At 37.6% G+C, this 144,179-nt stretch overlaps 2 protein-coding genes and 1 long non-coding RNA gene across 4 annotated transcripts; 1 reads left to right on the top strand and 2 right to left on the bottom strand.

Moving 5' to 3' along the window:
- The first annotated feature begins 5,065 nt into the window (after positions 1-5,065).
- On the top strand, positions 5,066-20,827 carry IRAK1BP1 (interleukin 1 receptor associated kinase 1 binding protein 1). 2 transcript variants are annotated; one of them, XR_010720089.1, is made up of 5 exons: positions 5,066-5,339; positions 11,830-11,895; positions 15,768-15,898; positions 16,913-18,234; positions 20,020-20,827. XR_010720089.1 is itself a non-coding variant. In XM_066179653.1 (4 exons), the coding sequence occupies exons 1-4, from the start codon at positions 5,085-5,087 to the stop codon at positions 17,181-17,183; spliced, it is 723 nt and encodes a 240-aa protein (XP_066035750.1). In that variant the 5' UTR covers positions 5,066-5,084; the 3' UTR covers positions 17,184-19,646. The 2 variants fall into 2 exon arrangements, 1 of the variants encoding a protein (XP_066035750.1); XM_066179653.1 differs by lacking the exon at positions 20,020-20,827 and having other exon boundaries at positions 16,913-19,646.
- LOC136287180 (uncharacterized) lies at positions 19,645-22,593 on the bottom strand. The gene is made up of 3 exons (XR_010720090.1): positions 22,500-22,593; positions 21,588-21,751; positions 19,645-19,743 (listed from the first exon to the last, which is right to left on the bottom strand). It is a non-coding gene; the product is annotated as an uncharacterized lncRNA (long non-coding RNA).
- A 9,983-nt stretch (positions 22,594-32,576) lies between these two features.
- PHIP (pleckstrin homology domain interacting protein) lies at positions 32,577-138,403 on the bottom strand. The gene is made up of 40 exons (XM_066179652.1): positions 138,145-138,403; positions 137,977-138,035; positions 137,759-137,788; positions 137,542-137,601; positions 127,526-127,676; positions 127,314-127,412; positions 116,982-117,142; positions 111,866-112,087; positions 111,229-111,329; positions 105,087-105,157; positions 104,227-104,327; positions 104,071-104,111; positions 102,882-102,980; positions 100,809-100,962; positions 99,797-99,931; positions 85,117-85,245; positions 79,914-80,139; positions 76,820-76,957; positions 75,590-75,773; positions 74,898-75,021; positions 67,007-67,147; positions 66,134-66,210; positions 65,331-65,562; positions 62,110-62,229; positions 58,392-58,499; positions 57,875-57,999; positions 57,582-57,664; positions 54,494-54,605; positions 54,215-54,276; positions 52,520-52,675; positions 50,441-50,561; positions 48,574-48,699; positions 46,538-46,610; positions 46,095-46,145; positions 45,654-45,803; positions 44,039-44,191; positions 41,847-42,010; positions 41,094-41,371; positions 40,579-40,740; positions 32,577-38,801 (listed from the first exon to the last, which is right to left on the bottom strand). Exons 1-40 carry the CDS (start codon positions 138,188-138,190, stop codon positions 38,146-38,148), a joined length of 5,481 nt encoding a protein of 1,826 aa, XP_066035749.1. The 5' UTR covers positions 138,191-138,403; the 3' UTR covers positions 32,577-38,145.
- Positions 138,404-144,179: the final 5,776 nt, after the last annotated feature.

The following is a 144,179-nucleotide window of genomic DNA, read 5'->3' as shown; positions in this document are numbered from 1 at the left end:
ATTCACAGTTATCATGAGCTTCTAAGAAAATATAAAATTATAGACTGGAGAAAATATATGTTCTTCCCTTCAGAACTTACAAAAGCTCAGATAACATTTTAAATAAATTGTATTAAAATTATTAGTTATATAAGTTTTAATGAAGAGTTTACTATAAGCCAGTATCTTTAAATTAGATTGCGATTATTACGTTCTGTAGGACTATCTTCAAGTTACGGGTTTATTTATAATTTATTTTTAAAATATTACACATACATTTTTGGCAAAGATTTATTTCTTACAGAAAATAATTCCTTGTAAATTCAATGTCAAAGACCACTTCAAGGAGTCACTTAGCTTTTCTGTAGTGTTCATACCTTTGAACAGAGACTGTGATGCTTTACAATTTTAGCTGCTGGTGAGCACAGAACATAAAACATTTCAGTGATGTCTACCAGAGAGAATAGATGTAAATCTTAGTTCTACTAGCCTTAAACCTAACTTTCTCTCTGACAGCCTTATTAATGTTCCATGTATGTTCCATGATTTAGGGCTTCATTCAGTCATGACTGAAGACAACCAGTCTCTTAACTGATTTCAGTAGCAACTGTGTTATGTTCTTTACAGTTTTACAGAAATGGACAAGAATGATGTAATTAATTCTATTTTGTACAGTGGGCTTTCAATTAGTAGATTAAATCAACACCAATAGCTAACTACAATCATAGAAGAAGATAATTGCTCACATTATATGTTAAAGTTCACTTTGAAAAGCAGAGTAAAGAAATCTCCACTTGTAATAATAGGACCAATTTAAAACTAGAAAAAGTCAGATTACATCTGCACTCAGCCTGAGACAGTAGCTTTGTGTGGAGTTACGTCCAAAACAAATTATCTTGTCAAATCACTACTTAGGGGGAAGCCTGTTTTAAATAAAATAAAAATGTGATGAATCTGTTCATATTTTCCAGCAATACTGGAAATTTTTCCTGCTACTTCCACTACTCTGGCCGCAAATTCTGGACTGTGTCTTCCAGCAAGTGACATCCAGAGCAGAGACTCACTGACTGACATCCTGAGCTACAGAAATCGTTAACAGGCCTTGGAAATTCTGGAGGCACAGCCAAAGTGAGAGGACTGGAGGCATTTCCCTTTCTCTGTAGACCTCTGTATGTTGTAAAAGGAAAATTTTCTCACCAGCCTCAACTCCTGTGAGCCCTAATATGTTCCTCTCAAGCCTTGGCAAGTCTGTTTTTCTCATTAGTCCATGAGGGGAAAAAAGCCCTCTGAGGACACACATTTCCTTACTACAGGAGATTTTACAGAAATCATCTGAATTCTACATTGGCTCCATCTTATCCAGTAAATGTTGATCTTGAAAATAAAACACCAACAGGGACAGAGTTTCTAGTGTCAGTCTCTTTTTCTTCCACGTTTCTTCTTAAAAGATAAAAGATACTCAAGCAAAAGTTTAGAGCTCCCTGGTGTTTGCTATTAAGAATTCAGTAATTTAGAATTCTGACAAAATAATTTTAAATTTTGAAGGATTATTTTCCATTTGTCTGGATCTAACCTTCTCAATTTTGAGTTTCATATGGTTCTGAAAAGGTAACAAACCAGGCTTATAGCGGATATTTATTTGCCCTACAGAGCGATTGTCAGTGCTGTGTAAGAAGTGAGTGACAGACTGATTTTGCATAAAAACACTGCAAGGAATAACCAAGTACACATAAGTATGGCACAGGGCCTCTGCTCATTAAGTGTTTTGCAGCACACTAAGTCGGGAGCTGAGACACATGACAGTGGAACAATATCAGTCAACATTGCTACCGCAAATTGTCCTTTCACAAAAACAGCATTTGGCAGCAGCTGTAGCAGAGATTTCCTCATCACACACATTCCAAACCTTAAAAATCTTACCTCACTAAACAAATCCAGATCCATTGCTAAAAGTCATAAGCAATGTAGCACTTCACTGCTACCATACAGAAATAGATCCAAACATAAAACCATCTGTTTCCTAAGGAAAAAGCCAAATCCCATACACAGTTTAGCACTGTCTCTATTTCTTCACAGTCTGTAGTTAAGTTTTCAATTTCTTAATTCAACGATAAGTTAGCAGAATGATATCCACAATTAAATTAGCTTTTCCAACTCTAAAACAACAGGTTAATCCATCATATTCAAACATGCCTCCTACTCAAAATGTAAGTCAGGAAAAGCTTATTATCTGTAGATTTGGCTCTATATTCAAATTCTGAGTGATAGACTCTCAATACACTTAAACTTGAGCTTTGCAATGTATCTTTAAAGAGTAGAAAGCAAAAATGTGGCTATAGTAATTAAATGATCCCTGGTGTATGATGTTCTTACAGTGCATGCTAACCACTCAGTCACATTTGACCTTGTTTCACAGAAAGGTCTTTTTCCATAGATTAATTTGCATTTCAGGTAATTTAAATCTGGCCTTAGAAAGATCTTCTGGGATTCAGCCAATTAAGCTCTTAAATAAGATACCATTTTGTAGTATTTCCACAAAACACACTGTGTTCCCCAAAATTTAAAGATCCCACAGCACTGAATTTTGAAGTATGTAAAACCTGAGATCTCATTGCATATCTACATATTGAGTACAAATACTGCAACGGATTTTGTTTCATACAGGCTGTCTCATAAAAAGGCAAATCACTTTTAATCAATGGTTAAATCAGAATTATCTTGAACATGAAAAAAAATGAAGAGTGCACAATTTGGCTTCATTACATTATCCAAGAGTTTTCTAAAAGCTTTATTAATGATTTCTTGATAAGCACCATTTAATACTTAGAGTATGTCGATTGATACTATTACATATTTAAGTAATTCTTCTACAAACATCTTGGCAAAAAAAAAAAAAAGGAAAAAGGTACGTACAGGTGTGACAGACTACTTACAAAAGCATTTAACTCTCTGTTTAATGAAAGAATTTATTTCTGAGGAATATACATTTATCATTTCCTCTGCACTCCTTTTCCTTTTCATATTTTGTTTCTAAAAGCCAGCAGTGCCCAGAATTTATTCATGCATGCTCTCAAACTGATTTATTTTAAGTCACTAGGCACTGATATTTTTGCATTTTGTTACAAGGTGCTTCTTTGACTTGTCATGAAACTTTGATCAAAGTCAGTTGCACTCAAAGTTTTAGGAGTCTCTGTTCCTGGTTGCTCCTGCTGGGAAACATGGAGTGCCATCTCCAGAGGTAATGAATACCTAAGAGGTTCACTCTGTTTCATTTGAACACTTTAAGTCTTCAGCAAATAGAGAGAGAAAACCAGATTCAAAGGCAGAAGATTCCAAAAGTCATGAAGCAGGCAGAAGTCACTGATACCTCTTAAAGCAGATGTGATATTAATGATGAGCAAGGAAAGTTGTACAGAAGCCATCTAATGTCAGGACATGAAGCACACACCACACTAAGCAGAGTAATGAAGGGGAAAAAAGACAGGGCTTGAACTCCCTCAATATTTCTGCTTCCTGACACCTCCAAGAAATCTTCATCTGAGTGTTAAAATCAGATCTTGATGTCTTTGCACGTCACGTTTTTATCTAGGAGGAGAGCACAGCAATATTTATCTGTCCCAAGTAACACAGACTTTCCAGTATTTGTAATATGAATTCTGAAGGCTGCAAGACCTTGTATAAACATACAGTACCATTCCAGGCTCTGTGCTAGATTACAGATTTCAGGTAATCCAAACACAATGTACCGCAAATGTGATCAGTGATGACATATCCAGAGTCCTTCCCAAAAATCCTCATACAAACGAGACCAGACATACAGAACTCGTCACTGAGCTACTCATTTCATAGTCACTCTGACCAGCTGAAGAACTGGGCTGAGAAACATCTCATGAAGTTCAGCAAGGGGAAACACCAAAACCTGCATCTGGGGAGGAACAACACTGTGTACCAGTGCACACTGGGGCTTCACTGGCTGGAAAGCAGAAAAGGATAACAGGTGGATCATGGACCCCCATATGGCAAAACAGGCCAGTGGCATCCTGGGCTGGATTAGGGGAAGCATTTCCAGCAAGTCAGGGGAGGTGATCATTCCCCCATTGCTCAGCACTGGTGAGGCACACCTGGAGTGTTTTCTGGATTCCCCAACACAAGGAAGATATGGACCTACTGAAGAAAGCTCAACAAAAAGTCGTGAACATGATGAAGGGATTGGAGCATCTCTCTTAGGAGGAAGGGCTGACAGAGCGGGAACTACAGCCTAGAGAAGGATCAGGGAGATCTTATCAGTCTCCATATAGATGCCTGATGGATGGAAGACAAGGAAGGCAGACTGCCTACAGTGTTGCCCTGTGACAGGACACAGCGGACACAGATTAAAACACATGACACTCCAGGTGAACATAAAACCCCTATATTTTAACTGTGAGTATGGCCAAACACTGACTTGGGTTGCTCAGAGAGGTCCTGGACCTCCATCCTTCGAAATAGTAAAAATTCAACTGGACATGAACTTAGGCAACCTTCTCCGGATGACCCCGCTTGGGCCACGGGCGCCTTTCCTCCGGGCCGCTCCGGCACCGCACCCCGCCTCGGCCTCTTGTCCTCGGCCTCTTGTCCTCTGCTTTGTCACTTTCATGGCTGGATGCCACCCTCGGACACTGCCACGGCAGTGTCCCCTCAGCCAGCGGCTGAGGGACTTCCCAGGGAAGCAGCGGCAGGATAGGAGGACACAGTCTTTAAACTGCGCCAGGGAGGTTTAGGCTGGACATTAGGAAGAATTTCTTCACGGAAAGGGTGATTCTAAATCAGAAGGGAGCGTCCACGACCATGGGGAAATCACCGTCCCCAGAGGTGTTTTAGTACAGACTGGATGCGGAACTGTGCGCCACGGCGGTGCCCGGGGATAGGCTGCACTCGATGATCCCAGAGGTCTTTTCCAACCTTACCGACTCCGTGAGGACCCCGAGGGCGCCGGGAGCGGCGGGCCCCGGGCCCGCGCGGCGGCGGTCGGGGCGGGCGGGCGCTGTGACGTGGCGCCCCGGGGTTGCCATGGTGCCGCGGGGGGGCGCCATAGCCGGGGCCATGGCGCCGCCATAGCCAAAGCCATGGCGCCGCCCGCGCCGCCCCTCTCACGCGTCTTCGCCGAGCTCGACCCGGTCCCGGAGGGACGCGTCGGGCCCCCGGCGCTGTCCGAGCGGGAGGTGCATGTGAGCGGCAGCGCGGAGCTGAGCGCCCGCCCGGACCGGGCGCGGGTGTCGCTGCGGCTCAGCAGCCGCAAGGAGGCGGCCGCGGCGGCGCGGAGCAGCGTGTCCCGCCGGCTGCAGTACATCGCCCACATCGCCCGCCAGCGCGGCGTCCCGGTGAGCTCCGCCGCCCGGGGCCCGCTGAGGCGCCGGGGCGGCCCCCGGGGGAAGGCCAGGGGGGCAGCGGGCTGGGCAGTTCCCGGTTCCCGGGGCGGTTCCCGGTCCCGCTCGGCAGCCGGCGGGGTGCGGTGCCGGAGCGGCCCGGAGGAAAGGCGCCCGTGGAGGGTCTTGGTGCCGCCGGGAAGCAGGGGAGTGACGGGTTTGGAGCTCTCGGTTCTCTGCCTCGGGAACCGCGGGGACACTGCTGGGAAAGTCTTTGGAAGGCTGCAGCCGTGCCAGCTCCAGCGGAATGTCGCTACCCGGGCTTCCCAACACAACAGGTTGCTTGAAGAGCATGTGAAAGCCATCCTGCTTCGACTCCCGCGGTGATGGAATCGCCGTCCCCGGAGGCGTTAAGGAAAGGCTGGAGGTGGCTCGCAGTGCCATGGTCTAGTTGACATGGTGGTGTTTGGTGAAAGGTTGCACTCCATGATATCAGGTCTTTTCCGGCCTAATTCCATGATTTGTTCGTGTAATACAGCATTTGCCCGTGCGAATGAAACTGATAAAGTTGCACACTGCAGCATAGCCTGTACCTGTGTGTGTCAGAGTAACCGTGTGATTACCGGAGCTTAGCGGCAAATACATACAGAGCTCTTTCCTCTCTCTCTCTTTGTTTTACTTAAGCAGAGGTTTTGAAAAACATGGGATATGATCAAGATAGCCGAAGTGACAGAAGCCCCTTATGGACCCAAAAAGTTCCTTTACTACACTGAGTTTTTTAGCCTCCGGAAGTAATTTTGCAACAATGAACAAAAGAATAGTCTTGCCTTTAAAGCTTTGTCCAAAGAGTAAATGCTTCATAAGGGTGATATTTAGCCTAACAATTGTGCTGATGATGTTTTTGGATTTCACAAAACAGTTTTGGACAGTGTTCCACACATAGGGCTCTTAAAAACAGAAAAAAAAAAAAAACTGATCTTTTATGGAATAAGCAGTTGTTTTTGAAAGTTACTTATTGGGGTTCCCTAGGAAGGTCATGCCTTTTGTCTGTGTTCACAGATAAGCTGGGGAAAAGGGAGATGATAGAGTTTGCTATGAACACCAGATTATTCCGTGGAGTAAAAGAGTTGCAGAAGGGTTTCCTGGTACTGCATGATGTTACAGTGCAAGTCAGAGTTAGTAAATGCAAAGTGAGCGAGTAAGTTACTCAGCCTAAACAGTGATGTGCCCCCAGTGAAATTGCAGGCCCACATTTCAGATGCTGCATGCTTTTGAAGAGAAGTACTGGCTCCAGCTTTTCATTTCCCAAACAAAATAAGATTACCTGGGTATTTTTTGAACTGTTATGCAGTCGCTGTAGCATCTATACAAATTGTTCGGGAGTAAAGAAGGTTAGTAAAGAAGACCACTTAGCCCCTGAAAAGCTCGTACTGAAGCTCTGGGACTAGATGGCAAGGGGGCATGGAAGCTGCTCTGGGCCAGGTATTGAGCATGGCTGGGGGCATGTCTGTCACAGGCAGCATTTGCCATGGGTTCCATTGCCCTCAGGATGACCCGTTCAGCCTAAACTGGTGCATTTTTGTAAGGGATTACAGGTTAAATGCCTTCAGTTTCTGTTAAGTGAGTTAGCAGGAGTTAAAAGTGATGGATTTTAAGAGGAATGGGAGAAGACAAAGGGATTCAGCATGCATTCGTTTTTATTTGTAGAGAAAATGTTAAGCTTGTACCCACCACCATGGTGAGCTATCAGATTATGGGGCATTTTCATCTTGCCTGTAATTAAATAGCTCTTCAGAATGTGGCTAGATTAGAAAAGATGGTTGCAGATATTTGCCCTACAGTGAATCTGAACAACTGACTTCCAGTTTTGACCTGAGACTGATTGAATTGGGATATAGCATGGAGCATCCAACACGTGCTGGCTGGCACACAACAGGAGTAGGCAGGGTGTTAAATAGGTAAGTGTACTTTAGAGGGGCTGTGTGCACCACTCCAGGCTAGAAAAAAGGATTGCAAACTGAAGTAGGACTTGGACAAACAAATGGTTTTATTTGGGCTTATAACAGTCAGGTTCAGAAATGTAATGTGAGCAGGCAAGCAGGGTGGAGAGTGGGCTGTTTTTACAATGTGAGAGCATTCAGTGTCTTATTATAGTTACAATAATTTCACAGTAATCTTTTTCTGTTTCAGAGATGCTGTGTGTTGGAGAATGGAAATGTTCTTTCCACTTAGCTGAGAGACTGTGAAATGCTGCTTGAGTTGTGGGTTTCTCAGTATTAGCAAAGTGTTAGCTCTAGGGAACTCTGAGAAAAACAACATGATTTTTTTTTTTTTTCAGAGTAGTTCCCCACGGTATAATTTTTAGTGCTTTGTTCCATCCAGTTTTAAATCACTCTACTGCTGGAGCTTTTATTTGCGTTGCAGCTTTTCCACTAACAACTTTCACTGCTGGCAATTTGTTCTTAACTGCATTTGCTAACTTCACTTGCAGCTAATACCATTCTAGACAACTGTAAAATTAATCACTCTTCACAATCTCCATATGCTTTCTAGTTGTTGCAAGCTTATCTAAGGCCTCTTTAGAAATCATCTAACTATGCTATGTATTTATTTTTAATTAATCCACAGGACAATTTCCTTAACCCTTATCGTTGCAATAGTAGGAAGTTGATGAGATCAGAAGTGCATAACCTTTGCAGCAGCAGCAGGAGCTTGCATTAGCAGTTTGTCAGGATGCCTGGGGGCAGCACCTGATTTCCATATACATTTACACAGGATTTTAATCAGAAATAGATGCACATAGTGGCATTTATTTATAGAGTGCTGTAAGTATATGCAGCACTTCAGAGCACAGAATGTGGTTTCCCCATTGATTTTACTTTCCCTGCAGCCTTCAAAGCAATCTCCCTTAATCAGCTCAGCTGCTCAAGAGTAACATTTTCTTCCCTTTCTCTAGGAGCAAACAGATTTTATATTTGCCACCTATGATTTATTTGGGGAGTGGTGTGGAGATGACTCTTGTTTTCTTTAATGGCTATATCTAACAGTTGGCATTGGCACTTTAAAATAACAGTGATAGTATTTGTTGTACCTGTCAGTGTTATTGAACAAAACAAACCATCTAGCAAGCTGTATCTGGTGGGCTCTGGGTTAGAGACTGTCTGAGCTGGGATACCTCCCTTGGACTTATGTGCAATATTCTCCATATTTCAAAACTTATTCAGGGGTCACAGTTATCTATGCAAATCCATACAATCAGTTTTAAAAGGTTTTAAAGTTTGCTCACTCAGTTGAAAAATCTTCCAATGTCAATATATCCCTGAATGAAGGTAGAAACCTGTGTAAGGCATCACCTTTTTTATATTACCACATATTTAAAGAAATATCTCCAGAGTACCCTGCATTTGCTGAGTACAAATCTGCTTTTTCTCTTTCTTGTAATAATGTTATATATACTTGTTATTTCTTCATTAAGCAGCAGAAACTTCTTCACCGTAGGCTTTTGGGTTTTCATTCTTTCATCTCATGCCAAACAGACAAGACAGAGTGAGGGGATGAGAGGCTGGAGCGCAGTTACCCAGTCCCAGAAGGTGCTCACCAGCCTTAACTATCTGCAGACCGTGTGGATGAGTGTCAGGAGACAGGAGCACACATCAAGGCTCTTATTAACCATTTCCATAGTGCCAAGAACAAAAATGCCATCATCAGATGGCAGAAGCTAAATCTTTTGATTGTTGAGATATCTTTATTTTTCATAATGTAAAGTTATACTGGATATATCAGTCCAAATGTACAAATAGATGTTAAGAGACATTTTCAGGTGTCTCCAGATATTTTTTATTTACAGTTAGGCACATCAGCATACATTACCCCATGGGCATTACTGTACATTCCAAACTATAAATGCTTTCCCTTGCTCAGGCTTGGCTTGTGTGTCATAAAAAGGTCTCATAGTTTCGTTAAGTCGTTGGCCAGGAGCAGAACACATAATTTTATATGCAGATGGGCTGTTCTCTTAGTGTGTTGTTATGTACTTACCTCCTTGAAGTGTGCTTTTGCTGACTTACCCATTTATTTTTTTCCCTGTTCTGTTCTGGGGAAAAGAGCAGTCATTCCTGTAAACAGCCTGTGTCATGAGGGGGGGCATAATGGTCCTGTGATGAAGACATTGTTCAGAATAGTTGTGTTGAGTTGAAAAGAGTAAAATATAAAGTAAAACATATTTCTAGACTTGATATGCTCAATGGGATATTGACTGTCTTTTTCATCTTTGTTTATTTTAGAGTGCCTGCAGCAGTGATGTGATGCCACATAAAAAATAGGCTTTATAAGCAGAATTCAAGTGTGATTCTGTTAACAGTTGTTCAGTGGCTTCTGGGGTGCTTGAGATACCAATATTGTTATATTTGTTTATTTTTTTTCTGTGATTCTTGGCCCACAGATTTAGAAAATGGAGAAAGTTATTCCAGATGTCCTGAACACTTAGTTAGAAAGTGCAACTTTCCTCAAGACACAGTGAAAAGAATTTTTTCTGTGGCCGTTGCAATCAAATGGGTATTTCCTCAGCCAAAATATTAATAGTAGACATAAACAGTAGGGAAGAAAAATTTTTGCTTTTGAAGTAGTCTCAGTCTTGATTCCAATTTAAAATTCTGTTGTCTCCTACCTGTCTTTTCCATATCTTTGTCTGAACATAGTGACAAACGGAAGGGAAGTATCTAACAGAAAATGTATCACCAGAAGGCCACCTTGTTATGACTTCAGCAATTATTTTGTCCATTTATCTTCAATAGCACATACGGCTACTGTCAAATTTGGTGGGATTAAAATTAGCTGTGGAGGAAATTTTTTAATACATGAAGCAAAATGATCTTTCACTCTATAAAATCGATCTTGCCATAGCACTTGGTGCCACAGGATGGCAGTGTCCTTAAATACACAGGAACCTTGGGAGGGCACAGCCAAATTCCAAGGCTTGGATCTGCTCAGCAGGAAAGGGAACCGGTTTTTAAAAAGGATTGCGGAGAGGGGATGGGGGAAAACAAATGCATTTTTTCTCTGTTTACAGTTGTGTTACAGCACAGCTATTTCTGTAAGATACAACTTGTAGAAGTTTTTGTTTGCTGTGTGGTAATGTCTATAAGATATGTGAAAGCTCTGGGGAAAAAATCTTTCATGACAATTGTAATTGGATTCTATCATAAAGAGTAAGATTTGCCCCATTTTGTAAATTAAATGAGCTGTGGGTGCTAGACTGTCTTGATGACTCTAGCAAACCCCAGCCAGCTACGTAAAAGAAAAAAAATGCAGCTTTTATGGACTACTGGCCCTTACTAATCCTGCCTCTTACTAGAAGAGGTTTTCTGAAAATATCTAAAAAATAGGACTGTTGTGCTTGAATTTGAGCACTACCAGTCAATTGTGATACAGATTTTGAAATTTCAATTTTTTGTAGATTGCTATGCAATGGTAATAAAACCATATAATACTTTTAAAGGAAAATGCTTCTCACAGTTAATGCTTCTCATAGTTAATGTTATTTGCATATGCATGCATGCATGATAAACTTGAAGACTTGAGTGTCTGTAGGAAATATTCTGACACAAAGCATCTTTTTCAATGTGTCAACATTGAAGGCAAATATTTCCTATGCAAATTAATTTAGTAAATAAAACTTCTTTAATAACTGGAAGGGCTGGGTATCTGCTTTACTGCAGTTCATGGGTGTTGCATGCAAAGCTGCAATGAAACTGTAGGCTGTGCTATATTTGCTATGTTACAGTAATTTCACAATAAATTGTTCCTTCAAACTGTTTACTGCAGATGGAAGTGGGTGAAAGATACCTGACTGTTAGACCAATGGCAAGCTGGTCAAATATTCACATGTAACTGCAGTTATTCTGTATCTTCCTCAGTTCAGTGTCTTATTTATATGTCCTACAGGATTTGCTAGTGCTCGGTGCAGCCTTATGTTGAACAGTGTAGCTGCTGTTGATGCCAAGGTGTCACTGGTGCAGCAGCCTTTTTCAGGGGTTACCATTATGCCAGAATCATAGCTGTTCAGTCTTTGTTCATGTGACCTTGCTACAAGCTGCTGCTGCTGCAAAAATATCTTAAAACAGGGGCCTAAAAAGCACTTCTTACATACTGACTTTCTAAAAGCAATTGAAGCTTCTAGATTTCTTGTACCAGATGAATTTACAGTTGCACACTAATGCACACAGCTTCTACCTAGCAGCCACTTTCATGACCTAATTGTTCTCTTCAAGGGAAGAGCAGCAAAATCATATTATAGAGCTAGTGTATAATTGACTTAGAATAATGCAAGAGGTCTTTAACATCCAGCTAGTTTTTAACTGAAGATACTTGCATGGAAAATTCAAAATTTCTGTTGCAAAGTCGTAAGTAATATGCCAAAACAATTGAGCTTTTATAGGACACCGTGTACATCCAGCCGATGCTTAATTTATGTCTTTTAAGGTTATATTCCTCTATTTTGTTTTAGGAAGAAAATATGACTATAACAGAAGATTTTAGTAGAGTAGAAAATACTTACCAAATGGAAGCAGAGGTATGTATTCAACTTAACCAAAAAAATGAAAATAAAATAAACAAATAAGAAGTGTGTCAAGGACCTATAAAATTTGCAGACTATCTTTTCTCAGACCAAGGAGCATAGCAGCAGCATAGTCCAAAAAAACTATTTAAGAACTGCAGTTTATAGTAGAATTCAGCTGCAGTCTTCTGTTGTGTGCAGAGCTTGTTTTCTTCTCAGATGAATGTGTGCTTTTTAAATGTTACCTGATGCTACAGTCTGGCATATTTGGTTCTGGGGCAGTGTGGGCAAACCAACAATTCTGAACTCTCCTTCACCCATAGCCCTTCCTGCCCTCTGCTTCTTGCAAGGAGTTGGTGAGTTCAGAAAGCTGCCCCAGTTAATAACCTTTTTTTTTTTTTCTTTCCCCCAGCTCAGCTTTCTTTTTTTCATTATTTTAGCTCCTTGAACTGGGAGCAAATGCAAGATCTGCTTAGACCACAGTTGCACAGCACCTGGATTTGGTTCTGTTCTATACAGCTCTGCCATCAGCTTGCTCTAAGTAAAGCTAATTGTTTCCTGGGTAATTGGCTCAGAATTTTGTAGGTAAAAACTGCTCTGTGAAATGCAGATATTATGGGAATAATCCCATTTACTTTAGTATCTGCTAAAGGAATTGTATATATATATATATGCACATTCATGCCATAGTAGGAAATAAATGCTGTGCTTGAAATATTCACTGAGGAAAATGATGTGTGTTCAGCTAATGTATTTTTTTAGACCATAAAACTTTAATCACTACCCAGCAAGTTTAGAGATTCTTACAAAGTAAACCTGGAAGCCTGCAATAAAATGATAGCTATTTTATAGAGCTGTGGTTTACAGCCCTCTTAAGCAGGTTCAGCCTCCTTAGTTTGCTTGCTTTAAGGCATATTCTCATCTAAATAACACTAATAAATACAGAAATGAATGAGAATTTGGAGAACAAAATTTGGATTTTAAAACAAGTCGTAAGATACTTAAATGGTGTGCATCAGTGTCATGTTCTGAATGACTTCAGCTTCCTCATGGAGACACCTACTACCTTGAGAGCTTAAATCACCATGGTTTTTAGATGACCTGTACTTAAAAATTAAACTCTAATAAAACTCTGTTATTAATTCTTATATGAATTATTGTTTAGGCTACAGACGAGCTTAGGCTTACAACTGCAGTCTTAAGTGGTAACTTAACCAATTATCCATCTTCTGCTGTGAGGTTTTATCCAGTAAGGATTATATGTGGAAAGCTAATTGCTTGGATTTATTGTTGATTTGTAAGCAGCTTGGACCAGCTGTAATTGCTGTTGCAAAGTTGTGTGGTTGCCTGGGACCTGGGGGCTGGAACTGGAAGAATCTGGCCACAGTGCTGCTGTTTGTGGCTGCCCTGCATGCTGAGGTAGCAATGTGGCCACTCTTAATGCACAGATTAGTCCCTCCTTGCTTCTCCCTTTATGTACATCCTTGTTTCATTAGTGCAGCTTCATAAACCAATGATGTTCCATTGACCAGCATGTTTGCCTACTTGAGCAATCTAAATGAATTTAAAACTCACTTCCACTCACTTCTCTGTTAAAAAGTTTGCCATTACGTCTGTGTTATATGTAAAGTCGTGGAAGTCCTGTGTTACTTCATTCTATAAACTCTTTACCATTTGTCTCCTGTAAAGAATTTTTAGAAGACTGAAAAATTCCCAGGCAAATAGCTATTTAAAAGTATAATGAAGAATTCAAGATATTCTTTCGGCTGTAAGGAGATAATTTTAATTCATGCTGTAACAAAGAAAAATACGCAGAAGAATGAAGTTGTGTATAAGATCTCAAAGCTCTATAATATCTTTATCATAATAGTTCATTTTTTGCATGGCATTCTCATGGGAGGAAGACTATGTTAGCTTTGTGCATTTCTTAACACACTTGCCTCCTTACAAACCATAACTTCTTGTCATTTACAGCCTTATCCAAACCTTGGAACCTCTCTAATAGTTTTGCATAGCCTCACGTTATTTTTTCACCCTTTTAACCTTAATAACTGGTGAAGTTAAAACATTTCTTTGCACTTTAATGCTCAAGTATTCTCTGTAATTGTAAGTGGAATTTATTAGATGTAGCTCTAAATTAAAATTGTGATTTTTTTAGGAGGGGGAAAGCAAAAGCAGCTATTGCTCAGTTGTTTTCTGCCCCTGAGTGTACCTGATCAAGTGCTTCTTTTTTAGCAGTGAAGTTCCTGAGTGCCCAGAAGTGCCTCAGTCTGAGCAATTTATCTCCTGCTTAAGACCCATAGCTCTTTTGTTTCATCCCCTAGAAGCAATAAGTCTTATAAATGCTGATGGCAATCTGGAAAACACTATGACAGTCCTCAGGGTGAGACTTTCCACAAAATACAGCTATGGCAGTTTTCTGGCTAAATATCACAGGGGGATGTATGCTTTTTATATGTATGGCAAGAACTCCCACTGATGAAAAAACTGTAGGTGTAGCCTCATCTTCAGTCTCTGTTCAATTGACACTGCACCTTTCAGAGCCACCGAACCAGTACAAGGATACAAACCAGGATAAGGTTCAGGTACTACACCGAAAGGCTCTCAAGGGTAACAAGATGGGAGCATTAATTTCTTTGCGATAGTTGTCAATAACTACTTTTTACCTTACTCTGTATATGAAGTAGCCCCCTTCTTGCTCACTGAGAGACACAGCTTCCTTGCATTATCTCCTTCTCCACAAGGTAAATCTCTGGTATGCACACAGGAAGCTGCTGCAGTGCAGCTGACATGCTGTAACTTGGATTTCTGTGTCATATCCCTTCACTGGGGTAGAGTGATGCATAGACTCTAGCAGCCACGGGGGCAACTGTGTCACCGGTGTTGGCAGTAGAATTCTCTTTACTGCAGGTTTTTCTTCCACTCCTGTGGAAGCTGTATTAGTATGCAAAAAGAAGGGAGTCGGGGATAAGAGAGAAGGTGAACCTGACTCATGGTGAGAGCACTGTACTGGAAGTGAAGATGAGGTTTTAGTTTTTTCTAAAGAAAGAGTTAGGGATCCAGGATTTCTGATTCCTGAGTGCTGTATCAGTTCAGTATCATTTCTTCAGTCCTGGCAGCTGTGCTTTACCACAGAGAAAAGCTGCCTCCTGCCTGGAAAGTTGCTGGCTGGCTAGACTTAGCACCAGGAAAACTGTTGGGCTCTGGATCCAGTGCTGATATCGATTCCTGCTTTATAGCATTTGGGAAGGACCTGCATTTCTAATGCACCTTCATTTAATGCTTCTTAAAGCCAGAGACAGGTGTTTAAATTGTTTTTAACTCAAGTCTGAAGTGCCCAGTTCCCTCTTGGCACTGCAGTAAGTCTGTTCAGACAACAAAGGATTTGGAGCCCACTGCAAGCTGAATTGGGCTTGGCTTCGCTTAATCTCATAGCTGAGGTTTCTTTAACCTAATGCTTGGAATTAAAATGTAACTTTCCTTCATGCACAGTGTTTTCCACATCATTTTGCATGAGCTTCTGCATAATTAACATTTAGCAATCTAAGAAGGGACAAACCAGGATGCATCTAGTCATAAGCACCAAGGAGCACATTCGTTCTTCACATTGTCTGCATGCCAAGAGTGCCACATTTCCTCAGAAAGGGATTTCTTAATCCTCAGTTTTAAATAAACCATTTAATGAACTTCTTTCTGTTGCAAACCTAATGCTAGTCTCCAGGGCTATATAGAAGTCTTATAAATTCATAAATGTTGGAGGTATATACAGGACTAGTATCTTTAGTTACCTTATAGATGTCTGTCCATCTACTGATTTAAATAGAAGTGTTGAGTCATAGTGGAAAATGAAAATATTACTCATGCGATGTCTGTTCGCTCACTCCCAGGTCTGTATCATATTCAGTGATTTTGGAAAAATGCAGGATGTTTGCAATCTACTCATTGAAAAGTTAGGAACCTCTGTTACCATCAGTCCACCTCATTTCTACCACACACCAGAAGCCATCGACACCCTTCGGTAAGTTCTCTCACACGCCAAAAATCTTACAGCCTCAGTTAATATGAATACATAATTTATGCTGTTTGCAATGGGAGCAAGTAGTTTCCTTCACACCTATTAATATTTATGTTAGAGATTTCAGTATTTAACTGTAACTTATAAATTAATGCTGTTCAGCCTAGAAGATAGAATTTGTTCTTGTCCCTGTGCAAAAGCAGAATGTAATAAAAATTATTTTCCCACTGATTTCCACTGGAGTATAACCTGCCCTGAATCTTAGGTCAACAGAACTCGGCTTTGATTACATCATCATGTGTAAATTTCATTTGTATTTATTCATGAGGGTGCATGTGTGTTATCAGTTGTTGATAATTTTAAGTACCCTTGCCAATTCCCATTACTGTTAGCTGCTGACATGATCTGGAAAGAACCATGTGTGGCACTTCCTCAGCATCAAAACATGCTGCCCTGAAGCTCACAATCTTGATCTGTTATAAGCATTGACTGTTCACAGTCCAGGCTTCTCCCACTAAGTGGGAGGGACAGAAGGAAGTTTAGTCTTGGTTGGGGTTTTGCCTCTTTTAAGAAAAGAACTGCCTGGTCCAGGAAGCAAGCTTAATTAGCTGTTGCTAAAGGTTCCAGAGATGCCAAAAGTGAATGTCAGAGGTACTTACAGGAGATCAGGAAATATGGCCAGTGAGGTTAAGCAGGTGCTAGAATGCCTTGCAGCTGAGCCACTGAAATGCCTGGAGCAAGAGTTGAAATCTTGCTCTGCACCACTCATCGTGGATGCCTGCAGCACGCAGGTGTTAGAAATGCATGATCTCATCAGAACTAGTGAGGGTGCTGACATCTCCTCCACACACTCTCCCCTCAACACCCAAGCTGTGGCCTAGAAGCTGGGGAAAGGTGATGGGCCTTAGCATCTCTGCAGTTATGAAATCCACAATGTTAAAAAAAAAAAAGATTGGCAGGAACACTGGTAGGTCAGTTGGACCTGCTGGTTATTGTGCTGCTGCTTCTGCCTCTCAGGCATCAAGTGTGCGTCACCGCCGTTGGGAACACGCGCCGGAAAGCCCAGGAGGTCTGTCGACTCTTTGGCCATGCATTGGGAAAGCCTCTATTGATAAAAGAAGAAGAAACAAAAGAATGGGGAGGCCACATAGACAGTCACCTGTCACACTCTGTGGATTCACAGACTCTGCAAGAGAGAATCCAGAATGCTACTGCTCATGCTTCTTGTAGAGTGTTTGCTGTGTTTGAGATAAAGGGGAAAGAAAACAGAAGAAACAAGCTGCTCTAGAAATCTTAAAATCCTACACATTTCTTAATAAAAACTGTATGCTTTCTTGTGCTTTTCAATGTTTTTTTACTTCATTCTTATGGTAAGTCTATCCCCTGAAATTAAGGTTACACTTAATTCTGAAAATACATTTCACAGCTGCTTATTTTTGTTCCCTGGGCCCTGCAAAACAGCAAGATATTTATGTGCCAAACCTTTGGCACTCCTGGCTGAAACTGTGCTACATTTACACCTTTCCTCCCAAAACTGGAAGGAAATTAATCCCCACTGCTGTGTCATGGCAAACTGAACATGCAGCTTGTTTGCTTCTGACAAAATTGAGTGTTCAACATAAAACCTGCTTAGGAATGTTTTATTTCATCATAGAAAAAAATACACATTTTATCCTGGAGTCTCTTTGCTCAAGTTTAAAAAGGACATCTGTTGTCTGGATGTACATTACATGTACAGACACTGAAGTCCTCAGTCATGAGGGTAGAGTTTTTTCAACCATGGCTGCATAATGTATTTTGATCCATCATATCCACTGAAGTAGGTTTCCATATCAGGGTGATGCACCTGAGAAAAAAATATTTCAAGTTGATGAAGCATCAGAATTAGCAATAAATATAAACTGATACTTAAATGAATTATTGAAGTTACTGCACTGTTTGAAAACTCCTGATGAGTTTTTAATGTACATAGAGGCACTTTCAATGAAATTTTCTGTGTACCATAACCAAATTTCTGTCATCAGAATAGCCGCTCTCTCCAAGTACTTTACAAATGTTGAACAGATCTCATGAGATGTTACAAGATGTATTTACACCAGCACCAGTGTTTAAAATCAGCACTGTTTCTTACTGAAGCATTTCTCACTCATGTTGCTGTTACAGGTATTTGGTATTTCTTTTAGCTGGATCAGTTTTCTAATCCAATGAGGCAGCAGGAGCAGTAAAGAAGCGGTGGGGGAAATGGTGAAGACAGACTCAGGTGGTGGCCTTAAGTCCAATATGAAGATGCAAACCCACCAAGGACAATCCAAGCCTTGTCTTGATGCAGGAAGCCCACAGTGAGTGGCTCAGAACTGTCAGCTGGGAAAGGATCGTGACTAATCTAAGCATTTTCTAATCTCTCAACTCTTCAAGAAATTACTGTGCCTAAATAGGCTGTACAAACGGCTGAGTGAGGGCAGTCCACAGACCTTTTTGAACTTGAGACACGACTCACCATCTGAGTTATTAATCTCATCAAGATAACTTTGAAATACCTGGTTTTGTGAGCTTGTTACCAGCAGTTTCTCTAATAATCTGTGTGGAGAATTAACCTGCTATGCAGGTGAATAAAACAATTTGATACCTTAAAAGCTCATTCCACAAGGTAAATATTTAAGATGAAGTATCTATTTCTCCCCATGGAATATAAAGGAAACTGAAGGTAGCCAGCTAACCAGCATACTGAAATGCGCATTTTTGAGACAGTGTGGGGAGAATCCAGTTTTAAATATTTATGGTACTCACCTTGAACAGCATAGTTTCTGCTCCAAAATTCAGGCATGTTGGCATATTCTATATTACAATTGGTGGCTAAAACAGAATGGACTGAACTAAGGCTTCTCCCAAATAAATGAAGTGATTGTGTCACACTGTGATTGAGAGGGGTCCTTTAAGTGCAGTGGCACAGCTTTGAAGGAGAGCATGGAGAGTCTTCAGGTCAGTCTGACTTACACAATTCCTTTGGGAGGTTTTTCCAAAAGGCACAGGATACCAATTTCAATCTGCTCTGTTTGACTAGACCAGGCGTCTCCTGTTAGATGAATGGTTTCACCTACTTGCTGTTATTTTAAATACAGACCCTGCCGCTATCCACAAAGAAGGCATCCACAACACCATAGGGGTCCCTTGCAAAAAGCCATCTGCATGTGGCATGCATGCCTGAAGGCTGTTTTCTGGATCAGAGTCTCAGACTAGTTTAAAAATCCAATGTACCTTGCATAAGCTGGGAATCAAAAGCTACTTCAACCCTGATACGCAAAGCAGAATTTTTGGCTCCCAAGGAGTTTTGCAGTTAAGAAAGGAGACATTCTTCAGTCTGGGCAGCAGCTGAGCAGGAGCTGTTTGAAATGCAGGATTTTCAGAGTAGAATTGAGAAACATACTTTGCTAGATCCCCAGAAATGACAAAACAAAAGTGTGCATCTGCAACAGCCTATACATAATGAAAATCAAGTTGGTCAAACACTTTCAAACCTCAACAGCTGGGTACTTATAAGTGGGTAGTACCTGAGTTTGGTAATTTTTCAGCTTCCAAAAACCCATGCTTGAAAGTGCAGCAGTAATTTGTTTATCTGCTTTCTCTATTAGTTTTCACTAACTTTGCATCCTAGCTAGTATCTATTAAGCCAAAGGTCAGCCAGCTTTTAAACATACAAGATAACAATCAAGTTGCAACTGAATAAAAATAAATACTACCTCTAATCCCATAATAACTGTTATCTCTTCCTCAGGAACATAAGCTGTAGATTTGCCAAATCCATTTGCTTTGTTAATTAGAATTCGATAGTGAGGAGTACCTTTTAGATTCTGTAAAAATAGAAGGAAAATAAACAGCCTCAAAGAGAGAAGATGACTAAAGATTACATATTATAATCAGTGAACTTTCAGTGGGCTTACAGAACCTAAATCCACTTGAAATACGTGTGTGTGTGTGTGTATATATACAGCCAGTTCATTTTTATATTTTTACCAATGTCAGAATTAAATATAAAGCAATCAGAACTGCAACACACGAAGTTCTTGGTACATCTGAAACATTTTTTAAGAGTCAAGTGTTTAATTAACCTTTTTTTTCCCCCACAGACCTTGCAAGAAATGAGACTTGCCATATCCTTGCTTTTTGTACATAGTCCCCATGGCCATCTGCTACCACCCTTCTTCCTTCACAAGTGACAGCTAAACTCCAGAGAGGAAGAGAAGTTCAGAACATAATGCCATCTCCAACAGCCATGGTGCCAATCCTGGAGAGAGCTAAGGCAACTTCTCTGTGTATATATATATGAATCTTCCAACAGAGAAGTGCCTATGAAAACATCTGGGCCAGGGAATACAGGCCATGATATTTGCTGCTATCCATAAACATTCCTGCCCAAAGTAGCCCACAATCTAAACACAAAAAAGTGATGTATGAATACAGATGGAATTTATGAAGCAATCAGTATTGATCAATGAACAGGCAGTGGCCTCTGCCCAGTGATTTCATAAAGATCTGGAAGTCAGAGGAAGGTAAGGAAAAGTTGGGCTGAAAACCTCGCTGATGTTTTGAGGGATTTACAAGGACCAAGCTTAGTAAGCTGCTGCCTAAAGGTCAGAAGGCATTTTGCAAGGTGCTTATGACATGATAGGCAAAGGCGATTACAACCCCCAAACCAACAAAAGACACTTAAACCTCTTGTCATCGCTCTTAATAAAGATGAACACAGGGCCACTGAGACAGCAGAACAATGGTACATAAAAATAATCAGTATCTGCTGGGAAATTCTTGGGGGTTCAGTTGGTGATAACACTACTGAGAGGAGAAAAGAAAGCAAAGATGCAAGTGTTTTAGAAGCCAAAGATGAGCAACAATTGGATAAAATTACATCAGGGAAAGAACCAAATGCACAAAATGGGTCTGAATGTCAGTTCCCAGCTGAACATGAATTTTCTGCTATAGGTGAAGATTTTCATGTTTTCCTCATTTTCAGTCCTCTGACTTAATGATTAGTGTCTTCCTGCCACTTGAGCAGCATGTCACTGGCATGCAGAGTATGCAGCACTGCATTACCAGATTAGCACTGTCAACAAAGATTTAGCATCTGATTTTCAAACACAAGGACTCAAGCAAGAGAAATTCAAAGGCTTTAAGAATTCTAACAAAAATGTGTTTTAAGTAGATTTACACTCCAAGTAACCAGATCCTCAAAAACATTGCTTTCTCACTGAAACTGATTAAACACAGAGGATTACTTGCATTTCTTAGGTGCACTGAAGATGCCACCAATTATGGATAACCTGGATAAGATTAAATGACTTAACAGCGTCTCAACTTCAGTAACACAGCAGGAGAAATCCATTTAGACATCATAGGTTGACATTGGTACTTTAAATTCAGCACTGTGTATACAAAGTGATTAGTTTTAATTTGAGGTATGTCCACTACAGCCCTGACCAGCAAAGCTTAGCCTCTCGGTGGTGTAAAAGCCAAGCTGTACTGGGACCACAGTGCAGAAGCAGCACAGGTACCATTCAGCTGCACAGGTGATACAGAACCCTGAAGTATTCACCACTAGGATAGCAGGAAGTTGGTCTGTTACACTGTTTCTGAGGGTATTTTAACTTGAGTTATTCTGTGTATATATTAATAAAGCAGGAGTTTAGTACATTCAGACCTGTTCCACTGGAGAATATCTGGGCTGTAGTTGTTCTTCTGGAGTGTTAGCTTCTACATCCCATCCTACAATGACTCCTGAGTAGCCAAATCTTCTGTGAACTATTACCTGGCCCACACGGAACTTAATATATTCAGGCTTTGGACTGTGAACATGAGTTGATTCTAATTTAACAAAGAAAGAGACATAGCAAGGATAAAAGTTTGATCAGTTATATTAAACATTTTAACAAATTATTCTGACTTCTACCTGAAGAGACCTGACAATTAGATTAATAGAATAAGAAGAAGAGGTGCTTTGTTTTTGTCCCCCAGAATATTAATTACTATATTTTACAAAGGAACATCCACTAAGAAAGAAAGACACTTTTCTATTTGTATGCATTGATATTACATAGGGATGTTAACAGAGTTTTAGAAAGCATTAACATGTGTATGCATTGACAATTACTTAAGCCTTACATACAGTATTTTACAGTGCTTACATGTAATTATTGAGACACTAATTTTTTGCCATTTTAGGTCACAGAATTCTATTCAGTCTGATTAGGGCTTTTTTCCAGGAAAAAAAGTGGTCAACTATTTATTTTTCCTTTTATGAAATTGATTTAAATCAGTTCATTTGAATCAAGTGAAAGCTGTACCACTGTTCAGTACCTCAATACAAAATACATACACTGATGTATTCAGTAAAATACATACACATAGTTACAACATATTGGTACTATTACACGGGGAAGAGGCCTTGGATTTTGTATCTTCTGTTTTGGTTACTGAATATTATCAATCATGTCTGGAGACATAAAAAAGGAAAACAGTTGGCCATTTACTAATTAAGTATAGAAGTCCACTATAGAAGCTTTATTGACAACATCATGAATAAAATATGAAAGGATTACAAAAACTTCAATACCTGCAAAATAAGAATGGGGTTTTGCTTCATTGTCACCACTTTTAGTTTTGTTCTCTCCATAGTACCAATTCCTAAAATGTAAATTTAATAACATATAAACAAGTTCTTTAGGAGCTGAGTTTTAGTAATAATCAGAAGCCGGATGCTGCAAAGCCTTTAATAGAAACATCTCTAATTTGAAGCCTGCATGAGTTTTTCATTAAAAACACTTCTAAGGAATACACAAGAAAAAGGAAAAAAAAAGACTATTCTAATTTCTTTGAATATGTTACTCTACAGTTGCATTAGAATTTTTATATCAGAGGAAACACACTAATTTTTATAGAGGTGAGCAAACACTATTCTGCACTCTAACAGTGTGATTCTTCATTATCTTTTATAAAGTCTTTAAAAATCGGTTTATACTGGGATGGACAAGATGTCTGACAATGAGTCCCTGCCTAAGGCTGCAGTAGGTGCAGCTTTTCCTTCTGCACTAGACTGAAATTCATCTGAATTTAAAGGGTGGGCAGTAGGGCACAGACATATTTAGAAAGGGGAAATGGCTAACATTTTTCATTGCTGTAGTGAAAAAGAGAAAGTGTAAAGAAACAATGAGAAAATGGAACAATTCCTTCTGCTGGCAATGTAACAGCAGCAGGCTGTGAACGGAAGTGTTTGGGTGACATTCTCCATCCATCCTAGCCAGCAAACCGTTGGTGCCAAAGAAATACAGGTTGTCCTAGTCTCTTCCCTCTTTGATGGTGTCTTTCAGTCTCTCCCTTCACCCTGCCTGGAAAAAAAGTGAGAGCAGGTCCCTGTGCAAGCAATGCTTTTTACAAAAGTTTTGGTTTAGCTCAAATGTGTAAAAAGACTTAAGGCTGACAAATACCTCTTTACAGAAAGAGGAATGGGCAAAATCTTAACATGTCCAACTGCTTTATTAAAAACAGCAGCTAATATGGAAGGTCTTGAATGACATTATTTTTAGGATAACCAATTCTTTCTAAAATATTCAGAAGATACAAACAGCTACAACTATATACAAATAATCAATGGATCATTTAGTCTTTGCAGGCTTAATGTTTAGATATGCGTGGAGCTTTCCACGAAGTTGAAAGGCAATTCATGGTGAACGTTAGAGCACAGTTTCTGGTTCCATTCATAGATCATTCCCCTAGGTTTTGCTGGAAGTGAAACTAAGTCAGGATCCCCTGCAGTTCAGAGGACTTGACACCCTTGATTATTGTACATGAATCGAGAATAAAGAACCTCTGAAGGTCCATACAAAATAAAACCTTTGGAGTATTTCTACTGTACAAGAATTAATCTCACAAATAAGCCCTTCAATGAACCAAAAGAAGTCCATGAACAATCTTAAATTAAAATGGTCTGTATGTTTAAATGGATATAGTTTTACTTTTTCTAGACCAATCACTATTATATGGCAAATAATCAAAATTTCACTACTTCTTAGCCCACAGATTTTCTGTCTGTGATTCCTCATTCAGATTTTCTTGAACTACAACATAGAGAATAAGATAGCCATCCAGTGCTTTAGTATCTGATCCTACAAACATGTAGTTGCTTACAGTCACTAATTTGGCTAATTGTTCTGCCTTCAGAGTCAGATAAATTTCAAGGATAACATACAGGATTACTGTCATGAATTATGTTTAGTTTTGCACGGAGTTCGGCTTTGGTGTTTGTGTAGAATATAAGCACAAGCTTTTCTTAAAACTCGTAGAAAGTTCCAGATCAAGAAACAAATAATAGTTACTTCCTCTTTGTCATTTATTTCCCCCACAACACACCTTCCTGCTCAGAACAGACCATGTCTGAAATCTCTTGGGTGCAGATGGTTACACCCTACCTTGTCTTTGAGACCCACAGCTTCAAACGTTTGCCCACACGTCTGGACTCAAGATCTTGTTGAGATGCTCCAAGAGGCAATTATCCTTTAGAAGTAAAAATTATCATATTGCTTTTAAAACCTTCTCTAGTATTCTTATACAGATTTTTAATATTTAAACTTTGAAGTTTCACTTCTGTAGCAAAGAGGAAGGGCCAGTGACCATGAACAATTTCTCCTCAAGATTAATATCAACACTGCAAATGAATAGTCTTTCAATCATCACTTGTACCAGTAAACTTAATGTAAATTTTGGAAAATACCATTTTTCATTACAAGATTGCTTTCTTCCTGTACTCAGACCGTAGGAATTGTTAAATTGTATTCATATTCTGCAGCTTCAAATGTTATTTGAGAATAGTGAGCATGAGATATCTTAAAAATGGTGTACATAATCAAAAGACTATTAGAAAAAGCCTACAGGTTTTTGCATAAATCTAAATAATAAGTGGTTGGCTCATGCCATGAGGCCTGAAAATAATTTCACTCTGGGTCTTTATGCATAGGCTAAGCTTAGTTCTCTTTTCATCAGGCCAATCTTTTGCTCTTCCTGCTTCGTGTGTTGGAGTTCCTCAGACGAACCACAGAGCCAGCACATTGCACAGGTCACATTTACAACTGAGTCTCTCTTTGCACGGTTCGTTTTCAAGATACTAATGGATACCACTGTCAGAAATTTGGATCTGCTGTAATAGTCTCCACTTTTTATTTGGAGATATATGTGTGGGATTCTGTCAATACACGGCTTCTTAATTCAGACAAAATGGCACTCATTACTTAACTCTTATTGTCACTGCCTTAAGTAATTTACTGTGAGTGAATTTTGTTAGTTAAGAGTCTGTACTGAGTCATGCTGTGCAAGAAAGTACTTTATAACAATAAGTGTCAGAAGGTGATGGAAAATTAGAGCTAATATTACTTAATCAAATGCTTGATTTTCATCTTTTGAAAGGGACATAACCCTTACTAATGTATATTGGAATGTCCCCAAAAAGAATGAGATTAAGGCACTCATGCAGATTAATAAGATATTTTTGTGATGAAAACAACAATTGCTATTTCAATTTTGAAACTAAATACAGTCATATTAAGCCACAGAAATGCCCGAGGTATGAGTTAAATGGTTTTGTATAGAAATATCCAATCCTCCCACACTCCAGCTTTCCGGGACAAAGTGTCATTGGGGATGAGAAAGAAAACTCTCTCACAAATAAATGCAGTAGAGAAGGTGAGTCTTACAACCTTTCTGTTACTTGGATGCGCTCGGCAGGGTCTGTTCTGTACCACTGAGATATGAAATACTGTGCAGGAAGAGCAAAGAGCAGCACAGAAATCTGCAGAGCTGCAGCTGCATTGATGTGAGGCATTCCAACAGGAAGTTTCGTCATAGACACTTCACTGCTCCCTACTCTGAAGAGGAAGAGAAAATTTTTATAAAGAGACAAAATATGTAGCTGTGAGCTTTGCTCGGTATGTAGTACTTAAAAACTTTCCTTCAGTTTGCTTTGCTGGTTCACAACATAATGTACAATCTGTACTCAGGCATTTTGGTTACAGCTGGAGCACACTTAATTTAGCCCACTTTAACTGCATTAAATTTGATGGTACTGATAAAAGCTAATAGAAGACTGAATAAACTGCCTCACAAGACAAAGCAAAAACCTGCTTTTAAGATTTATACAGGCATATTTTTTGTCTCTAAACAGAAAAGAAAAAAAAAAAAAAAAGGAACTGGGAATTTGTAGGGTTGTCCAATTTGCAGTAAAAAGCTGCTGTCCATGAACCAAATTTGTTGTGCTGCTTTGTCATCTGATTCAGTGCATTAAACATGTCTGGCATACCAGATTGATGGTCTCAAAAATAATCTGTTTGGATTCAGTGATAAGTGCACATCTGACGGAACTAGGGAGTTTTTCTTTCAGGTTGAAGGCACTTAGAGCATTGAACCAGGTTGATAACGTGCCAGTCTAGTCCCACTAGATCAGAAAAGGATTGGACATCACCTCTCATTCCCATAGGCACCTGAAACACCATACCAGTGCATACTCATGATTCTTTCCTCCTTCCCCAAACGATCAAGACACTCACCTTCACCTGAGGAGTACATTTAGTGTCTTTACATCTGTGAGGCTTTTTCAAATCAGAACTGAGACGTGCTGAAATTTGAGACTTGTGTCTTTTACACAGGTGTTCTCACAGTGCCCAGGTTTACTGCAGCATTCACACACTCTGTTATCCAGGAGCAGCTGTTGCAGCTCCTACTCCCTCCTGGAGTGGAATACTCAGTCCGCAAGCAGAAGCAATTCACTACATTCGTGTCCAAGTTGCTTCTAGATCCTGCTGTCCTAATTTATGTAATATGCAAAATAATTTGGGTTACTGTAATATACACAGCACATGTGCACATGGGAAGGTAGATTTATGAAAAACTGTCCAGAAGAAGTAGTCAAGATCACACAACAATGCCACAGGAGGCTCAAAGAACATTCCAAGGAATTTGGAAACATCTTACTGTGTGATGAAGCCTTAGCACAAACTGTATTTTTCACTTCTGCAGCATCTGCTTTAGAGCCGCCAGCAAAGAAAAACCGTCTCCTAATCTCCTTTTAGACATTATCAGTAGTTGTGGAGTACTTGTTTAGCCGTGTGTGTTGTGGGGGGAGGAAGAGGCACAGTTCAACCAAATAGCCACGAGCACCCTGCGAGGCCGGAGGGCTGGACAGGACCCATGGATCGCTGTCACACTGCCCACAGCACTTACACAGCACGGCAGTGCAACTTCCGCCGCTGCACATCTTCCTCCTATTCCTAAAATGGGCTTTTTGACCCACCGGATTCCCCATACAGAAAGGATAGCGAGTTAGCCCGAATCAAAACATTTCTGTTCATGTTTGGAAGCACCCGAACACCGCAAAGAGCGCGCTGTCCCTCCCCCCCTCGAGCGGAGGCCGAGCCGCAGCAGCCCCGAGCCGGCAGCGCCCGCAGGGAGCCGCAGCCCCGCTGCTCCTGCTCCGAGCGCCGCTCCCGGGCCCCGCAGGCCGCCCCGAGCCGGGGCCGAGAGGAGGGTTGTGCCCTCTCCTGTACGACAACGCACAAAAGGACTCCGGAGAGGCGAGCGCCGAGCCCAAGCCCGGGCCAGGCTCTCAGGCGGGTGGTCAGGCTTGGCTGTCCCCTGCTCTCGTCTTTCCCTCGCACAAAAAGCTCCCAGGGCCGACGAGATCGCGATGTCTTAATCTCAAAACGCAACAAACACCCGCGTGGAGTTTACACCCCAACAGTTTTAAAGAGATTAAAATAAAGAAATAAAAAGTGCTAATTTATTTCTGCAGACTAACCTAAAGAAAATAACATTTTCAACTTCCTTACCTAGGTTTTTTGGGTTTTTTTCTGTCAGTGTGGACAAGCATCTTGAACCGCCGATGAATAGAAGTCCGGCAGTAGTTCTTGTGTGAACTTTATGCAAAATGTGTCCTAACACAACCCTGTAACCCAGCCTCATGTTGTGCCTCTCTCCACGCTGTTAGTACTTCATAGAGCACCTGGTTCGGCGCCTGGGCCCGGCTTTGTCACAGCTGAAGCAGGAGCGTCCTGAGTGGTCTCCGGGGCTGCTCCCGCTCGGCTGCTGCACGGGGGTCAAACCCGGCCATGAGCCGCATTACGGATTTCTTTGGTGTAAATTTAACAGCAACCAAATTCGCTGATGGCACCCAAATCAGAGTGGGAGCAAACAGGGAAGGCAGTGTCAAACTGCAAATCATCCTGAGAGCAATGGGAACATTAAAGACAAGAAGAGAAATTCATCAATAGGAAAACATCGAGCCTTACCAAGGAAAAGGAAATGTCCCAGCCATCACTTCTCACTGACCACAGCTCCCCAAAGGGCAAGACTGTGAAAAAAACCCAAAATGTTATCAAGCCATACCTGGTGAATATGTGGGAACTAAGGGGCCAGGCCTAGGATGGATTTTTGTTCTGGATTTAAACCTGTGCAACATGGCAGGAATGCCCAATTGAAAACTCACATGAATACTAGCCTAGACTAGAAATACAAATTCAACCTAAGAAAAATACTTTTTAATCATAATGGTTTGAGTTGGAAGGGGCCTTTTCAAGGGCACCTAATCCAACCTCCCCTGCAATAAGCAGAGACATCTTCAGCTAGATCAGGTTGTTCAGAGCAGCCTATTTGCCTCACACAGCCCACCCCAAGGAGAAGAGGCTTGTTGGGGCCATCGTAGCTGTATTTTGTGTCACACCGACCCAGGCTGCAGTAAACACTGGGATCTACTGGCTCCCTTGAGCAAAACCTCCGGAGCCCTGTGAACACCTGATCCTGTCTCAGGGAGGCTGAAGGTTTTAAAGTGTGGCTCAAGCAACTTATTACTACCCAAACATTAAGACATCATTTAATAGAAAGTAAATCAAAGTGCAAGATGAGGATGCTGCTTTTACAAAATAGGTTACTCCCCTTGTGCTTGAACAGAGATTTTCAGTGCAAGAGCCAGGAAGAAACCAGCCCTATGTGCTCTGTCATGACTCAGAGGTGGGCAAAGAAGAGGCCAAAGCCAGAGGAAAATGACAACTTGATAAATTAGCATGCAAGAAAAAATAAAAAATCCTGACCATAACACAGTTTCAGATGATCTGCCCTTTCTTAAGACAATGCTTATGTGAATTTTCTAGTAATTTTTCCTAAATAACTTAATTACTGATTTCCCTTGTAAACTTTATCGATCAGAAGAGTTTAATATTAACGCACATTTTACAGCCTCACTTTACAAGCATTAAACCAGCACAAAAGTTTCGAGTTCTAGATATTTAATCTTTCCCCAGGTACTTGTGCATGCAGACTAATTGGTGTCAGTGAAGGACAACCACAGTACAGACTGCACATACACCCAGCTCCTCATGTGGAGATTCTAGCTGGGTAAAAATAGGTAATGTATTGAGAGGCAGTCAACAATTAACGACTTCTAAGTAGTTCTTTTTTTAAAAAGTTTTTGACAGAAATTTTTGACAGCTGTATTTCATTTCTTAACAGTTCATAGAAGCTTACTCCATCTTCCTTAATTATTAAGAGAATTCAAGTTTTGAATAAGGTGCTCAAATTTAAAAAAAAAATAACCCCACTAGATTTCTCTGCTACAGAATACAAGCACAGTAGTTCTTTCTAATATTTTAATCATATTATAACCAGGTTTGCATTTTAAGTTACTGTCTTTATTGTTTTGAATATCCTTGTTCAAAGTCAGATTCAGAGATCTGAGACAAAATACGAATTAACAGCTGAAGTTGCCTGGCTCTTGAATGCTAACATTGTTTGAAATCAGTACCTCCAGAAACAGGCCTCTGCAGAAATTTGTATGAGTTGGTTACCTGCCTCTGCTCTTGATTCCTCCTTCTTGGGGTTTTGGCTTTTTGTGGTTTTTTGGCATTTATGTATCTAGCTAGAGTAAAATGAAAGGTCTCAGACCAAGTTCAGGTAAAATCTTCCCATTTCAGAGACAAGAAAAGGAAGCATGAACGAAATTTGTATGGCTGCTACCAGACTAGAACATCATTCCCAAATCCTCTACCCTGTCCTCCCTTCAGTGCTCACACAGATTTCAGAGTATAAGAGAAGATTCATAAATTCTCACTGCAGTCGTGTCAAACAGTAAATTAAGCCTCTTGCAAAGACTTCTTAGCACAGTATTTCTCTGAGCTAGAAAAACAACCAGATGTTTTGGGCTTTGAGTTTCCTGTTAACAGTAGTAAAAGCCACAAAAATTATATTTTGCATTATAATTTGTTGCACAGTAACTCAATTTTATGCTATTTAAATTCCAGTCACATTGTCTGTTGCTTGCTGGCGCTTGCTTTATTTTCACATTTGCTTCAACTAGCAACATTGATTAATTTTTGAAGCCATTACACTTTGCTCATTTATCTTTGGGAAAAGTGACAAACATTTTTTTGCAAAGCTCATATTGACTGCTAGAGCAAGAAAGAACACAGGCTTTGGCACAAAAACTTTTCACTTTGAAAGCAAAATGGTCAACTTCAACGATCACAACATTTCCTTCATTTAATGAGCATTATGATCTGTACTGGTTAGAGAGGGGGCGGAGTTTTGTGGCACGGGTGTGGCCAAGTTGTTATTTTGTACCACACACAGCATCCCCTGGGGGTGCACTCGGCAGGAAAAGCCAGGCGCCCTCACTGGAAGTGAGGCCACTTTTGCCTCTCCTGCTCCAGCAGGAGGGTGACAGCAAAACACCTGCGGACTCCATCCTGGGATACTTTTGTAGAACACGGTGCTGAGGCGAGGCTGTGGCGTGGCTCCTGTGCGTGGTGCTGCAGGGACAGTGATCAGGGGCAGCACCAAGCCGGCATCCCAGTGGGACCATTCTCCCTGCCCTGGTGTACAGGAGCGTGGCCAAGTGGCAGCAAAGGCATCTGCACAGAACTGAGCTCTGCAGAGCGGCAGCACGACCCCTGCTCAGATGACCCAGCTCCCAGGGGCGTTTGTCTACTACTGTTATCTGTTCTTTTGGGCTGGGAAATGATAGCCATGGGAGCGCCCCCACCATACTGCCTTTGTTTCCTGACTACCATGTGGGCAGTGTGAGGGAATGATCACCCCTTTGTCTGGGGAAACCACACGGACGCGACCCACGGGGAGTGTACGCAACCTTTGTTCTTGTTCCTGGTGGTCCATACCTTTCTGTGGGTAAAACATCTCCTCTATTTGTATTGTACTGTGCGTATCTTATTCCATCATTTCCTGTTTCAGTGAGTTGTTATCTCTACCCAGTCTCTCATTTTTGACCCTCCTTCACTGGAAGGGGCAGGGGCTGGGCTGTGGCTTGTTTGGAGTTTAATTTCCTGTAGGTGCTAAAACCAAACATGCTCCAACAGCACAGTCAGATCCCAACATTTCACAGCATCTGTTAATCCTGAACAAAGTCTTGATTTCTATGCAAACTAAAAGAACCACAGTAGGTTTCAAAAAGATACCTGCCACAGAAATAGGAACTGGGATACAGTTGTATTTTAAGGATCCTGTACAGTTACACAGAAAAAGATTTTTTAGATCTTTTCAAAACAAAGAAAAAGTTATTAACTGCTTATGATTATTCTCAGTAGCAAAACTAAAACCCTGGACCTGGAGTAGCTTATGCTTGGATGAGCACACCACTATTACAATTGTGCTGTAATACTGGAAATGCACATTGACCAGAACTACCACCCCCAGGACCTAACAGCAGCACTGAAGGCAGTGTGTCATATTTTCAGTATTCTTGAATTATTTTCTCCAAGCAGAATGCATCAGTGAGCAAAACTCACACAACTGGGACAGAGATTTTTCCTCAATAGCTAAAACAAGTCTTGTTTTTGCCAGACTTCACATTTGAGTCTGGAAAGCCACAGGGAACTCAATTAATTCCACTGTGGCCATTCCACATTCCCGTCACCCAGAAGCACACATACCTGCATCTGTGAGGCAAGTGAGGGACTCTTCCATCACTTCCTTGTGTTTTCAAGTAAGGAATGTAAGGAGGAAAAGATCATCTGGTAAAACAAATAATATGAAATTAAACAGAATCCACATTTCTTTTTTTCTTGTATTAATTGAACAGCAGAACATCGATATGAACAAACCAACCCTGTGGTTTTGTAGGAACACATCCTGTGTTGACCTCCCCTCACATCACCCACTCAGGGCAGCTGGGCTGCAGAGCAGTACTCTACAGGCAGGGAGGCAGGGGATTCTCTCTGCTTAAGTGTTTTTAGCTTCTTCGAGAGCCGTTGGGAAGCAGAGATTTCCATAGATTGGACGTAGCTCTGGTACAAACAGTTGTCACCTGAACAGGGAAGGCTTCCTGGAGGATTAGAGGCGGGTGCCCTGGCGCACATGCGAAAGTGAGCCAAGAGGACTCAACGTGGTTTCTTCCGTGGCAGACACTGCTGCCTCCTGAACTGTGGGGTTTAGTGAAAACCCCTACCAAACATCAAATTCTGATCTCTATCAGAGAGTGCTCCAGTTCCAATTTTGTCTGTTCCCACTTACCCACTAAACCAGATACCGCTATTCGATATTCCACAAGGAATCAAAAGGAGCTGAATTTAGGGAGTTCTGAAAAACACACAATCACCCCATAGCACAGTAAATTACCTGATAGAAACAAACACTGTTGGACAGCTTAGAAAAACATGTTTTCTATTTATTTAAAAATAAGTTTGTAGTTACTACATTGCAGTGACAGTAATTCTTACACATACATTCTAGTTTGTATAAAAGGATTCAAAGTATTATGCATCAAAACTAACATAGAAAGTGTCCACATAACAGTAAAGAAATTTCCAATCCATATGTACAAAAAGAAAGGGCACTGTTATCCTGGTGAGATACTTCAGGTTATAACATGATAATCTAGATTTCTGGAAGGAAAAAAGCCTTGATAAAGCTAAAGAATTATAGTTTTCAAAACTGTTACTCATTACATACAACAGATTTGTGGTTTACATAATTCTGTACAAAAAAAGTGTAATTTTTAATCTGAAAATCTGTCAGTTTTAAAATTAACCTTTCTAGGTAATTTACTTGAAGTTGAGCTCCATTCTATACATATTGAAACATTATGACAGAATTTAATTCACACATGATCATTATCCAGTTGTCCACCACACTTCTGCAGTTTTAGTATGGTCCAAAAATGTAACTTCTGTATGGTCTCAATGCATTAGCAAACCAACCCGCGCAGTTAAAATCACAAAATAGTACATGTACATCACACAGTACATGATAGGTACTTCTATTTCTTTCTACTCCTAATTTGTGTGACCTCATTCTTTGTTCTGTCAGTGTAAGAATTCATAGTATAGTACTACTTTCCCTCCTTAAAATGTATTGTTTGCATTATTTGAAGTGAATTTCCTGATGTATTTATCTGCATTAAAAAGAATCCAAATGACTACTTGTCTCACTACGTACCTCCTAAAAGCTAAATTTAATCACCCTTATTTTATTGCAGCATGTAAGGTTTCTCTCTAGAGTGCCTTGAGGCTGTTAGAACCTTGGGAAAAGGGAGGGGGGTGGAGGGAGGGGTGGCAGGAGGAGGTGAGGGGGGAAGCAGCTAATCACCTTTTCTGCAATTTAAGATGCCTTTTAATCTGGTTCCTGGCATGTTTCCTCCTCTAACACACTGTAAAAATGACATGGCAAATTCCTGCATTAAAATCAGCAGAAACACAAGAGCACCTGGAGGTTAGCTCTGGTTTAAAAGCTACTTGCTGTTTTCCCCCAGACATCATAGAAAGTGAGCAAATTGTATTCATTATTCAAAAACAAGAAGCTACGTAAGTTGTCAATGCCAGATTTGTTATTTGAAACACATTGTCAAGCCTTGGCCAGTTTTATGAAATGTAATGCACTTTCCTCTGCATACAAACAAACATGCATATACAGTAATTTACAGCAGAAAACTAACAGCCCTTTTATCAGTTGAATATCTAGGTCCCCTTGGAAACCAATCTGTTACAAGAACTTCAGGGATAAAAGAAAAGATATATTCATTTTACATAGTTCATTTGTCTTCATTTAGGTCATAAACAGAAAATGAGCTTTTACTATTTCTAGGTGAGGATTCAAAACCCTCTACCTTCTCTATCACAGCACTGTAGCAGAGTTATAATTAAATGTTTTAAAACACTGTTAAAAAAAAGCAAAAAGCAGAACACCTTTGACAATCTTTGAAACCTACTATTTTAGAGTAAGGTAAGGACTCGGGATGCAATATAAATTTTGTGGTATGGCTATGTTTTGAGTGACCAGCATTGTTAAAATTACCTCAGCAAGATTCACATACTACAAATAAGATGTGAATGTTGATGAAAGTGAGCTTAAACACCTCTAACCTCCAATACAAATACAGGGTGAAAGGGTCTCATCCAGTTAAGCCTATTGCTTTTATAGAACCAGTCAATTACTTAACATGTGCCTAAATTCAAATTACACGCTAATGCATTTACTTGTAGTCCTCGATTGAACAAATGTAAGCAAAATATTTAAAAATGTGGTGTAAAAATTGTAACAAGCTTCAAGTTACTGAATGGACAGACAACTTTTTCTGTTGCATGTAGTCCTTTTCTTGGTAAGACAAAAGCCTCTGGCACAGAATTGGTACTTAAAATTATTTGTACAGCAATACAGTGAATAAGCTGTCTCTACACTACAATTTATTTTTTAATAGATATTAATATCTATACGTGCTGCATCAGGGTCCTTTATCAATTAATAGTTTTACAAATATTAAGCCATAGTAATATTTAACCAACTCAACCTTACAAGTCTATCAACAAACTGATCACAAGTACAAACCGGACACTGTACAAATAAACATCTGTCAATCTTAATCACAGCAGTCGAATCACTGGAGGAAGACATTTCTCTGTAAAGTTGTATCACTAGTCATTGCCCAGTGACAAAGAGCTCTAGTTCAGTATTGGCAATAATAATGAACACTACAGTGGTGAAATTTCAGTTCAGTTCCCAGAGAACACACTAACAGAAACAAAGTGGCTAAAGAGTTGTTAAGTATGTAGGCACAGGTACAATGATTCCTGTTAAACATTCAGAGCACACTTATGACAGAAGCAGAAGTATTTCCTCATTGGTAGTTAAAGAACACACTGTTATCGAGATACCACTCAGTAGCAAATACCAATTTTAACGTTTCCCAGTATAGCATAGAAATACCAGAACAGTATCCTCATATCCATGACAAATATAAAGGATTTTAATGAATAAAACTGAGTTAATTGCTGCCAGATCATTTGCATGTGTGTGACTATGAAGCTATGTTATTTACAATGCAAATGTAAAACAAGCACATGAGGTTTCGATACTCCATTTTCTGAACCAGTTGTTAGGTACTTCAGATGGCATTATAAAACATGCACATAACTATAGTTCCTAAATTATTTCAGAACACTGACCAATAGTTTATTGCTCACATTTAAAAAAAACCTAAGACTCTGTAATCAAAAGCTCTTTTTCTGTATTGGTACAGTATCTCTCAACCACCTCAAATAATAAATTTTTCCCCAACCAAAACACAGTCTGATGGTAACTAAAGTCTCATAAATAAAGTTTGAAACCTAGTGAAATTAAATTATAAAAAATATAACTTTTAAATAAATCTAGTATTATTTTCCAATAAATTTCTAGCATTGCTTCTGTAAAAAAATGGACCCAAATTATCCGCAGTTTATTTTTAAAGGAAAAATATTAATGTGTCTAATAAGAATCAAAAACTTACTGGCTAAAGTCACCAATATTACTGGGTGGGAAGCAGTACCCATGTTCTGCGGGTAAGGCCATGTATCCTCATAAAATTAAAATGTACAATCTTCTACCTACTGTTAAGGGAACTCAGATTATTTCAGTCTCCAAAACTTACACACAAGGTATTTTCAATATATAAATATATACATAAACATGCCATATAAAACATTATTACAAACGGAGTAAATACAGAAGATGAATTTTAGATATAATCTATTTTATATATTACAATGCAGATAACATCAGGAAATTACACATTTTCAAATGATTGCCTTCATCAGTGAGATTTGACAAAATTAACAAGTAGAATCAACCAGTTTTGAATTGTGAAGCTGTATTGCAATTGTACAAATGTACCTTGTTATCTTACCACATGTTTAGTGACTCCATTTTAATCAGATGATAAAGAAATACTTGTTAGAAAAAATAAATATGCCAACAAATCAAATACAAACTAATCCCTGGCCCCCAAATTCAAATCCACAACAATTCAAAGAGGATCTGGAAAACATCTCAGCCATTTTTTGTAGGAAAATGAACTACCTAAAACTAGGTATGGTGGATACTAATCTGCTATCCACAGTAGCATGTTTCTATTACTCTTGGTGGCAAATACCAATATTCTTTGTTCAAACTCTTAGGCTTTTTTTTTCTTTTTTTGTAAGAAAATAAAGAGTGAAGAATCAGGCCTCAAATACATATACAGAATCTGTGCAAATTTAAGATCTTAATTCTGCATGTCCTCCCTTCCAGACATTGCAGATGATGTGTAAAAACAAAAAAATGTATAACCAGAAAATTTTGGTTACATTTTTGTACCATACCAGATCTCAGTAAATACCACTACTTACGTATTTTTTTTCCTTGAAACTGGACAATACTTTTCTTTAAGTGATAGAAAATGGTATTAAGGTCTGTTTGTAAAGGTATAAAATAACTAAATGTACCATAAACAAATAAATAACTGCTTTTTTTTTCAGAGCAGTACATATAACAATACATTCCCCTAAGTCATATAGTTATCATTTACAATAGACAACTTAATTTTAGTAAGGATGCAAGAAATAATAGAATACAAGGCACAATCATTAAATGGAATTTTTCTTTAGGGTGTATATTGACATATGTCAGCGTGATATACCATAAAAAGTGCAGAAAAAACAATGTGCAATGAGACCACTGTATAAAACATGATTGCATAAAAAGTGATTTGGCCTTTTAACCCTAATAATTGAAAATAACCAATCTTCCCCTTAAAATTAAACTATAAAGTATGACATTTTAAAATTTTCAATTCTAGTGCTATCTAAAAAATCCTGAAAAAAATTTATACCTGGGTAATATTTTAGACATATGTGTTTATGTATATATTAATATATACACATACACTATTCTTTGTAGGTCATTTCAGCCTCTTAAGCATGTCTAAAGTTGTAGAAACAACAATCAATCTGGATCAGAAAGTAAACATCATCATTCCACACATGTCCTGTAATTTCCTTGAATCCTTTAACCAATTATACATTTAGACTAAAACATCTCTGTCAAAGGACCCCACCAGTGCATTATTTTCTACCAGAAGTACCAAAAAAGGATACATTTCAGAACAATGTTAATAACTTACTATTTAAAACAAGACACAGCTTTTATCACTGCAAATGGTATGCTGTACTGACACTCAAAAAGAAAAAAAGGTTTTCCACTGCACTGATTCTCAGTCTTTGGCACAATAAACAGAGATTTAGTGATTGATACAAGAATCAAGGTCTGAAAAATTAGACATTAGTCAAACTTTTTCCAATGTGGATATATATATTGCAATTACGTTTTTGCTATGTTTGGCAGAACTTGGATAAACAATGGCCTGTGCTAGGCTTCTTTTGCAGCTGAACGTTCCATCACAACTGAAATTAAACATTTTCAGATTAGCAAAGTTTGGTATTGTATTATTTAATAGAAATGCAAGTGAATTTACTGCCACTTTTTGCCAATGTCTGCCTTCCTAGGCGACTTGACTTTATGATCAAAGCGTACCTTGCTTGGTCAAAAATAGATTTCTGTTTTCAATTTGTGGCAATTAAAAGTTCTATTACCTTTTTTCAATTGTGTAGAGATATTACAGACTACTTGAGCAGAGTAGCTCTGAACTCTGTACGTCAGTCAGAAACCGCATCTATTATTCTCAACTGTGAACAAAATGACTGTTGAAATGTATAACCTATTTGGAGGGCAATAAATAGCAAAAGTTTAAAATATATATTTCTTTTAAAGAATGTTCTTTCAGTTTATCATTTTGCTAAATTTTTCTCCCCAAATCAGAACATACTCTTCTAAACCATAATAGCAGCAGGGAAGCAGAAGTCTGTTCTGCTCTTCCTTAACTGTACCTGCTTCATAGCATTCTGAAGTAAAACCCTTGGTAAAAATTACCAACCAATTAAATTAGCTTTTGCTTTCTCAGTCAACTTTCGGACTCTGCCTCTGCTTGAAGTTCCAAAAGTTAAGGAGGTGTCTTCGAACAATAGCTGCCTTTGCTCCTCCTCAGAGTCATCTTCATTGTAAAAGGCTGTCCTCCTACCCTGGTTTCTAGTTCTCATGTGAGGTTCAGAATCTTTAAGCTCTTCAGAACTCTCCTCCATAGGCTCATGTGTCTTTTTCCTCCTGCTTCTTGTTTGCATTTTAACATTTGCAGGAACTAAGAGGTCTGAGCCTGGCTGGCGGCTCTTTATCTTCCTTTTTGGCTTTCTACCCCCTCGGCCTTTTTTTTGTAGCAAGTCTTCCTTCACATTATTTTCAGAAAGAGAATTGCATGCCGTAGAAACAGAGGCTTCCTCTGGTATATCCCTTGTGGTCTGGATTGTATTCTGCTCTGCAACCTTTTGCTGTTCAACAATTTGTAGCTTTTTTGGTTTCCTGCCTCTTTTCTTGTGCACCACCACTTCACAGCTGCTGTTATTACTGTTATTAGTCTCCACCTTGGGTTTCCGTCCAGGACCTCTTTTAACTGGAGGTTTCAAAGGCTGTCCTCCATGTCCATTTACCTGAATGCTTCCTGATGCCAAAGCATTATTCTTGCAATCTGCTGTAAAGAAATGGCACAGAAATGTACTCATCACATAACAGATTTGCATTCACATTCATTTTCACACTGCCTTAATAAAACCCCTACTGAAATATCTGAACGGATTCACAGTGATTGCCAATCTGTCAAAATCTAAGAAACCCAAAACTGAGCTCAGAGAGTTTCATTCTAGTATGGAATGAGGACTAACTCCTAGTTAGATTTAGCACATGGTAGCTGCAAGGAAAAAAAAAAATCCCCAAGAAACAAAAAAAAAGCCAGGAAAAATGCGCGGGGGGGGGGGGGGGGAAGAAGGGAAAAAAGGCAACAGCTGAAGGGTTTTTCTCAGATGATACAACACCAGTGGACAAAACTCCTATTTTTTATCTGCAACAGCAAAAGGTTGCTCAAGAAGCATTACTGCAAAGATTGGGAATGCTTCATAGTAAGTCATCTCTGGAGAAATAAATATTTTCTTTCAACACAAGGTAGCCTCATCAAATTTGTAGATTTCTCACACTAACAGACAACAGAATGTACTTGGAGATTTTTACAGGGTATGAGTTTTCATTACGTGAGGGGGACTCAACTTCCTCAGAGGGGCATGTGACAGGACCTTTTAGGAAGATGTTCTGACACCACAGCCCTTGCCTAAAATATGGCCAAGAACAGGCTCATAGCCAGCATGATACTTCCTGCAGCCCTTTGATGAAACACCCATGCACAGCTTCTGCCGTGTTGGAATGCGCCCCATCATGCACTAACAGGCCTCCCCTGTCCTGTCAGTGGATGCAAGGAGACAGGACCATGTCAACAACATTCAGAAACCCCTGACCTGATCAAACATCCCAACCTAAAACAGATGCACATTTAGCCATGCAATATGGGAACAGCCAGGGTCTTTGTGGGAAAGCTTACAAGCAATGCACAGATGATTTAACTCATCAGACCACAAGCTACTTTTGCAGAAATATTGGATGAGTAAGAAAGAACTCCTTGGTGAGAGGACTACAAGGAGTAGGCAGATTAATTAGACAGGACCCAATTTGCAGACTACTGTGTCCCCGTTTTCAGAGAAAAGATATTTAATGGATCTACCTGCTTCAAGCATCTTCCTAACGGTTCAAAGCTCCTTCATAAACAGGAAAGCCTTTTGACTAGGAGATCTTATTTCAGCCTCCACAAAAGCTTTGAATTTTAAGGTATTCTGTCATCAAATGACCAAGCAAGCTCATTCAGGAGATTCCATGAACTAGGTCCGAACAGGCCATTCAAATATACTAAATAGAAGCAGTAAACACTGCATAGGTTTTTTTGCTGTGCCAAAAAATCAAAGAATGAATTTGCAGCTGGGGTCCTCTGATCCTTATGCTTGTTGCTGCACAGAATGTCATCACACTCAGTGTTACTGACCCAAATATAACCCACAGAAGTTTTATGTGATTAAACACACAGGATTTAAAGTGTGACCATGCAGAAGTCTGCTTTGGAATTTAGGAACTTTTAACAATACATTTGTAATAATTAAAATTAAGGTACAGATATGTTAACATCTCAAAATCATCTAGAAAACAGCTATCACACCATGGAAATGGTGTTACTAGTAGTTAAAACCACACTAATTCATCAAGAAGGAAACTAATGGTGACTGAGTTGTTCCATTAGATTTCTCTACTCTGCTAAATTGTAATGCATTCTACTTTCCCTACCCCCAAATTACCACAACTCAAGTATAACACTACAGTTACTATATCAATAACTCTGAGGGTGGGGAGGAAGTTCCAGAGAAATTTGGTACCTTGTGGACTAACAGTGGAAGATTTTACTTTGCGCTTGATTTGCTTCTCTTTCTCGGGATTTTCTCTCGTGGAGTTATTCCTAGTGTTATGACTGTAATCAGATGGGGTAGGGGTTGATACAATATTCTGGTTCTTGGAATGTTTGGTTGAATTCTCCAGTACTAGAAGGATAAATAGAAAAAAATTATCAAGTCAATTGGTTTATACAACATTCAATCTTGTTGGGCTAAAACAGAACTCATGTTATACTGCAAACAGTTTGGGTCAGTGATCCAAAAGGGCGAAAGCTTCCTAGATAAAACAACATAGCCTAACTTGTTCAATACTTGTTCAGTTTTCCTCTGAAGAGGTTCAAAGGCCCATCAGCTTGAAAGCACAACCAGTCTTAAATAAGAGAAATATATTAGATTTCCATAGAGCGAGTGTTATCTTTAAAAACATTCATGGCCTAATTTACAAAAAACAAAAACAAAAATAAAATTAAAAAAACCCAACCAAAAACACCCCAACTTGCCTGACTTTCCTGACCCTGCAGTAGTATTAGGCTTTGCAATTAAAGGCTTTATAGTTAAAGGCTTTGCTCCTGAAGAAGTAGATGGTTGCTCTGTGACAGCCACATCCGTTATCCCCCTATTGCTCCGAGTCCGCACGAGGGAGGAGGCCTCAGTGGCTTTTCCGTTCATCTGAGGCGGAGCATGTCTCAGTGCTGTCGACCGTGCAGGTGCAGAAGACGAAGTGGAAGAAGTTTCTGCCTTCAGCTGAGGTTTTATTAATCTCCTCTTCCTTTCAGGGCTGCAAAAGGAGTAACAATTTGTATCCTGGATGACCACCTTGTCATTTTACAGGAATAAATTAAATTAAATGCTAGTGTCTGAGATTGTGGGAGTAAAACAATCACCTCTGCATGAAGTATGTTAAAAATATGGCATTTGCTGTGGAAATTCATGTAAGTTGTGAGCTTCTGGAAAGTGATTCTTTACAATAAATACTGTAGTTATATGACAAAGCATGATGCCATCACTATCCTAACAATGCTGTTTTACTGTACACATTTAGCAGTTATTTGAATTTTAAGCACTTACACTAGGATAGCTCTAAGTAAAGTTTAAAACTCTTCCACATCATAGGGACTTGCATGTCAAAGCTACCATTCTGCAATATAGGGAATAGTAAAGGAAGTATTAAGAAAAAAACACGCTGAGTTTAATTGTTTAGGTATGTCAAAATTTCACAGCATTTCATGAATACTGTAAAGGAATTAATGTACCTGGATGCAACACTACTGGAAACTGAGCTGCTTCTGCTTCTTTTTTTCCTTCGTTTCTTTATTGTATTTCTTTTATGAAAGCGTAGGGCAGATTTATAATCTGATAAAATAGAACTTATGTGTTCTTCAAAAAAAGCAGAAAGGCGCAAGCTCATGCTGTAGATCTAAAAAAGAAAAGCCAGTAAACAAGTTTTATACTTCTCCAAAGCATCCTTTTACTTATTTTTAAGCTGAACAGTAGCTGGAAAAGTAAAAAGTGATTAATACAGAAATGTTTTAGGGAAATTTACAATCTGCCTCAACAAATATATGCTAACCCATGTGTAGGTTTGCTTTAACTATTTTCATGGTTTTGAAAAGTGTATCACACTGAAGATGAAAAATTGGAAAAGCCAGTTTTTCAATTGCCTTTCTAGAATGTATCCTTTTCTAGTTCCAACAGAAATCACAAAGATAGATCCTTAATGTAATTTTACTGTACCTAGGGTCAAGAAATCTTATTTTCTGCTCTATTAAGTTGCATTCTTATATCCTATATTTGAACATCAGTCTATTCCTTTCATTGATGAATTGATACTACAAGTAAGTTGGCTGCAACAGGTACAATAAATGTATTGGAATTATGTAGGTGCACTTTTCTTCCACATCTCTAGACTTGGATGATTTACAGAGACTCCCAAATTCAGTTTAGATCACAAGTAATTATTTGAGCACAGTTGCTATTAATTCTGGAAACAGAAAAAACACCAAAGTGACCTATCTAGGTACTTTGAGGAGACACAGCACCTTCTACGAAACACAAAGACAATATTGAACCAGTTCCTACTTAATGATACATCAAACCATCTGAGCGCCATACTCAATAGGTTTGACAGATTCTGCACGTGTTTCTGGAGATGGCCTGCAAAGGAATGTGTGTCTGATATGCCAAGCTTAAAAAAAAGCTGCTGACTAGGTTTACTCTTCAAGAAAAACATCAGTGACATCAGTTTACTGTTCAAATAAGCATCAGTGACAAAGTAAGATGCTAAAAATATAAGTGCATGACAGTAAAAACATCACATTCAATTAACTACATGTTGCATGCACTGAAAGCACATAGATTCTAGAATATTAAAACTCTTGGCATAAGAACTTCCTACTTCTGAGCAAAACAAAAAGACAAATGTATTATTATACCGTTGTGTTTGGAAGAAACATGAAAGAAATGAAAATGTCAAAAGAATCTATGAAACCACACAAAGCTAATGTCCGGTATGATGAGGTCAAGGAGAGGAAAAAAAAAACCACATAAGAATCCAGACGTGCCCCAAAAGCCCTGCCATTTGCTGCTACTGAAAGAGTGATTCTTTTATGGGGTATGGCAGCCTCCACAGTGAATGGGCCTGTCTGCTACTGACTGGAGAGTAATCACTGATCCTGCTAGTCACCTACAAAGAAATTTGTGCCCAAGTCTTAAAACAATGACGTCCTAATGATTAACCTGCTATTTAGAACATCCAAACATAAAAGCTGTTAATAATTCTGGTCTTAAAAACTAACACATATTAGAAGAAGAAAAGTTACACAGAAGCCTTGAACTCACATAAATATGCATCTGTAATTTAACTGCTATCATACACTGCACCTACTACTCGCAGGACATCTCAGTATGAGTAATTTTGTAAGCTGACACTTTATGTAAACTGTCCTGTTTCCCAGAAATCTTAAAAGCTTCATTACAATCCTACTGCATAGTGGTGAACAGCACATAATTTCAACATCCTCTGCTGTCTATATCTGGATATTTCAGTTTGGGGCAACTTTCAAAGTGGAGGGCCTCCCTGTGTGTTTGTTTTGAAAATCTGTTTTTTTCCCCAAAAATATCAGTTTAATTTCACAACTACTCATAATCCTGCTTCTACAGAACTTTCTTCCATGTGGTTTTCCCTTTAGAGCCACTTTCTAGTATGCACTTTCGAAACACATGCAGAACATCAGAACTTTTGGCATTTAAAGAGCACACATTCCTTTCCCTTCATATACAAAGCTGTTATAGTTTCTCAGAAATATTTACATTTTAAGATCAGAAATAATTAAACTTCTTTTCTAAAAGCAATCAAATTACACTGTCTCTCTGCTTTTTCAGTCCTATATTTTTCAGATATAAGTGTTCTTTCAAACAACAACAATGTAAACCAATAAAATCTTACCCTTGATCTTTTACTTGGTGTATAAGCCTTGGAATTGCTGAAAATAAGTCTCACATCTTTACATAACTCCATTGGTGACTCATAGTTGCCAGCTTCCAGTGTTTCTCTAACAGTAGCAAAGTCCATAGGAGTGTCAATAATATCTCTATAATCCTGTTTAGAAATAGCAAAGAAACTTATCGCAATTTTCCTCCAAGCCTTAATGTATCATTTTCATTAGGATGAGTTTAATAAACCTGTTTAACCAAAATGTCCACTTTAAATAGGTATAGAAGATATTTTGCCCCTTTCCACTAATATACAACATACCTCCCTTGCAGACATACTCAGCACGGTCAAGGTTGGAAGTTAACTGATAGACGACTTAATTCATTTTATAAACTGATTTACTGAAAGGCAGGGCTCAGAATTTTGTGTCCTAAGGGCTGCATTACTGACACACTGACATGAAGATAACAGTGATATGGAAGTGTGACTACAAGCCTTCTGGGTGGCTTAGCAGCTCAAACTTAGGACTAAGTCTAATATGGTACTTACATAATAGCTTAAAAATATGAAGTTTGAATACTTGAACCTGATCAGAGGCTTATCACATCCTTTCTGAAACCTGAGCAGTTTCCCAAATGGAGACCTGACAATTTACAAATGTAATGAAGTATTAAAAACTCCACAGGCTTCGGTAGAACCCAATTCAAGCCAATGACAGAACATTTTTTTCCAGGCTATGGAAGAAACAGAGACATGTCCATACAAGAAAATGCTTAAATACCAAATTTAACCAGAAAGTTTAAGTTAATCCATCAGAGCAAACAGAACCTGCAAGAGTGCCTCTGCATGTTAAACAGGCTTGTGACACCAGGGAGCAGTGTGTTTCATGCCTAAGCCTAGTAGAGTGCTCTCTATCAGCTCATTTGAGGATTTCAAACACATAGGGCCACTTGTAGTTGATCACAGCACAAAGTTTAGGTTATCTCAAAAATAATGGTATCCAGTGGCTGCAGAAGTGTCAAGACATATTGAATAGTGACTTCTGAAAGAGAAGCATTTCTTTTCTCTAACTGAGACAGTTAATTTCGCCCAAGTTAATCACCCCGGAGTGATATTTTATAGAAGTTAAGATATGCTAGAAGGAAAGCAAGCAAAATCTTTGCTTTATTACTTGAAGTTTTCATATAATCTTACTTTTAGTTTTTATACTCTGAAATGAAACCAGTGATCCCTAACACCACATCACATGCGACAACCAAACATATGAGTTTCACATATATGACCATTTTTCAGTCAGAAAAGGAAATACATCTTAATTGCAAAGGCTGTAATTTATTTTAAAAGCTGTAATTTACTTAACAACATAAGCATCCCTGAATATAAAATATTTTCCAACAAAAGTATCTAAAGGAGCAAAGAAGTATTATTTATTTTTAAATTAGTTGAAAAAACCAGTAAACATTATTAAATAAGTGATGATGAAGTGCTGAAAAAAAATTCTGTCACTACAGCTGCCTGAAGTTTCAATTCAAAGAACTAAAAAAATGATCAAAGTAAAAAAAATCCCAAACCAACCCACCACTTAACAACTGGATTATAACCAGTCCTCTTGTTCAAAAATACTCACTGGGTACTCAAGAAGATCCACTGGTTGTCGAAACGGTTCAGAGTCTTCACACTGAAAAATGAGATTCAGCAGCTCCTGGCATTGCTTCTTCCATGACTGAATGTCATATGACTGAGCTCTGTTACGTAGCCGCCGCTTCGGCTGATGATCCTGAAATAACAATATTGCCTGGTATATATTAAATAAACCAGCTGCTTTTACAAAATCTAATGGAAAATTTACCCCACAGGATAGAAATGGATTCACAACATGCAGCAACACAGACAGAAATACTTTTACATTGAACAGCTCAGTAAAACAACACATCACTAAGTTCAAAATTTTCAAAAAGGTGACATTACACAATACTAGAAATATTTCGGTTTTACATTCCATTATTTACAAATACATTTTAGCAATTGTACCATTAAAAATATAAATTAAAAATTTTAAAACATTTACCTTTCTTTTTCGAGTGGAAGTCCCTGGCACATTTGTATCTTTCTCTTCTTCCTTTGAGCAAGATGAGTCACATAAAAAGGTTAAAAAATAGAAGCATATATGAGTAGGCAAGTTCTTTTATACTTTAAACTTATAATTTTAGTCTTTATAGTCATACTCCTGTCCCTCTGAGAAGCTTTTCATGTGACTGTCAATTTTGAAAACCTCTCAGAAGTCTAAGCAGCATCCTCCAGCAAACTATTAAAGCTCTCTGCACTAAAGAAAGAGAGGAGGCTGGATTTTCACCCAGTTTCCCAGCTGACAAGAAGAAACATTGTACTGACAGAAAAGTACATTCCACTTCTCAGCAGTGACTGAAACCAGTACTTTGGTCTTCCACAGGACAGACAATGGTCTTGTTTCTCCAGTGTGTCAGTGCCAATGCCCAAGACACAACCACTTACCTCATCAGAGTCAGACAGCACTTTCTTCTTCATTGCATTGTATAATGGAATTATGTCATAGCAGCTTTGGTCCCTGTAAAAAGAAACACAAGCTAACATTTATTTTGCATCATCATCTGTGGAATCAACTGTAATTTGCCTAGGAAAAGGAAAATATTTATGAAGCCATTCCCAAATGAAATGGGAATGTGCTTAGTGCTATATGAATACTAAAAGAACTGAAGTAATAAGTCAAGCTAACCATCTGCTCAAAAAGTTGTAAAATATAGATCACTTAACAGTGTGAATGTTTTAAAACTAAAATTTGTAATCCTTTACCATGCATTTGTCAGCATCAGAAAGATCTAATCCTATACTATATTAAAGATTTGAGGCCCATCTAGCTTTGTAAGGAGCATTACAGTAAATTTGTTGTACAAAAGTGCAATTTAATAATTTAATTTAGCACCCAGAATGTATGACATTTGAAATGCAAGTGTGTAAGGACTAACGTTGTTATTGCATAAACCTGCATAATCAAATCAGCAAAACACACTGATTTTCAATTCTTGATTAACACAGAAAACTCCTCTACAAAGGAAAGCTCAAAGGTGTTCTACTATGTAGTAATACAAACCACTGGGAAGAAAAGTGTTTTGTAACGCTTCTACCACTTGTAACTGTAAGCACTCAGCAACTCCACACCAGAATCAGAATCCTTAATACAGGCTACTGCCATTACCACTAGAACAGCTGTGAGAGAAGGTGAAAAAAGATAAACTAACTGCAAACAGCCATCCCCCACTTGCAGCTCTTTAAGATACTCAGGTAACTTAAGAAACTAATATGTAGGTTCTCAGAGGCATCTAGATATTTCATTCTCGTTAGAACCATGGCATGGGCTTTACTTTCCATTGTCTAGGCCTTCTACCTTACAGGTACAACCATAAAAATAAAGTCTGGGCTTTACGTGAATTGCTAGTTCACTTAAATTACTGTATTATAGACTCAAGCTATAGGCCATTATTAAATAAGAATATCCAAGAATATCGACTAATTTAGCTAAGCCAATTAGAAACATACACTTTGAAAAACACTGAGCTGCTTAATTAATCAGAAAGAAAAAAACCATGAAGGACAAAGATGTTTAAGAATAAAATTAGTAACAGAAAAGCCCTTTAGATATTTATCTGTTCCTAATGGTGTATATTCCACTAAAAATTTAACATCTAAAGCAGTTTAGTGTTTTACACCATCCAGTAAACATCAGAAATCACAAGCGCTGAAGAAATTGAAGATTTATTTATGGAGTCAAAGTCCTAGATTTCCAAATACTAAACAGACTTCTCATGTTTTTTAAGAACACACAAAATAAAAAATAACTAGACTCAATTTAATACTGACAAACTAAATCACTAAAAATGGCACAACTTTTGTTAAACTAATAGAGTGTCTTGTTGTATCTACAAGGTGCAAACAGCAGTGCCCACTGTGTACAAGCAAACCAAAGCAGTGGGCAAAGTATGTCCTTACAAACTTCAGGTCTGTAGATGTGTGAACTGAAAAATCTTAAATATTTGTTATTGCGTTTTTCTATAGATAATAACAGAATGTTTGCAAGACAGCTACAACTTCAGTTGACTACTTTAATTTTTACTTTGCATACATATAAAACATCATTTTCAAACCTATTATAAAATATAATCTAGATTTTAGAGTTATGTTAACATAGCCAGTATCCAAATTCAAAACTACAACTCCTAACTTACCAATTAATATATCTGTAACTCCATGAAGATACTCAAACCCATTTTTATCATTTAGGAGAAAGCCTCTCAAAATAAAACGCCATGCCAATCTATGATACTCGATGCATCACAGAACTTGTTTTGCAAACTTTTGAAGTTTTGTCAACATAAGCTCTATTCTTTTCTACCCCAAAAGCAAACAACAGGTTTATTTAAAGTGCACAACTATCTTACTTTTAAATTCAGGTCTCAAAAGGCCCTTACCTTGGTAAGTGATACGAATAACAACAAACCTACTAAGCAACTCACTTTATGAAGTGTAGCAGAAGATCTGTGACAAATTTGGCAGATTTGACAATAGGACTTCCAGGTTCGTTAAATGTGCGAGTGTTGTGCTCGATGTACCGGACTTCCCACATTAACGAAGAAAGGCGTCTGTATGGAAACAGTTGGAGGAAAAGAAAAGGAAAAAGAAATAAGGACAATTTCTAGCAATGTATATGAACAGAGGAAGAAAACATTATCATCCTTCTCATTCACTGTTGTTTTCCATTAGTTTTCCATTACATCAGAAAACGTGCACATCGGATATGCTGGCCTAAGCAACCAGCAGCAGGCAGCTTCCTCTGGCTTTCCATTCTCATGTTATATTCTGTGGTAATCTATACAAGTAGCTTTAGGAACCTACATATGACACCCCTCAGGAAAACTCAGCTTTGACACTTCAGCTTTTATTATTCCTTCATCATACATATATAACCCATCCTATATTGCCTTTGAACTCAGTTGAGGATTAACAAAATAGTAATAAAAATGTTTTAGAGTACACCTTTTTCTGACAGATAGACAGCAGTCAGATTTCCCCAGATTTATTAACCTAACTATAGAATAGTCACATTATAAAAAATCATGCACAAAAGTAGAATAACTGAAAAAAATAGAATCAAATCTAAAAATGATAAAATGAAAAGATAGTAAAGACTCTGACAGCATAAAAGTTAGTTTTAAGGTAAGCCTCATGAAAAACTACCAAAAATCAAATGTGATCTGAACAATCCATTAAATGATTTAAAAGAAAAAGAAAAAAAGGAAAAAAAAAGGCCAAAAAACCCCACTGAAAAGCACACACAGTGCAGTTGCTTATTACCTAACTAGGCCTTGGCAATATTACAAACTAAAAAGCCCAATTTATTGAAGTTGTGTTGATTACCAAAAATAACTGCTTACTCTTTTGACAAGAGAAAAAAAACCCAGCAGAAAATTCTCCCCATCTGATAGCAAAGCAGCAGATTACAGAAGAGAAAGCTGAATTACCTCATATTAGACAATAAACATGGAGTTCAATATTGCAATAGAATCATAAAAAAACAGAGGTGCTTTTCTCAAAATGAAAAAGCAAATTTAGTTTAGAATTCAATCTTCATTTAGCATGTATGAAGCACTAAAAATTAACTTTGAAATTTGGACCAAAACAAAATTCTATCCATACTTATTCAAAAGAAACTAAAGTGACACTGATTTTAAAATGAGAAATAGAACAAGAACTCAAGAAAACTGAAGTAATTTAAAGAACTATACTCCTGTAGAGATATTATTAAAAAAAAAAACAAAAACAAAAACCACAACAAACCCACAGCAACTGCAATCACAGTTTACGAAAATATCAAAACAGTATCAAAAAGCATAAAATTATTTTTGTTTCTGTACAACAACTCAGACATTCAACATCAATAATTTGAGAAGTCAGATTCTGTGTAGCTGCTTAAGTGGTGCAAGAATATTTTTTAAAGCATATTAGGACAAGAACCACTTGAGATATTTTTAAGGTTTCTCTTATTAAAATTATTTTTTAAATGCTTAAAAAAAATTATTAAGTGGAAACTTAATCCTTTGGACCAAAAGTCACTTTACTAACCCTGCAATTTGAATCTCACATGGAACAAGTCATTTGCATAAGCAGGAATTTGAATGCCACGTAGTTCTAATATACATTTTGGAGACATTAAATCCTTTTTTGAGTTTTAGAAAATGGAAACCTGGATCAAGGATAGAAGATGAAAGAAAGTAAAAGCCCACACTTGTGCCCACCTCCTAGTTTGGTATGACAAGACAAAGAGCTACCAAAAATACAGCTGCTGGTAGATGGATCACAGCAGAACTGAGACTTGGGTCTAACCTGTAAAATCTGCTTTCCAGTCTTTGCTTAATGGTACTGAGGTCTGTGGGATATGCCACGACAGTGCAATACATTGGGTAAGCTTGAAGATCCACTGGTGCCACAAACGCAGAAGCAATATCTAGAAAAAAAAATAAAATATATAAACCACAAAACCCCCAGTGTTATGTACCACAAAGTTCCATCACAGTTTCAAGATTCACCTCCCATGCAACATAAGCTATTCCTTCATGTTTGAAATGCACAGCAGTTTCCCAAAATAACAGTAACTACTCTAGATATTCCAAATGATTTCTGATATTCTATTTACAGTGCTTGCTGAGGTGTGTGTTGCACAGCCCATTGCTGCAGTGACTGGGTTCCCATTCTGTCATACCTGAAGCACCACACTTCCCAAAGGCACAGCAAGTGCACATTTGAAATATACACATTTGAAAAGTGCAAAAATTATACACAGATGAAGGCATGCCATTCAGTATTGTTATTTACAGCACAGGCTCATTTCATTTCACTTTATATTGCCTCTCTCATATCTTCAAACAAAGCAACACATTAAATTCCTCCCATAAAAGTAACAGTGCTATTTCAGCCTCTGTAAGATTTGCGTAAAATCCACGCTTAAAGTAAAACAGAAACACTCTCTCCCGTCCCTACCTAAAAGCAAAGATGCCTTCCAAAACCAATCCAATATAGTGCTAGACAATTGCTGAGCAACATAAGTCTGTGCACCTAAACAACCTTGCTTTTTCCCTCCTGTACTTATCATCGTGAGGGCTTAGACACACCATTCTAACATCTTACATCTCAAGGAAAAATACCACAATACAAAACCAAAAAATCACCTTCAGAAGTCTCAAAAGTCTTTAAAAACAGAAAATATGGTGCTGCTAAAAAGACTGCTCTTTGTCTAAAAGCTGTTTACTTACTCTTTTGAACGTTCTGGCAACTGCTACTGTGTACCAATATGCACCATACCTGCTATAGCCAAATCCCAAACTAAGTGGTCTGCCATACACCATAATGCAAAATCTAAAACCATTACTCTTAGATAGCCCAGAAAAAACAGCTCAGATTTCATTTCCTCACTTTTTAACATAAATCTCTAATTTAGTAGTTCTACTACACTGTACAGATAACTCCTTTGTTTAGGGAGCAAAGGGAGGCTTCTTATGCAGTATGTCATCAAAGAAACCATATGGGATATACAGGTAATCAGAATTATTTCAAGGGTTAAGAGGTTTTTGACTTTTTTGAAACATAAATCTTACCTTGGATTAAGTGCTTGAAAAATCAGCTAAACAAAGTACCTGTAACTTTTATATTTAATGCATGACCACTGTTCGCCCAAAACCTAAGACTGCCGATTGAACATCTTTTGATCCCCATAAAGACAGACACAAGACTTGTAATTCAGCCTGTATTTACTGACAGATCTCCATCCAGACATCCATCTTTGACCAGGTAAATTCTGCAGTGATGTGTTAAGCATTTTAACAATTACTTTTTCAGAAGCTGCCTGTAAAGAATAATTGTTCCTAATAGCAAGTAGCTTTCCTAAGGTAAATCAATTACTTTTCCCTCAACATTTTGCCTAATTAAGGAGATGTGGGGAAGAAATCAAGAATTAGGAAAGGCTAATACAGAGAAAATCCACACATAGATATTCATTATCTAAGTAAATCTATGCTTTTTTTTCTTCCCCCCATCTGTCCATAATTTAGTTAATATTCACTTAATCATAAAGGTTTTAATTTTAACCCCAACATGAGATTCTGGTAGCTTAAGTTAAAAATTCAAGTACTGGCTTTTAACATACAAAACCCTAACACCTATCCCCTAGCATATGTTAAATTATTTACCAAAAACAGTTACCTTGGAAAACAGGAAAAAATTTAGGTTTCATAAGTACTGACTATAAAAATAAACTCTAAAAATGTTTAATGATAAAGTTTTGTTCCAGTTAATCAGGAGGTTAAATGTATATTTTATCGCATTCATTTTGGTAATTTCAGAAGTGCACAGGATCATAAGTCTGAAAAACATAAACCAAAACCATTTCCCATATTATTCAGAATTTACCTAGAGTCATAAGTTGGTTTATCCCTGCAATAATTCTGTCACACTCCTCATCTCGGGTCCTGGAGCCCCACTCTCCATCCAAAGGTTTGTAGAGCAGTGTTCTACGTTCATCGTCAGTTAAAGGAACACTAGTTCCCAGTTCTTCTGGAAATACAGCTGGAATGGAATATGAAAATTAAATAAAACATAAATGTTTGTATCTTGTGTAATACATATACGTGTAAATCAAAGATACCATGAAATCATTTTTACAAATGCATAACTCTTCATTTGCTCAAAGACATTCTGGATGTATCCAGTATCCTTTCTGTATGTTATTCTGTGTTACATTTAAATCCTTACAATGCAGTTTAGTGTAGAGGTCCTTCCTGAAGATTTATCCTCTTCCAAATAGCTAATTGTAAAATTTATTTTAGAACCAGCTAAGACACTCATTTATCACAGTTAAAATTTGTGTTTTGGAGTTAGTCTGTGTTTAAAAGCCAATATTCTTGGTAATAAGTTATTTTGGTAAGGAATGGCAGATGATTTCCAGATGGAGTTTAAGATAACTTTGACAGTGCTGCTGAAACATTGCCCAGGTAGTGGTTCTACATTACCAGAGTTTTGAGTTCAAATGCTAAAACCACAGCTCCTGAGTACACAATAGTGTTATCACCTTAGCACCTTTAAGAACCTACCAATTTTGACAATTTATAGTGTAACAGCAGATTTTTAAAGTATGATGTTAAGCAGTCCTCTTGAACATTTTTAAGAAGGTATAACAAATGTTGATATTTGTGAACAGAGAAAAAAATCAGGTTCTGGTTTAGCTATCTTAATCAGTACCTATTCTTTATCTGAAAATGGTTTCTCCTTTCTTAAGACAACAGTAATTGGCCCCTACTAAAAGGTAAATGGGGTGGTCTATTTTAATTATTTATTTAGTCGTGTTATCACTCTAACACCTGTATTTTACTTATGACAAAGAGGTACTTATTAAAAGAAGGATTGAACCAAAATAAAAAGTTGAAATGAACACAATTACTACTTAAAATAATAATGAATTATTTATGGTTCCTTTTGAGAGACAACATTATCAAATGTTTCATGGAAAACACAAGGAAAAAATGCTGATTCTACTCTGCTTTTAACAAGAGTTCTATGAAGTCATAGAAAAACCCAACCAACCAAAAAACTATGGAAAGAAGATACTACATTCTTGTCCGTGAATATGAGAACAGTGCCCATGCTATGCTGTCCACTCTGCAGCATGTGCTGGGCCAGCAGGGGAGAAAAAACTTTTATTACCAAACTCTCTCACAGGCACAGGCTGCTTCTGCAATGCACTGACTGTCTGCAGGAATGCTGACATATCTTAGAGCAGCCAGTTTCCTCAAGCTGACCTAAGGCATGGGTTTATCCTCCTTAATGTACAAAGAGCTGAGTTTAATTGTACATTATCTATAGCATTTTTGTATTATTTCTATTTTCAACATCACGCAGTTTATCTAGCATGGCTGTTTTTTCAGTTCCTTTATCTTGATTCACTTTTAATTTAGTAATTGATTTAAAGATATTTTTTAAATGCAACTGGTTTGTGGGCCTTCCTCCCACTCCCCCAAAACACAGGATTGCTTATGTAAAACCATATAACATTCTTTTTCTTCTTAAAAATACACTTGTAAAGGAAATTATATTATTCAGGTAACATACCATTACTTGGTATCAGCTCCATGTCCCAAGGGCTCATCTTCTCAGTATCACCATTGTCCCAGCTTAAAAATAACCACACTTAAATTATCTACTAATATTGCTTCAACAATGTAGTTATTTAATGTTTGCAACACAACTTTAATTTATACACTACAGAATATTATAATAAGCTGGTACAGCGAGATTCATGACTGGATTTAATGGAAGGAAGTTTCTCAGTCAGTACTTCAAATGAAGTAACTAATTAACAAAAAAAAGATTGAAGATAAATTTACTAACCAGACGTTGTAGCACTGAAATAAGCTATCAGGATAATCAGGCTGAAGAGGTTCCTGGCTTTCAATTGTTCCAAACCACCAAGCATCATCTATCACTGACCTGAAACGATCACCTAGGAAAGAACACAAAATAATTTCATCAATATAAGGCATTACCCTCCCAGAAAAGTGGGTTTAGATATTTCTGGCTTGATCTTGAATACGAAAATACTTTTGAATATTTACAGCCTCAGGAGGCAAGCATGAGTCAATGCTCAGTTAAAAACCAACAAAACTATTAAATTCTTTTTGAAGATTATTTTTTAACCAAAATGAGAGTTAATATGGCATTTTAGAAAAATAACAATTTGCAAATCTACCTACATATTCTTTACTTATGAATTTATTTCTTAATTTCATATAAAAGGTAAGACATATCAGTGCTTTAAGATTCAAATCTACTCGCATTAAATACGACATGCTACCTCTTAAAATAACTAAGCACTATGACACTTCTGTATAGGGAATATTTTACAAGCCGCTGAGCTCGTCCTCCTTAGTTTCTGAAGTGCTTTTTCAGCAATGCAAATGTAACTCAAGAGGTTCATTCTCTTTATTTTGCAGGCAATCTGACTGATAATAGAATAAAATTTATTAAAGCTAGCTCAAAAGGTTAGTAAAGTAATTTACTATGACTTGCAATGGCTTCACTACCACAAAGCATTTAAGCAGTTCAGAAAAAAGGTCAGAAGCATTATTTAAAAAAAAAAAACTACACATGAGAATGCATGTTTAACACACTATCGTAAATGCTAACATTTTCTACAACACATGCCACAAAATTAGGAAAAAATTTTAGCATAATATTCTGTTCAATACAAGAAAAAAATGTATTTTAAGCCTGAGATTCCAAGAACTACATATTTTTATGTTCATGCAATTTGAATATACACACACTCTCAACTGCTGCAGTATTTGTTCCATTTCAATACATCCACCCCTCTGCCCAAATGCTTGTTGAAATTGTCTGAAATAATAGGAGGCAAAAATATTCTAAAAAATGGTCTGCTTTCTTTACTGCATTTTTTTTAAATTTTAACGGATCACAAGTAATTCAGGACAATTATAAAGCTTCTATTAATAGTCCTAATTGTGCTGAATAGAACCAAGTAAAGAGAAAAATATCTGAAATGCAAGATCAAAAATGTAAATAAGGACTGATGCTTTATTTGAAAAGAATAATTTGTTTTCTGAAGAGCTATAAAATTACAGTTTTCCAATATCGCCTTCCCTGGTGATCAGTTTTACAAAGAAACATGCATAGGTACAACCAGGAGTGACTTCACTGAACTGAACATTAGGCAGATCAAATCCACTTAAAGGGGCATATACTGGCAGCTGCTTCCAAGTTCTCAAGAGCCACAGCATTCCTACAAATAGGACGCTAAAGCAGAAAATAACATGAGTGAAACAACCATCTCCTGAATCACTACTTTCCCCTTGGTCCTCTATGCTACCTCATCTATGCAGAGAGCAGTCCAAAATCTCTCAGAAGAAGGCAGCTCTAGTGCAATTTTCCAGAACTGAGTATTCCTGCATAATGCTTGCTTGAAGATAACAAAAAATGTCTGTGGAACTCACAGTGGCTGCTACGTAAGAGACAGGTATGCACACCTGTCTGAGACATGCAGCTGAAGTTGCAGGAATACTACTGGAATAGCTTTTAGTCCAAGAATTTAACTTGAAGCTAAACTATACTAAGATAAAGATATGCAATAAATAGAATCTGAATGCAAATAAGAACCTGTAATTTCAAATTTTATGTTTGTTCCTTCTAAAAAGATTCATATGTTAACATAAATTTAATATTAAAAATACAATAGATAAGCAAATATTCTTCCCTAAAACAAGCAAAGTCCAAACAACAACAAAAATTCACATTATTTGCATTGGAAGATTGATAGAAGGTCGTGGTACTTCCAAAACTTTTTGTGTAGCTTCAATTTTTTCCAGACTGCAAGTTTCTTGAAATACAGTACCAGGTCAGGAAGCCTGGCTAGGCTGTTCACAAACAAACTACGGCAATCATTCTGCTGCTGCTGCCATGATTATGTGCAAAAACATGGCATGGCAGAGGAGGACAAGACCACAGATCCATAACCACAAGAAAAGAGCAAAGCTTAGTGACCTATTAGTAAATCTCCATCAACCTTATTACTTATAAGATCTTTAAACTGAAATGATCTTTGAAGAAGAAAACAAGGTTTACATTACTTATTGGATCAGAAGTCTAAGGTTTTTACCAAATCATGTAATTTATACATCTCCTGCTAAGGCACACAACCTAAGGGTATCAAAGGACAGGAGATTAATTCATTCCATTGCTGAAAGGTGATCTTTGTCATCATATGGAAAAGATGATTAGGAAATAGATCTGACTGGAGGACCTAACAGTCAAGGGCATTGTTCCAGTATCCAGTACTCTGAAATAACTGGGCACAGGCAAAGTAAAAAGAATCCAAGTAATTCCCTCGTCACTTGGCAGCAAATTATATACGCTTCAATGAAGCTAAACCACAGGGTTTAGAACAGAATTCAAAAAGTGTAAGGAGAAGGAAAGAGCATTCCTTTTGTACAATCTAGACATCAATTTGCAAATTCTGAAGAATTATTCCCATGTTTTCAGCAGCAGTTTCAGAAATCGGGAAAAATAATCCTAGTAGCAATGCAGTTGTAGGAGGGCCTTTAATTAAAAAAAAAAAAAGATACAAAATATATATAGGCTACAAGAACTTATCAGCTAGCAATAAACACCATATTCCTAAAACCTATCCTTAACTATTCTCTCTACAAATATACAATTGAAATTTTCTTTGCACTTTCTTATAAAGATCACCTTCATTATTTTGCTTGCTTGCTGCCACTTTGGTCAAGGACTAAGCAGAACTCCCCAGCTAACTATGGGCAGAGTTTACTCTCTGACTTCAGCTGAGTATTAGGATTTCTTTACCATAACCTACTTTTAAGGAAGTTATCATGAAAATAGGTAGACACTTAGAAAAACAAACAAACAAACAAAACCACAGCACAGAACTTTCCCCACAGCTTACCTATATTCCATCGCCTATGCTTTGCATCATCAAATTGTTGTCTCAAAACTAGGAAATCTATGACATCTGGCATATCATGGTACCTAATTACAACAGAACACATAACTATTAAGCGATAAGACAGCAAAAACATAACATAAAGCACTTACATAAAAAAATTAACACTTCAAATTCAACACTTGAAAAGCACAAGGTCAATATTAATGTCATCATTTAACTTTCAACCTCAACACCCCCCTGGCCATCCCCATCCAAGAAAACCCCCAATTTGCATACAATATTCCTTTCCTTACTTCATGGTGAAGGCTCCTCCCGTCAGTTTACCCGTGTCAGGGTCAAGAAAAGCTAGTTTAAGACAGCAGAGAGTAGGCATTCCCACTTCATACTTAATACCAACAATTTTCATCAGCTCTTGCTCCTAAAATAAACAAAATACTTTGTACCACCACTGAAGTTAATTGAAATAGCTTTCTGAAACATGAAAACGTGGGTATATTGAATATACTATAATCCTGCCAGATAACATAAAAATCAAGGATTTGAAATTTAGTCTTCCACAACGAGCAATTATTTCACAACACAATATGTTTGAAAAATATTTTGCTATGTAGTACAGCATCTCATCTGCTCAAACTGATACAAAAAGTAGTACAGGTTAAGGTCTGATTTCATTTGACTCTTAAGTTAAATTCTTCCCCTTATCTTAAACATTAAGAACATTAGATTTATTTATATCAGGAACTTTACGTCCACTTAGTTCCTATTTTTTTTAATATTAAGATATAAACAAATAAGAAAAAGAAGTCATACCCGCAATTCCATTTTATGCCATGGTTGTTTCTTGGGATTAATATTATATATTTTGTTCTTCTTGGCCATTACAACGTATGCTTCATGACCTTGTCGGAAATAGTAAACCTAAAAGTGAAACGTGACAGTTATCCTACAAAGACTCTGAGGAGCTGAAATGCTAACCAAGTCACTGCCGTACAATGTGCTTACTTTCTATTTCATCGACTTTTCAGTCTGTTTTCCTGACAAAGTCATGGGTTCTTAAGTGGAGGAAAATTTAAAAAGCTATTATAGAAACATTTACAGAAAAAAGCAGGAAAGACTTAGAACATTATTTTCTGTATGAACAAAATACCCTAAATTACACATGAGAGAGACCAACAAAATCAGTAACAAAATCATCCATTTATCATTGCACCATAGAGCAATTCAATGACAGCAACAAGAATTCCACTAATCCATCTGGTTATACATTACTGCAGAACAGCCATAAGTTAACAATCAAGTATCACTAAATTCATGATCTAGCTTATCTTTTTTGAATGAGAAACATATTCTAGGAAAAGTCTGTTATTTTTCCGGTAAGATTTTGGTGTTTGCTTCCGTATCACTGAAAAAAAACCTAACAAAGGCTTGAACAAACTAATAGAGATATTTCCAGTGCTTATTAATTTTTTTAATCCTTCCAGTACAGATTTCCGTGGTTCAGACATCCAAAATCTAACAGTTCCACTTTGATCTTGTTGCATATCATACCACATGGATGAATGCTTTTATTAAAAGCCATCACTGTAATGAGGTAGTAAGCTGAAACCCATAAACACGTATTCAAGAAATGTATTTGAAATGTGAAACAGAGGTTCCACAAAGTTGTTAGAACAAAGGTCTGATAAATGGCTGTATTCTTGGTACAATGCATGCCAAACAAAAGATCCTCTTCAAGTGTCCCAACATGGGATTTCCATTTAACAGCACAAAGGAAAGACAGCTTTAATGTAAAGGTCCAATATAACGAAAAAAAGCAGAGCAGAATCCCTCTAAGTTTCAAAATATACAAATAAACACACTAATATTTGTATTTCTATCTGCTTTCCAAAACTGTTGTACCATAAAACATTATAAAGAAGTCTTTGCCAGGTTTCTACATTAAGAAGTACTGAACTCTCAGTGACACGTGGCAAATCTTAACTTTTTTAAATGGACAAGGACTCAGCACCACATTTTTTTAAATCCCTGTTTTTAGAGTATTCAATATGTATAATATCCTCATAGGGACAAAACACACAGCAGCTAGAATAGGCATGAAAGCAGCAATGAGAATCTCCTAGGCACTGTCAGAATCTATCTGACAGGAAAAGGAACAGAGGCTACTGAGACACATCTGAAGGCAAATTTACATTACACTCTCAACATTGTGATGATTGTTTCCCATACATTTCAGTGAATCAAAACAAAACAAAAAAAAAAGTGCACAGGCTACAAACAATCTCGGCTACACTTAGTGTTTCTGCTAAACCACTACATAAATTCAACCCAGTTTACAGAAGTGAAATATTCTTTATTTTGCAAATGGTTCTAAGCATTGCCCCTTCTGTCAGAAGAACAAACTGGGAAGATATCTGTGAAAAAAAAATTCATGTCTTTTCCCAGGAAATAATATTTTTATTCTTGATGAATTTCTGTTTCTGCATGTTTCTTGTAATACCCAGACAAAACTGGGTTTTTATCGTGTTAAGGGCAGAACAAACAACAAACATGCCTTGTATTTGGATATTCAGACAGCAAAATTGCAACCCCATCTCTCTGGTGCGTTTCCACCCTTCCTCAAGACACAGGGCAGAGATCTGTAAACAGCACTATTCAGAAAGGGAAATGGGATGATATGTGCTATTCTTATACACTAAGTGTAACTAAATATAGCTAAATGTTTTTTCTTACTTGTTTGTACAGCTTGAAAACAAATTTGTAATATATCTCCCCTCAAATCCTATAAAACATACCTACCATCCAACAAAATGTTAGAAGGTCACACAATATCTCTTCTCACAACATTTCTCTAATTAAACCAATCCTTTATTTCTCTGTATCTCAAAACTAACTTTCTAGATGAATAATTTCTTTCCACGTATTAAGTAAATCTGGGTATGGCAAGTATCAGAGATGGAATTTCAGACAAAGCGGCTCAATTACAAACATGCTGTCTATTGCTGCAATTATTCCTACTTTCTAGGCACAGGACACAAAACTTCCTGTTCTCCCATACAAAGCATTTTCAGCAAAAGGATGTACCCTACTTCGATATTCCTAGTACACATTGTACGTGCTATGCAGCAGGTGCCAAATCAAACACAACTGTTTATCTTACTAAACCAATACGATGTTAAAGTCTCCTGAGCAGTATGGTACTGATAAATCCTTGGCTGCTTCACTGTATCCAGATGGTATCAGGCACCAAATATATTTATTTCGACTTGATCTTTTGAACAGCAGTCTCCAAAACATGCTTATTGGAGGGCACCAATCCATAAGCATTTTCACTAGCTGCAACTCTCAACTTGAAATGTTCCTTCCCTCCCTCACTAGCATTGCTGATGTAATTTTTGCATAGCTGTGCTGTGAACAGGATCAGTGAAGTGATCCAGTAAAAACAAAACTGCTTGCACATGCAACCTCTGCTCCTGATTCAGTTTCTAAACTGCTTGCACATGCAACCTCTGCTCCTGATTCAGTTTCTAAGGTGGTGCCCACAAAAAGCTTTAGCTTGGGAACAAAGTAAATCAAATTTGCCACCATGTCAAGTATTTCTCCAACAGCATACAGAAGGTGTGACCTATACAACAACACTGTTTAGTAATTCAGAAAACATGCTGCGCCCCAAAGAGACAACACACTGCCCATTACAGCATAAGCCAGCTATTTCCTCTTATTTTAACCTCAGGGGGTTTTAAGAAACAGACTCTGGCTTTCAGGATTGCATTCTACCTAATACTACTTATTGACAGAATTTGCTGTAATGTTCACCTGCTACATATTCCAAAGTAGAAACTGGTGGGCCGTTTTTTGAGACAGCTGGGTCATGTTTACAAAGTATTTACAGTCTAGTTTGTATGAAATACATGTTTCATATTTATATGAAATACATGTACAAAACTTTTCTTGTGGTTTTCTGCTGTAAGAAACTAGCAGTTTTTTAATATCAGGAACACAAGTGATAAGGACAATATCAGAGTTTGTCTTCAGAATAAGCAATTTTTTTAAAAAATTACATCAAAACAATCACACTAAGCAAAAAACCTCACAACCTTCCCCAAGAGGCTTAATTCCTGGTTTTTATTTCAAGCCCCAAACTGAAGTATGTTTTCCAGACTTAATTTCATATCTGATTTCTAACCTGTTCTTCAGGATACCAAGTGCTCTACAATTAAGGAATACTTTCATGACATAAAGCACCTCACACAGCTTGTCTACAGGTGCCATAAGGAAATCAACACACTGAATACCATACAAGAAGGAACATTACTGCAACGGCATGGAATAATAATAAAAATTCAAAGCAACACTATGCAGAATATTTTCTAAGTACAAGGAAGCGAAAGCAAATTTTATCCAGATCAAAGAACGTTTTTAAGAAAATCCAAAATATTCTTATTATATGTCTCTGGGGAAAAATGCACAGATGAAAATACAAAAGGCAAAAAGAAGCAAGGACACAGAGGGAAAGGGAAAACTACAATACCTCATCCCCCATCTGTGGGACAAATGGGCAGCGCCGAGGAACAGTGTCTGTAATCCATGCTGAAGGCAGCCATTCTTCCAGCGTCAAACCATTTTCTGCCAGAACTCCCACAGCCAGCCTCTGAAGAAAACGTACACACAAGATTAGTACAAAGTTATTGCTAGTATGAGGATTAATCTTTACTGTCTTTTGAGGTTTTTTGGGGTGTGTGGGGATAAACTCTTACAAAAAGTGAATTTAGTAACAGTGCAGTAACTATGTCTCATGCCCAAAAGGATGAAATGGAAGCATGTCATTCTCTTGAATCAAATTCACATGGTTGCCTTAGCCAAAAAGGCACTAAAATTATACAGCTGCCTCCAATTAAGGAACCTTGCACAAAACAAGGAGGAAGACATTTATGAGGTAAATCACATGAAAATTAGCTGGATTGGGTACATTCACATTACCTACTGGCATATTTACTATAAAGTGCTGTGGAACTGCATTTTCAGAATACATTTCCACATCGCATACTTGTCAGCAATGGCATGCAAGGCAGTTGCTGGTCTTAGGTGCACACTGCTTGTCTGTATCTAATAGGTTAGATAAAGCAGAGGTTTGTAAAACCATTCAAGCAAGGCTGCTTTGAAATTCCTAACAGGATCTTTGTGTGTACAGAAAGCAATCCTCGAGGGCTGTACAGGAACCCACTTCATACAGCCACTGCTGGAGGACTCTGCATCTCCAGACTGCAAATAGGATATGCCATGTGTAATTCCATTACACCAATTCAAATGTGCCAATTCAAATGACAAGTACTGTGATGATTACACCAGTGAGTATCACAGGAAAAAGCATACGTATAGTAAAAAACAAAAAAACACCAAAAAAAAAATCAAAATAGAACCTCTCTGTTTAAATAAGTCAGTAACATAGAAGCACTTTGTGAATTCTGAGGTTCAGGTAGGTCCGTCTTGCAAAAAACTGATACACTGCATCACAGCAAAGTGTCTAGCTAACTGGTGAATTATGACAGCCTTTAACCAGAGAACGCTCCCTCATTATAACTTTACACATTAATCATCAGTTTGAAACTTTCTGGAAGCCAAGATTGATCTTAGTTACTCATCAGGAAGGGACTATTCCCAGTGACTTTATTAAATAATTTCTGAAACTCTCCTAAATCCTTTAGTAATTAGTTCCACTACCTGACTACACGCTCAGGTGGCTTTGGGGTGTGAGGGGGACGTTGAATGGGAAAATGGGTCATTTCTGAGCTTTGTATCCGTAACATCAGGTGCCACATCTCACTGTAACAAAATAAGGAAGGAAATCATTCTGCATTTATTCCTTTCTAAACCACGATAGTTTTATACAAGCTTTTTCATCATATCTCTTCCAAACTCTCTCCCTTTTAAGAGTCAGTCTCTGCGTGTGACCTAAAGCAAAAAAAACTGTTCTGTACTTTTGATCTTCCTGGGTGATCCTTCCTTGTCCTCCCTCCTTCACTGCTGTATCATATTTTAGATTGATTTTTGATAGAGGAGAATTAGAAATGTAAGCACCATTCAAGATCATGAAACCCATGCATTAAAAGAGATGAATGTCAATTTTCCCCTACTCCTCTTTTAATTTTTAAGATTGTGTGTGTGGCTGCAAAGACAGTCAAAACTCCTTTCCGCAATGAAAAGACTTAATTTTGAATCAGGATCAGAATGAGGAAGAACTTTCTACCAGAAAGGCCTGTGAACTCTCTGCTCAATAAGGAGGTCAAATGTCCACCACAAGAAACTTCAAAGACTAACATCTGTCAAGAATGACAGGTATAATTAATGCTACCTAGAGATAGAGGAAAATGAGGTAATATTCTGCAATTACTTCCAGCCTCATATTTTCTTGTGACTCAAGCAGGTTAGCTTTAAAAGTGTGAAATATCTAGGTCTGACACTTCTTGAATCAAAGACATCCCATATCTCAATAACTGGGACTAAAACGGATGCAAGATTCCCAGAACACTCAGTTTAGTTTTAATCTAAGTGGAAATACTAGGCTGTCAACCAGTTTTTTTGTTTTATAATACGAAGCTAAACTACAGGTTTCAATAATTTTAAATGTCCCCCACCATCTATTTTTCTCATCTGCTTTCTTATTCCTTCTGATACATTCTTTTGGTTTCAGACTGTGTAAATAGCAATATACTATTAGTATTGACAGTGCAACTAATAACTGTGTACAATACACAAAAAGTAGCCTAAAGAGAGAATAAAGACTACCACCTGACATCCTGTACGCCATACCAGAGATTCACAGCTAATCTGACATTGTGCCAACCTCCATGTTCAAACAGCTGTTCTGTCAGTCCACCTCCTAATGAGGGCTAAAACACTGAAATAATGATCTTAAAGAATGCTGAGGACTTCTAATCTAATAAATAAACAAAATACAGGTATTTAGTTTAGATGATACAGTTAGCTTCCTTGAGTACTGCAAATATAGAAGCTATACGTTTACAATAACAAATAGCATGTACCAGATGGATCACTTCTGGTCTCCGTAAAGAAAGAAGGAAAAGTGAAGGTGGCAGATCTAACAATTAAAAACAAAACAACCTCTCAAAAAACCCACTGAAAATAACTGAAGTCACTGAAAATTTCCATGTACTGATTTAAATTGTAATTACATTATATTAGAAAGCAAACAAAATACAGACAACAACAAAATCTTGACCAAGTCATATTTCCCTTGACGGAGTCAATAGTGGCAAGCATAATGCAAATATCAGATATCATAGAATTGACAGAAAAAAATTACATGGTTGTGCAGATCTAAAAGAAATTGCAATTATATAGGGAGACAAGTCAGCACAGCTGTAAAAAAAAAACCCCAAAAAAAAGTGTTATACCAGTACTCAATCGTACTGGAAGTTGAATAATCTTCTTCCACAGAAAGGAAGTTTCTGGTGTGAGCAAGGATAGTGATAAGGACATTAGAAGGGCTCCTTCTGTCAAATGTATCATATTCAGAAAGCAAATCACTATAGCCATCTATCACTGGACTTGCAAGAGTGATAATGATAATCATGACTTTTACTCTTAACAAATTATCATTTGTTAAGAGTAAAAGTCATGATGCGTTTTAAAATTAGACAACATTAAGTTGTAGTTGTAACTGAATCATTCATCCAATGATTTCCAAGTCAGAAGGAATGAGCAACCTGTAATACACAAAGAACATCTAACCTTTTGTTTTCGCTCTTTGGGTTTCCTCTTCTTTGGTGATGTTGATGGTCCATCTTTCTCCTCAATACCCTTTTTCCTTTCCTTTTTAATTTGCTTCCTTTGTTTTTCAGGTCCTTCTTCATCCTCTGAACTACTTTCTGCTTTCTTTGTTTTAATTTTAGGAATTTTCTTTGGTGGTTGCAAATTGATTCCTGCATCTGCTGTCCAGTCAGAATAATCACTAGAATAGTCGCTATATGTGATATAACAAAGAAAAAAGAAATTAAAAACCCAAAGTTAAAAAGTCTACAATTTAAATGGCAGTAAACCAAAAGCCATGACATCATTTGGTCTTGCAAGAAACTTAACTTACAGCATCTCTCAAAGTAAACATTGTGTTCACTTCATCAATTCAACATGATAAACATTGAAGTCTGGATATTGTTTTCAAGACTTTTGGTTTTGAATAGCTTTGAATGAAAAAATACAGGATGTTTTATTTGCTCTCTAATTTCAAACCAAGGATCACAGCTCAGACTGTGAGCCATAGGAAACTGCTACTACCTGCCTGAAGTGTTTGTGTGCATGAAAAGAAATACCTTCCTGCAAAACAATTCTACTTCTAGCAAACAAGGAAAAACCTTCCCTAAATTTTAGTCAGCAATATGACTGAAAATTAAATCCTGAAAGTTTCATGTTCTTGTTCACTTTTTCTTCTAATTCTGCACAAGTGTTAGTTATTACTCATTAGCTGTTTGCAAGAAAAATTATTAAAGATTTCTTGGTAAGAATTCTCTCTGTAGGTTATATTCCTTGTCACTTACCTAGAACTGCCATCACTGTGCCATGCTCTTTCATCATCTTCTGATGTTCCACCACTGGCAACAACTACTTCCCCTTCCTAATAAGGAGAGCAGAGGGCATTGGGAAGGGGCAGAGAAAAAGAAACATTTTCTTTAGAGCTCAAGTTATAGTATATGACAATACAATGAAAGCTTTTCTAGGCTTTATATGTATTATAAACATCTGGCATTCTAGAAGCTTTATGTTAAAAAGGCATTTAGTTTGCAGATAGTTCCTTTACTTTAGTGGACTTACATAAAGAAGTATGAAGATATCTGTATGGCCAGATGTGGTGTAGAGCAACATTTTTTATCACCATTTGACAAGGCCAGATTACCTTCTCAAAAATTACTCTAAGTGTTTTTAATGTCATATTTCCACATTTTTTGAATACCAAACAGAAATCCAGTATGAATTTTATGTACTCTTCACACATTCCTTACCATATGTACAGAAGTACAGAATAATTGAGGCTGGAAGGGACTTCTGGAGGTCATAATATCTGTTCAAGCAGGGTTACCTAAAGTTGGTGGCCACACTGCTAGGCCATGCGGGCAGTACTGACTAGGCTTACAAATTGCACATATACTTTGTAAAATACCCTTACAAATGAGCATTTTTCTCCTTTGTCAATTACTTCTTAAGTCAAAGCTAAACATATACAATAGCGTGTGAAAACCTAATACAACAAGATTTTTTAGAGCTGAAAAGAAACACACAATGAGAAATGTAACTTGAGTTTCCACTAGAAACATGTGGATTGTTTGTATAACGAAAATGTTTCATTAGCTGAAGCAGGAGCTTAATGAGTAGAAATGGAACACATAAAAATGCCTCACTAATAAGGATCTTACATCTGAAGAACTGTGTCCATTTTCCAACTCTTCAGCAGGCCTTGCAGTTTCTTCTACTGCATATCTCGTACGGTAGTTGTGCTGATTAGCTGCTTGTTTCTTTGAGTCACTAGCATCTAGTAAATTATCATGAGAATGGTTCTATGAAGATACAAAAGTCAAAATACATAATTTTTGAGTATACATTTTATTAATACATAGCATTTTCTTTGAAAATAGTATTCCAGGAACAATTTTTGCATTGGCAAGAAGTTACAAGTCCAAAACTAAAGAACTGCTGAAGAGAACACTCCACATGCATAGTTGAATGAATATAAGCACCAAACAGTTCTGTGTATTACGGAAATAATTAAATTTCTTCCCAGACACAAAACAAATTTTAAATCTGTAATTATTAAAAATATTCATTCTCTGCAAAGCACATGTCAGTTAATAAGGACTAAAACAAGCGCTAAAACATAACTACTGATAGGCTGCTTGTATAAGCTTAGAATTACACTAAAAATGCCTAAGGAAAGGAAGCTCCTAAACAGAAGTCCAGAGTGTTATTTTGCAGCCAAGGGGTCATATGTGTTAGAAAAGAAACCTGTACAATAATACATCCCTTAGCATAGAGAGATGACTGTTAGCAAATACAGACCTTTAAACAGTACAATGATGCATTGAAGAGCTCAAATGAATGAGTCAGTTTGAAAGAATATGAGTTCTTTTAAAGCTTAAAAGAATGAAATAAAGCTGTGATTTAGAAACACTTCATGCTACAGCATGAAGAGATTTTGTTCCTCCTGTAGAATATATGTAATGCAAACACTTGCTCTCAACACCAAGTGTGCAATCTTGTGTTAGTCCCCAATCACTGGCAAAAAACCAAAGAGTTATGATCTAAATTGCAAGAGTTTTGTGCTATTGGGGGGGGGGGGGGGGGCATGTATAGTCTGTATAGTCGAACTTCATCCTAGCTCAGATCCAACAAAATAATTTCTGGGCACATTTCTAGGCGCCACAAAGAGGTACACTTCCCCAGTGTTATCTCTTTCTGCAACAAAGAAAACCTCGCATAGTTGAACAGTCCCAGAGATGAAGAAAGCAGAACTGGAACAAAACAAAGAAAGGCACTAATATTTTGACAGTCTTCTAGTAGCGCAGACTGCTTATACCTATATTTCTTGATTTTCTTTTCTTTTGTTGGAAAGAGAAAAATCTTTTCTATCACGTATGATAAAAGCTGGTTCATGAGGTTGAATTTTCTTGTTGAGGAAAACAACTTCCACTTTTTATAGTAAAAGCCGTATTAAAACATGGTTAAGCAACAGCAGCTAAGATTCAGTTTTCCTTAGCCACAACAATCATCATTAAGTGCAGAAGTCCAGTAACTAGTTTTTCTCCCACACTCCCAGTCAGAAGATATACACCTTCTGCAAGCATGACTGTAAAGTAAGCCAGCACACCACTGTACAGCTGTGTTGCAGTTTTCATCAAAGCACAGAGGGCCAACACAAACTGCTCTATGCTCTCTTCAGTAAATACTGTGCTTCTGTTCTGTCCTTCTGTCTAGTTGGGCAAGTTATCACTGACAGCACAGCAAAGACATTTCTAATGGGATTGCTCAGCAATCAGCATTTTAACATTGCCAGAGACTTTTGAGACCTGGGGCACTTGTTCCTCCTTCTGGATGCAAGCTGGCAACAAACACCAGATCTCCTCAGGCTGCTCTGACTTCACCCAGAACAGCTCCAAGACAGCCCTAGGACCAGTGGCTGAACCCAGCACACAGCCTTCAGTCCTTCAGCCTTCCGAGGCTGCTCAGTTCTCATAAAGCTCTCAAGATTCATTACTGAAGCCAAGAGGTCACAAAACCCAGTGTTATAGAAACCTGTTTCTGCTTCTGAATGGTGACTTTTTCACCATGAAACATAGTAGAGAAAGTAGGGACAACAGAATGGAATCACATAACCCCAAAGAAACAAATCAGTCAAGTATCTGTTACAATATGGCAGACATATTTTGCAGAAGCTACGTTACAGCTTTACTGCAATGTTCATGTCTTCTCTCTAGAAACTAAAGTCCTAAAACCTTATCTCCCCGTTTCTCTTCAGACATGAAATTTCTCACAATTATCATAAATACAGATTTTCCCTACTCAAAAAGAACTACAGATGCTTGGAAAACTGAAGCACTTTGGTTTTGAAAAGAGCTCTTTTCTTTTGGCAGTTCAAAGCTTGAGGGGAAAAAACCAACACCTCAGCCCCTCTGCCCCAATCATTCCTGCATGGAAAAATGTAATACCACTGTATAAATATTGGGTCACAGTGATGCTGAAGGGTAACAAACTGTTTTGGGAAAGATACAATGCCAAAACAAGAACGGGAAAAAAAAAAATCACAAGTACTTATCCATGAGTAGCAGAATGATAGAATAAAGTTAGAAAAGATCTCTAGATGACACCTTGCCTAAACACACTGCTCAAGCAGGGACGAGAAAAGGAGCCATAAGGTATACAATTGCCTCATCTTGCCAAAAAACCATATTTTACCATCATTCCTACTCAACTTAGCTTTTCAAAATCTGAAGAGAAGTTGTAAGACAGAACTTTATTTATTTGGGGGAGGGGTGAAGTTGAATGTGAAGGTTTGACTATAAAGTACTACAGGTTATTTTCTGACGAAATGAAATTATCACCAGCATGTTCAACTATAACTGAGGAAACACAGCTGATGCCTTCTCTCCCTCAATACATAACCTAAAGAAAGAGCTTGAAATTGTACTCTCAACTCTAACGGTAGGCTGGGAAACAAAGCCAAGATAACCTGTGATTTGAGGTTCAATCATCACTTTCTCTCTCAACACTTTGATGAACAGTCATATATGGTGACAGGTACCTTGTACCTTGTCCAAGGCTTCCAGTCAGTATCAGAGCACACACATCTATTGATACACCAGAAACTAGAGCTCCTGTCAGAACAGCTCTTCTGTGAAATAAAAATTATGGCAATTTCCTGTATTTCAGAGGGATACTGGACACTGCTGGGGGGTCTTGGTAACATCATTTATGAGAGAGAGAGTGGAAACTCAGTGGTGTCCTGACAACTCAGACCACACTGCATGCTACAGTCCCTATGACTCTGACAGCACTGGGAAGCATAGCTTTGCTGCAGTCTCATGCAGGGCCGAAGCAAATTTGGGAAGCTTGGGCTGTAGCAATTTCATGGAATTTCTCTAACCAGCAGCATCTATTTTTTATGTGGAAATGATTCCTCCTTCCTTAAGCCAACAGGAATTAACTTCTACTCAAAAGTTTATTAGGGGCAAGGCACAAGCATATGTCCAATATCAGGACCCCAACACTAAATAGGTCTTGCCTGGCATTTTCTTTTTGGCTAAAGAGCTTTCACAGTCTCCTCAAGTATGAATCAGTGTCTACAATTACTTAGTTTTTATCTTAGCACATCACATCTATGTAAAAAATTAGTATCAACTGTTCCAAAAGCAGTAAATATAACAGACACTAAATGCTAGGCTCTGGAGTTTTAAATTATTTTCCTCTTAACATCTCGAGAGTTAATTAGAAGTATTGCTTAAATAACGTGTAAGTACAAGAATTTATTTCTGTGGAACACAAATAAGCCACTTTCAGCAGAACAAAGCACACATTTTTCCTCTCTGGGTTCTGTCAGTTTCCAATACAGTCATCTGCACCCACCACAACAGGGGCCTATGTCTACTTTTGTCCATCCATAACAATTTCCCATGTTAGTTTCTTTTAATTTTGGCATTACATTTCCACTTAATGATAATGAAGAATATTTTCATTTTTGTCACATTTTACGAGGACACACATCACATCAACCCTCTGGTATACAGAAATTTCACATTCTTAAATATTTATCAAAATGCTCTAATCCCAGCAGTTAATTAAACTAATCCTCTTAATTATTTAGATTGAGAATATTTACCTAAGCATGTTTTTTATCTCAACTTTCATCTGCTCCTGAAAACAAGTAGTATGGAATACAGTTCCATTTTGAAGATGCAAAAATTCCATTCTGTCCTCTTTCACTAATGTATTGGGGTTCAAGTTTTTGCTGTTTGTTTTTTCAAGCTTTTTGTTTAATAATAGAATAAATCCTACTCCTCATCAATGACTTCGAAAGTCAAACCAAGTTCATCATTCAGCCTGCAGGTCAATGATACTAAATACTATTTACTAAATACTACTCAGGTCAAAATACCCATGTTTTTAGTTTCTCCCCCACAACTACATTAGTCCCTTAAGCAATTGTATACAAACACTTTTCCATATGACCTGTGTCAAAGAAACGTGGGCTTTCAATAGCAGAATACTTCTGTGACTTCAATTTAAATTGCAGACATTGTTAAAGAATAAAGAATGAGCTATAATTCTGTACTACTTTTAACACACCCTACAATGACCCTGGATTAAAAATTAGCAATAGGACTTTGAAATCTCCTCAAAATGTAATTACAGCTGCTCTGTGTTCTTCCTTATTGACCTACACTTTAGCTTGCAATCCAAAATGCTAATAATAATTATCCTTGCCCATCTTTTCATTTTACCTCTGTATTTTTGACTTCTTTCAGTTACAAGGGAAGAAGGGAACAGAAGAAAATACTATTTTATCATTATTATATGAACAGACCTGATAAATTTCAAAAGTTGATACAAAAAGCAGTATTTCCTACTGGTGTGAATACAACTGAATTTTCCTATGAAGACAATGTTTTAAATGCAAGCTTTGTTTTACTCTGCTCCCAGAGAAGCTGACAGTACTATATAGTGAGACATTTTCTGTAACTCTTGATGCTGTAGTTCTTGGGTCTAGAGATTACTGGAAGAGAATATCTTGCCCTGTATTTTTTGGAGGTGTTCCCCACCTCCTTTAGATCATAAATTCTCTCATTAAACCTGTAAGAATTCACTATGTAGTAAGGACTATAGTCTTGCAACATGACCGTAATATAACTTACAAGGAATCAGTATCAAAACCTACTAGGTGTTCTCAAGGAAAAGGAAGATTTACACTGTGCTTTCCAGTTCTATATCCAACCTAACACAGCTTGTATTTAAAGTCACACCGTCACTGTAAAGAACAGCAACAGAAGAGCAACTGTAATGAAGTTATTAATTTCTTTTTAAAACAACCCTAAAAATATTGCACAACAGCTGTTGGATTGCAGTCAATCTTGCTTCTCTTCCCAGGTGTTTATCTGAATATATTGTGAACACTACAGAAGATGACAATTCCAATTCACTATTCCTGTTGCTCAGACACTCCTGAGCAGAAGGGTTGCTCATGTTAACCGTAAGCAACGACAAAAATGATGAAAATCTGAGCAGATAATTTAATTGTGATACTCAATCACTCAAGATCAAACACCTTTTTCTTCTTGAAACGTGCTTATTTAAAGCCCATGGGATATCTACTTATTTCTGAATCCCTCTGAGATTTTACTCAAGAGACTTGAATTAGTGTACATCTCAGGAGTCTTGAGTCCTCCAAAAAGAGATGCATTTAATGAAGAATCAGCTATTGAAGAATACAACCTTTTTATTCCAAGATGCCATAAGAAAGTATTCAGTAGGGTTTAGGAAGGCTTCGAGTGTTCTGAAAGTATTACTAAGTATATCAGTAATTTTTATATAGAAAATTTACTTACATACTCAAATGAAAAGACCATGATTGCCTGGGGTTTCTTGTTATTTCCTCAGAAGAAAGGTGGAAAGTGACTAAAGGATTTACCAAGCTCTCTCCCTCACATTCTGAGAATGCAGAATCCAGATCACAGAACTCACCAGGTATAAATTTATGAAACTGTTATTTCTAAGTAGCAGTTGCTACTTGAATGATTTCAAGGACATAAATATCAACAATAAAAATATGGGGCTCAAAAGATTCAGTGCTACTGTTACGGTTTGGAGAGCAAAACAAATTTTTTTAAACAGGATTTTTAAAAACATTTGCTTACTTGTTTCACAGATAACATAAAAGTAATTGTGAAAACCAAAATGCTGGACCAGCTAGCCCATTCTGTTAAACTTTCGTGTCCTAGTGATATTTTAGAGGAAAACTGTAACCCAATTAGAAATTTAATGGTAATTTGGTATGAATTCACATTATCAGGAAGGATCTTTTGACTAGGCTGCAGCTAAAGACAAAGAAAAAAAATAGAAAACCTTAAGCAGTGTAAATGTTCAATTAAACTAAAAGAAAGTGTATAATTCAGCACCAAAATACATGCCCTAAAGACAGGAAAAGACTTGGTTAAAATCTGAATTTGTCAGGCCCATTCTCTATTACTCCCAAAAGAAAAATAAGAGTTACAAAGACTTCTGATGTCCTGGCATTTCACTAATGAGTCCTATCATGTGGCACAAAGCTTCCCCCTCAATGTACAAAACCTGGAGACAAAGCTGAACAAATTCTTTTCAGTTTATCCTGGGAAAACACTCAATGTTGGTGACTGCAGCACTGAAAAGAGTGCATCAGTACCATTTTTTAAGAAAGCAATGCATTCAAATTTTACTAGAAGAAAAAAAAAATGAAGGAAAAAGTCATAAATAAATTTAATAAAGAAATTTAAAGTTAAATTACTGTGGGGACTGTGGGTAGGGGGGCCTTCACATCACTTCTTTTGAAATCTTTACTTTGTTTGAGTGTGAAAAAGTAGCAAAACAATACTCAATTTTAACATCTAATATAAATTTGCTCATCTCAAACTTACTCTACTACATATAAAATTATTTCATCATTATTAAAAATTACAGAATGACTACAAAGCATCTGGAATTTACTTATTTCAGGTTGGTTTCAATTTCAGTTCCTTCCTCCACAAGAAAGCCAACAATAAACAGCACAGGCATTAAGTATGGTACTCTAATGGTTAGGAGTTGCAGTCTTTTGCCTACTTGTTCTTTTTATTTCATTTATTTATTTTTCTCCTTAGATCCCATAAGTGATTTTTACTTTTCAATTGTAATTGCTCCCATTTGCAGGTGTTCCTGAAGGCTGCATTTTACAAGCTTTCGACTAAGGGTGAAAAGAATCTCCTCTACATTAAGGATACTACAAAACGCAAAGCATGGCTTCTCCTTTACAGTTGCTAAAATTTACTTCCTTTATTACAAAAACATAGTTGGTTATTTAGCTAGAAAAGCATAAATAAGCATGTGCAATTCATAGTTAAAACTAATTTTAAACAAAAAGACATAAAAGCTTTCTGTAAACACAGAATATTTATCCTTCAATTTTTTTAACCAGCAAAAAGATGTAAGATTAAAATTTCTCCGCAAGTTATATTAAAAAAACCAAGTCACTTATGACATTTTAATTCTTAAAAAAACTTATTTCCTTCTACTTAATCTATCCTGTTTTCTTTTTTTCTGAAAATGTACTCCCAGGTCTAGAAAAAAGCATGATTTAGATATATCCCATAACAGCCCACAATATGATTTCTAGGGTACCATGAGAGAAAATACCCAGTTCTCTATTTGGAGATGTGTTTAATGTGTTAAAGTTAAGAACTGTGACTTGAGTTTTAATAGAACCTTTCCACAGAATGGTATGTCAAACAGACAACAGTAGCAGGGTGTATTGATTAACAGTGACAAGACTCCCTACAGCAAATCATGTGCCTAACAGCAGATTTGTAGGGATTTCCCCCACGCTTCTGAAAGCAATCCATGTTGTTTATTATTAAGAACATGCTGAAGCATCAGTACAGACAGGCTTCCCCATTCTGGGGAGGTAAACAAACTCCTGCACCCCGGTTTGTAAATTTAAAACTGAGAAGAAGAATGGAAATTTATGTGACCCAACTAATTCAATTAAATTTTATGCTTCATTCTATGATAAGTTACAGGTGGACTGCTTACCTTAGAGAAAGTAGGTATTTTGTTTTCTCTTGGAATGTGACTCATTACATGTTTTCTTTTCTCTTCCGATCGATATACCCTTATTTCTTCTTCTCCCTTTGCTGTTCTCCATTCTTCCTGCCTACTGAAAAAAGAAAACGGAGATGTTAATTTCAAAGGACATTACCACAATGAGAGGATCTATTCCAAACCAAAGAATACAGACATTCAAAATCTATAACATTCTTCGAACAGCAATTCTCTTAACAGTTAGCATATGGCTTTAAATTAGTTTTTTTCAAACAAAGTAAGATTTTCATCTTATTTCATTAAACAGAGCAGTTTAGGCTTGACTATAGCAAGTAGGTTTTTTGACTTTCTGATTTAAGTATTCATCACAAGAGGAAATTACTGAAAAAATTAAAGTTCCAGTTTGGAAACTAAAATTCATCTCAGGCACTTAATAGATTAGGTCAGTATTCTAGCCATAAAATGCCATATAATGACAGGAATGAAAACATGCATTCTTATGCTACAAGTCAGAAGATATTGAGGCAACTAGAGTCCATTGCCTATACAAATTCAATTACTGTGTCATTCATTAAATGGACAATTTTTATTCCCAATCCTTCTGGAATTCCAAGATTTTTCAAGTGATACACAAGTGATTTCAAACTGAAACTGATTCGAAAAGAAACTCTATCTGTGTTTACCTGGCTACACCAGAAGACAGTTCAGGCACTACCACCCTGCGACTCCAAGCCACAAGGTCCCGCTCCGTGGCTATTTCACTTCTCGGTGCATTGCTGTGCATCTGACGCACACCTTCAATTTGTCCACTGCGCCTTAACCCTATGTTTGGTGGGGAATGTACTTCTGAGGTAGAGCTTACAGACCCTAAGAAGTCAAAAAACAATAGTTCTTTATCTGAAATTCTGAGGGAAGCATTTGAAAAGAAAATCTTGGAATGAAATGGAAAAAATAACTTTACTTGACCTGTTACTTTGAAATAAATCATATTAACTGAGTTTAAATATTTCAGCAGTTTCTACAGTCAACACAATACAGCACAAACAGCTACTGAGCTGCAGCACTCTGTTTAGAAATTCACACTGAAAAGAAGCAGATGTACCAACAATCTGAAGTGAAGCAAATGTTTGCTTCTTTAAAAATACCTTTGAAAACATTTATGCAAAGCTGACTATTGCTACAGCACTCTAGATCTGTGTTATAGAACAGTGAGCTATGTCACTGAATCAGTGTGCTCCTTAAACAGTCTTCTACCTTCAAAAAAAGAAAGCCTCAAGACTCGAAATTAGGAATCAAGCTGTAAAAATTACAGACAAAAAACTGAAATGGTAAAGAGGTTAAAAATAACAAAACCAAACCAACCCAAAACAAAATCACACACACATGCAAGAGCCTTTAAACACCTAGCCAGTAGAAAAGCATCAACATTTTTCCATATCCTTACACACACAAGCTAATGCTGCTTACTCCAGTGGATTGCTAACCATAATTTTTCAGGTGTTGAAACCTACTTTGTACTCTAGTGTAAGACACTGAAACGTAGAACAATTTTGCAGAGAAATAAGTAGTTCCTTCCACTTTTCTTTCTCCTGTGTCTTTATTTGAAAGAAGTTAGATTTCAAACAACTAGATGGCCAATTCCAGATTAAAAAGCAGGGTAGCTACTTCTAAGGGAACGCAGCTGCTGCTATTCCCTGAGTGAGGAGACAGTAACAAAGATAAATCTGTAATGTTAAGAACCCCAACGTTTTGCAAAAGGCAAAAAGAACTATAGGAAAGCGGTATGATTTTCTACAGCCCCTTTCCACATACCTCCTTTCTACTAGATCAACATAATGCACAGATCATGGACAAGATAACAGGGTTTATGTTTTCCAGCTCCCAGTCTCAGCACCCATCCCCCAGTAATCTACCTCTGCTTATCCTGCTGGTGCTACTGGTTCCTGCCTCCCCAGAACGTCTCTGGTCCTGCTCTTGCTGAAGTCTTTGAATCATGCTATCCAACGGACTAATTTCTTGATTTACTTGCTGACTAAGAACTTGATTCAATCCTGTGAAGTAAAATAAAGAGGAGAACAACACACAAATGTTAATTTTTAGGAAATTAATGTTACAGACAGCTCATCTAAGTTTTAGCTTTAAAACAAGTACAGTAAATTATCATACATGTAACTATGGACTAATACTTATTTTTCTAACAGCCATTTCTTAAAACAGGACAACTTCTTTTCTTATATATTTGAGACCATTATTATTTTCTGGAGCAAGGTCAAGATGACCACATTTCACTTCTAATAAAAGGTTAAATTTGATCAAGTGCCAGCAAGCCGCAGAAGCTTAACACAAATGTTGTTTGTCAGCTCAGTCAATGCAAATTGGTCAAATGCAAGATTAGCCTGTCTCAAATGTATTAAAAACCACTTTATAAGTTTCAATGAAAGAACTACATCAAGAAGGTCTAACTTAATTAGAAAACAATTATCTATACTGCAGAACACCAAGCAGTAAAAATGTTTAATTGAGCTCCACATGGACATAATGACCACACAGATCAAGTAATAGTAATTTTCTTTGGTATGTACAACAGCTGAGAAACTTCCTTTTGGGTAGGTCTTCTGAATAGAAGATGGGAAACAGTTTCAAAGAAATGATTACAAGGTGATAATACTGTTTCTGAGCAGCAAGCAAAATACACCGCACATAAGCATGAACACAAAACCTGTTTTTATACTTACAATGATCACAAAAATCAGTTAGGGAGGTATAGAGAAAAAGACAAGGGTTACAGTGCTGATTCAAAAAGAAATCAGACATCTACAGAGAGAATAATGAGATGGTGGAGTGTAATAGTGGGAAGCTCTGGTCAAGAGAAACAAAACTTGCAAAACAATTAATGAGGAATAACAATGTTAAAAGAAACAAGATATAGAAATTATTTTTCAAGCATGATTCCAAAGAAGTATTAAAGAATAAACTGCACTTTGTGAGATCAAAGACTAGATATTATAGTAATTGTGCTATGAAATGAAGAGCTTTGATTATGTGGCTGCACAGAAGCTGTTATCTCTTAACAGTATGCAGAAAAAACATAAATATTTAAAATAGTGCTCTCAGGCTTTAAAGGTTATTGAAGTCAACTTCCCTCAAGCAGCAGAATGTTGGAATAACGGAATGAGCTGGGGTATAACCACAGATATGGATGTTTTCTGACTCATGTAAGTGAGACAGATTAATTTGTCGATCTCATGAGCAGACATACTGTCTACGGAGAAGAATGGGAAATAATACTAATAACCCAAGAATGATCTTAAATAAGGAAACTGCTATCTAAACAAAATTAATGTTTTTATGTATGTAGACTGTGAGACAATGCCTTAGCAATAAACAGCAAGTGGTTTCTTTTTAAATGAAATAATAAAGACACTGGTGTATATTTGATTTTTACAAAGCATCTGGTTTAGAGGAGCTTCATCTTCATCAAGGCAACAAATCAAGTATGACTATCTGAATTCCCCCTACTCTTAAAAGTTCCTACAGAAAACTTAACAAGAAATAAATGGTCAGCGCTCTGAGTGAGATGCATCAAATCCTACAACAAAGCTTCAGAAAGAAAAGGAACTTACTTAGTGGAAGGGAACATATAAAATATACAAACACCGTTTAGGTCTGCATACAACTGCATTGTTGCTATATTTTAAAAAGGTAGAAAAACGTCTTATAGTCTCTCTATCACCTGTCAATCTAGCAGATGGCTCACTGTTATTATACAAAATGCTAAGGACATCATCTTCCTAAAGGCATTCATGTGTCATGCAGACAGACCACTAAATTTGATTTTGTTGGGTCTGTGTGCAGAGTCTGACTTGTTTCAAAATATATTGAAGAATGTGCCCAGGATATTTTCAAATTTGGAGAATTTCCCAATGCAACTTCTTTAACAATGATTCACACTTTAACGATGAACTAAAGTAGCATCCTTCCCTTAAAATCAAGCTTTGTTTCAAAGCCACTAGCTAAGAAATTCACATTCAACAGGAAGGGTATTTTCCTTCTTACAGTTGCTTCTCAGGTAGCATTTCTTCCTGTAATTTTGGAGGAAATATGGAAATCCTCCCCTAAAAATATTTAAATATTCACTGCCCTATAATCCTGAGGTCTACAAATAAGGTTAAAGAGATTTTTTGGTAAAAACACTCTCAGTTAACCCTCCTGGAACGTCTGACACACCACAGGTTTCACTATCATGAACATACAATTTACAGGAATAGTTTTCACATATTTTCAAGAATATCCATATGGTTAACAACACTTATTTTGAAAACATTTAAAGCTACTTTCACCAGTCACTGTTTGCTTATTCATGCTAACATCAAACTAGTGACACCTAATAAATAGGCATTGTTTTTCCATCCCTACCCATGTGAAACACCTTTAGGCAGTTTCCAACAGCCAACCATTGGCCCAATATATGCATGCTCTTCTCATGCCATGTGCATGAGAATAAAACTTTCTATGAATTTCCTAGATTTTCTATCTTTATCAAGTCTTCAATTCTTTAACCAAATCACCAAAGCTTAAAATTAATGACTGTCTTCAATTAAAGAGGAAGAGAATTTTGCTTCTTTCAGATATCTTATCATTTTTCCACTCTTGTAGGTGTTACCTTTTTTAACTGATCTGTGGAGGATCAATCTATTTCCTAGATTTTCTAAAGCAGGAAATCTTATCCCAAAGAGATAACTGAGAGCTCACACAGCATTATACATTGCTCCAGTAATGAAATGAACTCTGAGCTAACTAGTGTCGTAGCACCAACTAGTGCCAACTTGATTGATGACAATACTGCAAATGAAATTGTCACAAACAATCAGTGCCAAAGACATTGTAATTCTTCCACGCTACATAAACTACTACACCCATAAATGAAGAAAAAGGACAAAGTGAAAGTCCAGAACAACTGAAGGTGACTAGATAGACTACTGTTCAGTGTAGTGAAATTTTCCATACCTGAAGATGTCACTCCCATCTGAGGAATAAGCTGTTCCTCCCTGCAGTTCTCACGACCAGGAACTAGTCTTTGATACCTTGCAGGATGAGGGTTGCCATCCACATCAACCAAAAATGGGGGAGGCATAAGGTGTGGAGCCTGCTGTGTCTGTTCATCCAGGACAAAGTTGTTGGCATCACGGATAAGGGGCCGATAATCACTATGAAAGAACATCTGATCTGCTATCTGTAAACAAAGCCATTTTGTAATTTTTTAAAGAACCTATTACAAAAGCATACAGAAGAGAACTGCCAAAAGTATTTTTAACTGTGGTACTCATGGTCACTTTCGCAAAAAACAGAGCTATAAGCTGATGTGTTTATTTCAGTTTAAAGGGGAACATTTAATGACTCCATTATTATTTTGTTTCAAAGTACTCTTTTCTGTATTACACTGCAAAGAGAATAATCCACATGTTTGAGGGTGGGAAGCATTCAAAGAATAGGGGAATGAGATAGTATTTAAATACTAGAAGACATCTGACCAAATACAGCATTAATGTATTAGTTTATAAATTTTCTTCTACAGTCTGAATATATGAATAAATTTTCTGATAAAAAAAAATTATGTCATAGAGTTGAGATATGGCACAAGGAGAAGACTAAGGAAAATATTTATTGTATCAGGATGTTGCCAAATATATTAACACCATCAATACATATATACATATATATCCTTACTATAATGCTAGATATTATAAAAAGTTTAAGTCAATAAAATAAAGCCAAAATAAAAATTGAATTTTTCAGTAAGTTTTCTTTTTTATTTCTGTCCACCTGCTCCTAATTTATTATAGATGACTTTCCACAGACCCTCAAGACTGAAGAAATTTTTGTCCAAATAAATATAAAAAGACGTATGCTCCATCCCTCACTGGCACGTGTCTGAGCATTGTGTTATAAGAAAGATATTGAAGCACAAGGAGAAAAGAAAAAGTGAACAGAAGAGAAGCTGATGCATATACTACACATCCCAAGACCACCTACTGGCAAGCCGACTACGTGGCAGCTCATGTTTTCAGTGAAATACAAACAAGTGAAAATCAAATCATAAAATCATCATTTGCACAAATTAAGACTTCCAGTGCAGTATAAAACAGTTAAATGATTGACTCAATGCATATAGATCTCAAAAAAAATCTTGTCTTTTGAGCATGGAGAAAAGAATGCCCAAGTTGTCATAGAACATCCTCTAATTTCTGGAGAGTATGCTCTATCATGACCAATCCTTAACACAGTTTCCAGTAACTTGTTATATAGAAATCAGTAAGGCAGAGATTACAGCAGCTGCTCAGAGGTCTGGTCTCTCAATGAAAAATATCTCCCTCCTGGAAGCAAGAAGACCAGGAAACGAAGATGACAACAGGCATTTGTCAACTACGTCATCAGAAAGTATATCCATATGAAGTGGATTAAAAAAAAGAATTGGGAAAAAAAATCATAGGAATCATGGGATCTAGACCTCACAAAAACTCAGAAAAATAACAACAGGAAGAAATTGAAAAGATACAAGGAAAGATGCAATGGCAAAGGATTCACTTCAGAGATTCAAAAGACTACTCTTACAAAATGCATATGGACAAGGTGATATCCCACTGCAGTAAAAAGCTGACTGAATGAAATCTTGCTGCCAGATTCTTTGTTAACAGAGGCTGAATGAGAAAGATAAAAATGCTTTCTTGTGTCTGACTGACAGAATCAAGGCCTGATTACCACCTTAGTTTCTTCATCCCACAACAGCTCAATATGATAGAGACAGGTCCCCCAGGAGGACTTACAATGTCTCCAAAAAACATAATAGAATACGCATCACTTACACCTAGTATAAGTCTTCCTGTTAAGTACTTCCAACACTGAGAAAAAACTTTCCAATGGCAAGGTCATACAATTTGTGACTTTTATGTTGTGTCTTGGCTGTACAGTGTAGTTTGCACCCCAGGTTTTGCAAGGAAAAGGAAGACCCGGTACAAGATCAAAAGGGACTTTGTTGCAATTACACATCTGGGTACTATGTATTACAATCAAGCATAATAGAGAGAGTAAATAACAATTTTGTACTCCATAAGATAATGTGGCATTTCTTGGTGAACACAAGCTCAGGACAACTCTCTGGTAGAACATCCCTACTGGAATCCAGGAAAATATCCTGAGAAAAATCAGAAAAATTAGACATTCCATCAGAAAACCAGCCAGAAGTACTAACAATGAGATTTACTTGTTTATATATTATTAGAGGCTAAATTCATGACAATAAAATGATATCACATCACCATTTGCATAGGAGTCTTCTACTCATATAACTTCACAAACCAAGGTTGGGGATGAGCACAAAAGCTTTCCACAAGGTCTGAGCTCTAGAGAGAGATTCTCTTCCAATCACACATTCAAAATGCTCAGTTTCTCCAAATAGGCACAGTTACACAAAGAGGTTTTCTCCAGTACTGCACCAATCCATCATACATGAACTGTCAACCTGCAGCTAAGTACTGTGGTTTGGGCAGTGTGCAGAAACAAATGCCTTAGAAAGCTCAGAGATCAGGCTCCCCAAGAAAGTGGTCATGGCATCAAGACTGCCAGAGTTCAAAAAGCATTTGGACAATGCCCTCAGGCATATGATCTGTTCTGTGCAGAGCTAGGAGTTGGTCTCTATCCCAGTGGGTCTCTTTCAACTCAGAATATTCTATGATTTAAAATCAACAACATAGTACCTTACACTTTAGAACAGCTAGGCATTCCCAGACAAGTTTCCATCTAATCAAGAACTGCTGAAGTGCACGTGCCCTGTTGACAGTGAACTCAGCTCAATTCTGGTGATGACACACTCAGATTTCAGCTAAGAATGGTTCAAGGAACCCTGAACAAGCAGCACATGTATTCTTTTTATTTTCCCCCACAAAAGAATTACTTCCCAAAAATGTATCATCAAAAAAAAAAAAAAAAAAAATAAAAAAAAAAAGCCACAAACACCAAACAAAAAACCCACTCCATTCATCTTCATTGTGGCCAGGATCACACTGCAGGGGAAAGAAAGCCTAGGCATTGATTACAGTCAACTACTAAATGTAGATACTATCTGAACATAACATGAAAAAACAAAGATGTAGAAAAACAAGAGCTTATTCTCTCAGTGGAGTTAACACTATCACAGCTATAATCACTGTCAATTCAAAAATGTAGGAATACAGGACAGGTTACCATGCTTCTTTCTCCTGTAAAATTCATTTCCCCAGAGAGATGGGAAATACTTTAAAGGCCAAAAAACACATATCCTCCTAGAAAATAGTCTGACAAGATGTCTGAAACCCTCCCCAGTATCTGAGGGGAGAACGACAGAAATAAACCCCGCCATCTCCAGCACCTACCTACCTGTAGTCACATTTTCCCATAAATCAGGTCAGACAAAAACGAAGGTGATGAAACTACACAGGGAAGACACTTCCAAGCTGAGTTTTCTGCGAGTGAAGACTGAGATTAAAGTGGTAACAAACGTAAGTCCTACCTACCCCCATTTCTTCTATGATCAAGAATGCCAAGAGTAACATTGGCACAGCAACAGCTGTAGAGGATTATTTAAAATCATTCAATAAGGGAAAAATTTAAAACAATCTTTTCTCAGGGACTGCAGCAAAAACCCCAAGACAGCCAAGGGTCTGTAGAATTCAAGCAGCGAAAAGCAACTGTATTCATTCTACAAACAGATTTATTCCCTCACAGGTAAATTCTCAAATGGCAGTACAAGGGAAAATTCTGATCTATCACAGCAAAGACCAAAAGACTCACAGTTCCAATTTAATTTCCAGTATTACAAAGTAGCAGAGAACTACATAGTTCCAAAATAATTGAAGAGAAAAAGAAACCTGAAGCAATCCATGGACATGGTAAGAAAAAAGCCTTTTTACAACAGGCTTTAAAGTTTGGAACAGTAAGAATCTTGAAACACGAAGAAAATTATCTGAATCCTGATTTTTCTTGCTTGCAATGTCTCTATTTCTTTGTTTTATTTGGAATGGAAGGGGAAATGCACATTTAGTAATAACTGAGGGATACCAACAGCAGCTTAGTAATGAGGACTTCAAATCATAGTTGAGAAACAATGAGAAAAACTAAATCCCCAAATGCAAATCCTTCTGTAAGACTACAGAAAGAAATCCAGTAGCTTACAAGACAAAGATTAAAACTCCTTTTGCTCTCCCTCCTTCAAGTGCCTCTGCACTGCTGTTTGCCAAAATGATTTCAAACTCAGCCTGAGTCCAAAGACCCAAAGAAGGAGTCAAGATCCAAAACACAGCACTTCACCAACAGCATTCAAGTGTCAGCAACCAGAAGCGGAGATGAAAATGGAGCAGATAGGTCTACTAAAGTCTTAGGAAAAGGGAGAAGAGACACACCTCATTTCATTCCTGGGCAGTAAAAGAAGAACTAACATCTTGTGGACACTCCAAGCCTGTATGGTTCCCAGAGCATGTTCCTCCACAAAGGAAAAAAAATTAACACCACTTATCTTTACAGTCATGAGGGTCTGTGGCAGGACACCCACACTCAGAATACACAATGTAGAGACTATGACATTAGAATAAAGGTATAATATTTTAATCACACTAATGGTGGAATATTGCTGTGTAAGCATAAAGGCATCCATGATAGTACTTCATTAACAGACATTTGCATTACTAAAGCATAATACATTTTTTGTAAATAATTCCCTCACAGGTATGCAATATTTAAATATAGATAGCAGGAATTAGTTCTATTACACACCCACTTTTGGGGGGCTTATCTATGAAACAGAAAAATATTTCAAGTAAAACATATAACTATTATCAGTTCCACTGCAGCTTATTCCCATTATCCATGTGGATCCATTAGTAGACACCTGTAACTTTGTCACTTAAGAGAATAGACAGTGACTGGTTCATTCCAAAAATCTGTTTTTAAATTATAATTTTGAACTTCCCCTGTAAACAGTAGCTTAACAGAATGTTCCCATAATGTAAAAAAAGACAGTAAAAGAAATCTCATTGCCAACAACAGGCATCCAAAACATCCCATATTAATGGCTCAAAATTATGTCAAGACATGCCCTCTTGAAATGAAGCTCTGAACAAAAGTTTTCACAAATGCATTCAACACAGACAAACGTTTTGATTAATATCTTGCACTGTACCTTGTCATACTTGCTACTGGAACCAAAGCCAAAAATCAGAAGGTGACCGTGAGAATCAGTACATGCAAAATGCTGTCCATCAGGAGAGCACTTGCAGTCAAAAACTGCACCATGTCCTTGTCCTTCAATCTGAAATACATCAACATACAAAATAATTAACAGAAATTAATAATTTCCAATTATGATTCTCAAAACTGTGGTGCTGACATCGAAATTTATTATAAAATCTGCATGACAGTATACTGCTAGATGGAAGTTACTTTAAAACAAAGCTTACTTTTTAAGCTATTCACTTTCCAGTGAATTTTGTAATAATGCTCATGAAAGATTCCAAATTGATAGCAGTAGAAACTGACAGACTTTATCCACAAAGCAGGCACAGTATAGGAAGTGAACATAAAAGCTTCCCCTTGAACGTCCTGCTCATGAGCCTAACCAGAGAGCTGGGCCCAGTTCAGGGCTTAGTCACTGCACCCTTTCCATCCTCTGCCTTCTTGCTAAGCTACCCCAGTTGGTGTTCCACAACACCTGCCCCCTGGAAAACGCACTGACATAGACAACCCACATTACACAGCTTAGCAACTAATTCCTGTTTCTGGAATTCCTTCTCCTAAGTTATTGGAGTGGGGAAGGAGTAAACTTGTGTAAAAACTCCACCTTTTATAGGAGAACTGCAAAGATTTTAAAAAAGGAATTTTTACCTGATACTCATTTTCTGTTTTCCAGTTCCATTAAGCCAGAACAAATGGGTTTTTGTTTTTCCCTGCAACCTGTCAATCAAGCAGAGGTGACCAATCACCACTCTGAATTTTCATGTCTTCAGCACCTCTTCAGAAAGCCCCTTTCTATTCTCCCCAGCAAAGCCCTTTTGCATTTTCTTTAAAGAGACACCAAACAGAATTCTTTCCCTAACTGTGGTAGGCCTATATATTGCCAGGAAAGTGGAAAACAAAACAAAACAAAAAACAATGATATTCAGCCTTCAGACAGTAACCCTATGACTTCTGCAGCACCTTCCAGAGGCCATCAGCATTACTTTAAAAAGTTAAAAAATCAAGCCTCAAAAATCCTGTGAGTTAGGTACTGTTTTCACTCTCTTACAGGCTGAGACAAAGGCAAGAATTCTAAATCTTTTCCCCATAGTCTTACAACACATCCACAGCCCTGCACATCCCCCCAGTGAGAGAGGCTGCTATATCTATTGCTTTCAGGTCTTTCTTACTACAGGTAATTTCCCTAAAAGTCAAGTGGAGTTTCTGGACTAGTGAAAGAGGAACATAAACCAATGCTAGCTTAACGTTTTATTTTGCCCATTATTCCAGAAGAAATGAACAGAAGTATCTCACAGAAAGAGATGGAAAATAAAAACAGAACTTCAAGCAAGTGACACTAACATCACAACAGTCAGGAATGCAGAATTAATTTAGTCTAGGCAAGATCCAACTACGACAGCGAAGTTACAACTTTGTGCTGCTTTTTGCATATAGAAAGCTCACTGTATTAAAGGGAGACAGTTTAGGAAAGCAGGTGGAAAGCAGACAGAATTTCACCACAATAAGCTTTGCAGAAATAAAGTTAAAAATGGCAAAAGAAATATTTTATACATAGAGATTTCTGTTCCCTTACCCTTCCTCCAACAAAGGAAACATCAGTGTCAAGCTTCCTAATGTTCAAGTCCTTCATAAATAGAATTTCAGGATTCAGCCTAAGTTTTGAATACATTTTGTATTCAAGGAAAACAATACATGTGGGAAGAACTATTTGCTAACCATGGTGAGGGAAAAAATGAGAAACAGACGGAAAAAAATCCAACTACTAAGATGATGGGGTTTTTTAATCCTTTCTATCAAGAAATTGTTTGGATGGACCATTTTCAAGAAACCCCTGGAAATTAAGAGTGTTAACTGGAAAACATCCCCTTCTTAAGTAAAGGAAAAGTGTTCTACTATTTGGGGACAAGTACAGTGCAAATAGTTTTAATCTAAACGTGCCCAGAATCTGGTTTTAAAAAGGGCTTCTGGAAAGGGCAACTCTAAGACCTTTCAGTACAACCCTTCAAGTCTGAAGCACAAATACCTGGAAATAAAGATTCTTCTAAGAAAAAAAACAACTGCTGAGAATAATCTTCCAAGATATAATTACTATTCTAAATTAAAGAAAAATCAACCAGAGTGTGCTACCCAGTAGAATTTTCTTTTCAATAAAACTATTTCAGGATTAATAAGTGACAATTTACAATAGAACTTTTTCCATAATAAAGCTAACATAGAGGAGGTAGTCATTTGAAACAGAAACAAAATGTTAAGTTGCAAAAAAGGGAAGCTGTAGTAAATGTGAAGCTGTAACTTCAGAAGTCTAGATAAAGAATTTCAGCAAGAAGGACGCTGCCTTCCCCTTGCCACCCCTTTTAAATCAAAGATGCAATAACTACATAAAGACTGTATCCCAAGAAGATAAAAACTGCTTATTCTGTCTGGAACCTCCCCCTGCTGCATATAAGGATATCAGTTGTGAAAGGAAGACACTGCTCACAAGTACAGACAAAGCACTGGTTAATTAGGAGCTGTCACAGAATCACAGATTTGTTTGGGTTGGAAAAGGCCCTTAAGATCACATAGTTCCAACCCCCTGCCATGGGCAGGGATACCTTCTAGATCAGGTTGCTCAGAGCTCCATCCAACCTGGCCTTTAACAATTTCAGGGATGGGGAGCCCACAGTTTCTCTTGGCATCCTGTTCCAGTGCTTCAAAAAAGGCTGTGTCACAACAAAAGGCTGTGAAAAGTGAATGTGTTAAGACACTCCTGGTAGCAAAGCAAGTAGCAAGGATTTTTCAGCTGCAAGTGGAGAAGAACCCGTGATACTACACAAGGAGGACTAAGTAAAGACTATTTTTAGTCTCAGCTCCAAGAATTAAGAGTCCAATTTGCCCGCATTTTCACAAGCAAGGAAACATGCGGACATTGGTATATCCTGATGGGAAGAATGCGGATGAAATAAGAGAATGAAAAATGGAAGACTCGTTTCCTCTCGGTATCCAGGAAAGCTTATAATCTGCCCCAAATCAGGGAGAACAGAGCTGTCAAGCTTGTACACAAAGCAGTATCTTAAATGCATAAAAACTATTTGTTGTATGAAAACAGAATAATTACGCCTACATAGTGAGCTCAGTAATAAGTCTTTTTGACCTGTTATCAATAGATAGTATGAAACAGCTAAAACCTACTTTCCAAGAAGAGTAGAAGACAGGAGAAAAAGAAAGCAAAACATTCAAATAAGATGAAAATTAATAAAGACTAGAGAGTACAAGAGAAATTTAACACTTTGTTCAGAAAAATAACTAATTTTTTTAATGCCAAGAAAATATAACTCATTCAACCCAGCTACATTTCAAAGGCACAATACAATATTTAAACTTGATTCAAATGATTGTGATTAGTAGGAAAAATGCAGAGTAGGTAAACTTTATAAAGAAAGGATAACAGTTACTGATTTTGGAAAGACATACAGAGCTAAAAGGATGTTATCACTAAAGTTTCTCAAGTCAGGCCTTTCTGCTATTGACTAAAGAAAAAAGAACATTAATGAAATGAACATTAGGGAATGATCCACTAAGAACAAATTTGGGACAGCATAAATGATATCAACTGAAGCAATTAAAAGCCAACAGTACAAAATGCAACAGAGCACGAACCTAATAAGATTATGAGAAATAACTTACTAACATATTCACTGCCAGAAAAAAAAAATGAAACTCAGTCTACATAAAATAATAGTTCACATTTCTATAACATCTTCTAACCCAAGTCACCAGCACAGAAAAAAAAAAAAAAAAAAAAAAAAATTCAAAATAAAAATCCAAAAAAATCAGGGAACTAAAGCCTCTACTAGCCTGAGGTAGAATCCATCTTTCATGTTAAGGAACTGAAGCAATTAGTTGGAAACACAGGGAAAAAGATCACTGTGTATTCTTTGCAATATATCACATATAATGCAGCAACAAAAAGAAAACTGCAATTTTAAACCACACCAGAAGGGCATCCAGAAAAGAAAGTGCACATGTGCTAGACAAATAGACAATGCTAAGAACAAAATCTTTCAAAGCAGTTGACATATTTTTTGCTTCTAATGTTCAAGATAAGAGGAACAGCTACAGAGCCACTCATCATGATAACACAAAAACAAAGAGGCTCAGCTTTTTTATATGAACACTAAGGAAAGAGGACTATTTTGTATGACTGTACTAGAAGACCTTTAGCAGGAAGAGAACTGCTATACTTAAAGACCTTAAAGATGATGAGAACTTCTCTACTTATATGCATAGGAACAAAAATATTAGTCTCAAGCAACATTCAAACTTGAAAACTGAAATTCAGATTCTAATGATCACAATAATGGTATGCTAGAAAGAATTTCTAAAATTAGCAAAAAAGAAGCACTAATTGTTATTAAAACCTTTTTTATAAGTGATGAAACTACATCATAACTGTTCAAGTCAAATCAGCCTCCAAGCATCTGGAAGCTCCTTTGCAGGTTTGTACTCTCCTTTGCTTTAAGGAACAATCTTCAATCACAGATGCTTCCATAAGCCAAAAAAATATCTACAGACTTTCTGCAAAGTTAAAGGAGGTTGCTACTCATTTGGAGGAGTGGAAAGCAGACTTACTTTTTAAGCCAGTTTATAAAAATAATTTTTTTTTAAAAAAAGAGATCTTTTACTGTGCTTCCAGAGTAGTAACAAGAGAAGAAATTATAGGAAGACAAGAAATAATTAAATTCAGAGTAACATATTTACTAAAAATGTTTCTATCTTTCTACCAGCCAAGTCATACATTCAGGGACGCTGCATGTGTCTTGAAAAACAAATCTATCAGTTAAAAGGTCTGATAGGTCACCCACTCTGTGAATGCCTGAAGTTTTATAAACACAGGATACAAAAACTATTTGCAGTTTTGTTGTTGTTGTTGTTAAAGATTTTTCTTAATATATATCCTGCAAACTCATTAGTGGCTTCTTCTGTTTGAACTATTAGAGCATTATGCTGATTTTCTCCAGAATCTGTTTCTCAGGATGTGCTCTTATGTGCTATTCAAAGGTGGAAGCTCTCAAAAATTTCAAACCATTTCAGTAGGGCTATAGACAAACTGGTACAAAATGATGCATTCATAACCTTACTTAGGTCGCTCTGTATTTCACTTAACTACAAAACCTGACCTAAAAATACAATCCCACATAATTCCACTGAATTTGAAAGACTTTGTGAAGGCCACAGCATAAGAAATACTGTTTTCACATCTCTAGTTCCCACTGGAAATTACAACACATTGTTCATATAAGCAAGAGATGTGCCTTTTGGACATTAGTCAAAAAAATCACCTTGTGTGGCAGAAAATCCATGCACAGAGCATTCTGTTGAGGTGTTCTAAATGGAACCTGATGTTTCACACTGCTTGACAGGGACTTCCAATCTTTTGGTCTGTCATTTAGCCTAAAACTAATCCAGTAGTTGCTAACAAAGACCTATGTAAGCCTGATGGGTTTACTGTTTAAAGGAAAGGAAACAATGTTGTAAGTTATATGATAATGCTATTATGGCTTTAGAATTCACCAGTTTGCATTGAAAGTAGAAGTAGAAAATAAGAAACCACACCACACAGATCAGTGGAAGAGCAGACTTCAGAAGATGGGGCAGGAAAAACATTAAGATACACAGACATAAGTAACCACAGCATAGAACTGCCTGTAATGAAGTGTCCACTTAAAGCTAAAAATAAAAGACAGTCAACAACCAGCTCTCTGAAGGAGCAAGAGCACACAGAAAAATCCAATTGCAACTCAGTCTCTGCTTGATTGACAACTTGCAGGAAGAAACCCTTTTGACCTGAATCAGTTAATGCCGTAACACTGACAGTAAATTCTAAACAAAACAAGGATTAAACTGCACTAAAACATTTAAACAGTCATTAACAGGGAATGTGTGTGCCCAAACTCACAAAAACTAGACATCATTGCCATTATGAAATACATTCCTACTATGACCGTCATGGGGTATCTAATATTTTTGACTGATTTATATAAAAACATAAAACGTGTAAAGAGGGCAGAGAGATTGGGCAAGGAGACAACCAACACATCACTGCATCCAGACAGTCTGATTCTTCAACTTTACTGCAGACTCTCCATTAATAGGATCAAAATTACACCCTCTACAATCTCCATTGAAGAAATCAGGAAAATTCTTGTAGCTTGCCTCAACTTGACCTTTTTATGGTCAAGTTCTGTACATGACTTCTGTTACTGCTTATGCTAATAGCTCCAAATCAATATAAAACATATCCAAAGCTCTCAAAAGCTAAGAAAGTGTTTCTATTAAATTTTTTCAAAATATACATTATTTAAAAGTTGGAGAAAATATATAAGCTTAAAAAAGAATCATGCAATGCAACTACCATACCTCCTAGAAAGGTAATTAAGGACTTGGAAAGAAACGCATGGAACCAGGAATAGCACCAGACAACTTTACATTAGACAATCAGTTAGCTACAGACTTGGGGACAAAACACTTGGACATTATCTTCAGCCATCTTATTCCTTAACTTCTGTGTAGTCGTAACTTTCAACCTTAACATTGTTGTGTGAGATGATTTTAGGGTTGAGGGGTTTTTTTGGGTTTGCGTGTTTTGGTAGGTTTTTTAATATAGATATTTAATATATAATGTAAAAAATTTATCTGCATTTACACATGTTTACTTATTTCTGTCTTTGAAAAGGCATATATTCACCATGGTAACTTCACGTAGTGAATGTAAAACAAAATTAGCATGAATGTACTCACTTGCTTCAAAGCTTTCTCACTGGATGCATGGCAATACGCATTTTCAGTTTCAAAAACAAGTTTAATGTTTTAAACACAATGATTGCTTTGTTAAATTATGTATCACCCCATTTCCTGATTTTATGCCAGCATATTTAAGTATAATCTGTTTCACTACTACATTATTTGAAATAAAAGCACCATTTAGAGAGATACAACTATAATCATCACATAACCAGATGAGCATGACCTTACAAGGTAGGTTAGTATCTGCTTGCTGATTCTACTGCTCCAATTGTTTTCAAAGGCAATCAAATGAAATAAAGGAATTTCACAGATCACCTTCAAAACAACCCTATCAAATCTACTTTTTGTCTCTTCAGCCCAAGGCTTCTCTACAAAGAAATAACCTGAAAAAGAAAACTAAAGACCAATACAAGTCAGGATTTTTCCTTTACTATAACACAATTGTAAGAGCTTGGGTGTTAAATTCAAGACTGGCCAGGAAATCAAGAGAACTAAAAATAAGTTTGTGAGTATTCACAAACAAGTTACATTCTCTTGATCATATGAAAGCATTCTTCACTGCCTAAGAAGTTAGAATGCAGTCAAATGAAAGCTACTACAGCAGAGCTAAAAGTAAATAAGGTTTTAATGAGCAGTCCTGCACCATTCCAAGATCCTCCCAACAGACCTTTTCTTGTACCTAGCTTTTGCAGTGGTAACTGTTAAAAACAGAGTCACGTTGTAACCGTTAAAGAGAAAGCAGGTGCTGGAGAGTCTTCTCAAGTAAATGCACAGAGATCTTCCAGTGAAGTAAAATTTTTGTTCTTCACAAACAGTATTTCAGGAATAACCAGACATAACCACTACAGCTTTTCAAAAACATCTAGCAAAATTTATTTACACAACTGTCTAACTTGATGTACCTGACATTGATGTATAGAGATTAAAAATTTAATTTACAATTAACTGATTTTTAAAGTACCAATACATAACCCTTTCCCTAAAAATTATATAGCAGTGAGAGAGGCATTATGCATGTTTGCTTGAAAACTACACAAACAAGCTGTGGTAAATTTTCCCCTTTGGGGTATATTCTCTTGAATTTGTGGTAAAACAATTACATTAAGTCAGTCATGCCAAACACCTGGTCTTCATGTCTTGCTAAGAAATCCTGACCAGCTCTCTCAACCACAGCTCAGTACTTTCACCTTTCTGAAAACAAGCACTGAACCACCCAATTTGAGACTACATTAGAGAAGCCACCCCAAGCTATGAGTCAAATTGGTAAGACAGGAGAAGACACTCAAATTTTACAGTTCTGTAATTGAAAGTAGAAGATGTTCATATTTTATAATTCTATAGCTAAAAAGTTTGCAAAACTGAGCTTGCCTTTTTTGTTTGTTTGTTTTTGTTGGCTTGCAGATTTTTTCCTAAGGATTACTAACTTCTGCAGTACTTTCCTGACTACAACCAAAAACATAAGCAAAAAACCAGTCCTCCAAGTTTGTTATCTCTGATAACGTAGCTTATACCTGTTACACTTCATGTTCAAAAACATATTTAAGTTCTTTAAAGAGTTTTTCAGTACCAAGAACTTTAGAGTTGCTATTCCGTAATTAATACAGGTGTTAAAGAGAATGACTACATTTAAGGTTTTTTTTGTGGCAACATAATGCCAAGTCGTACAAGTTTATCTTGCTGAAAGGATCCTTAACTATTTACATAAGGTTCCAGTAAAATGTTCTTTCATCCTTTCAGAAATAAGTTTCCTCCCCATTTCTCTTTTAGCTCTCATGATTTTAATTTAGAAGAAAAAAATTCCAAAAAACAAACATATATTTGTTAATGCAGTTAAATCCAGACATTACCCTAAAATTTTAAGTAATTGGCTTCTGGGCTGACAATTTTAAATTAAGTTGGACAAAAAAAAGCTATGCTATATTTAAATGAAAATTGCAACTGCAAAACTTAAACTTATTAAAAAAATGTCAATTATTAATCAGCTGCTTACATTGTACCTGCTTCAATATGTTTTTTGAATCTTATGGGAGAAAACTATCACACTAACCAAATCTTTGAATAAGTTATTAAACCCTTTGTTTTTAAAATAAACACAGAAATGTGTAAATCCTTACTTTATTTTTTAAATGTTCATATTAAGGTCTAGGTTTCATAATCGGTTGAAAATTAAACCACATTGTAAAGAACACGTGTAAATCACAAAAAGTCACAAGCTTTCTAGTCCTGGATACAATGTCTATTTACATAAAAAGTTAGTAATGCGTTTTAAATGAAAGTGTAGGACTATTCAACATTAACATCTAACAGAAGACTGTCTAGAAAAAGAAAACAGCTAGGATTCTGATACAGAGATTTAAAGCAAAATATGCCTCAGATAAAAAAAAAAAAATTAAAAATCACTACCATTTTTTCCTACCACCTGTAAGAAGCCTCATCTTACTTTACACCAACTACAGCTATGAAAGACATTGTTGTCCTTTCTAGGTCTCAGTGAAAGAGCATCTTAGCTCCAAGATCAGAATTTTTCAAAAACAGCCAAAAAATGAAACTGTAGCCTCTATCTTCTCCAGTAGCGATGCAAGAGGCATGTCAGCCTGCCCCTCAGGTCTTGCAATTTTAAAGATTTGTTTTATTTCTTTGTCTTGACCATTACCATAAAAGTGGGACAGAGGGCATAAGAATGACAAACACCAAAATTCAAGCACTAAGTGTTACACTGCTATTTTGATCTACCAATATGGTTTCCAGGGCAAACAGCATTTATTAAGTGAAGAGTAAGCATTTACACAGGGAGAACAATGGTGTATCTGGGGGAGATAAAAGCTTTTCTTTCACAAATATAACTGAGTTATTTGTCATTTCAAAGGAAGCTGAAGGTGAGAAAGGGGAAGAGCAGGTTTCAGTCAGAATTTTTTCTTTTTCTTCTTCCTCCTCCAAAAGAATCAGAAGGTTGCTTCAAATTACTAGTTTAGAGTTCAAATTGTAATGCATTTCTAAAACATACCCTTGGTATTTCTATATGCTCTCATGAAACGTGCTTTAGCATTGAGGAAAAGACTCATCATACATTTCTCAACAGGTAAGAGATATGCATTCTGTGATGTATAAGTGTTGAAGGCTAAGGTGGCTTAGCCTTCCAGCAAGTCAGGTAGTCACAAAGGTAGGAGGATTTTGAAGGTCTTCAGATCTGTGAACTTAATACCAAATTGTAAAAACTTTTTTTTTTTTTTAAATATCAGTATTTCAACGCATTCCTTACAATACGATGAAAAAACTAAGGACATCTTAGCCCCAAGTTCCAAGGGAGTTCCAGAAGTACAACCCAGAGTGTGTTAATACCCCGACACACAACAGTGCTCAGAAAGACTCTCTGAGCACTAAGGTAATGTCACAAGAATCAGCCCCAACAAACACTTCACATCTGGGAACATATTAAGATTACAAATAAGCCTTGACAGGCTGTCAGGCACACATGTCAGACATAAGAAGGCCGAATGCTGGCTACAGCTGAGCCTGACTTCTTAAAGAAGCAACTCTTAATGAGAGTCAAGTAGAACAGAAGAACAGCATCTAGTCCTGAAAGATCTTTTGTTGTTGGTTCTCTTTGGGTATTTGTTTGAAATTTGTTGTCCAGGAGAATATTTTTTTCTTTAAAGGCTTCAATATTCCTACTTGCTTAATTTCTACATTAAACAAAGATTTCATAAACGTCATAAGGCTTGTCTTTATCAATTAAAGCACAGGCTGTTTCAATAATTGCAATGCCTGCTTACAGAATCTGCCTAGTCAGATATCAGATTCAGGCAAACCAATGACATCCAAAGACACAGTAAGAATTCCAGTGTTCTACAATGACAAAAACTATAAAAATGCTTGCTCTCCCCCCTAATCTTTTGTTCTTGCTACAGTAGTATAGCTTCATACTTTCAAAAACATACTTCAATGTAATGTTTCTGCAACTGTTCATAAAGCTAAGCTATAAACCAAATTATTTTAAAAAATTTAAAACAAAAAATAAATAAAAACCTCCTCAAGCAAACAAAAAACCAAAGAAAAAGAACAGAACCACAGGCCTGTACATATCCTAAAATCTTTAGGAAACTTCTTTTAATACCATCCAAGTGCCAACCCTGGCATTTCTAACACAACAGCATCAGATGTATTAGGAAGTAACTTAGTGGGAACACCTGAAAGAAAACAAATGCTATGACAAAAACTGAGTGGTGTACACCTTCTATTTATGACCTGACAGAATACTAATCCTGCAAATATAAAAAAGCTTGCATAAAGACAAAGAATTTCTACCACTTTCTAATTTACCTAGAACATGACTTGTATACCCAAGAAATCTAGCCAGTGCCTAACCCACAAGCTACAAATTCACACCTCTCCATAGTGGCACAACTTGGGGAAACTGGGAAGAAGTCCTGTCTAGGGCATTTATAGCCAAAATGCTCTCCTGAGTAACTAACTGGCAAACACTGAGTGCTTTACTAGTGAGGACAGAACAGAATCTAGGTGTTCCATTTCCTAACTCTAACAAGCTAAATTAATCCAAAAAAATTGAGTGCCACCTGCTCCTGTAGAGTCCATTAGGAAAGGAAGGACTTCCCTCATTTGCTGGGAAGGTGCCTTACCACACATGGGATCCAGATGCCCCACTGCAGCTTTGAGTAAGGAACTGCATTTCAAATATATCTTTATGTACATTATCATGCAGCTGCATTCACCAGACAGCCCACCATTCAGTGTATTTTTTCACCTGGATCATCCACCAAGACACCTACAGCTCATACACACTTCAGCGAAATTAACTACAATTTAAATATTTACAAGAGTCTGCACTGTTCTTCTGTAGCAACAACACTATTTTTGTGAAATACATAAGCTCTGAAAACAGTTGGCTAAAAGAACCACCTAAGATTTATTAGCCTGTTTCTTCAGAATGCTTCTTTGTACCTCAGGACTGGTGTGAATATGATACGGGCCAAAAACCAAATACCTGTATCTGCACATGCAATTTAAAACCATCTTAGGACTTACTTGGTGAATCTCCAAATTGCCTAAAATGCTTTAACCATCTCACACTCTAGATACTTCTATGGCAAATTTCATTCTCTGGCATATTGAATATACTCCGTGAGCGTAGGTGAGCCACTATATCACTAAATCAAACCACTTCTGAATGTCCATGAACTCTGACACCAAGTTATACAATAGTTACACAACTAGACCAAATGAAATGAAGACTACAGGTGAACACATGAAATATATAAAGCTTATATACTTACTGAGAGTAAACCCATGTGACATTAATTTATGGGCCTGAGATTACTAATAATGATAAAGATCAAAATCTGGCAAACAGACCAAAGATGCTTAAAATGGACCAAAAATGCTTCACACATACCAAAGATGCTTCAAATTAACCAAAATTATGACAATTTATTTAATAGAAAATCTTCAGTTTAAAAACCCTGGGAAAGAATGTTATACAGGACCACCAGAGTCAGGTAGTGGGACCAAATTGCAACCAGCAAGGAACAAATAAATGGAGGAATCAAAGTTTAAGTTAAATACAAAACAAACAGTATTTTTGGTTACTGTGATTTTTTTTTTGCAATCTCATATTCAGTGACTAGATTAAAGAATTAATTTTCAAAGTGTTTGACACTGCTTGCTTCCCTTGGGGATTGTTTTGTTTTGGGGTTGGTTTTTTGGAGGGAAGGGCTGTTTGTTAGGTCTGATTTTGTTTTGGGGGTTTTTTGTTGTTTGTTTTTGTTTTTTGTGGGTTTTTTTATGTTGACAATGAAGTCGTTAGGGGCAGGATGGAGAGTAATTTAAAAATACCCAACTCTACTTTAGGGATTTGCCACAAGGCTTCAGATGTACAAAGCAACCCATCTAGGATAAAAATACCTGACTGGACTAAAATTAAGCCAACAGTCATCTATGATTTTGCTAATCCAATCAATGCCCCCAAGGTCTGCAATGTTTTTTGAGGAACTCTTGTTATGAGAAAGCCACCAAGTGCTATTTCTGGTACCACAGACCAGGCAACGATAATGGGAGATTCTTGAACTGCAAAACAGACATTTACCATTTGATTTGCCCTTTAGGAAACAGAGAAGACTGGCAGCTCTGTATGAATTCATACACCCCACTGTAGTAAACCAGAGAACACTTTACCTTTGCAGCTCTACGGAGGTGGCCGCACAATGTCCTCTGCCTGCCACCTATCACCTAAGAAAACTTCTAATTTCTACCCATATCTTCTGAAGCATCAAACACAGAAGACTGGCTGGTGAAATATTCAGTCCATAGAGAGATGCTTCTCTTGCATACCTGGCTCAGGTGCGGTAATTCTTTGGTTTGAGACAAATAGATTGCCAGATTTACAATTCCCCCTCACCTCACACAGCAGGCAGACTTTCTCATAAAAGTAATTTCTAGCACAAAGCACAGATTACTAGCTGCTGAGATCTTCTGATCGTCTACAAATTTCTCTGACTCCAAAGATCTTAAAATGTAAGTCACTACTATCTTTTTCAGGTGTTTATGTTGCATGGCACTCTTGAAATAAGTATTTCAGTCTTTCGGGGCCTGCCTAATACCACAGGCACCTGTAATTTAGATTCTCATAGCTCTCAAATGGACTTGGCTCAAAAAAAGCAGATGAGCTCAGACTCTTCTGACCTAAACTCCATGAAAACCATCATACACCCATTGTAAGTAGAACTGGAAATGCAAGCTAACCGTGCAATGAGAACATACACTTCAACTGCCAACAGTGAATAGCACCAAGTAATGAAGATTTGTGCTTATAGCTCCAATATGATTGTCTTGGATCCTTCATAAGTTCAGTTACAGAAGTCACTGCAGAAAGAACACTACTCAACCTAGGTCATTGCTGAAGGAATCTAGGTTGCACTCTCTCTGATTAAAATTGGCTGAATTTTCTCCAAGAGCTTATGAACTCTACCGTACTGCACATCTCTAAACCTTTCTTTAGGTTCACTGACCTTCCTGGCTTGAGTCTGTTTCTAAACATCCCTTATCTTTTTGTAAATATATCTGTGGCAGGTCTCTTTTTCAGATGATCTTTATGCTGATTTCCAAGACTGCCATTCCGCTACAGCTGAAGCCCATTTGCCTACTCTCAAGCATTCCAAATGATTTTGGATATTCTACAAAGGCTTTTTAAATTTTGTCCATAAGACAAAGTCTGAATTGCACAATACATCATTATCTTTTTGAGGAAAAAGATACACACAAAGACCCATTTAATATCAAGAAACAGATGAAAATACCTATTGCATTCATCTTGCAGGAGAACTAGTTAAGTGCAGAACAGACCAAATTTGAAAACTGCATGTGGAGGAGCTCTACACAGAAAGGTTGACAGTATTCCATCCAACGGGCCAAGGCAATATACAACAACCTTGTATGAGATCAGGAGACTCCTGAACAGCTTTAGCCAGATTAAGAATTAGTAATGCAAAAATAAACCAAGTTTCACCTTGGCTCCCCAGGCAGGAAAAAGAGCACTAAAGGAGGGTCTTTGTACCCTGTCTCTTACTCATGACCTCTCACAATGTAACTAACATTCCAATTTTGTGTGGATCAAGCATATGAAATCTAGCCAAAGAAACAAATTCTAACATTTTACAGATTTACTCTTTGCCCCGCTGAACTGAAAAGGAATTTCTTGTGACTTCACCAGATGCAGGATCTTGCTCTATATATAAATCATACTTCAAGATGGCCTACATAAGAATGTACTAAAAGCAGAAGGTTTAGAATGATTGCTTTGGCATATCTGGATAAAGCACAATAATTACCATGTTGAAGTAAGACCGGATTTTGACCCCTCTTGCCAAATCCCAAACTATGACATTTCCATCATGTCCAGCAGAGAAGAGAACTCTTGGATCAAACGGATGAGGTTCAAGCACAAACACTTCATCTTCATGTCCCTGAAAATAAAGAAAAAGCAGAATGAAAAAGAGTATTGTCTCACTTATCCAAGGACTCTACATGGTAACGCTAGCAGCTGCCACATTAACCTATAAAAATACCCAACAAAAACTACTTTATCCACCCTTTTTTATTTATTACCCTCTTTTCTTTCCAGTTGCGATTTTAACTTCCTAAGTAGTACCTCAAGGATGCCACCTTCACAAGTACTAATACTTTCACCAGAATTTTAAAAAGATTAAGTGTCCACAACACTTGGTATCTTGGGGTCTTAATACTCCACAGATTTGCATTTTTTTTCAGCAGAGTATCCAGTTAGAAATCTAATTGAAACTCAAAGAATGAAATATATAACTTAGAGCTGGAGAACAACATCTTCAAAATTAATACTATATTTTAGAGATTTGCTTAAAGTATTTCCATCTCTAAGCAGAGCATCAAGGTTAACCTATAGTTAACCATTTTCTCAATTACAAAAGAAGTGTCAGACATTAGTAAAACTGTTGATTTGTTTTAGCTAGAAGACCAATTTTTTGTACTCATGGAATGATTAGGTTGCAGAAGTGTCTCTAGTTAAAGAGGGCAAATTTACCCATTAACAGTATTTCAAAACATCACATTAAATAAGGATTAAAACACCAATGTTTCCTTCTCCAAACTTAGTTTCAGACATCTTGAACAGCAGTGGTTATTTGCAACTTTAAGTTTTTATTTACTAATAAACAGCTGTTAGACATCTTTATTACACTTCAATTATCTGCAAACATTTGTCAGGGCAGTTTTCAGACAGGAAAAAACATATAAGGAAGAATGCTGATGATGTTTAAATAAATTTTTTTGCATTCAAGATTGATAAATCAAGATGGTACACCTTACCATGAGAATGTGAATGAGCTGGCCAGTGAAAGAATTCCAGACTTTCAGAGTCATATTATTAACTGCAGTTATAACAGAGTTGTCATGGCGGTCCCATGCCACCATGGTCACTTTCAGCTTTGTGATTTTATCTTCAACTCCTTGAAAACTTTGTCTAAAAGAAAAGAGTAAAAACTTTCAGTGTAATCCTACCTTGCCAAAATAGTTTAACACTACTAACAAGTGAAAATACTTCTGTATTTTGTTGTATTTTTAAGAATATTTCTTCAAGAAACCAGAGAAATTAAAGATGTTTTCTTTAAAGTAGCACTAAAGGATCTTCCAGAAAATGCCCTTTGATACATGATCTAACTTAAATTGATAGCTACAGTATTTTTTGTGACATCTAAAGAACAAAAATACAAATTAATCAACCAAGTAACAGTAAATTGCCCAAAGGAATATTTTTAATAAGTAGTTCTCAGTATGGAGAAAAGTATTCTATACATTTAAATTATCTAAATTCTCAGGCAATATTGAGTACTACACCACTACCCTGACATCACTTTACTGTTGGTAATAATGACATTCAATCTTGCACGAAACCCAAACAACAGTAATCTATAATATAATCTATCAGAATACTCAGAAATTACATTTTTGGCAGTGTGATTTAAAGACTAATCACTCTTGAATTGTCTAGCACATTTACTTCTATGAAAACATCACCTAAATGCAACAATAGTATATTACCACTAAGTAGGCAGACAAAATACAGAATCTTCCACATAGTAAGCACTAAAACACATTGCACAATAGTATGCATTGTAAAACCCAATAATAGAAAATGTAGTTAAAGCCAAATTCCCTTCTAGATTCAATGCAGAACCCAGGAGGCTTTATAAGCTGAATTCACTCTTTCCTTCCAGTGCAGTGATTTCATTTTCTTTTGATAAAACTGTTCTTGTGCAGAAAAGATCGAATTTGGAACTGCACTTATTCTTCTCATCACAAGGATAAAACAGAATTTGGCTATAGGTACTTTACCAAAATAAGTATTTCAGTTACTCAGATAAATTCAGCATTTATGACCACAATGAAGAAGAAACCATTCCTCTTTTTCCTAGTATCAGTTAAAACTGAGAATTTTTACTGAGAGTAACTCTGTTATCGAAGTACCAGGGTTTTACACACTCTTGTCTAACAGTTTGATACCTATGTTTTGTTGCATCTGTCCATAATTGACAAGATAATCTCTGATCTAAACATCTAACTAAATTACAGCTTATTTAGCCTTCTCTTCCATCCCTCTTTTGGTTTTCCAGATATCTTTCAACAGATTACTCCTGAAACCATTATAGGGTTTTTTTACTAAATATCCTTCAAAGCACTCAGTGTGAACAGTAAGGAGAAAAAGGTTTATCCCTTAAATCTGTTACAAATCTTTTTAATTTATGTCAACTGGAAAACATCTTCATGCCAAAATAAAAAGGCGCAACCCACAATTCCTACTATGTCATTCTCCATCTTCAAGCATCTTTTGTTGCTTGTTCTAGTGTACAGAAGTTTCCCATACCTACAAACTCTTGTAAAACTCTCAGATTGTTTTAACAAATGAGAAACGATTACAAAGCAGCAATTTCTTTGCTCTGGTATGTTGTATGAAAAGGACCCAATACTGCTTTTCTCAGCATGCACATTCCACAATATCTGTAAATATTGCTAAAATACAAGCAGTCTCAAGAAGAGATCTGCCCTGGTTTTCTTGCTCCAGAAATAAATGTCTATGAAAAAACATATAAATTTGACCTTCAATGGGTTTTGATTATTTTTTATTCTTCTAATCTAATCAAAATACTAGTGGCACTATTATCAGGACAAGCTAATTTCCACAGCTGGATATGTGGTCAAATATTTATTTTCATTGGATTTCAAGAGCTAGATAAGCATACTGTGCATATAAGCAAAAATAATTTAAGCCTTCTCTTTTTCTTTTCTCTCACTGTCTTTTTAAAAAAATTTTTACTAAGTCAGCAAATCATAATAAAGGCCCTCAAGAATCTATGTGATAGCAGACCATTTTACATCACTTACCCTGCTGGGCGAGTAGCCATGTCTAACAAAATGCTTTTCCATTCCCTTCGCTTAAATTGCCAGATCCGTGCTGTTCCATCACGGCTTCCACTCACAAATCTAACAAAAGGGGAAAAAGGTTACTCAGAGATCAAAGGCAGATCTGTGCAGAAAAGATAACTGAAAATTAAAGTCACAGAATTTAGAATTCAAAAACAGAAGGTATGACTAAGAAGTCCAAACAGTGCCAGAATGCTGTGCAAGTGGCTTGAGGTTAAAAACACTTCCCATACCAGCAAAAAAATTTAAGGCTTCCAAAAAGTCAAACCTGCTTTCCTACCCTGAGCCCCTTCCAAATTAACTGTTCTATGACCTTTGGTGCACCTTGCTGAGTTATGACACTGCAGTGGCAGAGGGACACCACAACCCAATGAACATTCCAAGGGACTGACCCTATCACACCAGGTCAAGAGGAGAGCTCTACCAATAGCAGTACATGATTTAAAACAAAACCTATTCCGAATAACTTAGCATTGTATACTGAGTTGTTATGATATTTATATGAAGAAGTGTTTCCCAGCCTGAGTTCCTCACCTACCCTCTTCTTCCCCTTTTTAGAGGTTCTGGGGTAGAAGGAGGGAAAAGAGGTAGGCGAAGCTTGGTTTACAAATATTTATATCATGATAAAAGTGCGCGTTAGAACATCAAATAAGTGAAAGTGTCAGATGCTTCATAATAAACCGAACTCTTTTCTTTAGCATCCCTCATATCCAACATCCAGAACTTAAAGTGAAGCATTAAAAAAAGCATTAGACAAGCTAAACAAAACATTGTTAGACCTAGCCTGATAATTTCTCTGTATGCAGCTGTCGCTTAACTGAGAACAGGTTTACACATTAAAATATATCTAAAAGTACATGTATTTGATATGTGAATATATATATATATACACACAAATATTTCTTGGGAAGAAGTTTCGAGTATTTTTATACCCATAATTTTAGCAAATTCAAAATACTTCAATCATTACAATTGAAACAACTGTGAAACTAAGGAGTACCATTAAAAAGAAACAGTGAGACTCCACTAGTTATAGACGATTTTACTGGACAGAACTCAAAACAAAGCTCTTTTTATAATAACTTCCTTGGAAACTGGTATTTAAAAATGTCTACAAGGTCAAAAAGCTAGCTCTGAATAGTGTGCTTACCTGCTACTACTATTAGAAAACTGAATGCTGTCAACTTTGTCCTATATAAAAAAAAGCAGAAAAAGAAAAAAGAAATCAAATTTCTCCAAATTATCCCCTTATATCCAAATTATTACTTAAATCAAGTACATATGTAATTTTAAAAAATGTATTTACAGTATGAAACTCCAACTCTGATATCTTCTCTGGCTGACCTGATCCAAAGAAATAAACCCTAATGATGTGATCTGTACTCCCAGTGGCCAAAAACATTCCACCTGAGAAAAACAAACAGATAAGTCTTAAAAAAAGGGCAACCTACTGTTATTACAGTATTTTCAAAGGGATGTTACATCAAATATTTCAATTTATTCTCTGAAATTTATAGCTGTATATCTCGTTTCAACTATGCCTGTAACTGACCTTTAAGTCACAACAAGATTTAGCAACTTTAAAGTTTAACTGGAGCTGAATTACCTCACACTTGCTGTCAGTAAATACGCATCAGTAGATGTATCAGAAGGATTAGTTAACCACAGTAATTTGCTCACAGCTAAGCCCTTAGAAGCCTCCCTCTTCAAAAAAATCAAATGGAACTAGAACTCCAGTACATTTTGATATTTCATCCAATTATTTATGTAGTATTCTTCAGTTACCAGCTCTAGAATCAATGAAACCCAGACCATGAGAACTCTGTAATCACCCCTTACCCATATATTACACCTCAGATAAAGCTGACTCTGCTAATTATTCTGATTAAAAGGTATATATCTATCTTGTTCTGAAAAGACTTGCAGTCACAAGAGACTTATTTACAACATTTCATGTTTAACTGTTTCTAAGAATTTCTGTAGCAGCAAGTATTTTAATGCATAAATTCTAAATTTCTATTTTAAATATTTGGAGTTTTTTTAATAGCCACTTAAATACATCTTATTAAAAAGAAAAATGGTACAGTAACTGTACTGTACTTTATTTTACACTTCAAATGACTTCTTACACTGATACAAAGAGAAGAGGAAAAAAAAGTCTTTTACCAGCACTAAAGGAAGAACAGATCATTTGGACTCCAGGCCGAGGACGTTCTGTAAACTTCGTTGGCCTTGGACTACAAATTAAAAAACCACCAGTTAAATAATTTCCTAATAAGATTTCAAAAAATAAGTCAGTATCTTAGAAATAAAGGACAGAAGGATAAAATTAAATATGAAGGAACAGATGGCTGCCCATTTATAAACAATTTTGTGTGACTATGCTTAATGATCTGATCTTTAGGAAACTAAGACATCCAGATGGACTAAGTAATCCATGCATCAAGGAGAGTTGTAACATAACTTAAATCCCATTCCCTTCTAAATACTGCTATACAAAACACTCTCCTGAAGACATCAGCAAGGCAGAACAGAGCCAGCTTCCCATGATGTTCAGTTTTAAACTGCTCAGTGTACTGGTTTTCTCCTGTGGCACATGCTTGCTTTTACAAGAGAGAAACAGAGCTGGATGTTCTTTATAGACAAGGATACCAAAAGATTCAGGTAAATCTGGAGTCTTTCACAGTATTAGAATGTAAGTTTCTTCAAATGACATATTCCTTGTAGGCTAGTTTCAAATAGTACCCAAAATGTCAGGACAATGGTTAGAGGTTTGTAAAGGATTTTACTTTACGGCCCTCACTTTTCTCTCGGCATTTCAGAGTGTGATATGCGAGCAAAACTAAAGCTTCAGTGGATCTGTCACTTTAGGATGTGCAAAACCAAAACAAATCACATCAAGTTCTTCAATCATTATTTCAATTCTGTTCATGCATTACAGCAACCTCAAACCAGTAGGTGGTCTTGCACAGTATGCCATCTGCAATCTTCCCTCTAAGAATTAACTTACGAGAGAACAGCAGCAGTACACCCACGAGTATCATCACTAAAGATTTGCTCTAATATAAAAGAATGCATATTCACAACTTAGCCAAAATGTTCTCTTTTAAAAGCAAAATGGCCTGTATAATCCATTTCACCTGAAGGCAGATGCATAAGAGATCTTTCTCCACTAATCACTTATTGCCATCTCAAAGAAAGTAATAAGCATTAAACCTTGGTGATGTTTATGCATAAAACAAAGTAATAAACATCAGCAATACCAGTTAAGAAATCTTCCTCCAAATTATCCATTCAGTATAGGCTGTTTCAGTGACCTTTCCTGCAGGAGTTTTAAGGTGACTCCCTGCAGATTTGTGACAAGGAAACTTCACAAGATACACTAAACAAGACAAAGATCTTTTTTGGAAAACAGTTGAAATGCTCCTTAACTGGGATACTTACAAGAACTATCAGACAATTCAATATGCAGTTTACATAATTTGGAACAAATGTAAATAGATATATAGGCTGTTGTTTTCATCCACTGTTGTTTGCGAACTCTGCCTTTGGAGTTAGGACAGCTGCAAATTAGCGCAAGTATGCACTTATGTTCTAGTTCAGATAACCAATTTAAATTCTCCTACTTATGTCTCTCCAAAGTGTGCTGTTTTAGGCGTTCAGAGACAAGAGTTTACAGCACTCTTCTACAATTGAGCACATTGCAAAATAAGTTGGGCAATCAGTATTTTTTTGAAGTGTGGGGAAAAGACAAAAGCTGGTTCTCTCCAGGACAGTGTTTCACTTTACACATATTTTCAATGCATTTTTTAAGTGTTTTACTCATTTTATTAATCTAATCTGCAGACTACCCAACTCTGGTCAGATAGTAGTTAAAGCAAGACTTCTTCTCAGAAAACAGATGTGTGACATAACCTCTCTAACATAAGTCTTTGTTCACAAGTTAATGAAAAAAGTTCAGGATATCTGAATTCTGATATGACCAACCCCTTTAACATCAAGTGCCTTCTGCATAAGAAAGCAAACAGGAAGTATCACATCACATCGATGATAACTGAGAAATCAGTTATGCAGTTATCAGTTTCCATGTCCAAAACAGGAATGTCAAAATCAGCATGTGTTTTTTCTGAGTTTTTTTCATTCTCGTTAGAATTATGAGAGAACAGATAAGGAGAAATGCAATACACCAAGCTCCTCTGTTCAAATCTGTAAGACGGTTCTGCTGCCTTGCTCATATGGTCTGCCAGTAACAGACTAACACTGGAAACTCGTGATGCCAACAGGTGGCAGAAGAAAAATGAAAACTCAAGTTTCTTCCTCAGAAAAGATATATAGGGAAATATTTCACAGTGCAACTAATTTAACTGTGATGCACTGACCAGTTGTAATAATTTTTCCTTAAACTTGAATTAAGCACATCATTCTTCCCTTCCTGATGAGGCAGACTTTCTCACTCCTGCCTCCTGTAAAGCGATGCAGGATCCAACTCCTGTGTTTACTATCACTACCCAGAATAGTAAAAGACTAAATCCAGGGTAAAACTCAATTGCCTAAATTTTCGATTGTTTTCCCATCTTGTTTGGGCTACATTCTGTGAATTCCTTGCCTGGAGCAACAACCACTCTAACCACTCTTCCTCTCTTTGGAAACTGAATTAATCTACCTGGAAAGTGCTGCTTTTAGACATACATGGTAGCTGCTATAAATACCTTCAAGGAAAGAAGAGGAGCACACAGGTGCCCCTGTAACACTAGGAACATGCATCCACTAGTCACAGAACGATGTAAACAAACATTGCTCACTTTCCTTTGAACATGAGAATTTTGTGGTCAGCTGTGCCAATGTCTCTCTCATCCTATGACACTAAATCTACAGTAATGTGTCCTTTTGCAGTTCATCAAAATAGAGGTGTCACCAACATCTCTGGACTGGGCCATATGTCTGACCCAAAACCAGAACATGCCTCAATTAACAAGGTTATAAAACAATAGGAGACCAACATGGGAAGCCCCTAATTTCAAACATACTATTAATTAAATAATATTAACTGCAGCAGAGTTGCCTGCAAAGCTGAGTTACAGTTGAGAATGAAACAAAATAAATATTTGCAGAGATAAGAAAAAAAAACAAAACAGAAAATACAACTCAGTGCAGTTCAGAACAAAACTCATTATTTTTGAGAGCACACTGAACACAATACCAACTCTGCTTTTCCTGTATTACATGAAAAAGTTCAGCAAAGTACTAATGGCACTGCCAATCCTCTTGAAATGACAATTAACCACATGATCATCATGAGGCTTCTCACTACCAGGCAATTCAAGTAGTGTTGAATACAAAAAGCGGGGGTGGGATATATAGAATTTTTTTTTTCTTTAGTAGTTAAAATTTCAAGACTTCACCACCCATCCCCATTTGAAGCATTGGATAATTTAGTAACACACTTTCATCACTGACATCAACTGCATTTTTGCAGAGCAGGCTGCAGTCAAGCTCAGGAGGAACACAAAAGCAAGTTCTAACTTAAGCATGTTAGAGCATCTTTCTCCTGAGCTACTTTGAACTCTTGGTCTCACTTGAAAGCTCCAATTTCTCCTTCCTGGGAGAACCAAGTACCTACCTGTACTAGAACCATGATACAGGGCAGCAAGCTCAGGGGCTGACCAACCAAGGTAAAGGATCTTCTTGCCCCTGCCACCTTTCCTCCTCTTTAGAAATACTGAACAGAAGACTGCATTTTTTTATTACACGGATAAATGGAAGGATAAACTTCCCACCTCATCAGCAATACCTTCTTCCAGACAGCCTACACATCATATTTTTTCAATATAACTTCAAAAGAGGCCTTATGACAAAAATTAACAGGCACCTTTCTTTCCTTTGATGCTCGTATATTGCTAGTACTTGTTTTCCCCTAGCATATAACTAAATGAATGTAGAGGGAACCTGCCACACTTCCACAGCTCTAGAAGGAGAACCACATCCAAGTGTGTAAGGAAGTGCAATCACCTCGTTGAAAACTCTTATGACAATATATACCCATTGTTGAGATGCACTATGCGTGCAATGCAGCCTTCTTGTAGAAAATTACTGGATTGCAAGTTTCCCAGTATAATTTATTTTGGTTTACTGGAATAATTATGAAGAGTTAAAAAGTTTACAGCTTAGCACATTGAGTAAAACTTCCCCTAACAAACAAATTCCCTGAACTAGTATACTGTTCAATTCAGGAAATCAAGACCTGTCTGTGTCCAACTGTTTCAGTATCACAAGTGGCATACAGTTATATTCCAGTCCCAAACGACATACCTGTTTCTTATTTAGACATTTTTATTAGGTTTTAGTCTGAATTAAAAAGCATCAATTACTTCCAATACATTACAGCTCTACTAAGCATAAACAAAGACTTAAAAGAAGAAAAAGCACACAGTGATGCCTTTTAGTATCTTCATATAATGCGTGATAGCGTGGGCAAAGAGTTTCGTAACTCAGTTGCATGCTTCATAGAGAATCAGCATCTTCCAATTTGAAAATTGATACTTTCATTTGATACCTTCTAGAACCATAAGGGCCCACAAGCAGTTCCTCATCACATTCTCTCCTCAACACACTCATGACTGTACATAACTCGAATACTTACATGTATTCATTTTTTTTCCAGACTGAAAAAATACAGCTTAATGGCTTTCTCTCTCTTCTCAAACTCAACATTAAAAGTATTTCCAAAACAGACGGTAACAGCAGTAGAAAAATTCCAGTATCAAAATTCAATCGCACAGTGTTGTTAACCAACACAAGTCACTGGCGTGACTGAGGTTACCAAACCACTTCCTTGCTGTGCTGCACAAGACAGTTGAACTGATCTGTTTTCTCTATGACCCTGCCTAATGACATCTTTTGAAATTACTTCTACATGAAAGCATTCCTCAAGTATCTTCTATTCTTTTAATATTTGTTGAATACATCTCACTAAAAAACTTCATTCTACAATTATATATCACCATGGAAAGGCATTAGTTGAGAATCACCTATCATAACCAGCACCAATTTTCTCCCTAAGTTTTATCTCAAGACAAATCCCATTCAATTCCATGATTCATCCAAACTTTCATCACTTCTAAACATTCATCTCCCAGCTTATATATTATAACCTACCTAACTCTCAAGGATTCACTACTTTCTAATGACAGAATTAGTTTCAAAAATCAATTCCATAGACTAAAACTTTACTTGGGAAAAGAAGAAAAGAAAAAAGAGAAAGATAAAAGAAAAAAAAATGTGGGCTCAAAAGGTTTACCAATCAGACTGATTTCACCTTGTCAACAAGAGCTCAGACTTAGGAAGCCTTAAGAAAAATAACGTGGTGGCAACTCCTTTTCTTCACACAAAAATAAGCATGTAAGCTATCTCCTCCTGTCCTCAGTAAAAAAGGGGAGTCTAAATTTGATCACAGCATGCAATAGGCAGCAGAGGAGTAACAACCTGAGATACATAATCATTTACAGTACCAAAAGAGAGACAAAACATCCAGAGAACATCAAAATAGTTAGCTAAACTGCAAGGAAATTGAGCTTACCTACAAGGGGCATATATCCATAAGAGCACATCCCATCATCAAAGCTAAATCACTAATGATTACTAAAACAACCATTTCCAATTTTAAGCTACAGATTTTAGTGATAAAGGAAAATAAAGAGCAAAGAGCCATTTGAAAGCTGCTGAACAAGTTAATTTGAAAAAAAAACTGTATACAAAAGTCCTGACATTTTTAGTATCTTTGAAGGCAGAAACTTCAAGCACAACTTCAGCCATCAATATATGACTGTCCAAGAATTCTGCCTTCTGCCATGTTACAGCGAAGAGCAACTATGAAAAGGTACTATAGATAAGGAAAGAACATGAAAAATATCCTATCCTGATTTATACTAGGACATTACTGTCTCCTTTAAAAGTGAATTTTGCAATTTAAATTGCAACAATTTTCTCAACAAAATTTTCATTTCATTTGAAATTGCGATGACATCAGAAGAATGGAGTGCCAAGTCTGACATTATATGAAACAAAAAACCCAACAGTAGACTCATTTTCTAAATTAACATATATGCATTATCACTCCTAGAAAATGTTGTATATCAACTTGGTTTTTAAAAGACAAGCAAGCTATAGCTACATCAGATGTAGATCATAGCCAACAATCTCATACTGAAATAGCCAATGACAAGCTTGATTTAGTCAAATTTTTCTCCATATTTGTACATCATTCTTAATTACATAAACAGAAGCAGCAATAAATAAAATAGCAACTAACTTTATTTTAAGGGTGCCAGCATCCCACAGCCAAAAGCATATAGTTCCATCTGCCCCGGTTGAAGATAAGTATCTCTTTGAGCCACTGCACAGTGGAGAGAACTGGGAAAAGTGGGAAGAAAAAAAGAAAAGTTCTCCTGTTAATCTGCTTCAGACGTGCTAAGAAGTTCTACAATTCATCTCACAAAAAAAAAGTCAAGTATCATACTTAAGGGAAACAGATTGGAATGAACACCAAAATAACAAAACACTGCTCAAACAACCCTTCTCCTCACTTCCCCAAAGCACTCCAGGTTCCTCCTCCCTCCCCAGCACCCAAGTCGCACAATAGCATGTAACACTAAACAAAAACAAACCAAAGTACTCCCAGTGACTGCAGTTTTTAGTCAATGCACCTGTGCTCAGAATCACAGCCTGCAAAGGAATGGTACTTCAAAACAGAACTGCCCACACGTCATGCCCTTTTTTTGAAAGGATTATGTCTGGGATTCTTCAAAGGTCAGGCATTTTGACAATAAACGTGTTTTTTCACAATGCATACCATGCAAATTCCTTCTCACTTGAAGCTTAGTTGCCAGGCATGCACTTTTATTACACTGAACGTTCTCATGACTCATTTTTGCAAAGCAAAAACCTACCTGCAGTGACGTTATAGACGCACTGTGGCCCTGCAGGACTGCTAAGGGTGCACAAGTTCGAAGGCACCAAACACGGATCATTTTATCACAGCTTCCAGCAGCTATCATGGTGTTTTCATAGTTTACTGCCATATCAGATATTTCAGCTGCATGCCCTCTCAGGGTAGCCAACAACCTTCCATCATCGGTTGCCCAAATTTTTACAAGGCAATCATCTGATCCCTAGAAATAAGGTAGAAATAATTTCAACAATGCCATTGGCTGTTTTGATGCTAGAGTAAGCACAGTGAAGTGAAAAACAGAACTAGTGACATGCAGATACCCCCAACCCATGCTTTTAACAGTATTCCACACTGCATTCAAAACACAAGTTTATATTGATTCTCAACAGTATATACAAATCGTGATGCATTTACAATACAGATTAGAAATTGTACAGCAAGTTGGTTTATGCTTCAGTAAGACGCTTTTTGCAAAAATACAGCACAAACTGAAGCGGCTGTTGCAATACATTTAAATAAAGATTAAATAAAGATTTACATTAAATGTGAAAATGAATTATAAATTGGTAGTCTGTCATTTACACCCATACATGTTCCTTATCTTCCTAGTTTCATCATCATCATCATACATACCACAACAAGTTAGGTAAAGAGCAAGTATGAGCAGCTATTCCATTATTCATTATTAAGTCCAACTACTATAAACCTGCTTAAATATTCACATTAACAAACACCAAAATACCATTCTTTCTCAACAACCTCAAGTGGTTTCATCTACATATTTATACTTAACTCAGGTTTTGCTGGTCTTCCCACACAATTCTAACAGCGACTTGCCCATATACAACGAATTCCCAGCCCTAACAAAAAAATTCAGAGCTCATTCCTTCATTTTTTATTGCATTTCTGTGCCTTCCCAGAAGTCTGAGCATCTGCACCACATCGTGGCTCAACACCCTGACATTTGAACACTGCACACACACTGACAGACAAGGTTTACTGTAAATATTTAATTCAATTACTTAGGTGCAGAAGCAATACAAAGCTGTGTTTTAACATCCAAAGCATTGATCCGCTACTGGACACACACAGGTGCTACAAGAAGTTACAATATGACACTATCCTTATAAAATTTGACCAGTTTTTTCATTCCATCTGCTTACAGTGCCTCTGCACATCTGCCTCTGTAATCTAGCATTTACACGTCAAAGACAGCAGAAGGCATGGCAATACTATCATCAACTTTTTATAAAATAGTACCAGGTCTCCTAGGTAAAGGAAATAGTTTAAGAAGCTTCTTCATAATTATATTTTTTGCCTCTTGGGTGAGAAGAGCAATGATACAGCCTATACTATTTCTACCTACCCATAGAACTTCCATGCTGAGATTCTGTGGAACACATTTGCTTCATCTAACTACTAGACTGCCACAGTGCCAAAGCAGGAAACACAACCAGAGTCTTGAGTTACAGCAATGAGCAGAGGACAGAATTACAGAATTGTTGAGGTGAGAAGATACTTTGGTCTAGTCCAAACTCCCAGCTCAAGTAGGGTCAGCTGTATATGATGCTGTATCCACCACTCAGGTTTTGTTATCTTCTGGGCATCTACTGAAGGCACCCTCTTGTTCCATCACCCAGGTCCTTAAATGAAGCATGAGAGACTACCAGTCTCAGCACCAAACCCTGTGGTATAGCTCTAGTGACTGCCCTTCAGCTGGCCCTTGTGCACCTATCCACAACCCTTCAAACCTGAAAATGCCCTAAACTGACAGTCTCACAGTCTACACGTTTAACCTGTACATCATCAGTTTGTCAGTAAGTATGCTATAATTATCTGAAAGATAGTATCTCCTCATGTGGTTCTGTTCACTCCAGAGTATGAAGAAGCTTGTATATTCTTCTCAAAATGCAGTCACCACCAAAAACCCAAGAAGTTGAGACAGAAGGGTATGTGTGCTTGCTGGTGTGTAAAACTGCAAATAAAAGCCTCACTGCTGAAGAGAGACCTGAAAGCAGGAGGAGGGAATGGCAGACCCAAAACTAACAAACACTAGAAAAGGTAGAAATCAGTCACAGACAAAGATGTAAAATGGTCAGCAAGGAAAAAAAATTTAAAAATAGTTGGGGCACCTAATACCACCTGAAGGGTCCCCAGAGGTCTTTTTAGTAACAGCAAACCAAGGAAAGAGGATCAGCATAAAAGAGGCCTGCTCCCTGCCAGCTGGCTAGTGTCACTGTAGAGGCACATGCTGTACATCTCCACTGCAGAGAAAAAATACTGTCACCCAAGTTTCAACAATGAAAATGGGGTGGGAGGAAGGCAGGGGGAAAAGGAAAACAAAAGAAAAAAACTAAGGTAAGATTGTAAATTCTGCAGCACCCTGGCAAGACATCAATATTAGCGTTCAAATAAATTCATGTGTTTCTATCTGATCTAAATGGGACAATCCACAACTCTTAAAATAGTGTTGCGATTCTACTAGCAAGGGCATTTGGCTTACACCACAACTCATGTTTCCAAGGTTATATCCACAACTGCCACAAATTATGTACCTATTAAAAAGCATGTGTCAAAAGTGAATCCTAAAAACAACTTCAGCACCAAGAGAGAATTGATGACTGCATAACCAAGGTATGGAGTAAAATTGGTTCATTTTCATACCATTACACACACTTGTGGGATGAAGTGAAACTGCCAAGCAACACACAAATTAATCTTGGGTTGGAAATCTTACACAGATTATTACACAATGCTGTTTACTATTCCCTAGAAAGAACAATCTCAGCAGAGACAGGAAAATAAAGGTGGGAAGAAAAGGAGGTTTTTGCTTTAAGTAGTGCAGAAACTAGAGATGACAGTATTTGTTTCTATGACCCTGCATGGGTTCTGCAAGTTATACTTTTCAATAGAACCAGAATACAGTCTCTACAGGATACAGGGGGGCAGCTGCCTCACCACAGTCTTCCAGACAGATTGCAGGGGAATCTATTCCAGCATCTGAAACACATCCTCCTCTTCCTTCTCCACTCATGATAGGGTCTGCAGGGCAGTTTCTCTAACGTATTCTCACTCCTCTCTCCCAACTGCAGCTGCCCTGCAATTTTTCTCCTCTTCAAATACGTTATCCAGGTGGCACAACCACCATCATTGATGTACTGAGCCTTGCCCAGCAGAGGGTCTATCTCAGAGCCGGCAGGCACTGGCTCTGTTGGACACGGAGGAAGCTTCTGGCAACCTCTCACAGAAGCCCCTCCACTACCACAACCTAGCTACATGAACACAAAAAAGACCAAGTAAGCTAGTAAGAAAAATGTATACTGTCCTATTTCCACTGTCCTTAGGCAAAATAGAAGTAATGTCTTTCTAGCAAAGACAACATCTCCCAGACGACTATGACTCAAAAATGTGCTGAGAACACCTTTTCCTTTTAATTTGAAACAGAACATAAATAAAGCTTGAATTTAGAGACTTTCAATCCTTCAGATGTCAGGTGGAACAGGAAACAATTATGATGCTGCTTCTAGAACCAACTATAAATATAAAACAACTTATCTAACTAACATCACACTGAAAGGTTGTGGAGTAAAAATGTATGGCAAGAACAATTCCCTAATGATGTATGCAAATTTATATACCACACTAGAGACTTTGGAAGTTGCAGTGATCTAGACTGAAAAGAACTGGCACCATTTCATTATACAGGTGCAATTACAACACAACAGTTCATGACTGTTTATTCACTGACTATAAGAGGCCAGCTACAGCAACTTTACTGAAATGTGGAATACAACCATTTGCCAACATCCACCTAAACATCTACACGAAGATTTACCTAGAAGTGCAGAGATAAGAAATTCAGTCCCAGGCCCTCAAAAATAAAAATTCAGCAACCACAATTAATATCTATGGCCACTTTATTTAACACCTGAAGTAATCATCATCTAAACTGGGAACTTTCTTTCAAGCAATTAGACTGGGACACCAGTCAGCAAAGGAATGCCAGCAAAACTCTGAGGTTGCAGAAACATATTGCCCCTCTCCACTACCCATTTTACTTTAGGTTGTTCTACTTCTCACTTTGAAAAGAACTGCTGTTACAGTCAAGACAATTCTCTCAGTAAATCTTTAATGCATTCTGCCATGTCCCATACAAAATAAACCCACATCACAGAGCCCATTTCCTGATAAGTAAATCACATATAAACCACAGGACAAAAGATTTTAATGCCTGTGATTTAGCTTGCTGATGAAAACTAAATGAATATGAAAACAAGTCTCTTCTATGACTGAAATAACAAGTGAACAAATAAATAGGCCTGGTCAAAACACTGCAAGGAGTCCCATTCCTGCAACCATGTATCTCCCCATGCAACAAAGCAAGATGTATGTGGGCAAAAGGGCGAATTATACTTGCAACTGCCTTGAAAGAATTTTAGAAGTTAGGACTGCAAGGCAAAATAGGAAACCTGAACTGTACTATCAGCATTATTCAAGCTATCTGACATGAAGTTAAAAGGACACAATCAAGCTCCTGAATCTACACATGTATCAATTACATCCAGTGTTTGTTGGAAGGCAATAAATGCAGCCAAGGTATCCTGCACTGGCATGAATTGTGTTTATGAAATCCTTGTCTCTAGTGAAATTGACTACTTACCAAGAAATCTAAATATTACATTGACATCTATGTGGTTTTCTAAATCCCATCCCTTGGGAAACCTGCAATTTCAGTATTGATTTCAGACATGTGTCTACTGTTTATGACTTAACAACAACAAAAAAAAGGCAAACTGTTAAAAATACTAAAAACACTAGTATTTAAAAAAGTTCCTAGGATCTCATAAAGACAATTTGTTGTTGTGAACGTACATTTGTTACAACACACCATGTGACTGTTCTCTCTCTGACTTCCTAATCAAATTCTGTGGTGGCAGTTCCTTCTTTTACTTATGTTTTTGCTAGAGAAAACAAAGGCAAAAGAAAGAACATACACAGGGTAAATCCTTTCCACTGAAAATGAACAGTTTTCTCAATGAACTACACAGAGCAGCAACCACCATATTATGTGTACTAAAAAAAAAAAATTACAAAAATAAAGGTTTCGTACTCACAGTAAATATTCGCCTGCCAGTCCGATCAAAAGTTACACAGTATACAGAAGATAAGTGTCCTAAAATTCGTTTGTGCATCTTCATATGCTGATAGACTGCAGTTGGAACAAGGCGTTCAAGTCTGTATTTTCCATTTAGTTTTCTTGAAAACAGGGTATCCACTACCAAACGGGTAAAGCAAAAAGAAGAGACAGATTTATATTGCATTCAGAAACTAAAATACTCCACAAGGATGGAAAATTTATCTCAACACTGGATCACTTGTGCATATGAAGAGCTTACTATAGTAATTACCTGATTTTGCTCTTGTTAGAGGAATATATACACAAAAGTAGCCCATAACAGACATGGAAAAAGTATTGAGCTGCAAGGCATAGTATAAAGATGTAATACAACTTCCAACTTTAAGTGCCCAAATTCAGGAGTACTGAGGCAGCTTCCATGAAGGAGTAATCTAACTCAAATATAAGAAGTGTAAAAGCTTCCACATAGTTATTAGCTGAATGTCAGCACACATTCAAATCTTCTCCAAGGCAACCTGCTTCTTGAGGTTTGCTCATTTATCCACCAGTTGTATGACCATTCAGTTTTTAAGAATCCAACTAAGCAAACACACACAAAATCACCAAACAAAAATTTACAAATGAATTTACCAAAACTTACAGAAATTTCTGATTATGACTAAATTTCGACTTGTTGTTTCAAAGAACTTAGTGATGTTATTCAAGTTTAAGAGCTAACAACTTCCAGGAGCAAGAATTCACTTTACAAAATGGAAATCTTCCATCAAGAATGTCAGTGAAGAAAATAAAGCTCACCATAAATTATTTTAAACTGCTATTCATGCAACAATAAAGCAACAAAGTATCATTCTTGTCTGTATGGATACATAAACATTAGTCACACTCCATATCCTCATCAGACCAAAGAATGGCAATGGTGATACATTTTATAATCTGCGACAAGGCAGGTAATGTAACATTCACACACAGAATGGTGTTGGAAGATCTAAAGCATATTTGGAAGGGACCACAGTGAGTCACCCAATCAAGTCTCCCTGCTAAAACAGTGCCATCCTAGGGCATGTGGCACAGGACTGTATCTAGACAGTTCTTGAATGCCCCCAGTGAGGGAGACTCCACAACCTCTCTGGGCAACCTGTTCCAGTGCATAGTCACCCAAACAGGGAAGAAGTTCCTCCTCATATTCAGGTGGAACTTTGTGTATCAGTTTCTGCCCGTTCCTTCTTGTCATATTGCTTGGGGACTACTGAGAAGAGTCTGGCTTCTTTCTCTTGGCACTCTCCCTTCTGATACCAGCAGACATTGCTAAGGTCACCTCTCCATTGTTGCTTCTCAAGGATGAGCAGGCCCAACTCTCTCAGCCTGTCCTATTTATCTCAGAGAGACACTCCAGTCCCTAAATCATCCTTATAGCCCTCCACTGGACCCACCCCGAGACCTCCACGTCTCTCTAGTGCTGAGGAGCCCAGAACTGGACACTCTAGATTGACCTCATCAAGGTTGAGTAGGTCACTTCCCTTGACCTGCTGGAAGTGCCTAAGGCATCTCTGGATACCACTGGCCTTCTTGGCCACACGGGCACAGCTGGCTCATGTACAACTTGCTCCCAAGTATCAATTGCAAAAGAGCTACAAACCCCTTGCATGGCTCAGGTTTGCCCCAGACCAACGAAACAGTTGTTCATAAGCCAGCACAGGCCAAACTACATGAGATACGCAATTTTTATAGTGGGATTGTAGCTACTCTGTAAGAACCACGAGCTTCATGTGTTATAGCCAAGTGCCAAGTCCATTAGCCTCAGGCCCTAATTCAAGGAAGTTTTCCTAGTTCAAGCAGCTCTGTGAAGAAGTGGAATTATGAGCTGTGGAGCAAAGCACTTTTAGTCAAGGAGCAATTGCTGTCTTAAGGCTCTACTGTATCTTCACCCTTCCCTCCTATCAGAAAAAGATGTGGTTGCATTTGTTTATGACAAAGTTTTCCCTTGCTAGCGGTCTACTGCAGAACAGCAGGAAATCAAGATCAGTTCAGGCACAAGATAAATCTAGTTTTGGTACCTGACAAATCATCCTACGTTTAAATATAAAACCTCAACATAAAACCACACACAGAAGAAAAAAAGAAACCAAACAAGTATGTACTAAAGGTCTTTGTCCCAACAAAGTGAGTTTACACAATAATCTCAACCTACACAGAAATTACTTTATGTCTACTTTTAATGTAAGAGGGATATGGTTGATGGATATCTCAATGCCTTCAAATGAAACAATAGCTCACAAAAAGTGAAAAAAGTTTAACTAAAAGTATAATTTGTAGCGATGTGTCAATGAAACAGAACTGCAGGGAGACTATTTAGGATAAAATAACAAATGACTTTTCTGAATCACTTGAGATTAAGTTTGAGGGGATTTATGGGAGTGGGTTGTTTGGTTTTGGGGAGTTTTTGGTAACACTGGAGAAACTAAGTTTGGCAGAACACAAGCCAGCATTCCCAAGAATGGTCTCACCAATGGCAATCACCAATATGCAACTTACTACTAGTTCACATATCCCTGGGAAACTCAACAGGTGAAACACCCCTGGTACAGTAACAATCAACCTACCAGAGGAAATAAAAGGTAATACTGTGACACTAGAAACAAGAACACTGGAATCCATCTTACCCTTTATCCTTGATCAAAATTTAACATGTGCAAAAATACCAAAACTCGTTAAAAATAAAACTAAGTGAATTCCAAAGCAATTTGACATGAAAAAACCCCTCCACCGTATTATGAACTTACCTTCTCTGGGAAGAATTTTTTTTTACCAAGTTCATGCAATTAGCAGAGGGGAGGGGAAGAATCAACCTCTCACAGATTTGAACACTATCCATAAGCACATAACTTTCAAGACTTCCCAAACTGGGGGTATCTTTTGGTTATTTGAAATGGAATTCTCACATCCACCACTGTTTTTCAATATCCCTTTCATTTGACTACCTTTAAATTTACTCTTATCAACTTTGCCAAGTGCCGAGAATCTATCCTGATTTCTCTGACCAATTCCCACGATTTATTCCGAACACCTGCAAACTTCGCTAGCACATTAGTTTTTTGGGGTGTTTTTCCCCTCCAGAGTACAGGTAAAAATCAAAAATACCTGTGTCAAAAATTCCTGCATTCAAGCAACAAAATTGATTCTTCTTGTCCAAGCCAAGATCAGAAAGGTTACCCACTGTTCATAATAATGTCTTTGTACAAATTATAGGCCCTTTGTTTTATAACAATTGTTACATCAACTCCTGTCAAGTCTCTAACCTATTTAGCTTGATTTTAACTACATCTGGAAAGCAATGAATTTAGAAATCTCTACAACAGCAAGTCTAATCTCTCTCCTTTTAGCTGTATTAGGACTTTTCTGTCTTTGCTTGGCCTCACACAAATGAGTGAGCATGAAAAAAGCTGTTAATCACAGAAAGAATGACAAGGTATAAGTAGTTAAATTATTGCAGAGGGAGCCACAAACTATGTATGGGAGTGAAGGAAGATGATACTTTATCCCAGGATGCATTAGAGAATGCTGCTTGGGCCTTATAGTTGAGTCAACCAATATAAAGGGAAGGGTTGTAAAGAAGGAAACGACCGAACAGAGGTTGCATGCTCCTTGCTGGAAGGGTACTGTAAAATGGACAAAGCACTGAAAAAGTTATCCAATGCCTGGCTAACCAACGAAATTAATACAGCCTTGTTGCACAACACAGTATGATAAGCCACCACTTACTCCCAAAGGATATTCTGGTGTGAAAATCAGAATTCTTCATAGTTAACAATCAGTAAAAGCTAGTGACTGAGAAAGCTGTGAATTTGCTGACATTTTGAAATTTTTTCACAAATTTTATCATTTCAAGTTGCTAGCGATTGTTTACTAACTGGTTCCAAACAAAATTAAGTGGCTTCTAGTTTTCAGTAACTGGGTTCATGTTCATATAATATGACCAGCCTCCAAGACTGAAATGGTCTACTACCACCCAAACACTGAATGGCTGAGGGGGGAAGGAACCTATTCCAAGCCCCTGCTCAAGTAGGGTCAGCTAGAGCAGGTTGTTCAGTGCTGTGTCCAGTCCAGTTTTGAATGTCTCCAAGGATGGAGACTTCACAAGCTCTCTAAGCAACCTGTGCCAGAGCTCTTATTACCCCCAAAGCTGTTTTCTTATGTTTAAATAGAAGTTCCTCTACTTCATGTTTGGTTCATGTTCATGTCAGGATGCACCAATGAGAAGAGTCTGGCTCCATCTTCATCACATGCTCCAATTCAAGTATTTATAACCATTGATACTACCACAACCATCCTGCCCATGCCATGCTTTCTCTTCTCAAGGCTTAACAAGTCCAGGTCTCTTGGCTCTTCCTTATATAACAGATACCTCAATTTCTTCATCACCTTCCTGGTCCCTTTGACAGACCAGTTAACAGCTAAAGATGGTCCACGTACGTCTTTTCCTGAGGAGCTGGATCCAGCACTCCAGGTGTGATCTTATTTACACTGAGTAGAGTGGAAAGAACACCCTCAACCTAATGGCAATGCACTGCCTCCAGCAACCCAGGATGCTGCTTGGGTTTTGTGTGCAAGGGCACATTGTGTCTGACACATTCAGCACCAGGACAGCCAGGTAGTTTTCTCCAAAGCTGCATTTCAGCAGGTCAACCCCCACTATCCACAGGTACATGAAGTTATTCCTCCCCAGAGGCAGGACCTTTGCTCTTCTCTTTGTGAAACTTCATTAGATTCCTGTTGACCCATTTCTCCACCCTGTCAAGGGCCTCCTCAATCATTCACTAGTCCTGGATTTCAGATGTTTGCCCAACTTTCTGTTTCATCATCCAAGTTATTAATGAAGGTGTCGAACAATACTGGCTCTCACACCAACCTCTGGAGTACACTGTTAGTGACTGGCTCTTGGGCCAGTCACTGCAATTCACTCTGCTGATCATGGTCCTTTGACCCCAGCAGTTCTGTCATATCTTTTCAGTTTATCATTGAGAACGTTATGGGAGTCTGTTCAGAAAGCCTTGCTGAACTCGAGATAAATAACATTCACTATTGCCCCCTAATCTCCAAGCCCCTCATCTCCTTTAAAAGGATATTGGGCTAGTCAGGCATGACTTCTCCTTCACAGACCAATACCAACAACTTTTAACCATGTACTTGTCTTTTCCTACATTGACGTCCAGAAATATCTGCTTCATAACTTTCCCAGAGACTGAGATGAGGAGAACCCACCTTTAGTTCTATAAAGTCTCCTTCTCAACCTACTTCAGGTCCCCTGCCCCACTCAGCAGCAGGACTATTGTTCCTCCTACTGCTGATAAACCTGTAAAAACTCTTCATGTGTTGTTTCACATGCGTCACCAGATTTACTGCAGAAGAATTGCAACCTCCATTACTGCAGAATCACAGAATGGTTGTAATTGGAAAGGACCTCTAAAAATCATCTAATCTAAACCCTCCTTTAAAAGAAGGACCAAATATTGCTAGGGATCTTTGACTCTAGAGTTTAAAAAAGCAAGTGGGGCAGAGAAAAAACATGCCATTCTTGACCTAAAGGCTGTAAATGTAAGAGTTTAGATTCCTTTTTTTTTATAAGGGCCACTCAAGTGTTTTTTTCAAATATTGCTTCTGCTGTCACAATTCACTGCTACCAACAACCTTAATCTCAAAACCACATATCTCAAAGAGTCAGAAACACCTTATTTGTTTTCTTTCCTGTGGAACAATGTAAAAAACAAACAAAGCCAATGGCAGTGAAGTGGTAGGAGTTTCCAGTGGAACTTACAAAAGAGTATAGATTTTCTCCCACTCAAAAGACATCCAACAGGCACCATATGAACGCCTTCAAAGTTTCAAAACTTCTCTAACTTATTCCCCACCCAAAATAGAACAAGTAGCTCAAAGTAAAACAGAAATCTGTTCAAAGGAAGAAAAATTTGAGGGTCTGAGAGATATGGCAGTATTAGCCCTCTTTTTTTTTTTTTTTTCACTTGGCTTTCTTTCTGCTTTCTAATTTTACCAAAGCAATCAATTCTATTTCCTTATTTACATGGTCTTATCCTTGAATTTGGAATATGCCTTAAAGATGGGAGATAGTAACCTGCCTTATCCACTAGCCAGTGATAAATCAAATTTAATTTTGTACCATGTATAAGTTACATTCTTAAAATGCATACACAACCTTTCATTTTCTTCCTTTCTGGAGTTCTATTAAACTAATGTAAGTTCTGTTCTGAAAACCAGAATCCAAGTTGGTTCCCCCTCTAGTCACACAAAAATAGAACCAGATTCAGAAGACTCCTGGAAGGATACCCAAAGGATATAATTCACTTACAACTCTTACCCTTATTGAATCAAGTTTCATTAACTTAAGAGGCTAGACAGGCCTCTAATGAATACCACAGAATTCAGAGCTGTGAAAAATAATAGTAGAGACTGCTAGACAACTCCTTTCATTCTCCAAGCTAGTAAGACTGAATGTATCAAACATTCAGTTTGGGGGTTTTTTCCCCCCTTCTTCAAAGATTTCCAAGATCAAAAAATAAAAAAAAAAAAGCCTGAACTGACTTCCAACTTTCTACCATTTCTCTGCTCAGCTTCTGAACTCTATACAGTATTCCAAATCTCTTGACTTAGAGACGACTGTCAACCAAGTAAAATGATTAAGCTTGCTATGTTATGAAGCCAGAACTTGTCTCTGATCATATCATGAAGGTAAAAGAACATCAGGTCCTAACTGGAGTATTTCCGAAAACACAGAAATTCTATATAGACCTCAAATTCCACACACAATATTCATTTGCTTGATGAAAGCAACTGCCAACCCTTCCTAATTCAGAGTGGTAAGACGTGAGATATTTCAAGAGGCAGAAAACAAAAACAAATGAAAGCTACACAATCTCAAACATTTCCAAACTTCCCTGACTTCAGTAACACCCCACTTGCTTTCACTATATAGTTCCACCAGTATTTTACTCAAAGTTCCATGACTTCTACATTTCACTTATTCTTGCACACCAACAAGTCATTTATTGAAGTATAATTCACTCTGGACGTGACCAAACATAGACATTTACACTGCTTTCAGTGTAATAACACTGCATTCTCTTTACAGCCAAAACACCAGCACCACTTAATAAACATACTGAAAAAAGTGGAAAATGCTTCAGAACTTTTCTTGAGGTTGATTACTCTGCAAAACCATGAAATATTGGTTTTGAAAGGCAGATAGATTTGCTGGTCAGGAAAAAAAAAATCTTCTTTGCCTGGGGCAAATAGCCAGTCTCATTCAGGTTCTCACACCCAAGTGGTCAGCTTTCCCAAGAGTTCTGAGCTCAAAGCTCTCAAAGGTTTATGCTTAGGTTTGTTCCTTTTTCAGCAGTTCCCAAAAATTACTGAAAAAGAGCTCTTTTTATCTTTCTGCATCCACGAAAATGAGACCTTTAACAAAACAAATTAGCATATGACCCAGCTGCTTTTGTTCTTAATTAAGCACTTCAGCAACTTTTTTTTATAAGATACATTGCACAAGTGAGAGCAACTGGACAAAAACTACTCCACATTGAAGTTTTACTTCTCTTTATCATGTTCTACAGATACTCTGTAGTTTTCAGAGGAAATACATATTTGTACAGATCTATTTTAGTTGGTATAAACCAGCTACCTACAAGGCAGTTGGCACAACATACACAAAAATAATTCTAAATAATACCCCATCAGCATCATACCTGCATTGATTCATCAGGCTAGGAAATAAATTAATGACTTTGTACATTCACAAAAATGTAAGTTAAGTTTTACTGCACAACACAGAAGAATTTCAGTCTTTATTTCTGTTCCTCAAACATTAGTAGGTTATCTACCTGAAATACATACAGCCTGAAGAATAATAGGTTCTAACTTTTTTTTTTTTTTAACATAAAATGTAGTCTCTTCCCAGGGGAACACTGGAAGTTATTCCAGGAAATGGAAAAAAAATTCTAATTCATTTTATAAAAGAAGTGTTATACAAGTTCCTTATTTCATTGAGAGATCAGAATAGATAGAATAAGATAAATCAAAAGTAAATTCTTTAGCATACAACTCTAAACCAAATATCCCAAAAATCCAAATACACTTCACAGTTGAAAACATTCAGTTACCAGTACTCATATGAATGTTTGGAAAAGGAAATTACTGGTCATGAAAAAAGTGGTATTCAAAATAACTGTAATTTTGCAAACATTCAGTGCTCTGCAAAAGGTTCAATAAAAATAACATTTATTTAGAAAGCCTGATTTGTTCTTCTCTAAAAAGTCTGAAAGTTATTTTTCTTAACATTTCATTTCACTACCACAGCAGCTCTACAGCTTTCTTTGAACTTCAGCTACCATGGATCTCATACACTGATCTTTTTCCCTTTAAAAAGCATACAGCAGCTACCATACACTGTAAGCTACAGTACAACATAAAACAGTCCTCAACCATTCTGATTCCTCCAACATGTTTTAAAATTTGTTCACAAGAAAAACTAAGCAACCACTAAAGAAACCTTAGCTATTAAAAAGCTCAGTCCTACAGTCACCTTGCAAAAATAGCCCAAGATTTTCCAAGATTATTACAATCAAGCCATTGCACAACCACTCAAGAAGAGAATTTGCTAACCAGCAACAAACATTTTCTCCTACACACCTAGAGCACCACACAAAAAACGCCCTCTAAGGGAATACGAAACTCTAAACAAAAAACAAAACCACATGGAATGATGCAGGTGCTGCATTAGGGTTTCAGTGAACCACTTCTGACCAAAACAGTACCAGCAGAGGAGCTCCTAAAGTTCAGCTCTAAAAAGCAAGCAAAACCATGCCCTCATCCTACAGTTCCAGCATCTACAGAAATATCGTGGAAAGCATCTAACATGTTTTAAAATGGAAATGCTGCTAGGACACCAAATAGTCTGCCATCTACAAGTCAAAAATGGCTGTGCTCAACATGATAGTTTGGCTGTAGCATGGTTCTGCTCCAGCTGTTGGGAGAGAATTATAATTCTCTGGATTAAGTGTATTTTGAGATTTGATTTTGAGTTCCTTCAACTTAAGAAAAAATATAAATAGCCCAAATTAACCTCTCCCGATTTTATATGTTATGTGTATTTATTTAAATTCATTAAAAACTGAGAGGCTACCAAAGGCCTCCAAAAGGAGTTTAGGGATTGAAGAACTGCCCTGGCAAGTTACCACATTAAAAAAGTCTCTGTTCCAATAGCATCTGCCTACATATTTATACCATGATACTATACATAGTGTATGTATATATATATTTTTCACATACATTGTTATATATTAGTTTCCCAATATATCTGCAGTCTTGTCTCTTTTTGGCCAAGACAGAAACTTCTGTCTTTGCAGCAGCAGCTGTACCTGATCCAGAGCCAATCAACTGGATATTCTCTGCCCACTCTCATCGAACACTGCACATGTATCTGCAACTACTCTTTTGGTAAAAAAACCCCACACCTTTTCTGGTGTAATACACATGGACAATTTGGTCTTAATCATTCCCCCTTCAGTGGACATCAACAGAGAAACAAGATGCCAATGATTATGCTTGTTTTTCTATACATATCAGATTTTCACTGTAAAATCAGATAGAAAAACCCAAGTTACAAAAACCTTCAAAAATATCACATCTTGATCCTTCTAGCAACTAAACAAATGTGTCTTTGTTCTTAAAACATGAAAGCTAACAAACATTTCAGTGACCACATGAGAACTTAAAAATAGAAACTGGAATACCTCTGACCTCCAGCTTTCAGTTTTTTCAACAGTACAGAGAGCACATGCATCCTTCATATAAAGCAGAGCAGAGCAGGCTAAAGGACAGCTACAAAATTAGTGAATGGACCAGAGAGCAAAAAAGAATAACTTCTACAAGACCAAATTTTTTCCAAAGGAAATCATTACCAGTCTACATGACTAACTCTTCCTAACAATGGCCTTGTAGGATTGCTGGCCCATAATACTAATTATTTATCTACTTACATCTCTAAGAAAGAGTTTTGTTTGTATGTATTCATTGTTTAAATACATTTTATTCAATTTCATACTTCAAACACAAAATTAACTTCAGAGAAAATTTTGCAGTATAGAAACACTGCATCTGAATAAAACCACTAAAGGTAAGGTATGTGACACTAACAAGGATAAATATAAACAGAACTATTATTTATGTCTCACCATCATAATAATCAATTGCCCTGAGAGTTAGGCATTACAATGGCAGTGCCAGAATAAAATTGCCTTACCTATGCTAGGTGGACTGCCATAATTTACAGGGGACTCTGGAGGCCTTCCACAATGTAGTGCAGCAAGAGCAGATCCCTTCCATACAACATGTTTGCAACCTGTTTGTTAAAAATCACACCAAAAAATGAAGGCAAATGGGCTTTTTCATGCAAAAACACAGGAAAGATATGAAATATCAAGAACTCTCAAAATTCCCAGGAAATTTTCATACTTTTGTTTGTACGAAGCAAAGACTGTCTGCCAGCCCCTAATAATGTCTGCACTCCAGGGACACTCTGTGGAATTTCTTGCTCTAGAAGTGGTCCAAGTCGATGGCATATTTGAAGCAAGTGATCAGGTGCCAAGTGTCTGTAGTATTTCACCTATTATATCAAAGAGCAAACAAAACATTTGAGAAAGAATACAGTATTTTTAATGCATTACTGGTTTAATCTTTTTCCCCCAGATTGTTACAGAAATTCATAAGAAAATTATCAGATATTAAAGGATAAAAACAAATAATGACCTTTAAGTACAATAACTCATTCCAGCTGGTCTTAATTAATTCTTCTATTCAGCACATGCCACTTTGTACAGAGAACTGTTGGTATTTACTACTTTCTGACTTCAAGGCACAGTTGGTCATACAGTAATAAGCTCCCTTATAATCACAGTAAAAAAATGTAAGGTATATATTCAACATTACATTTAAACAGGGGTCTGGTCAATTTAAATTACTGTAAGATAAAGATGAGACAAAGGTTGTAAAGACAGCAACATTTACTTCTTTCAAGAATTACAAATACCAAATAAATAACATAGCTTTATAAAAGAAAATGCAAAAGCATTCTGCCTCAATTTACTTAAGTTAAAACACCTTGAAACTTCACAACTGGCTTGATTTGTTTTACGTCTAAAGCTTTTAAACAAAAATCTTGGCTTAAATAATTCAACTTTTAAATTGGTATAGGTCTTCTCCATTGCACCTATAAACATGACAAGTTTTTGTAACAGATCATAATTACACAGTACCAAAACAAGCTCCTATTATCAGCATCATAATTTCTCACCACTTCATAATAAACCACCTATAATGACTGCCAGATAAAAACAGTTTATTCCTTTGAGATACTATAATTCTAGATCAGAAAACTGTTTTAAATAACGGGGGGGGGGGGGGGGAAGCTTTTGAAATGTGTGACAACAGTAAAAATCCTACCAACATAAGGCTTTTGGTTAAGAAAAAGCATTTTTAAAATGCATAAGCTACTGTCAACTCAGACTATAACAAAAAAAAAATTGAAATAATAAATTAAGAGGGAGAATAGACTCAGTTTTCTCCAATTCTTGTAGAGAATTTGGCATGTAGTCAGTTTGTCCTTCATACAGCCTGAAATACATCTTCACAGTTTTACTTCACAGAAGAGGAAAAAGCCCATCAAAATACTGAAGAAAAGCTTGTGATGTTTTCTTACTGTATAATTAGAGGTCCTGACTGACACTTAGGCAGAATGATTCTTCTGTATTACACTCAATTAACAGAGTATACCTCATTCTTCATCAAATGTGCTCCCATCGTACTGACACACACCGTAATCATTTCATGTACTCCAGCAGTTTGTTAACATAAAGAGTGCTGATGTCTGAAACTGAGGTTCTGGAAAAACCTTGCTTACACCAGTAATTCCCACCACCACCACCACCTCCTAGTGAAGGAGGGAAAGTTTTCTCTCTCCTGTCTTGGTCTAACTCTGGCCAGCAGCTCAGCCTTCTGCAGCCACTTGTTCATTCTCACTGCAGTGGAATGGTGGAGAAAATCAGATGGGTAAAAGAGAAAAAGCTTGTGAGTTGAGATAAAAACAGTTAAGTAAGTAAAGCAAAATCTGCACAGCAAGCAAGGCAAAATAAGAATTCATTTACTACTTCCCATTGGCAGGCAAATGTGTAGCTGCTTCCTGGAAAGAGGAGTTTTCCTTCTGTGGATTATATTACATTTGTAGAAAGCCTGGCACGCCGTCTGAATTTGGCTGCCTAAAAGTCAAATAACTTTTTTTCTCACTTGTGTGAATTTTGCAAGTTTTCTTTAAAAAAAATTTAAAATTTATCTTTCAGTTAAATAAAATTGCAGCTCATCATAAAGATCAGTTAATTTAAAATTGCTAAATTCAATGTCATCAGACAGACACACAGAAGAGTGGCAAAAAGTCTTCCATTGTTATTATTATTATAAGAAAAAATAATCGGAATAGCAAAAAAAATCAACATGCTTTTTTCCTGCTTAAAGGAGAAATCAGTCAAAATACATGCATGAGAGCTCTAAGATACCTAAATAGCCATAAGAAGTTATGAAAGTGTATACACTTTTGGCCATCAACAGCCCTCATCCATCTCCTTAGCTTTTGGTCTCCTCTGCTGCTAGCAAAAGGAGCACAAAAGCTTAACAAACACTGCTCATCGCTTCATTACATCTGAAACCAGAATTTACATCTGTAGAACCTGAATTCATCTCTCAAAGATTAATAACTACTGGGTTTTTTGGTTTAACCACGAATAACACAACTAAATACACAATACAGTTGTCATTTTATCCTGCTCAAGATCCCTCAGTTTTACACACCCTAAGAAATGCACAAAATCTAAAGTAAATTAAGTAAATCATCTTTGACACATTCCAAAACTACAGCAAGCTGACATCTTGAGTCATATTTCTTGTGATTTGTCATCAGCCATGTGCTCACTTTTTTATTTTAGCAGAAACTAGGTAGGCTCAATTTGTCTTGCAGTTTTTAAAGCAAATGTTTTGATAAGAGGTATCTGTCTGTTTTGTTCTTTATCATCTGTATTAAACATCTCAATATATACCTTACACCCACACTGCTGTCTCTTCTCATTTAAGTCCATTTGTGTGAAAAGAGCTATTTATGCCACATTATGCAGTAGTTGTGTGATGCTTCCTCCCAGTATTTGTCTAAGTAATCATAGTTCACTACTAAGCAGCATTTGCAGCAGCTCATTAACAAACTGATTCAACAGTACTTAGCGAGCTGTAGGCTTTGCCAAAACAGAAGTGGCATCGCCCATTTAAACACTTGTCAGTTCCAGGACGTTTATGGAGCTATTTCATGAACCATGCAGAGTCAACATTTGGCTCTCATTTTGCTCCACAAAGCTAAAGTACACACAAGAAACAAATAAAAAGGTAGGTTTCATTTCTCTGTAAAATCAGATAGGAAAATTTATTTAATTAAAGCTTTAATTTGGACTGATTTTTTTTCCTTTTCTTCTTACACCAACAAATAAAATGTGGAACTTGAACAACTTATTAAAAACAGACTATTAATTAAGTTTTTTCCAGGTGACATTTCTTCACCACCTTAAAAAAAAAAATTCTTTATTTAGTGCAACTGCCTGACCACCTCAGGGCTGACCAAAAAGAGAAGTATGGTGTTAGAGATATTGTCCAAATGTCTCAGACAGCAACAGGCTTGGGGCTTTGACCGTCTCTCAAGGAGGTCTGTTCCTGTGCTACTATTGTAGTGGAAATCACAAATTAAAAAACCGTGTAACAGAAATTCACCCAATTTCTCCCTTTTCAAAAAGGAAAAACAAGAATTGCAGAAAAGATAACGACAACTTGGTAGCAAATCAAGACAGGAGAAGTTTATTTAATACATTAAACTAAAATTATTCCAACTGTTCCATGATGTGGCCTACCATGAAATGATTCTTGCACTGACAAACTGCAAAAAGAACCTAGAAGCAACAAAAATATACCTACATCCCAAAAAAAATCTACATCTAGAGCACTTTCAAGGCAGAGTTCTGAGACAAAACAAAATAAATTTTTGTTTTAATGGTAACTCTAAAAGCTTTGTCAAAAACAGAAAAGCTCAAGACAACTCAGAATGAAATCTGAAATGAATAGAATGAAAGAACAGAATGAAATTTGGTTTGATATCGATCTCTGATTCCAAGAAGAAAAAAAGAAGGCAAAAAAATAACAGATGTGCAAGTATTTAAAATTCATCTAGCTCTAAATGAAAATGAAAAGTGGACTCTACCGACAGGATTTTTAGAATTTTTAAAACTGTGACGTCAAACAGCATAAAAAGCACAAGATTTTTCTCTGCCAGTCCCCCCTAGCTGAAATTGTAGCTGTTTTTCTTCCTTGCCCTATTAGACTTCCTTTAATGTCTAATTCTGTTCTGTTCTTCCAAAAGAAATGCATAGAAGATGTGCCTTTAAGGTAAAATAATAAACTCTCTTTTTATTCTCACAGTCTTTTCACTTAAGTTAACACTTCTGAACTATTACTGTAACATAAATTAGAACTCTGTTAGGAAATATAAAATTTTCAGATCTTAAGCATAAATATTATTTTTTAGAAAAATCAAAAGCAGTATTACCCTTAAACCTCTTCCTTTACCAACTACCCCCAACTTGACCTATTCCAAACATGCAGCATGGGAATACACAAAATGCAGCTACACAGCTATCTGGACTAACATACAAATCTTTATTACCTTTGAAATAAACCTAAGTGCTTATATTTTTATTCTGCATGACTGCAGCATAATTCAGCATTAGAATCACAATGAATGAAACAAAAGAATCGTGATTTGACCTAGACTCTTTAGTTAAATTTGCAATACATAATGCAGTTATTCACCACCAGTGCTTTAGACATCAAGTAAAATATGACCTTACTCTAGTACTCCAAGTACTCTGCACACTGAAACATTCTCTCAAAACTTGTTCATTCCCCCCCTCACTCAGCCAACAGTCAACATGCTTAACTACCAGGCAGGCTGTAAATATGTTTCAGAAAAACACATTTCCACACAAGGACATTTAACAACAAAACCTACATCAGTCAGCTACCTGTATTCCAAGATGTGGGAGCTCAGTCTTACTAACACCAGCAATCCCACTTTAACCATCTTGCTATGTAACATATTACCCAAAACAAGCCCGGAAGTTGAATTACGGTAATTGTTGTACTATATCAGATCATCAGTCTAATAGAGTATTATGTAGCACCAGCCACTGCTGCCTTATCACTTTAAAATTAGGAATTGTAATGAAAGGCAAGTAGTTTTCTCTGAAGAATTCTCATTCCCTTTTTTCTTTTTTTAGGGGGCAGGTGAGGGGTGGTCTGGGAAGACAGGGCAGGAGCAATCATCAACAAGGAGAGAGAACCATATTTCCCAAAACATATTTATTTCTTGGATACTTTTTAATTCTGCTTGAGCTAAAACTGTATGAATATTTAACCACTATTTCCAATCAGAATGCCTATCACTTTACTGGGAGATTACTCTCTCTAATTAAATGCAACTATATGAAACCAGCCATTCCAAGAACACATTATTTTTTCAACTATTTAATGCTTTTAATAGGTGTGAGGCCAGAGCAGATAAACTCCAGCTTTAGTATAAACAGTGTGCTTACCACATGAGAAGGTGTGAGCAGAGGCAGCATTTATTGCCTTATGAACTAACACGTTCAGCTGTGGTTGTAACTACTAAATTATCTGCAGCTGTTTGCCTTTCTTAAACTTGCTCATGTTTTGTGGGTTTTGTTGGGTTGGGGTTTTTTAAACAAAAGTTATACTTTAGAAACTTGATATTCCTCTTCATCCCATCTCTTCAAAGTGTTCCTTTGTCCCAGTTTGAAAGTACTAGCATTATGGGAACAGTCTGTAGAGCAGAAGCACTTGTGTTTTAGAACTCAGAGGAGATCATTTAAGTTGATATATGTCCAACAGAAGCACTGGTAATGAGACCAAAAATCTGGCTAAGGATAACAATCAGAATATTTAGGTTTTCTTAGCCACAGTGGCAAGTCTTTCAGAACTCCTTCAAAAATATTGTATAGACTGTCCCCAGAAATACTGTTAATAAAAACTAGGCGATAATGCAACTCTGATTCAACTCGAGTTTTAATTTTGCTCCCTATTTCTTTGCGTATCTTTCCAGGACAATCAACCCTAAAGAAAAAAAACTACTTATTATCTGGTTACTTATTAAGAAACAGAATTTCTAAATAGTAACCACAATTCTGCCTAGAAGACCTACCTACTACATAAAGAAACACAGTATCAATGTACTCAGTGTCCCAGTCCCACAGATACTCTTTGTAACTTCACCTAGGTTTGCACCACAAGAACAGTCGAACGGCCTGAAAAGAGTGGTTTGTAATTTTCACTTGAAACCACATTTAGTAATTGTAGCCTAGAGAGGAGAAAGGCACAAAAGTCAGCAAAAAAGATCATCCACAGTTCCTGAGACCAAGACATACTGCCTACAAAAGATATTGGGCCATCCTGGTTGGTGTGAGGTCCCAGCCTTCTTCCTCCTCAACCACCACCGCGAATAAAATTCTAATTCAACACAGAAAATGACAATTACATTAAAATGCTGGATAAGAAAATTTACACAATAGTTGTGATCATCTATACTGTGATGCTTGTACCATAGAAGACCTTAAAAAAAAAAAAAAAAAAAAAAAACTAAAAGCAAAAAAACAACCAAACAAAAACCCCACAACATTCCCTATGGTAGCTCTAAATTGTCAATGTGAATCTCAACAGTTGGTTTCATTCAACTGAAGTCTACTTTGCTCCCAAAAAAAGCAACTGCAACACATTGTCCAAGCCCTCCTCACCCACTCCTATCATCTCCCTCAGGGTGGTGGTAAGACCCATGGTGTAGCACACAAAAAGAGCTGAGCCATCTTAAAATTACTGCTCATTATTCAGACAGTTCAGCTGCCTCATCCAACTAACCACACATTTGGATGAGCACTCGTGCCTACACAAAGGATGCAGCAAAAATGCACAGCTTTCATCCTCAGCATACAATTAGAGCAGCTACACCCATAGGGAAACAGCAACACGAAAAAAACAATTACCCTGGAGTCAAATGATGCACCAAAGCTTGCTCGTGTAACAAAGGCCCTAACAAGGGTGTTGAAAAGCTTAAAAACAACAACACTTAAAACATCTTATCCACAATGTATAAACAATTCACAGGGCTGCTTTGCTCTGCTGTAAATGAGCTGTTGACTCTCAAAATTCTTCAGTTTCTGTCCCCCAGTGAGAAATTCACAATCTTTCAAAAAGAGGGAAAAGTCGCATGTTTTCACAACAAAAGCAAGAAAACACAAAACATCCTGAGATCTGTTACTGAAGAGTCTCATCATCCTTGGTAGACCTACCAGGGACTCAATTCTCACAGGGTCTTAGGTTATAGCACAAACAGAAATCTTAATACTGGCAATATTTGAATGAGATTAGCACTCTGAAATAAGAGCCCACAGTATCAAAGCCATATTCAAGTGATTTATACCACACATGCTGACTCTAGGAAAATATAATTTAGGAAGACTGAAATTCAAGAAAAATCACTTAAGAATGTAATATAAACATAATAGCATTTCTAAACTCATGTATTTACCTATAGCATTACAAGCATGCACAGCATGGTATTAGCTTATTTAAGAAAATGAAACACTTACTTTTACTGGCCAAACAGAAAAATGAAAGTAACTTACAAGACGAAAATGGCACCAGATTCAACACTATGTGCACAAATTAAGTAACAGAAATAAAACATCTAGGGTTGTGAATTCCAGCCTAATAACAAAAACTTAAATTTAATAAAAATTCTTGAATAAATGCTTCCAAATGAGGACAAAATCAGAAACATCATCAGCTCTTGAAAATATATACTTTATATATATATATATATATATAAAAGGAACTATTAATTAAAAATATAGGCATAAGAGAAGGCATGATTTTGCACACAACAAAAGAGAACCTTGGGATTAAATTCCATCCCAGTTACACAGAGCCCTTATTCCCTCTCAGAGTAAGTCAGACATTTAACACTACATTTACTGATCATTTTATTTTTTAGCCTTTTATCCCTTCAGACCTTTCTACAAAGTTTAATGAAAGCTCAGGGCAGTCATGTCTGAGAAACGGTATCAAAACATGGCAAAACGTGCCATTTTGAGCAGGAAGAATTGGCATCTTAAAGCTCGAAAAATTTAAAACAATACCAAAACAAAAGAAACAATGTTAGCTCAATCATTCTCTATCTCAAAAGCTAAGGATCCTTTGGTTTGAGACAAATCAGTTTCTGTTTCATGAAACAGGATACAGTGAAAAACTCTTGTAGGAAGTGTAACTGTCATGCTGCAAATACACTTCCGTGCCAGCTTTCACATGCCTAAAATGTCAAGTAATCCAAAGTTCACACGGCTTTGACAACTGAGGCAAGAACAAATACAGGATGGAAGAGAAGCATCAAGAATTAAGTAACCAATTACACACACCCCATTCCCAACATCTAGGTAGGGACAAGGGGGAAAAGCACTTAGAAATGTTTATTAGCAAGCCTAAGGAAACTTTGTAATGAACAGAAGACTAGGGAAAGAGAAAGGACATAGTCAGCATTACCTCTCCAAATACAAGTTTCCAGCATCAAGTCCAAGTTTTGAGGAAGTACATTTTATATCATTACATACCTATGCTGACTAAATTGGCATTTACCTGCATTCCACAAACAAAAGCAGTTTCTTAGAAAAGGTCTGAATGAACTTTCTTACCAATTCTTCCTACTTCAACCTTTTAAATGTCTTTTTCCTCACTTTTTCCTCCTTCACATCCTTTTATATTCTGACTATATAGAAGAAACTCAAATCCATGCTACATTAAGACATGTATTTCCAAGTATTTATACTTTACAGGAAAAAGAAAGGTCATTGATAAGTTTTACCCAGCAACTCCTAGCATTGTTTGAAATGGGTAAAACGGCCTCACAGCCTTACAAGTAAATAACTAAATAAGAATAGCGTAATATATCATGCACTTCGAAATTACCAATTGAGTTTCTTCATATTTGATTTCAAGAAAGTTCAAAAGTAATGATACATATTCTTATTTTTTCCACAAGCTAATTGCTATCAATTCTTCCACAGCATACACATGAAAATGCCTGTGCCAATGCAACTCTTACTACAGAAAAAAGCAATGCTGCAAGCAAACCTGTTCTAACTAAAATAAATACCTATGCTTCAGAGTGTAACATTTGTTATGAAATTAAAAAAATGTATATGGCAACAGTCTTTATTGGAGGCATTACAGATGGAAACTGTTCTGTCTCCTTTTGTGTAAGCTCAGAAGTTCTCAACATATCTATGTTTCAGAAGTACCAGAGTTCAGAACTACTATAAGCAACCAGCAAGGGAAATCTCTCTTTGATGAGCATCACAAACAGGGCTCAATCTTTCTCTTAAACAGTTTTCAGAAACTCAGAGACTCAATTATACAATAGTGTACCTGCAATGAAAACAATACTAGCAACAAGTTGCTAACAGATACAGCTCAGACACCTTAACTGCAGTTTTCCCAATTGCTGTTCACAGCATGCTAGGAAAAAAAAAAAAAATCCAGGCCCCCTCTTTGCTAGCCAGAGCTACATCGCAGGGAGTAACACTTTGTTTTATCACTGATCTAACCCGAGATGAAAGGCACACACTAGGAAATTTTTAAAAAGAACAAACAAAAAAATCCACCTAAGTCAAATTTTGTGATGTGACCCTGGCAAGCCCGGTTGCTCGCACGCACCAGAGACACTGTATATAAAAACCTCCAGGCCACAGAAGGCAGGTCCTCAGCGGGGCACGCCCGAGGCCAGCGGGAGGGTCCCCGAGCGCAGCGCGGTGCCGGTGCGGGTCCCGGCCGGGCCGCGGCCATTGTGTGCGCGCGCGGGCGGCCGGCGCACAGCGCCCCCGCACGGCCGCACGCGCCCCGGCACCCGCCGCCGCTGGCCCCGCCCCGCCCGGCGCCGCGCCGCGCGCGCGACTGTGGCGCTCGCCCGCACCGCGTCCGTGACGTCGCGGAACGAGCGCGGCCGGGCCCGGCGCGCGCGTTGTTATTGACCCCGCTCGGGCGGGCGGGCACCGGCCGGACCCCGGCCCGAGCCCGCCCCGGGACACTCAGAGCGGGCGCAGGGAGGGACAGAGGCTGTTATAAAATTTTAAAAATAAAGAAAAAAAATTCCAAAGTTTTGCTGCCTTTTTTTTTTTTTCTTTTTAACTTGCCTTTTTTTTTTTTTTTTTTTTTTTTGCGGGAAATTCAATTTTTTTACCGGGCTGCTCAGGGAGAGTGAGGGAGGGGGAAAAACAACTTTGCTCGCCGCAGCGCTCTCTCCTGTTACCAGCGCCTGCTCCTCTTACCAGGTTCTCGTAGCTCCGGGGATGTTCCTTGCCCGTCCAGTCCGTGCGCTTGGGCAGCAGCTGAGGGAGGGAAGAGAGGGCGCCCCGTGAGCGGCTCCCCCTCCCCCGAAGAGCCCCCCGGCAGCGCCCGGGATGGGGCGGGGGAAGCGGGAGAGCGAGGGAAGGGGGAGGGAGGCCGCAGGCGGGGCGAGTGCCGGGTGCACGGCGCCGCTCTTACCTCTTTCTCCGCCACTTCTCGGATCAGGACCTGCAGCAACAACAAAAGCGGGGCGTGAGAAAAGGTTTCAAAAAGAGAGAAAAAGGGAGAAGGAGGACGAGGCGGCCAGCGCGCCGCCCGATCAGCCGCCCTGCCCGGCCGCCCCCTCCCCGCCAGGCCCGGCGGCGCCATCCATCCATCCCTCCATCCATCCATCCATCCCTCCATCCATCCCCTACCTGAGCCGCTTGTTGGCATGGTCCGTCCTCCAAAAAGCGAGCGATGAGGAAGTAGAGCTCTGCGGGGAGAGGAGAGGCCGTCAGGGCTGGAGCTCGCCCCTTTCCCGCGGGCTTCCCTTTCTTCCCCCTGCCCGCCGCCCCTCTCCGGCTCCCCCGGCCACCACTCACCCGCTCGCAGCTCCGCCGTGTGCCGGCTGCCGCCGTCCCCGGACATGGCGAGGCGAAAACCGGGGAGGGGAGGGGGGGAAAGGGGGAGAAGGGGGGTTGCCCGGGCCGCGCTCCCGCGGCAGCGTCGGGTCCCAGCGAAATGCGCCCGCCCGGTCGCTGTCACTGCTCGTTCAACGGGGAGAGTCTCGGCTCCACCATTCAACCCACGGGCAGCAGCAGCAGCAGGAGGAGGAGGAGGAAACAACAACTCGCAGCCGCCCGCCGCCAACGCCGCCGCCGCCGCCGCCGCCGCCGCCGCCGCCAGCCAGCGCGAGCGAGCACGATCCCTCCGCCCGGAGAAAGAGTCCCCTCCTCCTCCGCGCCCCCTCCTCAGCCCCCACGGCCCCGCGCGCCGCCCCTTCCCCCCGCGCGCGCCCCCCCCCACCCCCAGTCCCCGGCGCTGCCTGGCGGGGGCGGCCAGGCGGGAAAGATGGGGGGAGCCGGGCTCTCCTCCCTCAGGCTGCCGCCCCGCTGCCGCGGCGGGCCCCGGCGCTGTCCGGCGTTGGAGGGGAGAGAGGGGCTAGCGCTACGCGTTTATTAGCGGGAAGGCGGGCGGGCTGTGGCAGAAGATGTCGGCGGGGTGGGCGGGAAGGCGGCGGGCGGGCGGCAGAAAGGCGCTTTCTCTGCGCGGTGCCGGCGCGCGGAGGGATACGACGCACGGGGAGGAGGAGGGGCTGCGGCGGGGCAGCGGCGACTCGCGGTGGCGGCGGCGGCGGCGCTGGAAGTTCCCGAGTTCCAGCGTCGCAAGAATGGGAAGCGAGCGAAGCCAAAATGCCCCCGGGGAGCGGCCCCGCTGGGGAGGCCTGCCACTTCCACACGCCCTGCTCGCCGCGGCTCCCCCATAGCCCAGCCCGCTCCCTCGGAGCCAGCCAGGGACCTCGGGGCGCTGCCAGGGGCTTTGGCATCTGCGCGTAAGTGCCACAGTGTCACGCGTTGTTGGTTCTTATTCTTGCAACATCGTGCCCGGGTTCCTGCCGTGGGTCTGGAGCGGGGGGGATATCCCAGCAAGCCCCAAACAAACAGAAAGGCGCCTTTCTCCGTTGTTCGCGGGGTTACCCGCGCTGCTCCCCCTGAGGGGTGAAGGGCTCGCAGGGCGCTCGCTTTGAGATAGTCCCTTAAAAAAAAAAAAAAAAAAAAAAAAAAAAGACAGGAAAAAAAAAAAGGCAACCGAACAAACCCTGACAGGTGATAACGATTTTATTCATTGCTCTTGCCGCCAACCAGATCAGACCTGCGGGACTGACGAATCTTCTGCCTTCCAGGAGCGATGGGAAAGAGGAGTGTTGTCAACGCGAGGACGAGCGATGGATGGTGATGCCTGCAACCTATGGCTGAACTGGAGGTAATTCACTAGCGGATCGATAACCTACCGAAGGTTCCTGAAAGGCTGCAACGTTGTAGGGAGGCCGGGTAGCGGCTAAATCGTTCCTTTATTTAATGTTTGCTAGCTTGAGGATACTGAATAAAACGTTCTGGTTTGTGCTCTGTTTCTTTGCAGTTAGAAAGAAAGAAAATAAAAACAAAGCAGATGTCTGCTGATAATTAGCTTTTTTTTTTTTTTTTTAATCCATATCTGATGAGGGATTTAAAGGAGCATGATTGGTTGTCTTTATGTTTTGCAGCGTCTCTGCTTTTTCAGGTCGAGTTGGGGCCTTGCAAGAACGAATGTGTTTGTGGACAATAAAAATTAATTTAACAGAGATCACTGTAAATAGGGGAATCTGTCTTTTTTTTTAATATTCGTTTTGCCTCAGTTATTAACTGATGCAACTTGTGAAGCAAAGACAAAAGTACATTTAAAATTATATAGAAACTAGACAAAGAACTATTTTTTGCTGTACGAAAACTCCCCAGAAATTCTCAACTATCTAACTTTCAACAAAATTAAATTTGAACACCATTTCTGTGCAGCTAAGGGTAACAAGAGTTGAGCATTTTTATACATGTTTCCAAGGCCTGCAACCTCAGCGTATGAGCTCGAGCTTTGTGCTTGACATGGTGAGAAAGCTTTGCTGCAATCACCCTTCTGCTTAATTGAAGAAATGTTCCCCTGAAAGGTTAAAGAAAGGAGGCTAAAATAACACTTATTTCCATTGTCTTATTATAAAAATTCTATTTATATAGTGAATGTGTAGATGCTGTGTATTTTTTAGATATAATTATCACGTGTCCTAAAAGAAATCATTAAAATCCTAATCTAGATTTAGTTATCATTAGGGTAAATGAATTTTGTAGGATAGATTCTTAAAAAAAAAAATCAAGACTGTATGTACTAGATTTGATCATTATATCTGTAGCAATGATCATTATATATCTAAAAATGTACATGTATCTCGCTTTCCCCAGATTTGTAACAATAACCATTCTCTTTCAGCTTCATTTAAAAACCACACTACAAATAATTGAAATGGAAATGAAATCATATTTAATGTCTAATAAAGATTTTTAAAATAAAGTGACTTGAATCTTTTCTTAGCAATGTAAAATATGTATTGTAATATCTTTCATAGGTGATTCTCACAACAAAGAGCTGCATGAATAATGTGATTAACATTTTAATTTCCCTTGATGTTTACATAAAAGAAAGTATACTTATGTATGACATCACTGAAACTGTAAACCAAGCAACAGAGAAATTTTAACAGTTAAGGAGTCTGAAAGAAGAGGAAAAACTCCCCTTGATATATTGACCCTCCTTGTTCTTTTGGTAACTCATAACTTTTCCTGTTGGAGTTCAAAATACAGCCCACAGAATCAAAAAGTTCTTGGTGTTTTGACAATAAAATAAGGATTGTGTCGTTTTTAAATTTTTTTTAGATCAAGCAAAATGAAATCAAAGTCCTAGATGTGAGCTTGAGCACTGCAGTACTACAAGTAATATTTAATAAACAGCTTTTACAAACATACTTGCACTTTCTTTTTATAGATGAAATATGATGGGATTTTTTTTGTTGTTTATGTGTGGTACAACATGAAAGTCACACACAAGAGAAAATGCCTAATTATTATTTTTTGGTGATACATGTTAGAATGAGTTCTAAGAATTCCTACAACAGTAACAAATATTTCATTCATATATCAGAGATATTTTAAAAGATTTTATGACTCAGTTAAAATTAAGATTTTTTTTTGCAATGTACACAAGTAGAGAAAAATCTCCATAATCTCTGAATTTTTACTATCTTTATTGTTTTGTTTTCTAATAAACCCTTTTCTTTCATGTGATCTTGTCACCTTACGTTATTTTAAAATAAAATACATCAGTCCTGCTTTGTCAGTAAGATTTAATGTTTTCAGGAGAAATTACTCTGAAAGGTCTTCATTTAAAAAAAATAGTAATGGAATTATTTTATTTTGTGAGTTTCAAATGTTAATATTCACACACAATTGCTACATTAATTTTACAAAAAAAAAAAAAAAAAAAAAGGGAAGAATTAAGTTTCATCGATTTTCCTGTTGCTGTAGATTTTACACATCAGCTATACTAAGCAACGGACTGATCCCAAAAGTTGGTGGTTTGGGATGTCTCTTTTTACCCTGACTTGGCGCTTTTTTTTTTTTTTCCCTTCCATCCTCCTCCCCTAAATAGTGCTATAAGCTCTATTAATGTCCAAATACAGAAATATTAGAATTCTCTTGAATTACTGGTTGCCTTTGACAGATAAGAATGTAGTATCTTTGGTTTCTTCTTGAATTTTCTGGTTTCTTTTTGCACTTTCGGGATTGGTTGGTTGGGGGGCTTGGGGTTGGGGGTTTTTGTTTGCTTTTTTTACTGGTATATTTTAGTCAGTGTTTTTTTTTGTGTCAGTATGATTTTATACCTTGTGCCCAGAAAGTACATTACTTGGACCCTAGTAGTGGCAGTACTTGACATGAAAAGCCTTTCTGTTTCTTTTGAAATTTGCTCTTCTCCTTTTCTCTAGAGACAAAGAAAAGTATTTAGGGTTTGTAAGTAGTCAAGCTGAACAATGTAGCTAAATATTTGAAGCATGATATTGGCAGGGGGTGGCTGAGAGCAACATAAAGCAGTGACTAAGCTTTCCTCGGGTTTTCGTGGTTGGTTGGTTACTTGAACAGGGCTTTTTTTGGTGGGTTTTTCCACCTCAAATGAAAATTATCATCACTAGTTGCTCGTTTATTCTTCCTCTTGAAACCAACCATAAACCTTACAAGGGCAAAGAAGTGTGTGATGAGTACTTGTGAGGCCAGCAACTTTTTTATTATTATCATTTATGTTAACTTCATGCAGAAAGAATCACACCTGCTAAAATACAATATGGCTATGAGCAAATTCCTTCTGTAGTTTCAAACAATAATTTGGAGCTTAACTAAGTAGCTTCACATCAAAATTCATTTAAATACTCACTTACTCATGCTTCATGCCAAGAATACATTCATATCTTTTCTGCACCCTGCATCAGTAACCTACCTGAACTTTCTACTATGAAGTTTCTCATAGAGTGTTTAGCTGCTTTGTATTCTGCCCTTATCTGATATTAAATAGTGAACAGTATGCTTCTATTTTTTACTTTATTTCCCATTTCAGTGTGGTCTTTACCACAGAACCTGCATGTCTCCCCACTCCACTATTTTTGAAAATATTTCCTCTTACTCCTGCTTGCTTCTTACCGATGGTGAAGAGGAGCAGAGAATTAGGAACCTGTATTACCCAAACCACCATCAACACAAACAAATTAACAATTTTTTTAAAGCACACAAATAGATTAACCTCTAAAAAACGTTTTTTATCTGTTTTCCTCCTGTGCAGCTGGAGGTGTAAAGCAAAATCAAGACATTTATAAAGACAACATTAACTTTTGTGTAAAAACAAATAATTAGCTGCAAATCTACTATCGGGCTTTTGAAAGTAGATCTATATGTCATTTATATTTTGAGCAGTAAATGAGCCTTGTTGGAGCTCATCCAATGAACCTAAAAACCTCTTTAATATGCTGTTACCCAAATAAATATGAATTGCACCAGCCATGACATTCTTTTGGTTTCACTGTTAAATCTTTGAGTACAAAACCTTCCCTTACAAAGAGAAACTAAGAATAAGGCCTATGTTATTCCTACTGAATAAAGGAATTCTACTGGTTCATGCTGGGGATTCTGTCTGGTTTAAAGCAAATTTATTTGTGCTCCTGTGTTTTATACAAGACTTTCAATTACATTTCCTGGATCAGTTTGACAGTTCAACTTTCTATGCTGAATACATTCCCTAATTATCTAGAGAATATTGAGAAAATTATTAAACTGCTGTACTTAATTGTTTGCTGTTGGGCTTTTCTTCACAGAGACTCTTGGATATTTGCCATATCTATTTTCACATCTATTTGATGTCTCCAAAGTTTTCTGAGTCTTCTAAGGATTATGTAGAAGTTTTTCTAATTGAAGCTTTGAAAAAAATAATACACAGGGTATATTTTAGAGGAGAGCTACTCCACAATGGCAATAGGAGCTATGTTGCTTTGTATATTGACAATTATTTGCTTAGATTATTACTTCTACAAAAATTTTGAAAATGTTTGCTGTTACTTCACTTTGTAGTGAAGTGTTCCAATATGCTAAGGCAATTTTTGTTGAGCAGAAGATCTCAAAATAAGGTGTATCATTTATTTGTTTCAATGGTTTCACATTTGTGTACTGAGTCTAAGGAGACTTACTTGAAGTTTTAAGTGACAAATTTTAATTGTTAAATTATGAAGTTTATTAAGGCACAATTTAATAGTGGCCTTCAGCTACTGTTTGTCTTTCCATTTCTCTAAACGAAAATTTAGATTTCTGTTTAACCAAGTTTGAGGGTCACTTCCAGTTAGGTGTTTGGATTTGATTTTTTTATTTACTGTAGTAGCCTGTCAGAAATGAAACTTTTAAAAATACAGATGAGAGGTTATTTGCCTGATTTTCAAAATGGTGCTGGATATCAGTAGCTTTGGTATAGACTTGGAATTTCTCTGAGTTAATACAAAAGACTATTAAAGATTTACAACTAT

The sequence above is a fragment of the Chamaea fasciata genome, unplaced genomic scaffold, assembly GCF_029207755.1.
Source record: "Chamaea fasciata isolate MVZ Bird 193981 ecotype frontalis unplaced genomic scaffold, bChaFas1.0.hap1 SCAF_3, whole genome shotgun sequence".
In the NCBI taxonomy this organism is placed as follows: domain Eukaryota; kingdom Metazoa; phylum Chordata; class Aves; order Passeriformes; family Sylviidae; genus Chamaea; species Chamaea fasciata.
Note: the sequence above shows the minus strand (reverse complement) of the source record. Positions and strands in the feature narration are given on the sequence as shown.

What these genes read in the sequence shown, in the direction of transcription:
- IRAK1BP1 (XM_066179653.1), top strand. Translation starts at nt 5,085, where the DNA reads ATGGCGCCGCCCGCGCCGCCCCTCTCACGCGTCTTCGCCGAGCTCGAC. An exon ending in CCCGCCAGCGCGGCGTCCCG is followed by an intron (nt 5,340 to 11,829) that starts GTGAGCTCCGCC and finishes ATTTTGTTTTAG; the next exon opens with GAAGAAAATATGACTATAAC. An exon ending in CTTACCAAATGGAAGCAGAG is followed by an intron (nt 11,896 to 15,767) that starts GTATGTATTCAA and finishes GCTCACTCCCAG; the next exon opens with GTCTGTATCATATTCAGTGA.
- PHIP (XM_066179652.1), bottom strand. Translation starts at nt 138,190, where the DNA reads ATGTCCGGGGACGGCGGCAGCCGGCACACGGCGGAGCTGCGAGCGG. An exon ending in CACCAAGTAAAAGATCAAGG is followed by an intron (nt 42,011 to 44,038) that starts GTAAGATTTTAT and finishes TTTCTTTTTTAG; the next exon opens with ATCTACAGCATGAGCTTGCG. An exon ending in TCCAGTAGTGTTGCATCCAG is followed by an intron (nt 41,372 to 41,846) that starts GTACATTAATTC and finishes CTCCTTTTGCAG; the next exon opens with CCCTGAAAGGAAGAGGAGAT.